This window comes from Polypterus senegalus, chromosome 7 (genome assembly GCF_016835505.1).
Source record: "Polypterus senegalus isolate Bchr_013 chromosome 7, ASM1683550v1, whole genome shotgun sequence".
NCBI classification, from domain to species: domain Eukaryota; kingdom Metazoa; phylum Chordata; class Cladistia; order Polypteriformes; family Polypteridae; genus Polypterus; species Polypterus senegalus.
In genome coordinates this window covers 52,855,368-52,999,546 of record NC_053160.1, presented here as the reverse complement: position 1 = coordinate 52,999,546, position 144,179 = coordinate 52,855,368, and the positions used below count along the sequence as shown (strand labels likewise).

Sequence of the window (144,179 nt, the reverse complement as noted above, 5' to 3'; positions counted from 1 at the left end):
TTGTCTGAGAATTTTTTTAGCACTCCGATTCTGATTGAAAGTCATCCTTATAGAATAAACCATATTGGGCATTATTTATTGTATATAGCAATAAATATTGTTATTGTGCAAAATTATTTTTATTCTTATATTTTTGACTGCATTGCCCACCACAATGCATTTATAGTATAAATTTTAAATATTATTTTAAGATTAGATTAGTGTTACAGACACACATTTTATCCTTCACTTTTGAAAAAGAGAGTATAAAGTAAATGTTGAGATGAGAAGGTTTAGTCATATGGTTTTCAGTCTTGGAAGACCCTCATGGCTGAAGGTTTTTATTTGAACCAACTTATCGATCAGTGCCTTATTCTTGATTTGGTTGATCTAATTATTTAGTTAGCTGTCTTTTTATTATTATTATTACCACGCTTATTTTAACTTTACCTGTTTCTTGTCTGATACAAATCTTGTAATCAATATTTAACCCACTTCCTATTGTCCAAATGACTTGAAATTTTGCACACTTACTCACTTCCGATGACAATACATGAATCAATAATCAGTTTAACTAATTGATCAATTAATCCATGTTTATTAAGAAATGACATGTTTATATGAAGAATAGTTAAAGATTTCACCAATGGATGGCACTAGTAACGGATACAAATATTAAGGGAGTTGTTAAAATATTGACTACAAAATTATACTAAAACAAACCCAAGTCTAAAAAGTTGAAAATATTTACATATATATATATATATATATATATATATATATATATATATATATATATATATATATATGACATACTTTTTAAAAACCACGCTTATATTAAGTTAAAAAGTGTACTAAACAGTAAAAAATAAGTCTCTCATACATCACTCATAAAATAAAAGGTGGGCGCTTTTCATAAATCACCATTCAAAAAACACTTCTTAAAATCTTAGCAAAAGCGCCCACCTTTTATTTTATGAGTGATGTATGAAAGACTTATTTTTTACTGTTTAGTACACTTTTTAATTTAATATAAGTGTGGTTTTTAAAAACTATTTTTTTATATTTATATTTTTATATTGTATTCTACTTTTTTATTTTTGCTAAAATATCAGATGCTTAGGTTGTACCATATAAAGTGGTTTCATAAAATGAGAAATGCAAGGCTATTTCTATTTTGTATGGAAAAAATAAACACTGGGCTTGAGGCAATGTTAGTGGAAAAGACAAATGAGATAAAGTATGCACATTTTTCCTTTGACATATTAAGATTTGATCTTCATTTAAACAGTATCTATAGATTAAGGTAGTCTTATATATAAATGTCTATGTTTGGAAGTGTGTGTGTCTGTCCGGCCTGGAAGTGAGAGGTGGAGTTGGGGTAAGGGCTCCACCTCCGAGGAAACAGAAAACTCACTTAGCTGCTAATAACACAAGCAAGGCCAGCACATTAGCAAAATGAAACCTCCGAAGAAAGACAAAGTCGCTTAGCTGCTAACATCGGCAAAACTGTATCCCTTTTGCTTTTCCTGCCACCACTAGTACACAAGCAATGCAAGCACGTCAGCAAAATGAAACCTCCTAGCAGAGAGATGCCCAGAGTAGTTCCTTTCAATTACCTGACATCTGTAATTTCAATTTTTTTTTGTGACGATTTCAATAGTTTCTAGGACCCTGAGCTTTTTACAGCATGGCCTTACACAGCTAGTATAATATAAGCATCATGCCACATTTAAATTTTATAACCCATTGTGTCATTTAAACAAACATAAATACAAATCACTACCTCATATACATGGAATTAGAGTCAGGTGCACTAGATCAGATACAAAAATAATTATAACATCATTTAGAAAAGACCTTGAAAGAATCTCTCTTATTAAAACACACATTTAGTTTCATTTGCTGTTTGTTGTTGAAGGGTGTGTTATCCTCACGCCTTGATCAAAAGAGCGTTTACTGGCTTTCAGAAAAAAGGTTATAGATGCCTAGGAGTATGGTAAGGGATTTTAAAAGATCTCTAAACAGTTAGAAATTAACCATTCTGTTGTCTGGAAGATCATCTACAAGTGGAGTAGATTTCAAACACCTTTGGACAGACCATTCCAGCAAGTTCAGCCCAAGAGCACAATGCCAGATGCTGAAAGACTTCCATCACAGGACCTATAGGTAACTTTTGCCACTGTTGATATCAAAATATTCAAGCCTGCCATTAGAAAGAGGCTCCACAAATTAGATTTACATTGGAGGCATGCTAGGAGGAAACCTTTGCTGTCTAGAAAGAACATCAGGGCAAGATTAAAGTTTGCCCATGAATATAAAGATCAAAACTTCTGGAACAATGGGCTCTGGACACAGGAGGCAAGGATAGAGTTATTTAGCATACCAGAAAACTTGTTTTGCGGGGAAAAAAAGCACTTAACCAGAAGAATCTGATACCAACTTTAAAGCATGATGGCGGAAACATTATAGTTTGGAGCTGCTTTCCTGCATCATGGGCAGGCCTGCTTACCAACACAGAATCCACTAATAATTCGCCATTGTACCAGAGGGTGCTTGAGGATAATGTGAGGGCATCAAGATTAAAATTCAGCCAAGAGTGGACATTGAAATATGACAGTGACCCTAAACATAAAAGTAAATCCACTAAGGCAGGGGTCTTCAGTCACAGTCCTGGAGGGCCGCAGTGGCTGCAGCTTTTTGTTCTAGCCCGGTTGCTCAATTAGAAAGCAATCCTTGCCAATAATTTAATTGCATGGCTTTTTGGTGCTTTAGCTCTGTAAAGTCAGGTAATTCTCATATCCTAGGTTTTTTTCCCCTTACTAATTATATCATCCAAATGATTTGAAGGCTGAAATGGATGAGTAATTCTCAGTCCTTCACTTTTTTCTCTACACTTTCCTTCCAAGTATTTAATTAAACCCAATAGAACATGATAAATACACACAGGTGTAAATGGTAACAAGCTAAATGGAGAAACGCTGATTTCTTTTGTCATTTGCATGTTATTGCTAATTAGGAGCAATTAAAAAACAAGAATACCGCTGTTTAGCACTAAAATAAGCAATAAGGGTTCAAAATCTTAACGAGCGAGACAACTAAAGTGAAGCAGAAGTGTTACTTGAGCAATAAGGGCTTCTTATGAAGCAACTGGGTTGGAACAAAAACCTGCAGCCACTGTGACCCTCCAGGACCATGATTGAGGATCCCTGCACTAAGGGATGGATGGAAAACAAAAAGTAATGTAGGCTTGTGGAATGACCAAGGAAATGCCTGAATCTGAATTCCATCAAGATATTGTGTGGATATTTAAAATGGGGTCTGTATGCAAGACACCCATCAAACATTGCACAGCTTGAAAGAGTTCTGCATGGAGGAGTGAGTAAAACAGTGTGAAGACAATGGGGACACCACAGGGTTTTTATTACACAAATACCTTGTATAACAATTAAAAACTGTTTTTCCTCTTCTTTCTCTCTCTCTCTCCCTCCACCATGGTGCTGCTCCTCCAGTCGAGTGTTGCCTATCTCTGCTCCCAGCTCTGACTCACCTGGACAAGGCAGTGTAGTCTCTTTTATTGAGGACCCAGGAGTCAGTTGGAAGCACTTGCAGGTTATGAGAAAGCCAGGGAGATCGCCCCTTAATAGCGTCCTCTATCATCAGCTTACAGGACTGCTCCTCCAGACTCCAACTGCAAACTGGGACTCATTATGAGGGACACTGCCACCTATCAAACTGGGGAATGAACTGCTCCCTGTCGTGCTCTCCTTCAAGTTCTTGTAATCTTTGGGCATCCCATCCAGGATGAGGATCATAAGGTGTCCCAACTGGGTATTGCCCCCATTGAGTCCAGGTAAGAACGCTACCTCCATCTATCTATATGAGCTATCTGGCTATCTGAGTCATCAAGACTGATCAATATTTCTTCTGGAATAGAAACAGGTGGAAGTTGAGGAAGATTGGGCAGGTTCCATTTAGCAAAGTTTCTAGCTTGAAAGTAGTGGAAAAATTGTGTTGATGAGAAGTTCGATTTGAAGCTTAATTACTCATAGGATGTAAAGACATTATCTATGTACAAATCTCTAAATATTTTAATCCCAGACATTTTCAAACATTAAATACTGAATATGTTTGAGAGGGTAGAAAAAGGTGGTTGTCATGTAGAGGTACAGCAGATAACAGTTTCTCTGTCGTAATGTGCTTCCTACATTGGTTCCATATTCGCAGTGAATGAAGGGCAATTGAATTATTAGTGTATTGATGATAGTTTGTATTTACTGGAGCACAGAGCAGGGAATATAAAGAAGTTCTGCAAGATTTTCTTTCTTTTGCAGACCAGGCTTGTGTATGTTCATCAAATTGTGTCGTTGTCCAGGTCTTTATGGCCTGTATACTTGCCACCCAGTAATAAAACTGGGGGTTAGGCAGTGCCATCCCCCCTATTGTTTTAGGTTGTTGTACAGTTGCCCTTTGGATGCGTGGAAGTTTCAAATTCCAAACAAATGAAGTTATGATTGAATCTAATTTCTTAAACAAAGATTTGCTAATGTATATGGGGATGCTCTGCAATTGAAAAACAAGCTTGGGACGGAAGTTCATCTTAACAGTGTTGATTCTCCCTGCTAATGTAAGATGGAGGGTAGACCATCTATTCACATCAATTTTTTCCATGCAGACAACTATTTTTTTTTTAAAAAAAAGAGCTTTATATTTACTTGTGATATTTACCCTTAGATATGTAAACTGATCTCCTAAAATAAATGGAAAGGTGTCCAGTCTAATATTGTGTGCTAGAGAATTCACTGGAAAAAGCACATTTTTATTCAAATTGATTTTGAGTGCAGATATCTTTTGAAAATCTGCTACTGCTTTTAGGGCAGCTTGCAAAAAATTTGTTGGAACAGATATATACAGTACCATATCATCTGCATATAATGATAATTTCTGTTCAAGTCCTTCTCTGAAAATCCCTTTATTGCTGATGCATTTCGAAATTATTCAGCCAAAGACTCAATGATGATTGCAAAGAGCAATGGTGATAGGGGACATCCTTGTTGAGTACTGTGTTCTAAATAGTCTGAAAAAATGTTTTTAATTCAAACTGAGGCTTCTGGAATAGTATAGAGTTGTATGATCTCTGCATATATTTTTGGGCTGAACCCAAATTTGTGTAATGTGGCGAATAGGTAGTCCCATTCAACCATATTAAATGCTTTTTCTGCATCCAAAATAGTAAGATATTAAAGAAACATCAAAGATTACAAGTTAAGTGTTTGCCTTTAACAAATCTGGTTTGGTCTTGTGATATTACAGAAGGAAGCACTTTCTTAATCTCTACATCTAGAACTTTGGCGATTATCTTAACATCATTAGTCAGGAGTCTGTAGTATGCACATTGTAGTAAGTACTTATTTTTCTTCAGAAAGCTTGGCAAAAAGTTTGAGGCACAATTTTGTGCAAGAACCTTCCAGGGACACCCAGAGTGCTTCCGGGTGCTCGTGAGGCGCTTCCGCCACACCATGGAAGTGCTGCCAGAAGGCCATCAATGAGCACCTGGAGCACATCCGGGTGAACATAAAAGGGGCCGCCTTCCTACAGTCAGGGAGCTAGAGTCTGGAGCTAGAGGTGGACGAGAGGAAGAAAGGAGGCCCACGGATGTTAAATGGCCCGAGGAAGGGTGTTGTGGTGCTGGAGCACTATGTGTGTGTGCGGGATTTGTGTTTGGGGACACTTGTTTAATAAAACGTGTGTGTTTTTATGGACTGCCGATGTCCATCTGGTTGTGTCCGGGCTGAATATCTCACAAGAGATAAAGCCTTGAATGGCCAATGTCTGGCTTACTTATCTGAATTTATCATTACTTACAATCTGGAGTGCACATTAAGATCTCAAGATGCTAGTCTGCTTACGATTCCAAGGATTAATAAAATAACAGTGGGAGGTCAAGCTTTTAGTTACAGGGCCCCTAAACTGTGGAATGGTCTGCCTGCTACTGTAAGAGATGCCCCTTCAGTCTCAACTTTCAAATCCCAGGTGAAGACTCACTACTTCAGTTTAGCATACCCAGTTTAGAGCTACTGATTAACTGTGCATACTGCATCTCTGTTGTTAGTCATTAGCACTAAAACATAACTAATATGATAGTTATAATTTGTTACTAAACTTCATCTATTCTGTTTCTCTTCTCTGTACTAAAATGTGCCATTTGGTGCCACTGCCTGTGACGCTGTGGGTTCAGGCTCCACACTCCCTTTGCTATTGGAAGCACTCGAACCTCACACCGTCGATAATGAAACCGAGTGAGCTAGTCAATGGAGGCAAATTACTGAGCAAGGGGAAGGTAGAAAGTGCAAAAGTGCTTTTATTAAAACAGTCAACAAAAACAAAAACAGTGTTCAAATAAATAGTGCAGTTCTTCAAATTCATTAAATAAATAATCCATAAAACGAACGTGGGGTAAAACCAATAAATAAACACAACAATCCTTTAAAAACGAAGGTTAAAATCTTCTCCTGGAAGCAGTCTTTAAAACAAAAAACAAATCCGGTGCTTTTCTGTATGCGTCTCACCTGCTTATCCCGTACGGGCTTAGCAGCAGGCAAGACGCTCTCTGCAGCTGCCCTCCTACTTCACACGCTCGAGACTGGAGACCTCCCGATCCCTGGCTCCGTATGGCACTCATCCCAGTCCCCGAGACTTGATTACCCCAATAGCCAGGTCGCTCATATTGGGGACTCCACCACCAAGCCTCCCGACTTCCGCTGCCTTTCCGCGGCCTTCTGCGGCTCGTCGCTTTCACCTTGTCACTCCCGCTACCAGATCTCTCAGCGGGAGCGACATCTACACAAACACCTGGGTGTCGGCCTAACACCCAGCTTCCTCGCAGCTGCCCACGCGCCGATCGCGCTCACCACACGCCCGCGTGTCCGTCTCTCTCCTGCACCGCTTGCTTCCACGCTCCCTGTAACCTCCGTCCTCTCCTTTCCTTTCCTTTCTCTCCGATCGATTCTCTCTCTTCCCGAACGTTTCTTTTCTTCCCTCTAAAACCGACTCGCGCTTCTTTTTAAAATGACGAGGGCCACAGCAGCTGCAGCATTAGCCGCGGGACAATCATGAATGTGGGCAGTTCCTCACCTGTGCACTAGGTGAGAAACGCCCACACCCTACGGATCGTCCCACGGCCCACTATGGCCCAACGTCCCCTCACTAAGCCGCGAGCACATTGATTATTTATTTAAAAATGGCCTTTACTCAACGAGCTGTGGACCCATAACACCACACTGCCCTACTGCCAAGTTGTCTGCATGCCTAAGAAATAGTCATCTCTAATGGATGAGCACTGGAATCATCAGGTAGAAGTGTCCTTTCATCATATTAGCCAGCCCACCACTGACTCAGCTGTGGAATGGCCAGTAGTGGGGAGGCAGCTTGATGGCTGAGATCTCCAGGACTCTGAACAAATTAGAATCATATTATTTGATATCATCAATTCTTGCATTTTGCTCTGTACTTGTAATATTACTATTGTACTATTTTATTGTATTGAGGATTACCTGTGTTCTGTTCTTTGTATTGTATTTACCCTTTTTTTTTGACACCCACTGCAAGCCCAACCTACCTGCAAAAGGGTCTCTCTTTGAATTGCTTTTCCAGAGATTTCTTCCATTTTTTTTCCTACAAGGGGTTTTTGGGAGTTTTTTTCATGAATAAAAAAATAATAGAACAAATAAACAATAGCAAACAAAAATAAGTCAAGAAATCATTAAATGTGCAAAATTTTATTCAAAATTTTAATTAATCAAAATGGCCACCTTTTGCTGATATAATAACCAAACAGTGGTAAACCTTTTGAGTCAGAATGAGAGTCACTCTGTGCAAGCCTGTGGCAGTGTTGGTGGGCTCCACACTCCCAGTTGCTCTAGGAAGCCTCTTGAACCCACCATCATCTGTAATGTAACCTAGGGATGGGCCTAGCAAATGAGTACACTCACACAGAGCACGGGGTAGGTGCATAAAAGTGCAAAAGTGCTTTTATTAAAAACAGTCAAAATAAAACAGTGTTTAAAACAGTGATTTGCTCCATCGGTCAATAAATAAATAAATAATCCTGAAAACAGTACAAAAGTGGAGGTTAAAAACAAATAAATAATCCATTAAAATCAGAGGTTAAAGGCCAAAGCTTTGAGCCCCAAATACTGCCCTTTTAACCTCCCTTTGTCGTCTCCTCCTCTTATCCTGTTTGGACTTCATAGAAGAAGGAGATGCCCACTGACAGGTACAGTCAACCACAACAGCCTGGCTCAGATCCCCATTGCACAGCCACCGACAATTCTGGTGTGCCATGCTGAGCTGCACATGTCTCCTGCCACTTATCCCTTGGCGTCTGTGGGACACACCACATGTCAAGCTGCTTCTACTCCCAATCGCTCAATAGGAGGGCCCTTTCTTCAGCTTTAGGGTCCCTCAGCCCTGAAGCTCACTAACGACCAGCTGCCTCTCACTCCCCGCAGCACGGGCACTGTCACTCGCTCAGACTCTATGTCTATTCCATTTAACCTCCATCTCTTCTTCGTCTGTCTTTCACTCTGGCCAATCTATTTATTTCTTCTTGTTTTTGCCTTTTTTCTTTTCTCATGCTGGCTCTCCCTTATATGCCTCCGTGGGTGCAACGCCTGTCTCATGCACCACAGAAACCAATGAAGCAATTGAGGCAAACAGCATCCTCATATGCAGGTGTGTCTTGCCTCAGTTACCTCACCAACCTCCCACAGCTGCACGAGCACACACACCCATGGAGATCAAGCCAGCCATTCAATTATTCATTTAAAAACGGGCTGGATGTTCAGCTGTGGACCCACTAAAACACAAAGCCACAAATTCTGACTCCAGCAAAAGAACTTTGGGTCTGCCAGGTCTCTTTCTATCAGAGTTTCTTTCAGTTTTTAATTGCCTTTGGATTGAATAGGACACCATATTCACTAACACTTTGATTTTTTTTTGCAGTTTCTTTAAATGAAAGGCCTACACTTCTAAGGGTAATACCGCTCGTCTCATTTCATTTGTTAATTGCCATTATTTGGTACACTGTATTAATCCCTTTAGGGAAATTGTCTTTTCGCATTACCTTTCAGTGTCAGAGCGTAATGTCAGCTATTGTACAGCGCCCCTGGAGCAATTTTCAGGTTAAGGTCCTTTCTCAAGGGTCCAACGGAATTTACAATTTTCTACAGTGTAATATTGTCCAAGTAGTAATTCAGAGGGTGTAGTAACACAGTCTGTTCCAACTCTGCTTTAAGACAGGCAGAGGGGTTTAAGTAATCAATAGAAGTTGGAACACCTGTGCAAATTGTTTGCTTCATCTTCCAAGGCTTAATTTACTTGAATTGCTGAAGAACATCTGTAGGTTGTAACCTATTAGTTGTTCGCTGAAGAAGGTTCATAAAATTCTGATATTTAACTTTTGATTTTCAGTATTTGCTAATTTAAACAGATTACTGCTTACCTTTTCACCATTTTAGGTCTTTCGTTGCATTTCAACTGATTATATTTGAAGAAAGACAGGAAAAACTGCAGTGTTCTAAAACTTAGTGTAAATGTTGCATTGCAGTACTGGGAAACGTCATTTTGTGTCATGTATGCTGAAATATTGTGCATGGATGGTATGACAATAAAATCACTTGACTTTAACTAAGGTGAAGTCCTCATGAAACACATTAATTTTAAACCTGTCTGTATACTTACAGTTCTGTCTGGGCATCTTTTGTACTTTTTGTAGACAAACTATTCGGACAGGGAAAAGCTGCAATACAATTAAACACCAAATCATAACTACTGTACCATTTATACAAATTCCTCCTCTTTACCATGCAATGCATGCTACACTGTAAGCACAGTACTAGCATGTTTTGGTAAACTGATTGAGGCAGAGAGCTCCTCTAGTCAGTTTGATCAATGCATGTAGGGTTTAATCATCCGTTGGGACCTACAGAGAAGTGTCAAAACAATGCAAATATACACAGAATGCGCCTTGATTCAAGAAAGAAACCATCGAAACGAAAGCATTGCCAAGGTTTAGGTTATTTGGAAATCCTGGTGGGGCACATTTTTAGGTCTTAAAAACAGAGAACATGCCTGGGAAATGAGGATGTACAGTCATCCTATTTATTTGCATATCTCCTGAGAACAGTTTTCCAAAAAAACAATGCCAAAAAAAAACACATACATACATTTTTTTGTCTTTTACATTTCTGTTTGGTAACCCCTAATATACAAATTTTAATTATATGCCTGCATTGGATAAAGAATATTTGAAATGGGTTTTGCTGATTCAATGTCTGTAGTGGCAAATGCACTATTATTAAAAGTGTACAATGCTATGGAGAGGAATGTACCTTTGACATTTTTTAAAAAATAAACAAAAAAACAAACTCAACAGATTTTCAAGAATAAATTATTCATTCTTGTCCAAATTCCTCTTTTTAACCACCTCCATGAAGAAAAACCTTCAGTCTTTCCTCGGTTCGAATGATCTGTCAGTACTGTCTTCTGAAGGCTTCCCGCCATTTGCGTCTACGTAATCGTGCTCTCGCGGGACGCTCCGCCTATAAACCACACCAGCTGGCAAGCTTAACGTCTCGACATATAAGTAGTGATGAGCTCTTATCGCTCGTTTGAAGTAGACAGCCATTAAGGTGAACGCGTTGTTGTATGGCAGTAGTGCGTGGCTGTGACGGGGAACTGTTTGAAAAATAAAATTTTAGGGGAAGGTTTTACGGTATTAAAAAGAAAAAAAAAATGGCACAGCGTGTAAGAGCAGTAAGTATCGTTTGCCCTGTTCCTATGATGCTTCTTTCTTGCACGTGGAATAGTATATGATACCAATTACTAATTGCGGTCTTTTAACGTTTAATATTCAAAGGTAAGGTGAAATGTTTTGGACTCCAGGGTCCAGGTGTAATTAACCTTGAACAATTTTGAACAGTTTTATACAAACTGACATGCAACGAGATAAAAGCGCAAGACGATATAAACGAGATATGCGACACACGGTAGCATTTACGGTCCTTATCACAGAAGTCTGGAAACTTTTACCGCTTACAGCATTAAGTAATTGGAGCGAAGAGTAAAACTTTGCAGAATTTAATTGCGTATTTCACATTATTTTAATGTCTCCTGGAAGTCGTGTAATCTACTCTTGGTTTGAGAGTGAATTCGCTTTTTTAAATCGAAGTTCATAACGTTGATGTGCAACGTGGTGAATTGAAAAATGCAGTAACGAAGCGGTGGCGGTACCAGTCAGTTTAAGTAATGTCTTTGGTTTGCAGATGTGTGTTTTTTTTTTTTTAACTTTGGTCTTTTTCAAAGCTGCTACTAAGTTTTTCCCATCTGTCGTGCATTGGTACCCAAAGGAGCAAATTCATCTTTATTTATTTTTTTTTTTTTGCTTTATGATGGTTATGAACACTGCTTTTAGTTTGGAGCTAGTTGTCCTTGTATATGGGATTGTGCTCAAAAATTAGCTTTATATTTCTTAAGTAATGAACAGTTTTGTTTTATGACATCCGCAAAAATCTCTTAACTTGTATTTATAAAGGTACAGGTCTGGAATCAGTTATGTCTAATTTCAGTTGAATCATTGACAATACAATATTTATTTGCTCATGCTTTCAATTTATACTTTTTATTTTGACAACATTTGTTTGGATGTGGATTTTATTCTTAACTGAAATTGATATGAAGCACCATTTTGTACGTGTTTACAAAGAATTAACTGAATTCTCCTTGGCATTCTCAGCTTGGAAGCATTGTGCTATTTAGAGGAAACCCAGTTGCTTCCTTGTGTGTTGGGTGTGGCAATGTTCCATCAGCACATGCTCCCAGCCTCCCCCATTAATCTACCTTGGACTTACCCAGAGTTTGTCTTCATGATTGAAATAAATGGCTGTCATCATAAGCTGGAATTTTTTAAATCAATTTATTAACTGATACCTTTTTTGAAACTGGAACTGTAATGCTTATTTAATACTGTACGAGTTTTGTTTCAAATTGTTGGTTGTATTTTTCTAAGTATAGTGTGGGTTGTCAAAATAAGGCTTAAGTGTCTCCTGCTTTTAATTGTTTCTTTTCTTTACCCTGCTCTGCAGAGGTCCCAGCATAATGCAGAAAACTTACTTATGCCTGTGCAGAGGACACTGAGGGTCAAGCCTGCCAATGGAAAGAGAGTAGTTTTAGGTGATCTTGGAAACAAATCTACTATATCACAAGCAGCTTCAGAAGTGCCGACTAGTAATGTTTGCAAGGTAATTATCCTGACTTATGACCATTTGATGTAAAATGTGAACTAAATATTGGAAACCATTATGAGCATAGCTTCTTAAATTGTTTAAAAGTAGTGATTTTGTTAGGATGATGTGCCAATTGTTTGATAGAATAGCAGTATTTTTGCTTTTGATTATTCTTACTGATGCATGTTTATGTAAAACCTTGTTAATCTGAGAATCTGGTTTCTTCATTCTTCTAGGAGAAACCAAAACCATCTCTTGCTAAAGTTAAGAAGAAATGTAACCAGCCACAAAACACAGAAGTACAAGAAAATGTCATAGTCAAGCAAGTAAAAGAAAAACCTTTACAAGTAAGTAGCAATATCAATATTTGAGGCAAGAGAAGAGTCTTGTCTTTGTTTCTTTTCACACCCCTCGCTCCTCTCCTAGACATGCCATACGCAATCAACCTATATGGGGGTAACAGCAAATGCTGTGGGCTCCCCTCCGGACCCTTCTGCCAAGTGTTAATAGACATGGGTAACGTGTTCTCATGGCTACAAGAGAGGACTTTTTGCTCGATTGACCTGTTGAAATATTTTAAGACACTTTTAAGTATCTGACATTTTTACAGAGAAATTGAGCATTAAACCTGCATATGGTAGCAGTGCAGTTTTTCTTAAAAGTGTTACTACAGTATTTTAAATCTCCCATGTAAATACAGTTTCTATGAAGAGATCATCTTAAGCCTTCTCTTGTGGTACCTGAGCAAAGTTCAGCATTTGGCAACTAAATCTTTAATACTGTGGTTTGTGCCAAATTTTGCACCTGGGATTTGTAATGTCTTGAGTTGTGCTCAGACAGACACTTGCAAACTAACTGACAGTAACTTTAGTTGCAGAGATTTCCAACATCAATGGAGGTGATGGGCAGGCTACCTTCAGAAAACTTGTGTCCAACTTTTTCTCAAATGCTGCTGAACATTGAAGACATAGATGCAGGTGACGTGCATGACACACATCTTTGTTGTGAATATGTGAAAGATGTTTACAGCTATCTGAGAGAGATTGAGGTTTGTATTTGATGGATCTGGTTTGTGGGTGGCTTTTTTTAAATGTGTGTAGTTTGATGGATGGTTTTTGTTTTTTGTTCACCACCAATTAGAAAAAAGGAGCTGTAAAGCCTATGTATCTGGAAGGAAGTCCAATTACTGGAAACATGCGTACCATACTTATTGAATGGCTGGTGCAGGTTCATAGTAGATTCCAAATGCTGCAGGAAACTTTGTACTTGACTGTGGGAATAATTGATCGCTTCCTTCAGGTAGTTTAGTATCTTAAATATAAACCTGCTTTCATTTGAATCCTTTTGTTGCCAAGCATGCACTGAAACTGGTTTCACTTCATTTAGCCTTTGTCTTTTTCCCCAGGCTCACCCTGTTCATAAATCCAAGTTGCAACTTGTTGGTGTAACAGCAATGTTAATTGCTTCAAAATATGAAGAAATATTTTCCCCAAGGATTGCCGATTTTTCTTATATAACTGACCACTCGTGCACGAGAGCCCAAATCCGAGAAATGGAACGGTGCATCTTGCAAGTCTTAAATTTTAATTTGAGCTTTCCTATTGCTTTGCATTTTCTGAGAAGAGTGGCAAAGGTTGGAGATGTAAGTGTCCTTGTGTAGTGAACTTTTAATGCCTTGTTAGTAGTTTTACCTACTGTAAGGTTAAAGGTGGTTTTATCATGTACCACTGTTGGTATGCAGTGTAAATTATGTATCTTGTTCCAGTTGGAACTGGTTTGGGGAAGGGGTCTGTGTTTGCTGTCCAGTTTTATGGACCTGGATGTTCTAATGCCCATCCTTTTTAGGCTTCACTGCATTTTTTTTCTATTTTTGCTTTTTTTTTATATAAAAAGTGAGGAAACTGAAGGCAGGGTAGTATCTGTGTGTGGGTGTGGTTTTTTTTGGGTTCTCCCCTTTGACAGTAACCTGAAGTAGAAGACGGCACTAAAACAATACAATAAATGCATTAGCATGGCTTAAATACTTCAAAATTCGTATGCAGTAAAGTGAATTTCTGAACTCTATTGATAAACTATTGCAACCTAATCTTAATATTGACCTGTTATGCAGTTTTAATTAGATTCTTCAAACTATGGTAAAATTAGAGGATCTCTCCAGAAAGAACAAGTTAACTGTCTCTGTCAAGGCTCTACAGAGTAAATATTTGCTAAAATCCAGACTTGGGTACATTTTAAAAATGAGATTTATCTTTTGAAGTAATTGGAAAGTTTGCATTCAGTGAAGATGTTTGTATGAAACAACTTCAAAATTACAGTATCTTTCAATTGAATTATCAATTTGGATATTCTCTTTCAACCATGCAGTGTCGATTGTAGAAAAGCATTGATCAAGTCTGTCCTCGCTGAAATATTGCTGAAAAGTTACTTTAGGTGTGTTCCAAAGTAATCTTTGAATATAGAGCAGTGTTTCCCAAACTCAGTCCTGGAGACCCCCTGTGGCTGCAGATTTTTGTTTCAACCTGCTTATGTTTAATTGAACTCCTGGGCTAATTAAGTGAAATAATTCCCAAGTTTTGTTTAGGGAACAATATAGAAATTAGAAAACTAAGTTTGCTTAAAAAAAAAAAATTAAAATGTACCAAGCAGTGTTATAGGAATAATGTATTTCTTTAACAGTATGTTCATCTTTTTCATTCTACCTTTCAAGGTGTTAAATGTTTTTAATCCATTATTTACTAATTAGTGGGTCTGACTCTAAAGCCGTTGCAGCCTTTGATTCAGTGTTTGCCTGGGTGTCTGATCTGCCTTTTTTTTTTTTTTTTAATTTTCATTAAGATACAATGAAGGGAAAAACTGCAGCAAAAGGGCAAAGTATGAAAGCAAAAAGTTACGCATTTAAATCTATAGCAACAGCAGAAATATTTATAAATGTAAAAATCATGCTGCTGTGCTTTTCTGAATGTCGAATAAAAGAAATACCAGCTAATTAAATGAGCTCAGTGTTATCAGGTGTTGTCACTGATTAGGAATCTGGTTGGAACAAAAACCTGCAGCCACAGGGGGTCCACAGGACTGAGTTTGGGAAACACTGGTATAGAGCAAGATGTTCAGCCTAAAATGGTTATTTCTTGTGGCATTCCAAAGGTATAGACCATTTTAAAATGTGGAGCACCTATTAAGAATGCGTTTGACGGCTCCATTTGAGAGAGCTGTTTAGAATAGTAAATGGCCATTCCAACACTTGCATGTATCCCTGCCAATTTTGCCAAAATCTTATTATGCAAAGTTTCTGGGTGGTGAATTTTGAGATTCAAAACCTAGCTTTATTGAATTTGTCTAGACAAACACTTTTTTTGCCTTGTGTGGAGGATTTTTAAATCCAAAAGGGTTTAAATGTAGAGCATTCCCAGAATGTATGACCGAGGGAGGTGGACAATTTTACCACATCCTGTATGTTAGGTTGTTTTTAAATGAAATTATAGTACATTCTACTTCTGGATTGTAACTTGTCACAAGTTGAAGTGGGAAATGTTAAGGATAGTGTTCCATTCCTTTATTCTGTTCTAAATCTTTTTCCTATCCTGACATTTTTGGGGTGGTAAATTCCTTTAAATTTGTTGGCAGAATCTAGACGTTGTTTTGTATCTTGAACTTCTCATTATGAGATCAACAGTAGATATTGGAAGGTGAGGAAAAGTTTGTCCTTATACAAGGTAGAAGTGTAGTAAATATCCAAACTAATGTTGCTAGAAAGATAAGTTTGACATGTTTGGAAACCTCTCTAAAGGACAGAACATCAGAGTTCCATAAATTGGAATACTTGAAGGCATACATTCCACCACCCCTTATACCTCGAATGGTAGACCACGTGCATGTTGGGTCCTTGTGTGGCACATACTATAGGCGTAAAGAGCACACTTTCATTTCTGTGCCTTGCCAAACAGTTTGGAAGCATTGGATTTTACCTAATATGCTCTAATTTGGATCCCAGCTTAAACAGGCTGTTTTACTGGTGGGATTTTTGTATCAGTTTTACAATTGCAAAGTAATTTTACTGAATAATGCAAGAATGTATTGTGGGTAAATTTTTTTTTTTTTAAGGCAAGTACACAGCTCTACGCATTAGCAAAGTATTTATCGGAGTTGTCCCTGATAGACTACGACATGGTACATTATCCAGCATCGCAGGTGTCTGCTGCAGCTTTTGCTCTTGCATTGAAAGTTCTTGATTTTGGGGAATGGGTAAGTACATCTTGAGTAAGATCAGAAACTGTTCTAATGCAGTAATTTCTATCTTTTTGGGAATAAGTTAGTAATCCTGTTTTTAACCCAGACTTAAGACTAAAGCAAGAAATCTTTTATAGATGCAGTAGATTGCAAAGAACCCCTTGCATAATTCAGTGCATATTAATGAGTAACGCATACTAGACTGTTAAAGTAAAGCAAACATGTTGGCAGTTTTGCGTCCATAGTTCAGACTGTCATGACCCTAAATGAGACCACCTTCTAAAAATTGGCAATTTTAGTATTCAATGTTAAAACTTCACCAACCATACTAGCTCAACTAATTCCTTTTCTGCGGTTTCTGTGCTCAGGTGTCACATGGTCCTCTAATATTTATAAGGTTTATTTGCAGTGTTGTAGAATCTATAAAATCTAGTTGAATTTGTAGTAAACTGGATGTGTTGCCATTTTATTGTACATAATGTAATGACTAATGGCACAAGTTTTCTGTTCCTAAAATTGGCTTTCTTGGAGCAGCCTGCTGCCGTAACTACATTAAGTCTCTTAGGATACCTATATGTACACTGTGACACATCACTTTGGAGTAGTGTGCATTCATCAGCTATTTATGCATGGCAGTTTTGTTAAGGTATTGTTGGTTTCCCAAATGGACTAAGGCATTTTTTTGTGCTGTTGTAGGACATCTGCCTCTCTTTCACCTTGTCTTATTCGAAAGGTACTTTTTTTGGCCCTGCTTCAAATCTTTGTACTGATTTGACACTTTCCTACCAAGCTTCAGTATTTGAACGTTTCTTGTATTTGTATCATTTATTTCCTTTAAGTTGATGGGGAGGGGGACATTTTAAACAGCATAAAACTGCCACTGCCATACCTTGTTACTGTGTGTTAAGTTCAGAGATAGGATTTTAGCAATGTAAAGTTTGCACCCCAAGTCCAAAATAGAGCTTTTTGGGGGAGAACCCCCATGTGCTTCCTCATAGATTTGAGCAATAACTTTTATATGCCCCTCTCCAACAGACCAGATTTATACAGAGCGCTCTTGATATGAATGACTGGTCCACATTTGCTTCTCTTACTGACATTTTAACAATTGTTTATACAGGGATTAAGTGACCACCTGTTCCATGGTTTGACATGGCTTAAGTTTCCTGATACATTTGAACCAACAATGCCAACTTGTGTACCCTTTTCTAATATGAACTTTTTTTTTTTTTTCTTCCCCCCCTAATCTTTAATGTTTTTTAGTCTTTTTCACAGGTGTCCCTCATCAACATGGCAGCAAGATTACAGGTGCCGGTCATAAAATTCGAATATGACAAAGTTGATTTATTTCAGTAATTCCATTCAAAAAGTGAAACTTGTATAATTGATTCATTCATTACACACCGACTGTATTTCAAATGTTTTTTGTTTCTTTTAATTTTGATGATTATAACTGACAACTGAGTCCCAAATTCAGTATCTCGGAAAATTAGAATATAAGTTAAGACCAATACAAAAAGATTTTTAGAAATGTTGGCCAACTGAAAGGTATGAGCATGTACAGCACTCAATATTTAGTTGGGGCTCCTTTGGCCTGGATTACTGCAGCAATGTGGCGTGGCATGGAGTCGATCAGTCTGTGGCACTGCTCAGGTGTTATGGAGAGCCCATGTTGCTCTGATAGTGGCCTTCAGCTCTTCTGAATTGTTGGGTCTGGTGTACTGCATCTTCCTCTTCAAAATACCCCATAGATTTTCTAAGGTTTGCTGGCCAATGAAGAACAGGGGGGATACCATGGTCCTTAAACCAGGTGCTGGTAGTTTTGGCACTTTGTGCAGGTGCCAGGTCCTGTTGGGAAATGAAATCTGCATCGCCATAAAGTTCGTTAGCAGCAGGAAGCATGAAGTGCTCTAAAACTTCCAGGTAGATGGCTGTGTTGACCTTGGACCTCAGAAAACACAATGGACCAACACCAGCAGATGACATGGCACCCCAAATCATCACTGACTGTGGAAACTTTACACTGGACCTCAAGCAACGTGGATTCTGTGCCTCTCCTCTCTTCCTCCAGACTCTGGGACCTTGATTTCCAAAGGAAATGCAAAATTTACTTTCATCAGAGAACAGAACTTTGGACCACACAGCAGCAGTCCAGTCGAGACGCTTCTGATGCGGTCTCTTATTTCAAGAGTGGCTTGATACAAGCTGAACAGCTGAAACCCATGTCTTGCATACATCTGTGCATGGTGGTTCTTGAAGCACTGACTCCAGCTGCAGTCCACTCTTTGTGAATCTGCCCCACAGTTTTGAATGGGTTTTGTTTCACAATTCTCTCCAGGGTGCAGTTATCCCTATTGCTTGTACTCCCCGCCCCCATCCCCCGGGAACCAAATCTGTCCATCCCTTTGCTAAAGAGGCTGGCTGTTCAGAACTCTGTGTCCAAGCACAATAATAGAGGCAATGACCTTTTGTGTCTTGTCCTAATTGTGCAAGGTGTCAGTGGTCGTCTTATGGACAACTGTCAAGTCCGCAGTCTTCCCAAGATTTGTGTAGCCTACAGAACTAGACTGAGAGACATTTAAACTAGACCTATTTAAAGGCTTTTGCAGGTGTTGAGTTAATTGGCTGATTTTGAGTGTGGCACTTGGTGTTTTCAATATTGAACCTTTTCACAATATTTAACTTTCCGAGATACTGAATTTGGGACTTTTTTTTTAATTTTGATGATTATAACTGACAACTAAACATTTGAAATGCATCAGTCTGTGTTTAATGAATTAATCTAATATAAAAGTTTCACTTTTTGCATGGAATTACTGAAATAAATCAACTTTGTCATGATATTCTAATTTTATGACTGGCACCTGTACTTTGGTTGTAAAAATACCCTAGTTTTTAATTGACTTTACTTTTGCATTTGCTTTACACTATGTAATCTAGAAACTTCCACAATAGGTGCTGAACAGTTATACTGACATGATTTTTTTTTTAGGGGGTGTGTTTTGATAGATTCTGAAACAGTTTTTGGCATGTCTGGTTATCTTATGGAAAACTGTACTGCTCTAGTTTTCTAGACTTGAGACAATCACTCTGAATTTACAGCTGACTGTTGTGGATTTTTTAGACTTCTACTCTACAGCACTATACAGGATATACTGAAGACCATCTCATGTCTGCTATGAAGCACTTGGCCAACAATGTTCTGAGGGTTAATGAAGGGATGACTAAGCACACTGTGAGTATCTAATTCTCAAATTTAATTGAAGTTTGGTAAATTGTACGAGCTAGTTAACTGTCCTTTTAAATGTTGAAGGAGAAGGTACAGTTGTGCTCAAGTTTTAGATACCGTGGCAGAGTTTAAGATCTTTTCCATACTTTAAAGAAAAGAATGATTAGGCAAAACATTTACTTTTAATGGAATCCATATTCAGTAAGGCATCACAGATTAGCACAACCATTAAATAAAACAGTAGTAAGGAAAATGATGGTCGGTGTTAAATCTGCATACTCTTAGTTCTTAATACTATGTAGTCTTCACCCTTTTAGCATCCATGATGGCCTGCAGTATTTTGTGATAGTGAGAAACTGATGGCAAGATGAATGCCACCTAACTCCTCTGCCACTGTAGCTTACACCCCTAGAGCATCCTCTCCTCCTCCGTGCTTCACAAAAAGGATGGTACTTTTTTGTCATGGGCCTTGCATTTATGGTTGCAACAAAGTTCAATTTCTCTCCCCACCCCAAAAGGCACACAATTGAAATAGCTTTGCCTGAACACAGTCTAATTTAAAGGGGAGCTTTCTGTGTGATTATTTTCCAAACATTGGCTAATACTTCAAATTCTGCCAGGGTATGTAATCTTAGCACCACAGCTGTATATTGCTAGGTCTATAGAGTTGTAATTAAATTTACCCCTGTGAACTTGTTATACCACTCGGAGGCTGCACTCCATGATTCATACAAAAATTTTGTCTTCTACATCAAGAATATCATTCTGGCTAACCAGGAGGTAGGGACAACCCAAGACCTAAAAAACAGAAGTTTGGCTGAAATAAATGCATATTACCAAGGTGTAAAATTCATTGTGTACTCCTCCAGTAGGTGGTGTACAAAATGAGAACACATGCAGTTTTACTCTTCATTTACAGTTTGAAAGACTTTAAATGTACTTCATGTTGGGTACATTGAAGTTCATAGGCTGCTTTTTTTTTTTTTTTCCTCCCCCCTCCCTTCCAGTAATGCCACAATAGTTAGGATTACTTTTGCCATTTCCACAGGAAGTTCCTTGTAAAATTTCAACTCCCAGGTACTAACTGTACAAGATTAAATGAATTCCATTACAGTACTTTAATACTACTGTGTCTCTGTTAGTAAAGCAATGTAGTTAGGCTTTTCATAAAGTATCAGCCTTCTGTAAGGAAGATCCAACAAACATGTTAAATGCAGTTTGGCAGAAAGGCAAGTTGTATAACCTTGCTTGCTTTAATTCTTTGGTTCTGCAGATTAATTTGGGGAATTTAGCTATCCCATTAATTGGAAGATAGGATTGCAAGCTTGTTAGTTGGTCAAACAACCATTCTGTTTAATCTGGGGAACCCATTGGTCATAGGCATTCAAGAGGTGTTCTTTCAATTTCACAATTAATGGGTTCTGTTATAGATGGCAAGCTTGTAATCTTTGTAGTTTAAAGAAATACCAAGTAGGCTTAAAACCTGTTAATACCTGTCTCCATATTTACAACTAGATAAATTCTGCTGTTTATGTAGTATTGAATTACAAATAGGGCAACAAACAAGATTGTAGAGAAATTTGTCTAAACAGATTTGACTAAATTATCACATTGGTTTGTATTAAGGCTATACATTATCAAACAGTCCAAATACATTTAATTAGCCAACTCCAACAATGGTTGATCAAGTGTTAAAATTGATGGTGCATGGCTCCTTATTTTATGCAGGTGTCGTCATTTAAGGTGCTAGTTCAGAGGCAAGTTAAACATGAATGCTGTAGATACATTTCAAATTTTAACTGCTGCCTTCAGGTTATACCTGTTTTATTGCTAGCTACATCTACAGGTAAAATACACAATAAGAGAATAAAAACAGGGGCTTTTTTTTTGGTGTGTAAACTAGCAGGGTTTTGAAACTTGATGTAGTGTATTCCTCAAGCCAATGTACTAGCATGACCAGGTTCTAGAGAACATGTTCCTTTTGGTTTTCTTTTATGCTGTAACTTAGGATTTGGAAGAGTAAAAAATTTTATCAACCCATTTGTAGATAAATTCTACGCTATTGAATTATTGCACTCCTTAAGATGGCATTTTAAATCTAGTGGAGTGCATGCAATATTCAACAACCTGGTACTTGACACCATTTTAAACTATACAACGCACTTGAGGCCTTATGTTTAATTCACAATACTATAAGATGCATGTCTGTGCATACTGTGACAATTTAAGGCATTGGACTCCTTCTTCCTTTCTCATAAGGTATACATTTAAGTTGATTATACTATAGAAGAGTCCAATGTCTTTATATAAAGCTATTCTTATTGAGTTAGTAGCTTTATTCCTAGACTGCACCGAAAAATTGAGGTATTCCATTGTGACAAGCCCTCCACATATCTGCAATCAGCTTGTTGCATGTTTTGACTAATTGTACTTCTAAATGAAATTTCAGTAGCTTGGCTAATTCCAGAGATCATTAAACTCATTTGGGAATTTTTTTTTTATTGTAATGCTGTTTAATTGCACACTGAATCTTGACTTTCCAATTTGATCATTTACAAGTTCATAAAATACCTTATGATTGCCATTCTGTGTCTAATTGATATACCTGTACTTTATTTACCATTTAACTGTACAGGTTAGCCTATACAGTTTGAGGGGTACATCATGAAATAGTCATTGTATGGTACACTACTGCAATTCTATTAACTTGGGGGTGTGGGTTTTTTTTTTTTTTCCTTTTCCAGATAATAAAAACAAAGTATGCCAGTCCAGGACACATGAAGATCAGCACTATTCCACACCTTAAATCTGATTCAGTGAGGACTTTATCTGAATCATTAAGTTAAATATTGTGCCACAGTGGCTTTTTTTTAATAAAGGATTTTATAGTTTTTATGACATTTTCTTTTGTTGTGGATATTTGAAGCATTTCTCTAAATGTGTAGCACATTCCTGTTACCTAAAGGTTGAGCATGGTCTTATTCAACTATGTATCCGATTTACTCATCCCCATGTACATATGTGGGGTACTGGAGCTAAGACTTAGGTAGTTCTGGGATGCCCAGCATGCCTTAAAGAGCTTTCTGTTGCGGTTTGCAAACTGGTCTGAGCCTTGAGAAAATGGAGCATGGTTCAGAGGACTGGTGTTCTTTGGGGTGCATATTTAACACTGTTCAAGGTGGAATCTAGGTTTAAATGTACAGTAGAACAAGGTTTTCAAATTTGTTCTAAGGAGCCACAATATGACACGTGAAATATTACAGCAGACAGATTCCATGCACAGCTATATTCATCTTAGAATTACTAGTAATTGCCCAGTTGCCACTAAATCTGGCTGTGTCAAGCAACACTATGTATTTCAACATTTCTGAAACATACATGGCCAGGTACTAACTGAGCTATAGAGCTGATCTTTAATATACTGTACATGTACTTGGCAATATATAGGTCCTGTAACTTTTGCAACAAGTTACTGAAGTTGGATAGCTTAGCTTGAATATTTACTTATCAGCAGTGAACAAATCTTAGGCAGTCTTCATCTATGCAGACCCCAAATCAAGAGACTGATTTTTGTCACTAATTGGGTGGAATGGTGAACTCATTCTTAGTTCAACTAAGTTTTGGAATTCTCCAGGCCCAGGCTTAAAGTAATTGTAACCTCAGCCACAATTAGTTAATCAATTTTCTAATTGTTGGTTTTGAATATCCGTTTACTAATGCTGCTTCACATAGGATAATTTTATTTTTTTTTTAATAATGCTAACAAGAGTAGAAGAACTAGTCCAATAAATGGTGAAAATGTTCTATGACAACCCAATCCTGGTAGAGATTTGCTATTCAAGTCCCTTGCTCTAATTCCAGTGCATTGGCAGTTTGTAGGCCTGATGGAATAAGAGCTTATAGGCAACATATTGGAATTGAATCTTTTCTTTCCAGAAGCAGTTGATTCACATTACTCTTTCCATATTAGCCTCCTTTAGTGTGGGTTTTTTTCCCCATTTCCCCCCCTGAAGAAAAAACATGTAAAAAGCAATTTTTTTCATGCCAAAAACTGCACCATATTCTTTCTACTGTAAAACATGCAAAATCAGAAGTGTATAAAGTGGAATTATACAAGTAAAAATGCGAATATGTTTATCTTGATGCATGATCAAATGCACAATCCAATGTCCCAGGGCAATAGTCGTGTGATTGCTTACGCATTTTTCTTTCCAGACTGATCAGCCTTTGAAGAGCACACTACACATGTGTGATTGTCACTTTCAGATTATCGGTATCCCTTTCACTGCTTGGAGAGAGAGAGACACTCTTGACAGTGATACGAGGTGAAACTGCTGAAAAACAGTTTCTTATAAGAAACCATTATGAGGTTAGTACAGGACATGTCTACACTGTTGCTTGCATAAGACACAAAGGTGTAGTAGTTTTCTGGCCAATGATCGCTACTAATGCTGTTGGCACTTTACAGCCTGAGTAATCAAATCCTTGGCGCTAACACAACTGCAAGATGTGTCTATAGTTGCCTGAGTAATACTTGGGTTTGATGCTAAGAAGGTTAAATTAGGTACTGAAAATTCCTTTGGCGATGAAGTTATAACCCCCTGTGTGTGGGTTTTTTTTTTTTTTTTCCTCCTTGTCTTAGGCATAATATGCAATATTCTCGGTGTATTTGTGGATCTTGACAGTTCCTAGGACTAGGCATGGTCCAGGAACTATTTAAGTAATAAAAAAATTGCATGTTCGAGGTGTGGCAGAAAAGTAATGAGACTGGCAACACTGCAAGCAATCTGGCAACGCTGCGCTGTTGTCCTTGATAGAGCACGTGTATCAGTACCCTCCCATAGCTCAGTGCGAGTTTCAACTCCTTCCGTTAACTACGTGATTTTTGTGACTGCTATTAGCGAAGTTGTGTTTTTGGTTGTGCGTCACGCAAAATGGAACAGCGAAATTTGGAGCAATGTTGTGCCATTAAACAGCAAGTGTGACGTTTGAAAAGTTAAAACTGGCCTATGGGGAACATTCTTTATCCCAAGCTCAAGTTTTTCGCTGGTACAAATCATTTTTGGAAGGCAAAACACGTTGAAGATGAACAGAGGACTTCAACTTCGAAAACCAATGAAAACATGAACGTGTGAACACTCTTGTGAGATCAGACCGTCGTTTAACATTAAGAATGTTGAGTGAACAATCAAATTTGAACAGATTTACCGTTCATCAAGTTTTGACTGAACATTTGCACATACGAAAGGTCTGTGCCAAAATGGTGCTGAAAAACTGCCCTCTCCATAACAGAATTTTTGACTTCAAAAGGCATTCCTGTGGTTCCCCAGCCCCCTTATTCACCTGACCTCAGTCCGTGTGACTTTTTTTCCTTTTTCCTAAAGTGAAAAATGTCCTCGTAGGACGTCATTTCGGGACTTTAGAAAACATCCAAAAGAGTGTAACGGACATGCTGAAGACCATACCGACTGAAGACTTCCAATGCTGCTACCAACAGTGGAAACAACGTCTCCATCGGTGTGTAGCTGCCCAAGGGAACTACTTTGAAGGGGATAACATTGATGTTTTGAAAAAAATAAACTTTGGTAAATAAATCAGCCTCATTATTTTTCTGCCTCCCCTCCTATACAAGTACTTCAAAATTAGAGTGGCAATGTCAGTTGACAATAAATTTTCTGTAATTTTATCCTTCAATAAAAATGACATTCATTTTGTTAAATTACAGAAAGGTGTAGCCACCTTTACAATGGTGTCCTGCTCTTGTGATATTGATATTTTTCAAAGTGTTTTTTGTTCTCTACGGTAAACTCAAAAGGCAATCGGAAACGAGAATATTGTTGTGACAGGACAACTTATGTAAAAACTGAGTGAATCTGCATTTAGTGTACTGAGAAGTGCTCATTGCAGTACATGTAGTGTTTCTTAGCATATGTGTGAGTACTGTTATGCTGTATTTATGCCTGTTGACGTTTTCAAGTTGGGAACCTCGGATTGAATCTTGAGACATGAGATGATTAAACTAGTTACAGCTTGTGGCTTGTTTACAGTGTAATCCCCCAACCCCAGGTTAAGATGGAGTGCAATTACACACCAAATGTGGAATAAAATCTAAATACGGTCTTGGGAGGGGTTCAGGTGGGATTGTGAGGCAAGGGCAGTTGGAAAAGGGATTTAAAAAAAAAACAAAAAACTTGCATAACTCTGGACTCTACTGTGAACAAACCTTGTATACTGGTAACCCAGTGCCTGCCACCTTCCACTGAATAGTGGCTAATGCTTAGCTCTCTGCCCAGGGCTGCAAGGTAAAGGAATTGTCCACACCCTACATAACCCAGTACAGGAAGGAACTGGTATGAAAGTGTATGTATATCCTTCATTTCTTCCAGCTGTGAAAGGAAAGCAATACAGACAACATAAGCACTGGACTGCTGTAAGGCCACTGTGCCAGAAGGTATGAGGGGATTTCTGAATTGCAGGACAAATTTCAGCTTAGTGTACAAAATGTAATGTACCACTGTTTCTGGTGGTAAAGAAATTGAAGAACTGGCATGGAAAAATAATTTTGAATGTAATGGTTTTTGGTAAATATGTATTTACATGTACATAGTTCCAGATGTGGGGTACAATAACTGGCCCTGCAGTCTGAGCCCCAAAGATCATGTGCCAAGACCATTTCCCCTTGTATTAATAAAGTATATCAAATCGTTACACATTGTTACTTGTTGATTTAGAGTGATTGGGCTGCACAATATATAATTTCTGTATTGTCATTGCGATGTGTACATACCGAATAGTCACATTACATACCGTGTTTTTGTAAAGTCAGATCACAAGAATGATTTGTACAAATGACATACAAATACAAAAATGCTTAATGGGTTGATTGAGCACAAAGCAAGTCACATTCACTTACATATCGTCAAGTAAAGTTTTTTTTTTTTTTTAAATGCTTCAAAACTCACAAACCATTTTCTCATTAATCATTCATCTAAAGCAGGGGTGCCCAACTCCAGTCCTGGAGGACCGCAGTGGCTGCAGGTTTTCATTCTAACCCTTTTCTTAATTAGTGATGTTTTTGCTGCTAATTAACTTCTTTTGAATTAATTTTGATTGACTTGGTTTTTAACAAATGCTTCCCTGAATTTCTTCATCGTTCCTCTGACTTGCTTAATTTCTTTCCTTAAATGGCACCCAAACAGAAGTGAAATGTAAATTGAGTGAGCCAACAGAAGACCAACTAAGTCAGGGCCTCAAACTCCAACCAATTTCACTCCAAGCAGTTGCTTAATGAGGTGCTGAGTCTTGTTAATTAAACCCATTCTTTAATGCCATGGCTTGTTGCTGCTGTCATTTTGCAATAGCAGACATTTCTGAAATTGTGGATTTTCTCTTTTCTAAGAGGAGATCAGCATTCCTGAGACCTTCACCTTTCTTTATTTTCAGATGTTGTGTGATGGTCACAGTTTGCTGGTCCTGTTTTGGCTAATTTTGTATCTCATTATTGTTTGGCTGCTAATTAAGGAAAAAGAAACAATTGAGGGGTCTAAGTCTTCAAGAGCAAGTCAAATAACATGAATTCAAAAGAAGTTAATTAGCAGCAAAAACAGGTCACTAATTAAGAAAAGGGTTAGAATGAAAACCTGCAGCCACTGCGGCCCTCTAGGACTGGAGTTGGGCACCCCTGATCTAAAGAGAAGGCTGCAGAAAAAATTTTTCTGAAATATATGATGACTTTTAACTTTTTGGAGCTTATGCAGCACTTTATGAACCTATCATTTCTGGAGGAAAGCGAAGGTGCCTTGGTAGATCGAATAAATCTCCCCACAGCTGCAAACGGGATAGGATGGGGCGACAAGCTCCTAACCATCCACATCTAACTCTGCAAATGCAGGTAACATTACATGGACAGGTTTCAAATCCTAACTCCGCCTGTGTATGTTCACACCCCTCTGAGCTCCTCACGTTGCTCCCTTGAGTTCTATTTCTGTTCAATTCCGCGTCCTGCAGCAAGAACCTCCCGTCGCAATTGTTCTTGAATAAACAAAGCAGGCGATCACAGTTCACAACAAACCTGAAAATGAGTGATCAACAGGAGAAAAACAACAGAAAGGAAATTTTGGTTGCAAAAAGAAATGCAACATCAGTCAGTCTTATAGAATTATTTTGGCTACAGCAAGGATGATGTGGACCAAAAATGGGTACTTTGATAGACAATGCTTTGCAATTCTTGCCATGGCCTGACCTTTTATCATTTAAATCAACACCACAAAACTCTATATACCATTTCAAAGCTAAAAAACAATTTTGGACACAATTGCCAGCTTTTCACCATATGAAAGGGGTTTTAAATGGCAGGGAGAAATCACTGATGCAATAACATTTGACCTCACAAAAGACATGGTATCAAATATCATGGTTAACTAAGAGGGTTTTCAAAAGATGATCAGTCGCTTGACAAGTGGTATGTAATAACATCACGCAATGTTTCTTATGTCTTTGTTGTAGAGCTGTATGAGAAATGTAATGCATACGTTCAATTCGAGCTAAAAAAAAGTTGGAATATTTTGCCGCAACATCTAATTTGTGGACTATCTGGACAATGGAGCCCTACTTAAGTCTGACTCTCCACTTTATTAATGAGGACTTACAACTAAAAAGTCTCTGTTTGCAAATTTTTCCCGCAGGATCATACAAGCCAGAACATTGTGACAGATTTTATAGAAGCATTGGCTGCTTAGGGTCTCAAAGAAACACACCTAATCTGTCTAATAAACAGACAATGCAGTGAACATGGCGAAAGTTGCATACTTTATCAAGTGGACCAGGCTGCAGTGCTTTGGCTACAGAATGCATCTTTGAGTTGGTAAGCATGCTGTATTAATAAACAGCTTGTCCCAAAATTAAACTTTAAATTGTATCAGATTCATACTGTTATTATTATAACATTTATATATGTACAGTATTATACTTCTGCTACTGCTGTTTGCACATATTGTCTTAGCCATAATGTGAAAAAAAAAAAACTTTTTCACAATGTCACTGTCTTCTTGCTTATTTTTAGTAGCTAGATTATTTTAATATAACATCCTTTTTTGTTAGTTCTCTCTTTTAATTAGCACAATCTGGAGCTAATCGGACTTTCATTTCAATGCATGTTCTACATATAAGTCTGTATGTGAAAATTTTTGATTCTTGAATTGAATTTTAAAATGTTAGTTTCTTAAACAATTTTTAAAGATGCATTAAATTAAAAGTGGATGGCAGACAACTAATTCACAAGAGTGTAATATTCTTTGAGATTGATTAGGTAGATAGATACTTTATTAATCCCAAGGGGAAATTAACATACTCCAGCAGCAGCATACTGATTAAAATAAGCAATATTAAATTAAAGAGTGATAAAAATGCAGGTAAAACAGATGATAATTTTGTATAATGTTAATGTTTAACCCCTGGGTGGAATTGAAGAGTCGCATAGTGTGGGGGAGGAACAATCTCCTCAGTCTGTCAGTGGAGCAGGACGGTGACAGCAGTTTGTCGCTGAAGCTGCTCCTCTGTCTGGAGATGATCCTGTTCAGTGGATGCAGTGAATTCTCCATGATTGACAGGAGCCTGCTCAGCGCCCGTCGCTCTGCCACAAATGTCAAACTGTCCAGCTCAGTGCCTACAATACAGCCTGCCTTCCTCACCAGTTTGTCCAGGCGTGAGGTGTCGTCCTTCTTTATGCTGCCTCCCTAGCACACCACCATGTAGAAGAGGGCACTCGCCACAACCGTCTGATAAAACATCTACAGCATCTTATTGCAGATGTTGAAGGATGCCAGCCCTCTAAGGAAGTATAGTCAGCTGTGTCCTCTCTTGCACAGAGCATCAGTATTGGCAGTCCAGTCTAATTTATCATCCAGCTGCACTCCCAGGTATTTATAGTATTGTACCCTCTGCAGACAGTCACCTCTGATAATCACGGGGTCCAGGAGAGGCCTGGGTCTCCTAAAATCCACCACTAGCTCCTTGGTTTTGCTGGTCTTCAGGTGTAGGTGGTTTGAGTCGCACCATTTAACAAAGTCCTTGATTAGGTTCCTATACTCCTCCTCCTGCCCACTCCTGATACAGCCCATAGATTTTTAAAACATGAAATATATAGTTTTTGCTTGCTTCCTTTACATCTTGAATTAACCTGTACTTTATTCAGTTGCAAAAACATAGTTATTTGTATGTATGAGCTCTTTATTGTTTAAATATGATTAGCAGTATACTAGAGCAGCAGAAAGTTTTAACTCGGGTCCTGTCTGCAGAAAAGAAGGTGCAGCATCTAGTTCTAACCTTGCAAGATATAGGTGTCTTGGAGGCTATTGACAAGTCATGAGGTCCACTGATGCACTTTCAGGAGAAGACTAGTTTAATGTCACCTATGTGAAGCCAGTTCTTAATTTCTTTAACCCTTCCATGTTACTAATGCAAGAGGGAGACACAGACCTGACCGAGAAGTTGAAGACCAAGATGTTTGTCTATACCTTAACAAGCAGTACATTTAGTAGTTATGGTGCCTTGACAACCTGGCTGTAACTGCAAGGGAGGTTGCCCCAGAAGTTGTACTTTCGCAGTATTGAAACCATGTTTGAAAAGTCAGGAGAAAATTGTAAAATCTGCAGGGGTAATAATGGGATTTTCCTTCTTATGACTACATTTTATGTGAGTTGGACTTAAGTGGTTGAAGCATATGAAGAAAAGTGGCTGACATTCCAAACGTATATAAGGAGTGTAAGGGAAATTTTAGATATAATGCCTGCTGGTGACTAATATATATATGAATTTGTTTAGAAGAAGTGCTCAAGCAAATTGTAATGTAGTAATCAATTTTTATAAGCTGGTTAATAATAGTGGATGTTCTGTACTTAGACCATTTTTAAAATGTACACCAGTCAATGGGTACATGGTTTTTAAATGAAAATAAAATGGTGCATAATTCCCAAAAATACAATAGGTTTTTTCAAGTTTAAAAACAGGTGCAGATTTATATAAGGTAATGACCTTTTAAAGGCCTGCTGATTATCAACAGTGAAGTGAGAACTTAGGTGACAGCAGGCAGTTGGTGCTTTTTTGTTAGCTGGTTATAATCCGGAGCTGGGGCATATGGAGTGAATATGAAGGTTCTCTTTTATAAAAGCAGTAGGTGAAAGCAGCATTTTAAAGCAGGTTAGGTATATTTTTTCTTTTGTAACATTTTTCTTTTGTCTTAATGTCTTCACCATTGTTACAGGGAAGGGATATGTACACGTTTAAAGTACAAGCTGCATCTGGGTAGAAAATTACACATTTCTAGGGAGCATCTGCCCCCCTTGTCATATACAGGATGGTTAAAAAATACATAAATAGATGGAGCCTAAAGTGTGACAGACCCGAAGGATTGTTTTTGTTCATAAGTGACCTGCAAATCTCTTTTAAGTATATACAGTATATTCACAGAGGGTTAAATAAGAACTTGAGAGGCTTCAGACTTTGAATTATTTTCTTGTAGGGAAAAATGGGTATCTGTAAAAAGAAACACTGCCAAGGAATGTGACTAAAAATGAATGGCAGAAAACCATGCTGAGTAAGACCCTGTGCAAGATTATGGCGGTACTGCTCAGGTGCCCTGAAAATGGATGAAAAGGGGACTTGAGCTTCCCCTATTCTGTTGTCTTTGCATTCAAGTGTGGGAAGAAACTCCACCGTAATTGCCCAAGGTGTAACGAAAAAAAGGATTGTGTATCAGCTTTATTGGAAGTGAGAACATTTACAAAATGTTTTGTGGAATTTTTGTCCTTCTTCTCTTTTTCTTTATTCTTGCCCCTAAATAAATTAAAAATCCTGGTACCAGGATGTCAGAAATATTAAACACCATGTGGTCTTGGCTTCTTAAATGTTCTCCTTAGTCATAGAAAGATACAAGGGAGCATGTCCTCTGTGTCCCTTCATAGTTCAGTGCTTTTGAGGCACTGTATGCTTTGGCAGTTTAAAGGCAAACTCTTCATTTCTTCCAACATTTAAAATTTGTGAATAAATAAAAATCCCAAGCAAAGATGTTCTAAAGGTAAAATGTAAAAAAATAATATTAATAAAATTAATATTAAAGGAAACAAACTTTTATGCATAATCTTGAATGAAATGCTTCTTACCGAAGTCCCCTCTTTTTACACAATTCCTCTGGATTCACACTAGTTATGTATTGTATTTTTAAAATAAACCCCCCAATAAATAAAGGCTTAGCTATGAAAGTGCTGCTCTGTCCAGGTGGACCTGTGGCATTAAGGGATCATTCTAAACCAGTGTTTCTCCACCCCTGGGTTGCCGGCTGCTACTGGTGGGTCGTGAGTTGCCGTTTTTTGTTGCAGTAGTGAGTACTGGCATGGGTTGCCTAAGTATTTCACATCTCTGCACAGTGTTTATTCTAGCATTCACTGATGATTGTCCCACCAAGAGGATGTAGAGGATGACATTCCCAAAATCCTGCCAGATTTGCTTTTGGGGAACATTGCTTTTAAACTGCTGGATTATTCAGTGACACATCTTTTAGCAAGCCCCTTAACCAATCCTTACTCTTGAAGAACTAGGCTGCCTTTGGTAGCTCCTTACATACTAGAACATGATTGCTTGCACTTTTTTGGAACGTGTTGCATCAATTTCAGAAAAAACTTATGATATACTGTACCTTGTCTTTATACTGTTTTTTCAGTTCAAGTCAAAGTAAAATTTACAAATCCGTCCTTTGTTTTTATTCTCATTTTCCATAGTGTCGTTGGGATTGTAGAATCAGTTCATCTTTCATTGGACCAGCTTTGTTATCAAAAACCTGTCGACAGAAGCCAGTAGTGCCCTCGAGGCAAAGAATACTGGAAGGACATTTGGCTAATTAATTAACCTGGGCACTGCTTCAGAGTTAGGGGTAATTAAAGACAATTGTGATCACCCAGACTGTAGGAGTGACTAAGGGTCACAGTGTTTTTTGAACAACTTCTCTTAATTACACATTTATTAGTTATCTAAACCCAATTCAAATAAATAGATGCTTTGTAGCTTTTTTGGTGTTGAATTAGCATCTAGACCACTATATGTGGAAGTATGGTGGTATGGGCATGGAAGGCTTTTTGGGTTCCTTTACTAGAAAATATGAACTGAGGGTTCTGCCTTGTCTCCACCTTCTATCTCTCAACTTAATAGGAGCAAACCAAAATTTTAGTAGTTGCATGCATGTATCCATCTTGAATCCACGATTACCTTTGGGTGGTCTGACATTTCTTCTTAAGCACTTCACTTTATCATAAATTAGATCTCAATATGGTTTTTAATCTTATTATGCAGGACTCTTGTGGTGCCGGAAATTTCTCCAGTCCTGCAGGTGACTCCATAATCCTTCAATGCCATATACTTGCTCTGCTTTCTTGATCCTTCACTTCTCTGCTGGTTTTTGCCAACTGAATACCATGTGGCCCAAATGCCAGGAAGGACAATTGCACTGAAGAGAGATTGAAGGTGTTAATTGTTTGTGTCAAATGGCGGCATTGAAACTGGGGCATGCTGACTTTACAATGGCCTAATGCTTCAGGGGGATGAGTGATTAAAAAAACAAGCATGCTTGTTCAGTCCCTGCTGCTGATTTATTGTGGGATCCTACCAATGATCCCATTGTTGAAAAACTATAAACAGTCGCAATGTAGCTGTACTGTAGTACATCAGGTTACTGTTTACAGTGAAAAAGCACTACTGTTTTGTATCATTATGCAGTAGAATCCAGGCATATAAGAACTCTCAGAGGTCCTGTTCTAACACAGTGTTACAGTGAAAAGATCTCACTTTTTCATTAAAGGCTTTCACTCCAACAGGACATCATTGTTATATTTCCTACCTCACCTCTATAGGCATTGGAATGGAGGAAGTTCTATTTGACTAGGCTCGTGTTACATTTTTTAGTGCTATGCAGGAACAGTTTCAAAACTTGTGTAAGCTTTCTTTGTTTGCCAGTCTCATTCAGCAAATAAAAAGATTAATCAGAACTGGGCTTGTGCTGGAAACTTAGCAACCGTTATCAACAAAGATTGATTAAAAACACAAACCACTGCTGATTATCAGTGCTGCTCCTAATGGAACTGCATGTTATCTGCCAATGAAATAGTCATAAGGATAATCCCTATAAACCCTAAATGAAATGCTAAGAAAGAATAGAAACTTTAAATGGGATGATTAGATTCTCAAAACAGGCCTTTCTTCACTACTATTTAGAAATTCTCAGAAGACTGTAGAAATGCTGAGAACATCAAGGAAAAAAGTGACATTTGCGGACCAGCTGGCATCCAGTGAGTATAAAAATATGTCATCTGTGTTACTTTCAGGTTGTTTAGTGCTGTTTTACTAGAATTACTAAAGTAAATATTGTTTTATAAGTATGCAAAAGTTCTCCACATGGCACAGTTACACAGTGTTAATTTGGAGTTTGATTGTCACCAAGCTTAAGGTTTTACTGATTCAATATCTTAACTCAACCCTTTATTGTCCCATATAGGGACATTTACTTTATTTGTGCATCAACAAAATTTGCTTAGACATAGGTTCTAAATATACAAAGTAAAGGACGAAATACAGTTTATGGAATGAACAAAGTCAGTGCTTTACATTCAAGTTGAACATTTAAAATGAATTTGGTGTCAGAACAAATGTATATGAACTCCAACATCCATACCTAAATTAAATAGGCATGCATAAATATGCAAGTACACATACTAAAAAACTGTACAACCATCTATACAATGGTGATTATCAGTCTGCTAAGTCACTGATGGGCTTGTGTTCCAGTTACCTGTTCTCACTCAACAGCCTAATTGCTGAGGGCATAAATGATCTCTCATAAGTGGAAGATTTTATTTGACATTGTAAGAAACTGTTTAGCACCACAGAGCTGAAATTAAATATGCAATGTAGTGGGTGTTTGGGATCATCGAGGATTTGATAGTTTGTTTTTTTAAGAACCAGTCCCTCGTATAGCTGTTGCATTGATTTATGTTTCACCTCAGCGACCCTACTTACAGCTTTAATCAGACGCTGGCATTTGGGGTGTGTATGTTGCCAAAGACTCAAATTAAGCAAAAAGGTTTTCTGACACATTAACTTTGCAAATTCTTTTGAAATGTGGCAATCCAAGGAATTTATGAAAACATTGTTTTCTGCCAAAAAAATTCTGAATATATAGCACTGAAGTAATTGCGTAAAAGTTTAGAAAAAATTACCAGGTGATGCTCATGTCATTTTGCTAATGCTTTGTCAGTAGAAAATTACATACTGTGCATGGCTGACTGTATTGCTCCTGTTCAACTGTTTTGTGTTCATTCAATTATGATAAAAAAGTAGCCAGTGTCTGAAAGTGCTTTCACCAATAGTTTACTTAATCACTAAAATGTTTGACATCTTAGTACTATTTACTTCATTGTATACACTGTAATATATACCATAGCTCAAGTGAAGTGTCTTTATATAGTGCCTTGTAACTCATTAAATGTAATGAACATACTTTACTGTACATAGTAGGGTAAAAGTATAAATATTTTATCTAGGTATACTCGTGCAAACCAAATTAATGCTCAGTGACTCGTCAACCTGTCTGCACGAAGTGACCAGAGCACATAAAGAAACTCCACTTGGATACTGGGAAAATGCCGCATCTCCATGAAGATGACAGCCCACTTGACATTTGAAGAAAGAATAAAAAAAAAGTGATTGTCTTTTTCAATCAAAATTTTATAATAATATCACAGCTCTGAAATTGTTCTGGTACGGTGCTTGTGTTTGTGTTACTTCTGTAAGTAACTTAGACAGACTGGTGACTCTAAACTTACCCAGTATAAGTAAGGCTGGCAATTTAGTTCTCACGGCCATTACAGTCTCGATGATGGGGTAATTTTGTAATTGCTACATTTGTTACTGCTAGCAAGCTTCGTAAAGCTCTTTGGAAATACATTTGCTCGTTTGTGTAGTTACTTTTGTGTTTATTTTTTAGCAAGAGAAATAAATACATCGTCAAAAATGGGGCACCGTAAAGTTCTTCAGTCTTATCTCCCTGTGATTTTGAAATGGCTCTCTGGGTTTCCACTTTCCTACAGAATTTTAAAGAAGAATGGTGTGTTAACCACTGAACAAATTGGAGAAATTGAGGTGAGGTTACTAGATATATTTAATAACTAATCTGAGCTGGTGTCATTTTCATGGGACATTTATTAAATATGTTTCTTATCGGTATATTGAGAAGAAAAAAAAATGAATGATGGCTACATTTTACAAATAAAAGCATCAGTTTACTAGGAATAAGTGACAACCTGGCAGGATCTAATCAATAACATTTATACAAAGAACCACAGAGACATTGAATAAGTTACCAAGTAGTGTGGTAGACAGTAAGACTTTAAGGACTTTTTTAAAGCCCGACTTGTTGTTAAGAGAATTAAGTGGACAGGACTGGCAAGCTTTGTTCGACTGAATGGCCTGTTCTCATCTGGATTGTTCTAATATTTATCAGCAACCATTTTGAATTTTGTTTCCACAGCTAGAGGACACTTCAGAGCACAAAGTAGTAAAGTTGCTTGAAATTATTCAAAATGCTGAGCCTCAGGTTTTTGACTCTTTCTGCCATAGTCTTGGAGAAATGGGATTTTTGTATTTAGCTCAGACTCTTCAGAGTGCAGTGAAGGAAAAAGGATTGCCATCTTCACCAGGTATGAAGCACTTATTAATCTTTAATGAAGCAGTCTTTTCTTACTCATATTTGATTTATACCTTTCATAACCACTTTTAACTATCAACTTTATATGTTGATATTATAAATGTATGCCATTATCCATTGTGTCATTTACTCCTTTGCAAGTGTGCTGCTGGGATGATGTTAAAAGGCAGTTGCTTAAAACCCTATACAGTTAAAAATGGGTTAAAATTCAGGTCATTTATGTGAATGACTCAGGGACTAAATCTGGACAAGACCATCTTCTCTCATTTAGCTCTTGCATTGTGTTCACTCATTTTTTAATCTTGCTTCTTCTAATCAAGGCTATGAAGAGTTAGGTTTATCACAACAACATTGGAAGACATCCTAAAAAGAGAACTAGTTCTTTGTAGCGTACACAGATTAAACATATGTCTACTGAGGCAATTTACAGGCACCATCTTTGGCCATGTGTGGAGGAACTATGGGTATCTTGAGAAAACTCACAATGATACAGGCAAACCATGCCAAGCTAATACAGACAGTAACCCAGCCAGATTTTAATCTCGGGTCTCTTCAGCTGTGAGTAGTTGTGCTAATTGGTTGTGCTAAGTTCAGGGTTCACCATAATGCTATCTAAGTTTCATTGCAGAGACAAGGGCTTTGATCATCCACATTTCCTAGAGAAACATTCTCATCTGTTCTAAAGAGGAGGTTCTTTCTTAATGATTTTAACTTAATGGGGTAATGCAGGTTGGCACTAATGTCTCACAGTTTTAGAGACCTGTGCTCAATTCCTAGCTGAGTCACTGCTCATATGGGGTTTTTACAGTCTTTGTGTGTGTGTATGTGTGTGTTTGCCAGGTAATGTTTCCTTCCCAGATATTTCCTGGTGCAGTTTAAAAGAAAATTTCAATTGCTTGTGAATTTATGAATAAAGCTGGTCCAGAACTGGTTTTCTTGTTGCTTTCAAAAGAGGCTACACCCCAAAAATACCCTAAATGAATTCAGAAAATGAATAGAACAACAAAATTGTATGTCACTTATGTACTCATCCTACTGAATCTTTAGAGATCATCCTTTGTTGACTCTTTCACATATTATTTTTTCAGGCAAATATACTGAACTGAAAAACACTGTGAAGAATGTGGTTCCACTCTGCCCATATGACACAGCAGTGAAAGAGGAAACCCGAATGATCAACCAGAAAATTCAGTACATAAATAAAGAATACAATAAAAGGTAGGGGCATGTCAGTTTGTGTTTCTTTTTAATGGTTCATGTCCCTGCCGTTCTGAAAACCTCCACTAGCAATCATAAAATTGAAGACACTTTCAAAGAAGGAAAATTATCCTTTTTTACAAAGTGTTGACTCCATGATGTAAATGATCTGTCTTCACCTTTGTAGTCTTAAGGTGATGCAGGCCTGTGTTGGAACTTTGAAGACATTCTGTAAATGAACCGCAAACATTATTCCAATTTATAACCAGGACATACAGCTAAGGGTCAGGAAGGAAATCTCACACACAACCACCACCATACATTTAGGACTTTGGAATGTGGGAGGAAACTGCTTGTAGCAAGTAAAAATTGAGGCAAGTTTCAAACAAAATGGCTTATTTGGCTTGTGTACACCAAGAATGAAATAAGCTATCCCATTTTCTGATACAAAATGAAATTCATGTAGTGTTTCAATGCTTCGAATTGCAAAGCACATCTTCCTAATAAATTGTGTACTGCATTAACAGAAACACTATCGCTGAAACACGCTGCAGGACAGGCATAAAGTGTACTCCATGGCTAAATAAGAATCTGCCAGTGGTACACTTGTGTCACTCATTTGGTTTTTGTAGGCAGACGAATGTTTATTACTATACTCACTAAAAGCATACATCATATACTTGAATGGTATGTTGGCGAATGTAATACAGTTTTTTCTCAGTAACAATGAGTTTGAGTCAGTTTGACTCATCTGTTAAATATTACACTTTATTAAGTGTTTTTTAACACACTAATGATACAAATATACATTTTACTATGGGAAAAGTTACAAACCTTAGCAGAGTGATTCTCTGACAAACCAGATTTTAAAACCTTGTTATAATAAAAACAGCTTTAAAAACTTTGTTTAAAAGAAAATATCTTGAATTATTTTGGAATTCAGTAATTCAAGTTCAACCATACAGCTTTAATAATAGTTGAATTTTAATTTTCAGTATTGATTTTGAGAGAAAATGTCAGAGAATAGATTTTTTTTTTTGCACGTGGTAATATAACTCAGGTAGACCATGATGATGTTATTCTTTATAAACCCTATGCTGAAATCCCCAAGCTTAGAGTTTCCAGGCACATTTTAACCACGCTGGACTGTACGTGAATTGTGTGCTACAGCTGTACATACAGTATCTATAGGACATTGTGTCTTAGAAGAGTATGCTCCTATTGTAAATCTTGAAATGAATTTAGAGTGCCATTACTAAAAATTCTATGAACTATATCTATAAGGTTTTTTCAAAAAGCACACTTGCCATCTTACTTGTGCAACTCTTCTAACAGCTTACTGTCCCAAACTGGAGTCAGTCGAGTAGATCCAGTAATCCCTGCAACTAACATATTTTTAACCATGACCTTTGTAACAGATGATAAGTAGGAAATGATATTTTGGACTTGTCAAATGTGCCTGCTTCAGGGGCTTCCAGGAGAGTGTGATATCTTATAGCTTGATTAGTAGATTTTTTTTGTATTTAAACACTTACATTCTTCCAGATGCTGGTATAAAGCTGTCAAAAAGTATAGGTGTACATTTTACAGAACAGTTGCTAAGTGCCACTCTGCAGGCTTTAACATTAACAAAAACTATATGCTGTGAGATTCACAAAGCTAGAATTAATGGCAGGGCTGCTACTATATATCAGGCCAGTACACAAGGACAAATAACTTGGTGTAAGGAGCACAAACGATGAATGCCTGAGCAATAGAAAAATGTAATATGGCCTAATGAGGGATCTTTCTCTCCTACATGTGGATGGTTTTATGTTTAAAGAAAGCCAAGAAGTACCTTCTACCCAAAATGTCTATTGCTATTTGTTAAATGTGGCGAGGGATCCATAATGCTATGATGGTTGCTTCAAATACTTGTATTAAGCCAAGTAATACAAGGCCATTTTAATGGACCATGTACACTGTTACCTTATGATGTTCCTCCATTCTAGGATGATAATACCCCCATGTACACTGCTAAACTAATTTGGTAGTTGTTTTATGAGCACCAAGATGAGCTGAAAGGCTTTCCATGGCTTCTCCAAACATAACTGAACCTTTATTGGAAGTTCTGGTGCTCCGAGAGTTTGTAAGTTGCCATCTTATTTATCCTTTAATGAAAGAATGGTTCAATATCCCTCTACACAAAACATGACAGCATTCCAAGAAGGACTAAAGATGTACTGATATTAAATATTGGTATTTCTTTCTGTTATTGTGTCCACTCCTTATATATAGGGTTTAATTAGAAACCTGTTCCAGTGAAAACTACTATTATGAACTGTTATATGTTGAAAAGGTGCCTCGTGTATTGTGAACAGCCTTTGTAAAATAGCAAGACTATAACAATGTATCCTTGAGGACAAAGGCTTTGAAATGCTGATTAAAAAGAAATGTTTATTGGTTGAAGCATAGAGTGCAGTCCTATCATCCTAGCAGAATTATTGCAAGGGTCATGTTATTCCATGCTTATCCTGAAAATTGCAAAACTTATTTACTGTGATGCCTAATGTGTCCAACTAGGTTAAAAGACCTTGAAGAAGAGCTAATCTTGGTTGAAGAAGAGCGTGATGAGATGTTACGAGAAATGCATAAAAGGAAACAGCAAAATGAAGAGCTGCGTGGTCTCAACTTGGAGTTGCGTACCTTAGTGCACAGTCTACAACGCTCCATCTTGGATCACATTACCATAAAGAATGTGGGATATGGTATCAAGATAATGCCTCGATCGTGACTTTGATCCAGTTACAGAAACAATTTGGGGTTTGCTCTTCAACTGAATAATAGAAATAAAATACACCATTGTTGACATCAGCTTTCTGAGACAAAACGCAGAGACCATTCAGTCCATCAAGCTTGTTTGGCTAATAGTTAAATTGTTCTGATATTTCATCTTGACATATTTTAAAAGTTGCCAAGCATTCCACTTCAACTACATGACTGAATAATTTCTTTCAGATTGCCACCATACTTTGTGTGAAGAAGTGCTTTCAGGCTTTAAGTTTAAACACACTTCCTCTTTCCATTGGTGACTTTGAAGTGGTGGTTTGCTATTGAATTGAAAGAACTCTGGTGGATTAACTTTATCAGTGCCTTTGAGAATTGTGAAGGACCAGACTAGATCTCCTCACCTCCGTCTCTGCTTATCACTAAAAAGGATTCATGTCCTTGGCCTGTTACAGTAGAACATGCCCTTTTGTCCTGGGATGTGTCTGGTTGCTGTCCACTGCACAGCTCCTAGTACCACTATGTCTTTTTATAGCATGGAAACGAAAACTGCACATAATACTATAGATGTGGTCTCACTAGTGCAATAAACATCTTCAGCATAATGTCCTTTAAATTATACTAAACACTTTTAACAATAAAACCTAACATTTTATTTGCCTTTGTAATTGCACATTCTTCAAATTGCCTATACAGTAAGATTGTGGTATCCGTGTAAACCCCTAAATGCTTTTGAAAGTTTGCTTCCAGCTCATCAGCATTGCCCACCTAGTATTTATAATTACCTTTCCTTTTGCTTATGTGTAGCACTTTTTTTTGCATTAAATTATATTTTCCACGTGTTTATCCAATTCTGATTATTGTCCAGAATTAATTTTTTTTCATTTGTCTATTCACTATTTGTTGATACTACAATTTTAGTTTCATCTGTGAATTTCATAATTTTGTAAATTACTGTAAATCAGAATCAAGGCCATTAATGTAAATTTCAAAACGTAATGATCAAAGTATAGATCCTGAGGGGTGCTTCTGATGAGCTCACCCAGTGTAGTGTTATGGGAGGATATAAATCATAATTCTTTATTTTTTTACTGTCCCAGGAGGGAATTTTGGTTTGTCAACAGGTTTTACAGAAAGCCCATGAACACAACATCAAATGAAAACATTGTATATGTACAAATAAATAAAGATATAACGGCAAACATAATACTGATGGCATAACATTAGATAATACATGTTATTCATAAAAAATAAACCAGCATTAGGATTTAACTAATGGTCGATGCAAAAGTAAAATTTTCATCTCATAATTTAAGTCTATGGAAGTTTGTTATACTTATTTAGAGGATTATTAGCAGTTGGGATGAAAGAGTATTTGAACCGGTTGCTTTTTATCCTTGGAACCTTGAATCTGTGACCTGATGGTAATAACTGGAATTATGAATGGAGTGGGTGAGTCAAAATAAACTCTGTTTTCAGTAACATGTTTTTATTAAACAGAACATAAGTAAAGGGGGACTCGATACAAGATTTGTGGAAGTCTGACATAATGGTAGGATTTACTTTAAAAACACTCACCTCCTTAGACAGTGGAACTGCTGCTGTCCTTTTCTGCAAACTGCTACTCTCCTTAAGTTACTTTTGAAACTATGTCCCCAGATATTTATAACTATCAATAATCTCAGCTGTCAGGCCTATGTTGATTGTTCATTGTGGGCAAAAGGTGTGTCTTCTAAAATTATTTATCAGTTCCTTAATATTTCAGATGTTTAGTTATGGGACAGATGGACTCATCCGACCAGTTAACACAGTCATCTACCTCTAAAAATCACAATTCTGAACATTATATTTAAAAAAAAGCAAGCAGTGTCAATTTTTGCTCAATTCGAACTTTGGCGAACTATATTTTATTATGTTTACATAGCTTTGCAAATCTGAATCTACAAATGTCAACAGTCCATAGCTCAACAATAATTTTAATAGATAAATGAATTCTTTGGACTGATGGAGCAGAACTTTTCTTGCAACATTTAAAAAGAGGACTCTTACACTTTATTCTTTTCTGTATGCTAAAATAGCTTGGGCCTTGGCTGATGAAAATTGTACCTTGTCTTTTAATTCTTGAGCAAACACAAAAGTATTGGATAATTAGTTAAAAATGTTGAAGTTCTTGTAAATCTAAGGTATTCCTTATATTCTGTCCCTGCTGTTGCATAGCTTCATAGCTAAACAAGGTGACAAATGAAGATGTAAGAGCTGAAGCAAATTGAACAAACTTTACTTTACTTTGTCTTGCTCCATATTAAAATCACCAATATGGTGAAACTGAAAAACATAACTAAAAACAAATGAGCTAGAAGCAATATTACAGAAGAAGCACAATCAATACAGGTCAGGAAAGGGAACATGCACTTTTACAGGGTGTTGCTGCACCCACCACATGACGAAACAGCTTAGGATCCTGGTTGGCAAGCCCCCTAGGCAGACCTGCAGTCCAGTCCCACTCTCCGGAAATGACCATCTATCTGCCGCAGCCAGGTGTTACGTGGGCATCTCCTTGGCCTGGTCCAGCCGCTTGGGTCCTCAACATGAGGATCCTGCAATGAATTAAAATGTATCTAAAGAGGAATCGATCATATATCTGTTTCTTTTGCCAGATATTCTACTAATATTATTCTATTTTAATGAATGCTACGTTGTTTTTATAGCTAGAGTGACTGAAGAAGTAAAGCAAATAATAGGGAAGCCATTGTGCGGGAATTGCCATTATCAATGTCATGTGGCTTACTTAGCAGGTTTAGGGATGATATTTCCCAAAGAAGTGGACCTTACACTGAGAGTAAATACATTCTTGCTTAGTTAACCGTTTTAACCAAGGTGAGCCAGGGAAATTTTATTGACAAGATTTCTTACAATAAGGTAAAAATCTTAAATACAGATTTCTTCATAAGTCAATAAATCTTATGAGGTAAACAAGATTTAATGACTTGATATACAAACTTTTCACCATCTTAGATTTCATTTTTTGCAGTGTAGACCAATCCAATAATGAACGTAGTGAGTTGCCCTTATTCAACAAAAATACCATGGACTATTCATTTCTTATCTGTACTTTTTGTCTTTAGCTGATTAACCAACTTGAAATCCAATTTTGTAAATGACACCTGATTCTAATAGCTTCTACTTTTAAAATTAATCTTTGGTGTCGAACTGAATCAAAAGGTGGGTTTTTTCCAAAGTCTGCGTTAATGGGTCATGTGATTTGCTTTTGTCTGCTACTCCGTTTGCCTGTTCAGACAAAACAAGCATGGAACTAAAACATAACTGGCTGAGATGACTCAAAACATCCTACTGCATATCATGACATTCTCAAACCCAGTTAATCCAGTTCAGAATCATGGAAAGCTGAGCCAGCCTCTGCAGCTTTGGACACAAGAAAGGGCTTGGACACAAAATAGGCCCACATTATCTGCTTGTGGATTCTTTTAGATCTTCAAATTTCTTTCCCTATCCCAAAGAAATGCAGATTAGATTAAGTGGCCACTCAAACCTCTTCAACTATGACTGAGAGAAGATATCTTGTAAATGTGCCTTGCAAGGATGTGGCCTCTTGTCTTGTGTTAATTCTTACCTTCTATCTAACTAACAATCCTTTCATTCTGGGAAAAACAGACTCGGACAAATAAAATCAAATAAATGCAAGACTTCTATCTGAAATCTCACTGAAAACTACTGGATTACTTCTTAAGATAATTCAACAAGAGGAACCTACCTTTTAATATGTGACTGTAATTATGCCACTTCATTTTTCATTATATGCTGGTAACATTCTTATTTTTATATTAAATACTCTGTGGCATCCCACTTGTGGTATATTTGGCTGAGTTTATCAAGAACTGAAATCCTGTTGAGAGTTTCGCGTGAGAATTTTGCAGCGATTACATTTCTTAATGATATCTCCTGATGGCAACACATACGGAGAAAAGAATCTTAAACCCGCACTAGATGCTAGAGACTGTCAAATCGATCTGCAGATAGAAATAAGGGGGTGCAGACATCAAACTTTTGCACATAAGGAAATCATACTTTTAGATGTTTTAATGTCTGAGTAGTATAATACAGTACATATCAATAAAAATAATTCTGTCATTTGTAGATTCAATATGCAGAGTTCCATTAAATCAAAACTCCTCAACCCAATATCTTATCTCTTCATCTTTCCATTTTCCTGATCGTAAAAAGGTTAGAAAGAAATCATGTCAAACCTAGCATTCTTTGCACTATTAACACTTTTTTGTTTATATTTATGAGAAATTTGCGATTGGACGGTAACAGAAGTAGTCATACTTACTTCATTAAGTAGACCTGCATTTTATCTAGTATGGATTTCCTTTAACTCTCGGAGAATGTCATCATATTGTTAATTTTTACTTATACCAGTGTGTTAATAAATTAGTGCAGTACAGAGTACAAGTTGCATTGTTAATCATTCAGATATTGATTTGTAACAAATTGTGTTCACATGTGGTTTACCTGAAAGAATGAAAGGTAGGCATTAATAAGGTGGTCTTTATTACCAGTCATGTGTATGCTTTAAATAAAGTAGAGAATATGCAAATTTAAAAGGGACTTCAAACTTTTTTGTTCAAATAGTAATGTGTTTTGGCAGAACCCATTAGATGTTCAAACTCATGGTTACCTTACCAAACCTTTTATATACTGTAGTACAGTATATCAGTGACATGATTATTTAATAATTTGTATTTTAGTTCACACATGCTCAATATGGTATCTCAGAAGATGATTTTTTTGTTCAAAATGTAAGGTCTTCTAAAAATATGCTTCTAGCATCGTTGCTCTTGTGCTGTAAACAATGCATCAAATATCTACTTTTAGTTCTGAAACTGAATGAAAACTGAAAATATGGCTCAATTTTAAAATTCAAAAATAATTTACGGGGGGAAAATTGTTAAACTTTGTTCCTTGCTGTGGCGTATATTTGGAGAAAATTTATGATGGGGTTTGATGCTTGATTGGTTTCTGGTGAGGGGTGAGAGGTGAATATACAGCTGACTAAATTGTCTTTTTGTACATACAGATATGAAGAAGGACTGAAATGTCAACAGATGTTCTGGTAAGTGTTATAATGAAAAATGAACTTCATCTTTGAAAGAAAATAAATATCTTTGCTCTGTAAAAGGTTTCCTTGAAGATCTTTAGCACTGATTCAGAAATAAATTATGTTTCATTACATCAATGTAAAATAAAACTAATAATCTTAAAATATATATCACCCTTTTATTAGATGGTGAAGTCACTTTAAATTGCATTCTGCAATCAAATAGAGGCAAAAACAAAAAATTAGTCCAGTTGTATCACAGAAATGCTTAACACACATTCTTGATGAATAAAAAAAGCAAAACATATTTAAAATGAAAACAGATTCATTTCACTTATTTGAACATTTAGAAAGCTTGCAAAACTGAAATACATTTACAAACTTGTGCAAATGGCTAGCAATGTACCTGCTGTTATAGTTTCAGTTAAATTATACATTCCCGTTAACAGTGAAGAAGTGCACATGTAAGCTAACCTGTCTGTTCTTCAGTAATGCAAGCTTAGTGTTCAGCTTTATTCAAAGCCACACAGTTAAAGTAAAAGAGCAAAAAAATAAAAAAGAAGTAAACATCCAAATGTTACTATCCTAGGTCAAGGGTAAGTGTTCTGTCCAGTTTATTGGGTTGCTTGCACATACATTCAAATTACCAAAAAAGTGCACAAAAGATTTATATACATTTTAGGGGGGAGAAAGTCTCTACTAATGAATAAATGTTTAAAATTTAAACACAGTTTCAGCTTTTCATTCATTTTCCCCCTTGGAGAAGAGGTCAACAAATATTAAGATTTAACAGATAAATAGTCAACATATAAACAAGACTGACTACATATTGATAAAAGATGGAATACAAAAAGACAGGAAAGGAAAAAAAAAATAAGCATATCAAAGAGAACGAGCACATTTAAAATGAGAATATACTTAAACACATAGACTTATGCTTCTCCTATATATTTAAAATCTTTGAAAAAAAAATTGGTTGAAATAAAGATGCCAAAAGGAGTCACTGTGCAAAATATATCTAAAATGACATCACTCTTGGACAATGTGTATGCTAAGTGTCCTAATACTCACTATACAACATATCATGCTTAGTCCATAAAATGCAATTAAAAACCCGTTGAAATTGTTCACAAATGCTGCTTTGATTAAGTCAAAAATGGCCTGCACAAAGTTTGTTTAACAACAATTTTAGAGAAAAGTAGCATTTTAATAAGATTAAAAACCAGCAGCCAATGTGACTGAGCATATGCTCAATGCTAAGTTCCAAACATACAAATTAGAAATTAGTTAACCTTTTTCCTCAGAGGCCATGTATGCACAAATGTAGATAGATATAAAATATATCCTAACCAAAAGATTTTTCTAACTTTTCTTTACCATTCATAATCAAACACTAAAAAAATCTTTTGGTTTTGGTATAAATATTTGCCATACGAGGTTACCAAATAAAATACTCTAGTGTGGTCATTTAAGTTTGTTTAAACACGGTCCCATATACATTTCCTTCATTGCTAGAATAAGTCTCAAAACAGGAGTGCAAAGAGCTGTCAGCACAGGCACACTGTAGTACTGAAGGTAAAAAGAAACATCCTTGATAGGCACAATGCCAAAGATGCTCAAAGTTCCTTGAGTAGTTGGAGGAAGGCAGCGAATTTTCCAATAGGTAGCAACATTATGATATTTTTGAAGGTCAAAATCAAGAACTGCTAGCTCAGCCTGAAAACAAAGTTCAAAAACCAGGTCAAAATTAGCTTCTGAATGATAAATTTAGACAGAACATTATGGTGATCCTAAAATGCATAGAACAGCTCTACGAAAAAGTATTAAAAAGATTTTTACATACAAATCTCTGTACTCCTTTTGAAATAAAATGTACACAATAAAAATATGAAATCATTTACAGATTAAATGTAATACATTTTTACTTTCTTATGGATTTACAAATGTATGCATTGTACAATTTAGCAATAATTGAACATAAGAAATGCCATAGCAATAAAGGACCAGGCAATTAAAATAAAAGTTGTCTGTAGCAATATAAACCTGAATATGTTTTCCAGTATTTGAAAATGCAATTTTTTTTTTACAAGTCTCCACCACCTATATACATAAAATCCGTGTGCAATTTAAAAATAGTAACTTTGTAAGTATATGTGACAGAAAGAATTCGTAAAAAGGATTAGAAAGCTTGATGTACAGTATCTAGTTTTTTTTGTCTTAAGTAATTTTTAAGTTAAATTTCTAAAAATAGAAAAATAATTTTTCAGAATCACTGTTCACCCATGGCTTCACTAGAAGAGAAAGTAGGCCACATGTTAGTGAAAAAAATCAACTTGAAAATGTTTTGCGAGAACTACAGAATCACATTACCCTTTGCATTAGTAATGGTGGACATATTAAAAATTAACAAGAACAATAAAAAATGTGTTTCTTCTTTCTAATCCTTTTTACAGATTCTATCAGATATACTTACAAAGTTACAACTATTTTAAATTGCACACCGACTTTATGGACACCCTGTATAAATACACTCAAACACACATTTGTCACATTTAACTTTTCCTTTTTTCCAATGCTGCGATCCCTCAGAGGCTAATTTTCTACTTGGCCAATGTCAACTTGAGTACACATTTGCTGTTGGTCTTACCTTACTTTACTGCCATCAACAACCTACAATCAGGGTGTCCAATAAAGGGGATTAATAATATTATGTATATATACAAAGAAATGACAAACTAAAGGAAACACTGTCCTAAAAAGGTTTTGGACCACAATAAGCTAATAAAACAACTTCATTGCAACCTTTTCTGTAATTTTCTGAAATTGTATTAAGGGCATACAAAACTATTCTTCCTAAAAAATTAATCTTAGACACCACTATGGAAACACCCTTTAGCTTTTAACTAGAATGTAATTTGAGAAAGAGACAGTCATAGTGTAGTATAATTTATGTGTATAGTACATTGTTCTAATGCTCTTCTTAATCATTCATTTACTACTAGTGTATGGAGGATGGGGTCATTTTAATTTTACAAAACCCAACTATCATAAGCAGGGAAATGCTTCATTAAAAATGTATATGATCACTCTGAATTGTTTTGTATGTACTTGCATCCACTTTGCCCTTGAAGAAAATCCACGAACTTAAACCATGCCAAGTAACTGCAACTCAGATCACAGAAGATTTCTAGAACCCTTTATTGCCGAGTAGAACTACTTGCTATGTAGACTTCAATTGTTATGTGTGCCACAATGTGATCTGAATCGTTCAGGTTTTCCCCAACTCATCACTGAAACCACTGCTTGCATTCTAGCCATTCTAGGCACCATATAAGCCACATAATCTTCACAGAGACAGGTGGTACACTCCAATTACCCCATGTGGCACTTCATGCAGTTTAACAGCCTGTTTTTGCTTAACCTTCCTGCTCCTGCCTTGCACGGATCCTTGCAGTCAATTTATACAGATTTGCTTGCTTGTCAGTTTTCCTTGCAACTTCAGTCCATCCGGCGTGCTTTCCATGGTTGTCTTGCCTTAGTGAATTATATATATATTATATATATTATATATATATATATATATATATATATAGATGTTTGCATTTTTGTCAACTGCTGCCCCTGCTGTGTGATGTCTGTCCCTCTGACTTTCATGCCAACATAACCGTAGCCACTATTCCTTGTGTAACAGTGGCAAGTTCAGTAGTCTTTAGCAACCCAGCAGCCTATCTAATAGATAATGTAATGTGTTCCTTGAACAACATTAACCAACATATGCATAATCAGGAACTGGATATACCCAGCATTAAGTAACAGTGTGTTGGATGCTTTCAATACAATCTGTGTTTCCTATATACTGAAGCATTTTGTTGAGTCAGTTATCAATATGCCTTTGTAAGTTATGTACAAGTTTCATGGTGTTAAAATTATAACAGAAAAATATGTATTTTAATCTGTGTGTAGCATATTTGTGACTTCTGGATCTGTCCACCTGGAACACAACTTTATATATACAAAAGCCCAGAGGTCTTCCTGTATAATCAGCAACTTCACCACTTCACAGTGGAGTCCATCATCACTGGCCGCATTACATCCTGGTAATCGTTCAGCTCAGAACACACTAAAAGGTGGAGAAGTTAGCTCAGAATATTTCTGCCCACAGCTTCTTTCTGTTCAGGATCTACATAATATGTGCAGGTTTAGAAAGGCAAAGAGTAAGACCTCAGCCATCCTGCATAGTTACTTTTCCTCAGTCTTTTGTTCCAGGACCACCAACATTCACACCAGTAGATCTGAGGCAGGTTTTGCCCACTGGCCATATAGCTACTCAACAACCATTTGTATTGACCAATGCATGAGTATTTCTTATATACTGCATATCGTTTGATGTTGTCTGATGTTGTTTGTATTTCATTGGCCATTCTTTACATTGTACTTCTGTCACTAGTCTATGGAAGAGATGCAAGTAACTGTTTCATTGTACTTTATACATATGACAATAATGCAAACGATAAACTGAATACAACATACATTCCACCAACTATATATTTTAATGATTACCACTTTCTAATGCACGTTCTTACCAGCTCCTCCAGAAATCTGCGAACTGTGGACTCTACAGCACGTTCTAAATTTTGTGAAAAATTAGTAATTGTAACATGAGCACAGTCCAAGATGCAGTAGCGACCAGTAGTAAAACCCTGCAAGTCCAAAAGAAAAAAAAATCAAATATTACATAATTTTGTGAAAAATACACAAATGGTCACATCATATTTAGTAATGACAATGCAAAAAAGAAAAACATGCTACTGTAAAAGTACATCAAGTAGTTCTTTAGGTAGCTAAACATTTGTAGGTTAATAAGGCAAACTCTAGAAAATGTTTAGATTTCTGGTGGTTAACTTGGGTGTGCTTTTGCAGTCATTGAGTACACTATGAACTGTTCTTTATACTGGAGTGTTTTGAAGAAAAATCTGCCACACTGCTAAAGCTGGGCTTAAACAGGATTTTTGGATGTACTTACTTTTTCATGCGTGATCAGTTGTCTATTTTTTACTGAGTAAATAATGGCAATGTAAAATCTATAACATGTTGTTAAGGTTAGCCATATCCAATTTCAGGACTATGTCAGTATTAGAGGTTTGTTAATTACAGTGCATCCGAAAGTATTCACAGCGCATCACTTTTTCCACATTTTGTTATGTTGCAGCCTTATACCAAAATGGATTAAATTAATTTTTTTCCTCAGAATTCTACACACAACACCCCATAATGACAACGTGAAAAAGTTTACTTGAGGTTTTTGCAAATTTATTAAAAATAAAAAAATTGAGAAAGCACATGTACATAAGTATTTACAGCCTTTGCCATGAAGCTCAAAATTGAGGTGCATCCCGTTTCCCCTGCTCATCCTTAAGCTGCAGAAACATCTCAATTGGAGTCCACCTGTGGTAAATTCGGTTGATTGGACATGATTTGTAAAGGCACACACCTGTCTATATAAGGTCCTACAGTTGACAGTTCATGTCAGAGCACAAACTAAGCATGAAGTCAAAGCAATTTTCTGCAGACCTCCGAGACAGGATTGTCTCGAGGCACAAATCTGGGGAAGGTTATTTAAAAATTTCTGCTGCTTTGAAGGTCCCAATGAGCACAGTGGCCTCCATCATCTGTAAGTGGAAGAAGTTCGAAACCACCAGGACTCTTCCTAGAGCTGGCTGGCCATCTAAACTGAGTGATTAGGGGAGAAAGGCCTTAGTCAGGGAGGTGACCAAGAACCCGATGGTCACTCTGTCAGAGCTCCAGAGGTCCTCTGTGGAGAGAGGACAACCATCTCTGCAGCAGTCCACCAATCAGGCCTGTATGGTAGAGTGGCCAGGACGGAAGCCACTCCTTAGTAAAAGGCACATGGCAGCCCGCCTGGAGTTTGCCAAAAGGCACCTGAAGGACTCTCAGACCATGAGAAACAAAATTCTCTGGTCTGATGAGACAAAGATTGAACTCTTTGGTGTGAACGCCAGGCGTCACGTTTGGAGGAAACCAGGCACCGCTCATCACCAGGCCAATACCATCCCTACAGTGAAGCATGTGGGGATGTTTTTCAGCGGCAGGAACTAGGAGACTAGTCAGTATAAAGGGAAAGATGAGTGCAGCAATGTACAGAGACATCCTGGATGAAAACCTGCTCCAGAGCTCTTGACCTCAGACTGGGGCGACGGTTCATCTTTCAGCAGGACAACGACCCTAAGCACACAGCCAAGATATCAAAGGAGTGGCTTCAGGACAACTCTGTGAATGTCCTTGAGTGGCCCAGCCAGAGCCCAGACTTCAATCTGATTGAACATCTCTGGAGAGATCTTAAAATGGCTGTGCACCGCGCTTCCCATCCAACCTGATGGAGCTTGAGAGGTACTGCAAATAGGAATGGGCAATACTGGCCAAGGATAGGTGTGCCAAGCTTGTGGCATCATATTCAAAAAGACTCGAGGCTGTAATTGCTGCCAAAGGTGCATCGACAAAGTATTGAGCAAAGGCTGTGAAAACATATGTACATGTGATTTCTCAGTTTTTTATTTTTAATAAATTTGCAAAACCTCAAGTAAACTTTTTCACATTGTCATTATGGGGTGTTGTGTGTAGAATTCTGAGGAAAAAAATGAATTTAATCCATTTTGGAATAAGGCTGTAACATAACAAAATGTGGAAACAGTGATGCGCTGTGAATACTTTCCGGATGCACTGTATATCCTTGTAGTATTGAAAGAGAGTGTACTTTCTATTTCACATTGCTATATTTAGTGCAGTAACTACTGAAACATGTCAAAAAGAATAATCAGGCAAAAGACAGAAGAGCAATTCTTCTGTTGAAACTAAGCGATTCTTAATCCTTTTCTTGACATAAATAGAAGCTAGTAGTCTCCTTACCAGATTTTTATTCTGCGTGGTGTGAGCTTACTCTTCTGGATCATGTTGTCAGCCAGGTAATACAGAAGTGTACAGACAGCACAAACATACAGAATTAAATACAGAATGTATGTTGCATGAGCTTGGTGAAGATGAGTTTCAAATTGTGTTTGAATATTATCCTAAAAAATAATAATAAAAAAAAAAAAAGTAATGAAAAATTATTAGCATTTGTCTTCCCAAACAAGTGGAGATTACAACAGACAGTCCAAAACTCCCAGACTATAAAACAAAAATCCACCTGAATTAAGAGCAGAAGCTGCCTTTTCAAAAAACAGTCTGTTAAACATCTCTCTAAAAGATACAGCAACTTGTACTATCTACTTTACAGTTTCTGCCATGTCTAGCTCATGTTGCCTGATCAATTGCACTTTATTTTGCTGTCCAGTCTGCCTTGTGAGGCATTCATCAGATCATTTTACCCTTGTCATTTTCCCCCCAATTTAACATGAAGAAATTTCATGTTAGCATTTCCATTCATCTAAAATAAAGGCACTATTTTCAGCTATTGCCAAAAGTGGTAATTTAGTAGTATGGTTAAACCGCACATTTTAAATGTTAAAAAAAAAAAAAAACAAACAGTGATGTTATAAACAACATCTGGTTACTATGTCTCTGTCATTCCAACAGATGGTGCATCACAAACATTTGTAGGAATAAAATGCATTGCATTTGTCATTGCAACAGATGGCACATCACACAAATTAACAATGCTTTTATGAATTCCATACCAAATAGCATATAAAAGATACATATGCATTGCTTTTGTCATCCTGACAGATGGCATATCACAAACATTTGTAGCAATGCATTTTATTATTACATACATTACAAAAAACATTCCAATAGATAGTGTACAGTAAACATTAACACAGAGGTCTACACTTACTATTTAGATTTCAACTTATCTTAGATGGGTAGCATAGCTAGTACAAGAATACACCTCTTTTACTTTCTCGTATACTGGAATCGTGCAAAAAATTTGATTTCAAGATTTTGATGAATCTCAACGTTTTAGACCTCCCCAAGACCGAAAATACAATTTTTAGAATTATGTCTGTCTGTGTGCGTGTGTGTATGTAAACAAGATAACTTAAGTAGCTTTCACTTAGGTCAACCAAATTTTGCATACAAGTATTAGGTACAAAACATAGATTTCTATCAAATTTGAGCTATACCTGCTAACCGGAAGTGGTATTTTACCATAAACGTTTCCCCAAAAATATTAAAAATGTGATAATTTCACATCATATTATGGTAAAGCACCATATTCTAAGCATTTTTTGTCCTTTTGCATTTTTTCAAAAAACGACTGGTTTTCGAGATAATCACAATTTTCCGTTTGGCGTTCAAGTGGTAATGCATATGTATTTGAGAACATTTTTGCTTTACATAAACAAAATTTTGTGTACAAGTATTACATTACACGTAATCTCTTGCAGCTTTTGACCCACTTCCACTACTAAAAGTGGTAATTTACCTGAATTGTTCGCCAAAATAAAATTATCATGGCAAAATTTCAAAACAGGTATTGCCGTAAAGCAAATCATTTTAGCATCGTTGCTCTTGTGCTGTAAACAATGCATCAAATATCTACTTTTAGTTCTGAAACTGAATGAAAACTGAAAATATGGCTCAATTTTAAAATTCAAAAATAATTTACGGGGGGAAAATTGTTAAACTTTGTTCCTTGCTGTGGCGTATATTTGGAGAAAATTTATGATGGGGTTTGATGCTTGATTGGTTTCTGGTGAGGGGTGAGAGGTGAATATACAGCTGACTAAATTGTCTTTTTGTACATACAGATATGAAGAAGGACTGAAATGTCAACAGATGTTCTGGTAAGTGTTATAATGAAAAATGAACTTCATCTTTGAAAGAAAATAAATATCTTTGCTCTGTAAAAGGTTTCCTTGAAGATCTTTAGCACTGATTCAGAAATAAATTATGTTTCATTACATCAATGTAAAATAAAACTAATAATCTTAAAATATATATCACCCTTTTATTAGATGGTGAAGTCACTTTAAATTGCATTCTGCAATCAAATAGAGGCAAAAACAAAAAATTAGTCCAGTTGTATCACAGAAATGCTTAACACACATTCTTGATGAATAAAAAAAGCAAAACATATTTAAAATGAAAACAGATTCATTTCACTTATTTGAACATTTAGAAAGCTTGCAAAACTGAAATACATTTACAAACTTGTGCAAATGGCTAGCAATGTACCTGCTGTTATAGTTTCAGTTAAATTATACATTCCCGTTAACAGTGAAGAAGTGCACATGTAAGCTAACCTGTCTGTTCTTCAGTAATGCAAGCTTAGTGTTCAGCTTTATTCAAAGCCACACAGTTAAAGTAAAAGAGCAAAAATAAAAAGAAGTAAACATCCAAATGTTACTATCCTAGGTCAAGGGTAAGTGTTCTGTCCAGTTTATTGGGTTGCTTGCACATACATTCAAATTACCAAAAAAGTGCACAAAAGATTTATATACATTTTAGGGGGGAGAAAGTCTCTACTAATGAATAAATGTTTAAAATTTAAACACAGTTTCAGCTTTTCATTCATTTTCCCCCTTGGAGAAGAGGTCAACAAATATTAAGATTTAACAGATAAATAGTCAACATATAAACAAGACTGACTACATATTGATAAAAGATGGAATACAAAAAGACAGGAAAGGAAAAAAAAAATAAGCATATCAAAGAGAACGAGCACATTTAAAATGAGAATATACTTAAACACATAGACTTATGCTTCTCCTATATATTTAAAATCTTTGAAAAAAAAATTGGTTGAAATAAAGATGCCAAAAGGAGTCACTGTGCAAAATATATCTAAAATGACATCACTCTTGGACAATGTGTATGCTAAGTGTCCTAATACTCACTATACAACATATCATGCTTAGTCCATAAAATGCAATTAAAAACCCGTTGAAATTGTTCACAAATGCTGCTTTGATTAAGTCAAAAATGGCCTGCACAAAGTTTGTTTAACAACAATTTTAGAGAAAAGTAGCATTTTAATAAGATTAAAAACCAGCAGCCAATGTGACTGAGCATATGCTCAATGCTAAGTTCCAAACATACAAATTAGAAATTAGTTAACCTTTTTCCTCAGAGGCCATGTATGCACAAATGTAGATAGATATAAAATATATCCTAACCAAAAGATTTTTCTAACTTTTCTTTACCATTCATAATCAAACACTAAAAAAATCTTTTGGTTTTGGTATAAATATTTGCCATACGAGGTTACCAAATAAAATACTCTAGTGTGGTCATTTAAGTTTGTTTAAACACGGTCCCATATACATTTCCTTCATTGCTAGAATAAGTCTCAAAACAGGAGTGCAAAGAGCTGTCAGCACAGGCACACTGTAGTACTGAAGGTAAAAAGAAACATCCTTGATAGGCACAATGCCAAAGATGCTCAAAGTTCCTTGAGTAGTTGGAGGAAGGCAGCGAATTTTCCAATAGGTAGCAACATTATGATATTTTTGAAGGTCAAAATCAAGAACTGCTAGCTCAGCCTGAAAACAAAGTTCAAAAACCAGGTCAAAATTAGCTTCTGAATGATAAATTTAGACAGAACATTATGGTGATCCTAAAATGCATAGAACAGCTCTACGAAAAAGTATTAAAAAGATTTTTACATACAAATCTCTGTACTCCTTTTGAAATAAAATGTACACAATAAAAATATGAAATCATTTACAGATTAAATGTAATACATTTTTACTTTCTTATGGATTTACAAATGTATGCATTGTACAATTTAGCAATAATTGAACATAAGAAATGCCATAGCAATAAAGGACCAGGCAATTAAAATAAAAGTTGTCTGTAGCAATATAAACCTGAATATGTTTTCCAGTATTTGAAAATGCAATTTTTTTTTTACAAGTCTCCACCACCTATATACATAAAATCCGTGTGCAATTTAAAAATAGTAACTTTGTAAGTATATGTGACAGAAAGAATTCGTAAAAAGGATTAGAAAGCTTGATGTACAGTATCTAGTTTTTTTTGTCTTAAGTAATTTTTAAGTTAAATTTCTAAAAATAGAAAAATAATTTTTCAGAATCACTGTTCACCCATGGCTTCACTAGAAGAGAAAGTAGGCCACATGTTAGTGAAAAAAATCAACTTGAAAATGTTTTGCGAGAACTACAGAATCACATTACCCTTTGCATTAGTAATGGTGGACATATTAAAAATTAACAAGAACAATAAAAAATGTGTTTCTTCTTTCTAATCCTTTTTACAGATTCTATCAGATATACTTACAAAGTTACAACTATTTTAAATTGCACACCGACTTTATGGACACCCTGTATAAATACACTCAAACACACATTTGTCACATTTAACTTTTCCTTTTTTCCAATGCTGCGATCCCTCAGAGGCTAATTTTCTACTTGGCCAATGTCAACTTGAGTACACATTTGCTGTTGGTCTTACCTTACTTTACTGCCATCAACAACCTACAATCAGGGTGTCCAATAAAGGGGATTAATAATATTATGTATATATACAAAGAAATGACAAACTAAAGGAAACACTGTCCTAAAAGGTTTTGGACCACAATAAGCTAATAAAACAACTTCATTGCAACCTTTTCTGTAATTTTCTGAAATTGTATTAAGGGCATACAAAACTATTCTTCCTAAAAAATTAATCTTAGACACCACTATGGAAACACCCTTTAGCTTTTAACTAGAATGTAATTTGAGAAAGAGACAGTCATAGTGTAGTATAATTTATGTGTATAGTACATTGTTCTAATGCTCTTCTTAATCATTCATTTACTACTAGTGTATGGAGGATGGGGTCATTTTAATTTTACAAAACCCAACTATCATAAGCAGGGAAATGCTTCATTAAAATGTATATGATCACTCTGAATTGTTTTGTATGTACTTGCATCCACTTTGCCCTTGAAGAAAATCCACGAACTTAAACCATGCCAAGTAACTGCAACTCAGATCACAGAAGATTTCTAGAACCCTTTATTGCCGAGTAGAACTACTTGCTATGTAGACTTCAATTGTTATGTGTGCCACAATGTGATCTGAATCGTTCAGGTTTTCCCCAACTCATCACTGAAACCACTGCTTGCATTCTAGCCATTCTAGGCACCATATAAGCCACATAATCTTCACAGAGACAGGTGGTACACTCCAATTACCCCATGTGGCACTTCATGCAGTTTAACAGCCTGTTTTTGCTTAACCTTCCTGCTCCTGCCTTGCACGGATCCTTGCAGTCAATTTATACAGATTTGCTTGCTTGTCAGTTTTCCTTGCAACTTCAGTCCATCCGGCGTGCTTTCCATGGTTGTCTTGCCTTAGTGAATTATATATATATTATATATATATATATATATATATATATATATATATAGATGTTTGCATTTTTGTCAACTGCTGCCCCTGCTGTGTGATGTCTGTCCCTCTGACTTTCATGCCAACATAACCGTAGCCACTATTCCTTGTGTAACAGTGGCAAGTTCAGTAGTCTTTAGCAACCCAGCAGCCTATCTAATAGATAATGTAATGTGTTCCTTGAACAACATTAACCAACATATGCATAATCAGGAACTGGATATACCCAGCATTAAGTAACAGTGTGTTGGATGCTTTCAATACAATCTGTGTTTCCTATATACTGAAGCATTTTGTTGAGTCAGTTATCAATATGCCTTTGTAAGTTATGTACAAGTTTCATGGTGTTAAAATTATAACAGAAAAATATGTATTTTAATCTGTGTGTAGCATATTTGTGACTTCTGGATCTGTCCACCTGGAACACAACTTTATATATACAAAAGCCCAGAGGTCTTCCTGTATAATCAGCAACTTCACCACTTCACAGTGGAGTCCATCATCACTGGCCGCATTACATCCTGGTAATCGTTCAGCTCAGAACACACTAAAAAGGTGGAGAAGTTAGCTCAGAATATTTCTGCCCACAGCTTCTTTCTGTTCAGGATCTACATAATATGTGCAGGTTTAGAAAGGCAAAGAGTAAGACCTCAGCCATCCTGCATAGTTACTTTTCCTCAGTCTTTTGTTCCAGGACCACCAACATTCACACCAGTAGATCTGAGGCAGGTTTTGCCCACTGGCCATATAGCTACTCAACAACCATTTGTATTGACCAATGCATGAGTATTTCTTATATACTGCATATCGTTTGATGTTGTCTGATGTTGTTTGTATTTCATTGGCCATTCTTTACATTGTACTTCTGTCACTAGTCTATGGAAGAGATGCAAGTAACTGTTTCATTGTACTTTATACATATGACAATAATGCAAACGATAAACTGAATACAACATACATTCCACCAACTATATATTTTAATGATTACCACTTTCTAATGCACGTTCTTACCAGCTCCTCCAGAAATCTGCGAACTGTGGACTCTACAGCACGTTCTAAATTTTGTGAAAAAATTAGTAATTGTAACATGAGCACAGTCCAAGATGCAGTAGCGACCAGTAGTAAAACCCTGCAAGTCCAAAAGAAAAAAAAATCAAATATTACATAATTTTGTGAAAAATACACAAATGGTCACATCATATTTAGTAATGACAATGCAAAAAAGAAAAACATGCTACTGTAAAAGTACATCAAGTAGTTCTTTAGGTAGCTAAACATTTGTAGGTTAATAAGGCAAACTCTAGAAAATGTTTAGATTTCTGGTGGTTAACTTGGGTGTGCTTTTGCAGTCATTGAGTACACTATGAACTGTTCTTTATACTGGAGTGTTTTGAAGAAAAATCTGCCACACTGCTAAAGCTGGGCTTAAACAGGATTTTTGGATGTACTTACTTTTTCATGCGTGATCAGTTGTCTATTTTTTACTGAGTAAATAATGGCAATGTAAAATCTATAACATGTTGTTAAGGTTAGCCATATCCAATTTCAGGACTATGTCAGTATTAGAGGTTTGTTAATTACAGTGCATCCGAAAGTATTCACAGCGCATCACTTTTTCCACATTTTGTTATGTTGCAGCCTTATACCAAAATGGATTAAATTAATTTTTTTTCCTCAGAATTCTACACACAACACCCCATAATGACAACGTGAAAAAAGTTTACTTGAGGTTTTTGCAAATTTATTAAAAATAAAAAAATTGAGAAAGCACATGTACATAAGTATTTACAGCCTTTGCCATGAAGCTCAAAATTGAGGTGCATCCCGTTTCCCCTGCTCATCCTTAAGCTGCAGAAACATCTCAATTGGAGTCCACCTGTGGTAAATTCGGTTGATTGGACATGATTTGTAAAGGCACACACCTGTCTATATAAGGTCCTACAGTTGACAGTTCATGTCAGAGCACAAACTAAGCATGAAGTCAAAGCAATTTTCTGCAGACCTCCGAGACAGGATTGTCTCGAGGCACAAATCTGGGGAAGGTTATTTAAAAATTTCTGCTGCTTTGAAGGTCCCAATGAGCACAGTGGCCTCCATCATCTGTAAGTGGAAGAAGTTCGAAACCACCAGGACTCTTCCTAGAGCTGGCTGGCCATCTAAACTGAGTGATTAGGGGAGAAAGGCCTTAGTCAGGGAGGTGACCAAGAACCCGATGGTCACTCTGTCAGAGCTCCAGAGGTCCTCTGTGGAGAGAGGACAACCATCTCTGCAGCAGTCCACCAATCAGGCCTGTATGGTAGAGTGGCCAGACGGAAGCCACTCCTTAGTAAAAGGCACATGGCAGCCCGCCTGGAGTTTGCCAAAAGGCACCTGAAGGACTCTCAGACCATGAGAAACAAAATTCTCTGGTCTGATGAGACAAAGATTGAACTCTTTGGTGTGAACGCCAGGCGTCACGTTTGGAGGAAACCAGGCACCGCTCATCACCAGGCCAATACCATCCCTACAGTGAAGCATGTGGGGATGTTTTTCAGCGGCAGGAACTAGGAGACTAGTCAGTATAAAGGGAAAGATGAGTGCAGCAATGTACAGAGACATCCTGGATGAAAACCTGCTCCAGAGCGCTCTTGACCTCAGACTGGGGCGACGGTTCATCTTTCAGCAGGACAACGACCCTAAGCACACAGCCAAGATATCAAAGGAGTGGCTTCAGGACAACTCTGTGAATGTCCTTGAGTGGCCCAGCCAGAGCCCAGACTTCAATCTGATTGAACATCTCTGGAGAGATCTTAAAATGGCTGTGCACCGACGTTTCCCATCCAACCTGATGGAGCTTGAGAGGTACTGCAAATAGGAATGGGCAATACTGGCCAAGGATAGGTGTGCCAAGCTTGTGGCATCATATTCAAAAAGACTCGAGGCTGTAATTGCTGCCAAAGGTGCATCGACAAAGTATTGAGCAAAGGCTGTGAAAACATATGTACATGTGATTTCTCAGTTTTTTATTTTTAATAAATTTGCAAAAACCTCAAGTAAACTTTTTTCACATTGTCATTATGGGGTGTTGTGTGTAGAATTCTGAGGAAAAAAATGAATTTAATCCATTTTGGAATAAGGCTGTAACATAACAAAATGTGGAAACAGTGATGCGCTGTGAATACTTTCCGGATGCACTGTATATCCTTGTAGTATTGAAAGAGAGTGTACTTTCTATTTCACATTGCTATATTTAGTGCAGTAACTACTGAAACATGTCAAAAAGAATAATCAGGCAAAAGACAGAAGAGCAATTCTTCTGTTGAAACTAAGCGATTCTTAATCCTTTTCTTGACATAAATAGAAGCTAGTAGTCTCCTTACCAGATTTTTATTCTGCGTGGTGTGAGCTTACTCTTCTGGATCATGTTGTCAGCCAGGTAATACAGAAGTGTACAGACAGCACAAACATACAGAATTAAATACAGAATGTATGTTGCATGAGCTTGGTGAAGATGAGTTTCAAATTGTGTTTGAATATTATCCTAAAAAATAATAATAAAAAAAAAAAAAGTAATGAAAAATTATTAGCATTTGTCTTCCCAAACAAGTGGAGATTACAACAGACAGTCCAAAACTCCCAGACTATAAAACAAAAATCCACCTGAATTAAGAGCAGAAGCTGCCTTTTCAAAAAACAGTCTGTTAAACATCTCTAAAAGATACAGCAACTTGTACTATCTACTTTACAGTTTCTGCCATGTCTAGCTCATGTTGCCTGATCAATTGCACTTTATTTTGCTGTCCAGTCTGCCTTGTGAGGCATTCATCAGATCATTTTACCCTTGTCATTTTCCCCCCAATTTAACATGAAGAAATTTCATGTTAGCATTTCCATTCATCTAAAATAAAGGCACTATTTTCAGCTATTGCCAAAAGTGGTAATTTAGTAGTATGGTTAAACCGCACATTTTAAATGTTAAAAAAAAAAAAAACAAACAGTGATGTTATAAACAACATCTGGTTACTATGTCTCTGTCATTCCAACAGATGGTGCATCACAAACATTTGTAGGAATAAAATGCATTGCATTTGTCATTGCAACAGATGGCACATCACACAAATTAACAATGCTTTTATGAATTCCATACCAAATAGCATATAAAAGATACATATGCATTGCTTTTGTCATCCTGACAGATGGCATATCACAAACATTTGTAGCAATGCATTTTATTATTACATACATTACAAAAAACATTCCAATAGATAGTGTACAGTAAACATTAACACAGAGGTCTACACTTACTATTTAGATTTCAACTTATCTTAGATGGGTAGCATAGCTAGTACAAGAATACACCTCTTTTACTTTCTCGTATACTGGAATCGTGCAAAAAATTTGATTTCAAGATTTTGATGAATCTCAACGTTTTAGACCTCCCCAAGACCGAAAATACAATTTTTAGAATTATGTCTGTCTGTGTGCGTGTGTGTATGTAAACAAGATAACTTAAGTAGCTTTCACTTAGGTCAACCAAATTTTGCATACAAGTATTAGGTACAAAACATAGATTTCTATCAAATTTGAGCTATACCTGCTAACCGGAAGTGGTATTTTACCATAAACGTTTCCCCAAAAATATTAAAAATGTGATAATTTCACATCATATTATGGTAAAGCACCATATTCTAAGCATTTTTTGTCCTTTTGCATTTTTTCAAAAAACGACTGGTTTTCGAGATAATCACAATTTTCCGTTTGGCGTTCAAGTGGTAATGCATATGTATTTGAGAACATTTTTGCTTTACATAAACAAAATTTTGTGTACAAGTATTACATTACACGTAATCTCTTGCAGCTTTTGACCCACTTCCACTACTAAAAGTGGTAATTTACCTGAATTGTTCGCCAAAATAAAATTATCATGGCAAAATTTCAAAACAGGTATTGCCGTAAAGCAAATCATTTTGGACAATTTTTTTATCTTGTTAAATTCTAGATAATTAAAATTTTTGATATTAAAATGTGTGCATATCAGCAGTAAAATATCTTGCATCATGCTGTTAAAGATGTTTGCAAAAACACCAGGGGCCTCATACCTAACACAATGCGTAGAATTCACACTAAAACATGGCGTATGGACAAAAGTGGAAATGTCTGTACGCACAAAAAAATCAAGATGCATAAATCTGTGCGCTCGCCAACTTCCACATTCTTCCGCTACATAAATCCCAGTCAGCGTGAAAAGTATTGCATGTGCACGCGTCTGCTGCCGCCACTCAACTCGACCAGAATTACACCTCTTTGAGCTTAAGTGCTATTTATATTGATTTGCATATTCAGTGTTCTGTGAAAAGACAAAGGCAAAAGCATGGGGGAAAACAGAAGAATTTCAGTGAATACCAAGTGGAGGCAAGGAAAAACATACAAACACTGGTATAAACAACAAAAGGAAGTTGATTGAGTGACACAGAGTGTCGGAGAAACTCGAAAGCTCAAGTTCACAAAGTCGCACAGTGCCCGAAATAAAAAAAGAATATGTCAGATATCAAAGTTGCCATGAAAAGGCGAGTTGTTGCCCACCATCTGAGTGTCATATGAAAGCTTATTAGGATACAGAGGAAAAAAAACTCAAAATGTCAACTTTAATCTCAAAATTTCCACTTTAATGATGTAGCTTATTTTGTCATTAAGTAGAACATCATAAACTTCATCTTAAAATCTTTAATTTACCAGTTTCTCAAATACCATCGTAACTTAAGCAGCATGTTAAATGCTTTGTACTTTATGTGTTCTTCTATATGCTCTATATGTGTGAATCACTACGTGATTCTTAAACTGGCTTTCTCTTCCTCCTAAAGGACACAGAATCCATTACATTCACGATATTAGAGCTCTTTGAATAATTAAAATACTGAGACGTATACTTGTTATCATTTTCATGATAGGAATTAAAGCATGTTATTAAACATGGGAACATGGTGGGGCAGTGATAGTAATGAGCTGGCGCCTCGTCCAGAGATTGTTCCTGCCTCCCACAAGATGCTGGCTGGGCCGTGCGCGACCTTCGATGAAATAATTTATTGCAGCAGTACTGTCTCTTTCAAACATACTAAGCTCCAATTCCTGCCCTCTTTTTCTTTCTTCAAGTAACCAATTGTCACACGGTCAGCTCTGTAATAGATGTCAAGTCATCTGTTGGCTTAGAACGTCGATTCTTCAAAACTTTTAAGGAACATTGAAATATCTTCGTAGTACATGTGTAATTATTCTGTCCATCTATCCATCCAGTGTCACACCAGCCCCAGCAAGAATACAGCACTAGGCAGGAACAGTCCCTGAATGGGCGCCAGCTCGTCGCTAGCGCTGTGACACTGTGTCCTCACATGTTTAATTATTAACAATATAGATATTTAAATAATGTTAACATTTTATCTGTATAATGTAAAAAACATACTTTGCTGCATTTCATCTTAAAAATGCTATTGTCATCATATTGTGATATATGGCCAGCAGTTTATCCCGGCCAATACCCCCATGCCACTAGATGGAGTCCTCCCTGCAACATGGAGGTGCCCCCAATTCCAGCAGGGCATCATGGACAATGGAGTTCGGCTTCACAGCCCTGCTGGATACCGTGGGGGCCGCCAGAGGACGCTGCAGGGAGGCACAAGTATTTTTATAGCCCGAAAATACTCCCTAATCACGGGGACGGAAGGAATGAAGTACTTCCAGGCTGAAGAAAAGAAGTTTTCATCTGACCCAGAAGTGCTATGAAATCACATGGACTGAGGGAAAGAAATACTTCCGGGTCAAGGACTATAAAAGGACTCTGGGAAACCTCAGCAGACTGAGCCGGAGTTGGGAGGAAGTTCGACAGAGCTGCTGGGTGGAGAGGAGGATTTATTGTTATTGATTATTGTATTATTGATTAGTTATTGTGTATAGTGGAGGTGGAGGTGCTTTGTGCACATTAGAATTATTAATGTAATTTCTTGGACTTTTACCTGGTGTCTGAGGGTTCAGGGGTCAACAGTGACCCCTATCTGTCAGAATATGTAAATACACGCTTTATGAAGTGGCTCAGGTTGTGCAATATTATAACTGTATCGCAAGTTTACAGTGAGGTAATTGTACTTATAAGTACAAACAGTTCTACAAGGAGCACTTGATGGACTCATTGAGTGCATTTATAGGTCTTGGGATTAAACTGTTTTTGAACCACAAGGTCCATACAGGAAAGGCTCTGAAGCATTTGTCTTTTGAGAGCAGTTGAAATAGACAGCATGGCTGAGGCAGCGTGTGCTTGATGCTGTATATCGATAATTCTCTTTCCGATCAGCTTCTGTAGAGCTGTGATGCCACACTCAGATACAGTGGGATAAATACTTGAGAGTAGCAATGCTAAAGCAGCTATGGTATTTGGAATAGTTTGCCCATTCCATGGAGCATTATATTGTTACAGGTTAATTACAATCAAATGCCTTAAACTAATAAACAATATGCTGTTAATTTCAGTGTATATGATAAAGCTGCGTCAGGGATGTGGATCTAAAAGAGAAAGGGAAACCACACTGGAACAAAAGCACTGCTTTGACGCTGGGTGCCGCCAGTTTGCAAAACCAAGCGGAGAACATGTGTACGCCAGGGTTTGAGCTAGCATGAAAATGTGCGTGGCTTTATGCCAAGTTTAGTTTTTATACAACGCGATGCGAGTGTGGAAATGGGAGTATGCAAAATTTTTCTGCTTATGCATTGTTTATACATGAGTCCCCAGGTGTTTACTGTAGTACGTCCTACTACAGTGCATAGTGCATTCATCACCAAAAAAATATTTTATTTAAATAATGTTATTTTATTATTTTAGTGGAAATATCTGCCTATATTCTTGCAATCTTTGGAAACAACATTTATATTACTAGTGACTAATGAGATAAATTGCTATTAATCTATTGTAGTGAGAAGTGAAGGAAAATTATACCTTTTACTGTCTAAGTAAAAAGATTACAATATGCAAGCTTTCAAGGCAACTCAGGCCCCTTCTTCAGGCAAGTCGATGCACAGCCATTTCTGTGTAGGTAATTATCCGTTCTTCTACTCAACTGTATACTCTTTTTAAGTAGCTATATTCGCCATTATCGGTCATTTTGTCAGTTTACACTAGTGAGTCAGCAATACATTATTCTTCTGGAAAGAAGGCTTTATTACACCGCTGTTTTTCTTTTGGATTGTGCCATTTTACCTTTAATACAGCAGGTGAACAGGATTGAATTATTTGGTAAGTACTTTTCAATTTATTTATAATACTACTAATTTTTTATTCATGCAGCTGCAGAGTCAGATTTATTCACATTTTCTTTTATAATAATTGTCCAATATATTTTTAATTTGATTTGTTGTTGATGGTTCTTTAATGTGCATAATATAAAAATATAATCATTCTCTTGTGGTTTTCTCCTCAAATATCTATCCCCATATCTGAGTATACGCAAAAGTCTAGGGGAGACCACTCCTGACTTTACTTTTTGTCTGTGCTTTCTTCAGTATATGGTCCTTGTACTGTATATCGGAGCTTATCCTTACAGGAATGGGTGTAAGAGAGGAAGAGGCTGGATGGGGCACAAGAGTTCAGCAAAGCACACTCCTGCATAAACCCAGAATCACCCAACACATCTAAGCAAATGTCTTTGGATTATTGGGGAAAATGACAGATGCTGGAGAAAACCCATATATGCTTGAGTTTAACACGCAAGCTCCACACAAAAGGCAAGAGTTATAATGTGGTAGAAACAACTGCTGCATTTTACAAACTGGAACACACCTAATGTTTCTGTATAAATATTATGGAGGTTAAGAAAAAGAATAATAACAAACTATTAGAAATGTAGAGATTTTTACACAGGAGAGATTAGTGTGATGTGAATGGTGGGCACACTATAAATTAGATTACTACACAAACTGCTTTACTCAAAAATTTGGAGTGTGCAAGTAAAGTAAGCCAAAAGATAAGTTAGTGTATATTTAAGAAATGCAACACTGTATTTTAAATGTTTATTTTAATTGTATGGAAGAGGGTGATTTTTTTTGGTGTTGCACACCTGCAGGTTTCTTCTATACCGTTAATACTGAACCTTTTTTAACCTTTTTTTCATTCTAGGAAATCTTTCAGCTATAAACAGGAGCTCAGCATGTACAGTATCTGGAGGTGCCCACATTAAGAACTTAATATTAGTTTTATGTTGCTCATTTCATGGTAAACACCATTCTGTAGTGTTAGGAATGTAAATAAATACGGCACTAGACCACATTGTTTGTCTGATCAGATAAACACATTATAAAAGCAAAAAAGACAACTGCAACTTGTAATCAAAATTGTGGCTTTCTGGTTTACTACCTTATATGTAAATAAGAAATATATGCTATAAAGCATTAAACATTTGTCAAATGTACAGCTAGAACGCAAAGTTAAAAAGTGAATATTTTTGTCTATGCACATTAAAAAAAACAACACAAATGATAATCTCATGGGCTAAAATGTGAAATTTTTATCTCTGTCCATATTGTAAACATTTAACAAAAGTCACCTTCAGCACAAATATTCAATATTTTTTCCAGTTTAACCTTTAAAGTTACTCAATGTGTATCAAAGGCATGGCATTGTTAAAAGCCTGAAGGAAAGATTTGTAAATTTAACTCCAATGACTAGATTTACAACTAATACTTTTGTGACTAGGAGCACATTCTGATAGACCATTCATTAGTGTCACAGATGTCACTCTGTATTGAATACTTGTTTGATCATGAGGTAAGATGGTTTTAAAAGGATAGTGATTCAGTTAAACATTTTTGTTTAAAGCAAAAACACTGATTTGTAACTAATGCTGCATACAAAATATCTTCCTAATCAGATAAAGCAGATGAAACATGAGCAAGGTGTGGTCTTGAGTGAGCATGATTGGATCAAAGATAGATAGAAGGGGTGCTTTGAAAAGTCGTTGAATTAATAAAATTCCAAGTGTAGTATTAGTGATGAGCTAGTACCAAAAATAAGGAGGGAGAAAGTAGAGGAGAAACCAAAAACTATGAAGAATGGAAAAGGAAACAGGACTGGATGAAATATCAGTGGAAGTGTGGAAGAGTTTAGGGGAAGAGGGCATCAGTGTGTTGTGGGATCTAGAAGATCTATTAACAGGAAAGAATAACAGAGGAATGCATGAACAGTGTGATTGTACTAATTTATAAGGAGAAGGGCAATATTCAGGAGTGTGAAAACTATGGAGGTATAAAGCTAAAGTCACACATACAATGAAAATTTGGACAAAGGTTATAGAGAGAAAGCTTACAAGTGAGACTTCCATAGGGGGAGCACTTTGGTTTTATGCCAGGGAGAGGAACAACTGATGCAGTCTTTGCATTGGGACAGCTCATAGAGAAGCATCAAGAAAAACAAAGGTTTTCATATGGTGTTTGTAGGTTTGGAGAAGGCCTGTGATAAAGTGCCACATCAAGAGGTCTGGAGGTGCGTGAAAAAGAAAGGATTCCTAGAGAAGTATGCAAGGATAGTACTAGTACAGGATATGTATGAAGAAGTGAGGACTCTGGCTAAAAGCAGTGTTTAGGTAATCAAAGATAAACTGTAAGAAGACAGAATATTTAAAATTTAATGATGATCTGGATGCAGAAGTTAGCCTGCATGGAGAACTATTGAAAAGAGTGGATACGTTTAAATATCTAGGATCAGTGGTAGCCTAATATTGAGAATCAGATGCAGATATATCCCACAGGCTGTAATGTGGATGGAACCATTGGAAGAAAGTATCAGGAGTATTCTGTGATCAAAGAATTAGGGTGAAGGTTAAACAAATGTTTTTTAAGACAGTGTTAAGACCAGCAATGGTATATGGAGCCGAGACATGGGCAGTAAAGGGAGTGCAGGAGAAGAAAGAAGATGTGGCAGAAAAAAAGAATGTCGAGATGAGTGTGTGAAGTTACGACAAAGGATAGAATAAGAAATGAGACAATCAGAGGTACAACAAAGTGGAAGAGATATCTAAGAAAGTAGAGGAAAGTAGGTTGAAGTGCTAAGGACATGTAATGAGAAGAGACAATGAACATGTGGGTAAAAGAATGTTGGAAGTGGAAGTATAGCAGAAAAAAAAGTGAGGAAGGCCAAACCAATGGTATATGAATAAAGTAAAAGAGGATATGATGGAAAAAAAGAGCATGACTGGAGAGGAAGTGCAGGATTGAGCTCTATGGAGAAGGTTGATCAGACACATCAACCTCACACAGAAGTGGGGAAAGAATGCATCATGCATCATGAACTTCATCATGAAACTTCATCATTCCATGCATCATGTCCGAAATCCATGACCAAGTCAATAGAAAATGTGCGTATTAATTTAAAAAAATATTGAAAACTCACCAGTAACTTCCAGAACTCCTTATGCCACCTCATTACAGAGTCATTTAGTGCAGGCTGAGAAGTTCTTATCACAGAATGACGTGCAAAAAAACTTCTCACTTTAAAAGTGTAGTGATGCAGACTCAGCAGCAAAGGACCTTAATTATGAAAGATATATCAAAAATATCAGCACACTTTACAATCAATGTCATATGACAGCTCATTAATCTGCATATCTGTAATACAAAGTTGATTCATTCATCAACAAAATAATATTTCTTATTTAGTTAAAAATATGAAATTTGGTAAGAGAGTACACCTAGAGCAGTAGGTACCTGCTAAGAAAGGATATTTTGATATATCAATATTTAGGAGTAATCCCCCTTCCCCTATAGAAAAACTACCCCAAAATCTAAAAAATGCTTTGGCCCATTTGATTGAAATCTAATGATGTTATAGAAAAAAATTAAATTACTGTAGCTGACCAAGGGTTTTTTATGTGTCAATATTTATTAATATTATGTGAATGTACATGCTCTGCACAGAGAGCATGCTTTATGCCAATGAAGCACGATGCAGAAGTGATTGACAAGCTGGACAGCATAACTAATCAATAGTGTAGACAGATGACTGAAGAAGGGGTGGACACCTACAGCAAAAAAATAAAAGAGACATGATCATGTTTGGCATGCACAGTGAGGTCTGAAATGGAAAGTTCAGCAAAGCTCAAGAAAGATGTGAAGGTCAATGATTAGCAAGCACTATAAAGCTCTAGTGAGGGAGAGAGAAGAAGAGATGGAGGTGGTTTTCTCCGATCTAAAACAAGCCTGGATCGATGCAGTGGCATCTGGGGGAGGGGGTAAAGCTTTAGAGACTTAAATGCCTGATCTGTTGTGGTTAGTTTCTGGTCTTTTTCTCGATTATATATGTGATCAACACACCAGGACTCAAGGTGTCAGTTTAAACTTAACATGTCCTCCACAAGCTACTGCATTGTAATATACATTCACATCTTTGGCCTTTGAAAGGCCCTCACAACACCCTCCCAAATAGTTTACATTTACACCTGGTTCTGCTTACTTTGAATGAGAATGGCCCAAACCTTACTATACAAACATATTTAAATATACATTCACGTCTTTGGACTGTAAAGGGGTGCCACAAACAACTAATGGAAAACATGAAATTAAATATTTGAGTGGTTTGGAGACACCGGTTGTCCATCCTGTTATATGCATTTTTCAAGGTAAAATGTCACATTTTCACTTATTAGATCAATTTCTTGACTTACTCTAGATACAAACTGGTCATATTATGAATAAATTTATGTTGCGGAGAATTACACATACATTTTTCAATGCATTCATTTTTTGATTAATTTAACATCCATTACTTCATTTAGTTTGTCAAGTACAATAGCAAACACTACTAAGTCAAAAGGCAGAAAGAAAAGTACCATGTAAATATTTAAAGACCAGATACACAGCAGAACATGTAAGCAAGCAGAACAAAAAAAGAATAAGTCCTTCATCAATAGTCAACCTCATTCTGTCCATTTCCGGCCAAAGGCTGACCTGTAAGGGATAAGAATGAAAATGCATTAGTGCTTGTGCAAAACAATACAACCTAACACTTCCTTAAATAAAAAGACAGATGTATAAAGAACAATGTCATTGCTCAGCCAAAGTATTTTTTCCATTCAAGACAAGACAACACAATAATAAAACACCACTAATCTGTTCAATGAGAAATGTATTTAGCACTAGAAAGGCTTTAAACAGTATTTAAATGACATTTGATATACGTACCCCTCCTCCAACAGCAAGCTTATCTAAGGATTCCTTGGCCTTCTGGTGCTTTTCATTGAGACGTTTCTGCTTTTCTTGTAAAGTTGGACCTGCACAAAATAGCATAAAATGCATGTGATGTTGTACGTACAGTACAATGAAAATACTGTTAAGATGTATATAATATACTTACCGCAATCAATATTAATTACATTTCATAGTATAATGTTAACTAATGCAGTCAATCTCCTAATAATGTATTTATATACTGTATAATTAAAATAGGCTTACGTACCAAAGTGAGAAATTTTTATTTATTTAATTTTAATAAAATAATTTTTCAGACAGCCATATACTGTATTTAAATCCAGTATTTTTGCAAGTGCAGTACTCATCTTTTATACCCTTTTGTGTATTTGAATGTAATCTTCCAGTTGGAATTTGTTTTCTGTACAACACACTTTGTATAAAAATGTTTCCTTTTAAGATTTGATTCTACAATTCAAAGCAAATATTACATACATATTTGTCTATCTAATGACAATTAAAATGAGAAATTCATACCTGGTGTCATTCTTAACTTTGTAAGGCCAGGGCTAACTGCTTTTTCTGATATGTTGCCATCTGAATTCATCTTAGATCTTGAGAAAATTCAAAAACAAATTGTTTATAAACCAAAATTAAGTCACTCTGTTTTGTGATTAAACACAAAAACAACTGTATATGTAAAGATATCAAGAACTAAAAGTACTGTATACACAAGGTGTGCACATTTTTTGTGGTTTATATATACTCAAAAGCAAAAAACAGGGATTTGTTTAAACACTGCAGTGGGATCATTTGCTTTACAAGGCATTTTTTACTTTGCAGACCGTAACCCTAAATAGTGTTATTAAAATGTGAATAGTATTGTGATATTTCAACACTAACAACACAAAAAGACCACATGATGATATAATGCCATTCTTAATGTAATTCTTTCACCGTCTTCTAACCAAGGCTACTGGAAGCGCGTACGAAGCAAACGCATGAACAAGCTAACAGAGTGAACAGAAATCTTTAACTGCTAGTATAAACCGAGTTATTCGGCGAGAATTCTATTTGTGTTAAACTGGTTTCTTACAGACCAATAACCCAATTTATTTTACCAGATTAAGGATTTTAGAAACCTAGTTTCTATGAATAAGTGGATTATTAAAGTGCATGTAAAAGCATTTAATTGATTTATTTTCAAAGGATCTGTTGTACCCCACCATTTCTTATCCTTTCATTAGTGCACACATTTAATCCAGTTCATGGTAACAGCATCAGGCAATGCAGAATGGAGTGTCAGTCAATCTCTGGGCAAATTTAGGCTGAACAGTCAACCTAACATACACATTTTTAAGTTATGGGAATACTAGAAAAGCCTACACATTCATAAGGTGAAACATGCAAATTCCACATAGACAGTGTTTGAGCTGGGATTGGAACCTACATTTGCATTTACTTATTTGGCTGACACCTTTATTCAATGTGACTTACAATATTTATGATACAATTGGTTACATTTCTTGTGTTCTTCCAGTTGGATCACAGGCAGGTCAAGTGACTTGCTCAGGGTCACACAGTGTCAGTAGCAGAATCTGAACCCACAACCTCAGGGTTTAAGTCCACAGCTTTAACTACTATGCCACACTGCCTAGGATTTTAGGGTTAGGAGGATGCATTGCTAACTCTTCCTCCATGTCACACTCATATTGGTCAATGATAATTAGAAATGGAGTATTGTACACTGGACTGACAACTTCTTATCCTGGGTTGGTACCTGCCTTGCATAGAATGCTGCCAGGATAGGTTTTGTCTCTAGACAAGTCTGAATTAGATTAAGTGTGTTTGCGAATGTAAACTTTATATAGTTTAACACAAAAACTGAGAAAAGGCCAAACGGAAAGATACCTTCCATGCACTAGAAACTGATGCTATTTTTATACTGCACCTTTTACAAAATTTTGTATAATTTAAAAAGAGAGCGGGATTACTATACTGCAAGTAGAAAACGATTCCTGACTTCAGAGTAGTCAAGTTACTGTCGTTTCTATATACTGTACTTACATGAGGGTCTCCTGAGTTTTTGATATTAAGGGTGTCACTTGGGTTGAGCGGGGAGGGAACATAATTTTTTTTACGGGAGTTGGCATGTTTTCTTTTAAATCCTCTCGATGCATTCTGGGAGTCCTCTGGTCAGTCGCCAAGTTCCACACCTTTTCTTGAAGCGGTGTGCTATTCGTCGTCCTAGGATCTGACGATCTAAGCGGACCCTTCATTCTTTTAGTGATGGGACGCTCGATACTCAGGTTTCGACACTGTGTCGAGCTATCGAAGCACTGGAGATCGAAGCACCGCTTCGAGGCTTGCTTCAAATGCGCCCGTCACGTGATTTTGAGCACGCTAGCGTAATGACGTCATTGATATCCGCGCAGTCAGCAGTCGATTTGGTCAGTAACTAGTCTGCTGAAGTGCTTTGGCTCAAAGCGTAAAAGCGGTTGTCTGTGCTATATTGATAAAATACGCTAACACGAGTTCAAATCCTAGTTGGGGCTCGCATATGTTGAAATAAGGATTTTGTATAAAACAGTTAAGTAGTACTTGTTTGAAAGTTAACAAATATATTTTGGAGACATTATGAACGATTTACATGGGGCACCTTTTTCCTCGGTGTGGAATTGTGTCCACCAAGAATCTGTAACAAATCGATGAGCATATTTTGCGTAAGGTAGCACGTATTGTAACAATCCAGAATCTATTCTACCCCATGTCGATCATATCACAGAGGCTAAGAAATGCTTCACTAAAGCCGACGTGGTCATTACACCAGTATATGCGCAAGACATTCCTCATTAAACGTTTTACTATTCAGTGATTCCCAGATCTGTTGCTGATTTGTATTATTGATTTCAAAAAGCAATGTGAGTAAAAGCGTGTTCTGCATAACTAATCACAACTGTCTTTAAAACAGAATCAGCGCCATCAACAGTGTCTTCTGCAATTTTAGGAAAGCCTCGGGATTTCTGCGTTAATGAGACAAAAAAGTTGTAAAGAAACTTTGCAAATTCATCCAAAGGTGAACGTAAAGATCACTCAAGTACTGAGAAGAAGGAGCAGCTGGATAAGCACATCTGGAGCCAAACTTTCAAAAAAGCACCTGACTTTGTCATGAACATTCCTTTAGTTGTGAATTCATCTTATCAAAGGCTGCGCTGGGGGGGTAAATAAGTAATCTTCCGAAGTGCAGCACAACAGAGTAAATAATTGATGTAAATAGAATTACTGAAAGACTAAGTTTTTGCCGTTTCTGTATTCTTAAACCATCTTCCAGTTACACAATCCCCCGCAGTCAATGTCACATTCAATGTTCTCTGCTCCTTAACCTGTCTTGTTACCCAAAGCATCAACACTCAGTTTCATTCAAGGCTTTACCGTCCTTCCTTTCATAGACATAAAATAAAACACATTTCCTCTACATGTCCAATAATAATAGTAAACTTGCAGGAACGAGAAAAGCACAAGATGGGAATATTTATGACAAGAGCCTGGACATCAGGATGAGAATGTGCCTTGTCACCCATTACGTGAGCTCGTCTGCCATCCCTCGGTTACACTGGCACACGTTACACTCTGGAGCAAATGCAATGGAGAATATCAATCAATCAATCAACATTTATTTATATAGCACATATTCATACAAAAAAATGTAGCTCAAAGTGCTTTACAAAATGAATAGAAAAATAGAAGACACAATAAAAATAAACATAAGTCAACATTAATTAACATAGAATAAGTAAGGTCCGATGGCCAGGGTGGACAGAAAAAAAAAAAAAAAAACTCCAAAGGCTGGAGAAAAAAATAAAATCTGTAGGGGTTCCAGACCACGAGACCGCCCAGTCCCCTCTGGGCAATCTACCTAACATAAGTCAAACAGTCCTCTTTGTATTTAGGGTTTTCATGGAAGGACCTGATGATGATGGTCACGTAGACTTCTGGCTTTCAGTCCATCAATGTTGGTGCATCATGATGCTTTGAGTAGGTGGTGGTGGCGCAGGCCACCGGAAAAGAAACAGAAGAGAGAGTAGGGGTCAGTATGGATTTTGGAGCCACTGTGAATAGTTATTATGAAGAATTGAACATACAGAGTATCAGTATTAAGTTAAAGTGAAGTTATAAAAAGGCCATGTTAAAGTAATAACATGTAATAAAGTAATACCGACAATGTACACCTTCAGAAGTGGAATAAATCGACTGTATACGTAGAACATTTCAGATAAACGATGAATTTTGTTAATCATAAACAATGCAACATAACTATTATATGTGTTGTTACTTTTTATTTATACTCACCAAACGTTACAGATCTACATGGGAAATGAACACAGGTAATATGTTTATAATCATTCTCACTAAAAGACACTGTCAAAATATATTAATGAGAAAATTGAGACACATTGGCCTTTAGGAAATATAAAAAAGTGTGTGCGCTGTCACTTAGGACAGAATGCATTGTTAACGTGACGCACTCTCTACTGACACGATGTCACGAAAAAAAAGAAACAGCGCAGTCCATGCTAACTCAAATCCTCCTTGATGTTTGACCTAATGATTAATTGTCAATATCAAATCGATAAAATCATTTTAAGAAGATGACAAGTCTGCTATAGTCAGTTTAATCAACGCTACTTTTAAAAGTTTCCTTATACAGAATATAAAACAGAATCTCAATGATACGGGACTCGCGAGTAGTAACGAATAATATGTGACACTGAGAAATTATAATTCCTAATAACGGGAACAAGTAAAACTACGACTTCCTAAAACGGACACTGTAAATGTAGGCATTTCAATAAATAATTTAGGAGACTTGTGTGTGCATTTCAATATCGATTTAAGAACTACGTAGGCCACCTGTTGTACTATAAACGGTAGCTCAAGCAGCACTTAACAGTAAATAGTCTAACAGGACAATGACTGACTGAAACGAAGATGCTGCGCCGCAACAATTAAGGTTCACACTGTCGTTCTGCATGTTTAGAAGGCGCTGGTTGGCTGAAACTGTTTATAGCGAATTGTCCCAAGTTGGAAGTGCCATATAGCGATCAGACACGAAAAGACACATTTAGGCATAATGGACAGTAGTTTATTTTTCTACAATACAAATTCAGTACGACACCTGGGTCTCCAAACACACAAATATGAAGCTTATTACATTTTACAGTGAAACTCTTTACATACACAATATAATTAGGGGCGTGTGCCACCTGCCCGACTACGGTGGCCCAACCTTCCCTCGATAGCTCGATTCGCTCGCTATCCGTCCAAGCTTGTTAAATGGAGGAATAGAAAAAAAACTTTCACAAGAGGAGGATCAGCGACACGAACCTGAGCGACAACACCACTGAGCCACCTAATCCGGATAATTAACGAGCTCTGCACAACTGAACTACTACTACTGTTCTTACTGCGGCGGATGAAATATGTTGTTTGACATATGCACGTTAAAATGGTTTAATTGATACGAGAGTATCATTGTTGTATTCTCCTAATGAAGACGAAAAAATTATATGTATAGATGTATACTATATGACGACGGTTTTGAACAAAATTAAGTGTTCCATAAAAGGTTGAACGATTTACCTAATCTTTTCATATATATATAAAGTTAATATATGACAATATATCTTTGACACTATGTATCAGACAAAGGAAATCACAGCAATCCACAAGAACAATAATTAATTCTCAGCAACTACCTGAATTGTAGCTTAACCATATCAACTGAAATGTGTAATGTCAATACGAATTACAAAATATAACTAGAGAGTTAAGTGTCAGATAGACTCTCAAAATTAAGAGGTCAATGCCTTTCAGTGTGCTGAGGCTTTACAAAGATTCAGTAACCAGTGACCATGTCTGCTCGAAGCCCTATCATGATCCAATCTCGGTACTACGCATGTCTGAGGCTTCAGTAGCCGCGTCATCATCTCAGTAGTACGCATGTCTGAGGCTTCGGTGCCCGTTCAAAGCCTGTCATGACGCAATCTCATTTGTACGCATGTCTGAGGCTTCAGTAGCCGCGTCATCATCTCAGTAGTACGCATGTCTGAGGCTTCGGTGCCCTGTTCAAAGCCTGTCATGACGCAATCTCATTTGTATGCATGTCTGAGGCTTCAGTAGCCTCGTCATCATCTCAGTAGTACGCATGTCTGAGGCTTCGTAGCTCCGTCATCATCTCACTAGTACGCATGTCTGAGGCTTCAGAGACTCGTTCAAAGCCCGTCATGACGCAATCTCAGTACTTTGCAAAGCTTCCACTCATTATTTATTCAACGAGCTCCCGTTTGAAGTACATATGGCATCAACAGAGTTAAAAAACTCAACAGAATTCCCATTGAAATGAAAGTTTGTAGATGATCAATACATGTTAAATGATCGTGCCCGATAATACGTTGTGGCAAAAAATAAAATTATAAATTATACATCATACAAACGCCGACTTGTTGAATGCATAATGCTGCAAAGAAGAGCTTTAGCAATACGGGTGACGACACATCTCTCACTATAATACTCTCCTAAATATCCATTCTTCGCCTCATGCAACGTTTTCATGCAACACTGAAGGTATGTCATATAGTATACATCTATATATAATTGTTTTCGTCTTCAGTACATACATACATGTATACATTAAAAAACATACATTATATACCATCCTCCTGAAAATAGTAGTGGTGCAGCGGTAGCGTTACCGCTTCATACTAAAGCATACGTGGGTTCGGGTCCCACGTCCACCCTCTGTAAATTATGACCCAAAAGAGTCTGATTTTCTTTTTTTTTTTTTATTAAACAGCAAATTCCAGCGTGGACCGGAAGCGAGCAAGGCGAGAACACTAGTAAAGATATATCAAATGGAAATGTGCATCTTGTTTTATGTCTATAACAAAAAAAATATTTGAGTAACGATTTCAACTGTTTTTGTAGTTGTTGATGGCGGGTTTAGCGGTTTAAATTTTTAAATATTAAATTGATAAGGTGGAATGTGTTCTTGCTTTGAGTGTTAATGTGTTAGTAACTGGGATTGCGCCTCTATTACTGGAAGATTGCTTAGGAATGATACAGACTGGACAACTATGTGTTTTAGGAAATGTTTTATTATTGCACTGTGCTGTGACTAAAAACTTTTACTGATCACCTGTCCGGACCTTGAAGATGTGTTCACGAGGGAGGGATGCTGTTGTTAAAAGCAAATGTTTTTCAACAGCAGGTCCAGATGTGTTTATCCGCTGCTTTTTGTTGCCTCAGCACTCAATCTTTAATGCCGACCTTGATATGTGCACTGCTCACATTGGAGTGTCCCGTGTGTGTCGGTGTGCCGGTGACTGATCTGCGCCGTGTCTCTCAGCCTCTCTGATGTGCTCCGATTGACACCTTTGAATGTTTGGTGCAGCAGAGCAAATTCAACCTGATCTACCACAGTGGCTTTGTTATCACCTTATTCCAGCGTTTCTCAACCTTTAAGTATTTGCGACCCGAGTTTTCATAACAGTTTTAATCGCGCCCCCCAACATTTTTTGAAATGTAGATGCATATTTGATTATACCTACTTAACTTTTATCGACATTTATCTAACTCTATACAGTATTTATTGTTCTATTATCAGAATGTAGTTTAAGTTAATTTGTTTTGGTTCCAACAGATGTTTTCTTTTTTCACATCTTCGCGCCCCCTTTTTTGTTACTTTGCGCCCAACAGGTTGAGAACCACTGCCTTATTCAATGGAGGGGTTCATGGACGTCAAATGGCAATGAATAGAAATGGATTAATGTAAATACGTGAGCTGCCATCCGCAATTAGACATCACATTTTGATGATTTTGGTCCCGAACAGATCTCTTATGTGATCCTTCCACAGTATCTCTCAAAATTATTTAGTTCAAATTGGTTATAAAGATTTCAATTCTGATCCTTTTTTTATTATTGTTAATTTTGATGAGTCTTTAAGTGGGATCGAACTCGGGCTAGCACTACGTTCAGAATTTGAAAAGCAACCATCTTAGTTAATTGTGCCATTGACGGCGTCATTTCGTTGTAGCTAATTCGTTATTTTCGTGCTCCACAAAATATTGTAAAGTACTAATAAATGAAATATTTCAATACTTGATCGAATAATAACAACTGATTTAAGGATTTCACCTTTTCTTTCTCAAATGTGCTTACCTATATCATGGCAAAGTACAGGGATAAACCATTATTTTCCGTCTACTCCATTTTAATTAAGTCAAACCAAGGAAAACATTTAAGGCTATTAAATGTGATCTCAAGAAAAGATGAGGGTTAATTCTAATACTAATAACAGGAGCGATTATAATGATACAGTGCAAAGGTAAATACTAATTGAAAGAGCCGGGAATCCATGCGTGAGGCGTCTTATTTTAACTCTTGCTATCGTATAGTGCATTCTGCTTGTCGGCGTTAGTTATTTATATATTTATATTTTTTAGACATCAGACACTAGAAGTTGCTGACGAACCCTTCTCTTCGTTGTCAGTCTGTAGCAGCGAAAAAATAAAAGCAATAAGAGTTATAACAGACGTCATTGAAGTGGATCATGAGTTTGTGTAATGTTAATGAAAATGGCCAGGAGGGGTCACTAAAGAGGTGAGTGTCAAATGCTTCGAAGCTTCGATACGATTTCCGACACAATTGCTTCAAACGTTTTGATGCTTCATGAGGCTTCACTCCGCCCATCACTACCTTATTCCCATTCGTCACTAGGCTCCTTAGTCACATATCGAAATGATCGTCCTTACTGTCGTTAGCTTAACTCTCGATTCATTAGGACTGAATGTTTTCCGTCCACGGTCGGCGAGTTGTTTTGGGATTGGTGCGTTGCTGAGCAAAATTTAATTCTAATTGGAGAAACGTGGCGGGAGGTGGAGTCTTTGGCTCACCTTGTTAGTTTATTGGTTCGTTTCTCTACACAAAGCGGCCATGTAAAATGTTTCAGCTTCCGTAGTAGCTATTTACTCATACTGCGATATATGTAAATTGTAATGAATGTTTAAGTGACCTTTTTGTTTTTCGTGAAAGAAAGGCATATGTGCGCTCCATTGTCATGGAAATTGGTGAGAGTAACGCAGCGATGGAGGCAATTATTGCATTTCTTGTCGCTGAGGAGATCGATGAGATTGAAGCACCAGTAATTTCTTTTGCTCTACAACATCTTCAGGATGCAGCGGTAAAGTATGTAGTATTTATTTATTTGTACCTACAATAATGAAGATGCAAACTTCAAAAACAACATAGAACAATATGAAAAAGGGGCACAAGGGAGGTCTACTACTATATAGTTATACCTGCAACTAGCCTAAGACAAAATACAGTCTCCTAAACTCTGTCACTGCACCAGCCGCAGCAGCTATCCTCTAGGAGACAAACTGAGCAGCTCCAAAATATTTAATAATACAAGTAAATCGAGGCCGAGTAGAAACGTTTAGAAGGATGGAGATTAGTTGTCAGTCGTTATGAACGTTGTGCTGCTGCGTCGCCCTAGACGTTCGCGTTGCGGGTTCGGTCGGCAAGGAGCTTGCATACTCTCTCCATGTGAATGTGGGTTTCCCCCGGGTGCTCGGTGGCCGCAGAGTGTGTTTATTGTTTGTATTGTGTCCAGTGTGTTCGCTCCTTGAACCTGGATTGAGCAGGTTAGAAAATGACCAGACATTAAACAATTGATGGTTTAAAGAATGCTTATAGTACGAATTGCTCAAATTTAGAATTATATATGAAATGTAATTTCACATAGGTATTATAGAGTATAAAAATATCTGACATAGTATATGTAAAGCTGAATTTTAATAAGAATGATTTTGCTGTGACATAGCACATACGAGGTGTGACCAAAATACGGTGATTGCTACTGTCGAGCGTCATCCAATGGAAAGGAAGGGATGTTCAATACGGGAAGCAGCACGTCGAACCTTAGTAACAGTGGGTGACAAGTTCCAAGTTGTTTGGTGCAGTCAGTCGGTTGTGAGCTCCGGTTGAGAGAAGGTGTGTATTAAAGTGTGACGTAAATCATGGATCGCGAACAACGCATTAACGTGAAATTTTGACAATGCTCCGTGTCACACATCACTTCTGCTACGGTAATTTCTCTCAAATAAAAACATTAGGATGTGTCCTCCTCCACCTTAGTCACCTGATCTGGCTCTTTTGCCAAAGTCAAAATGACCATGAAAGGTACACGTTTCGAATCGATTAGGACATCGAGGCAGCCACTGCAGCGCAACTAAAGACACCCCCGAAAAGGGGACTTCCAGCACTGCTTCAGAAAGTGGCGAGACCGATAGGACAAGTGTGTTCAAAGCGACGGGGTTCATGGCAATTTTGTCTCTTACTGTAATATTCTTTCAATTTCAAACATTCACCATATTTTTTTTTTATCACACCTCGTATGTTCATTTGAGATTATTCAGATCTGGTATTTTTATCAGTACTTCAAATTTGTGTGGAATCCTGGCAATAGTGGCCACAATTAATGCACCAAACCAAGATGGGGGTGCCAAGTATAATAAGTTTCCACCTGTGGTTTTTCTTGTTTTAAGATAGTTTTATTTTTCTAAGTTTTTGATTTTATTTTTAGTATTTCATCATTGTCCAATTTTCATGTTTCTCAGTGTTATTTAGTTTTTTATTGCTCACCAGAATGTCCACACAGGCATTGTTTTGCATTAGCAGAAGCAGCTTCAAAGCTCTTCATAGTTGTCAAAGTGTATATCATTCATGTTGTACCTCATAAGCAACAGGCAAAACCTAGGTGATGTTGTAGAATAAAATCCTAAACCAATCGTATCCAAAGCTAGGAAATTGCGCCCAAAATCCTTCTGGTTTCACTTTAGACTTTTATTAACAATAATAAAAAGCTGTGTTCTGTCCACAGAAAAAGCCGTTGTTACCAAGTATGAGGACATTTGACACACCTGCAATGCTAATGGACAACAACTAGTGGCATTTTGCTACCTTTGTGCCATTGCCCCTCAGTCATGGTCACTTCTCATTAATTTCCTGTCCATCCATGCCCATAAATTTTTTTTTATGCTAATGATTTGCACCTCTTTATTCTAATGTTCAAAAAAAAAACAAAAAAACAAAATCTATACAAGAGAAGGCCATTCAGCCCAAAAAAACTCACCAGTCCTATCCACTTATTTTTTCTAAAAAAACATTGTCTAGTTTTGAAAGTCCCTAAAGCTTTACTGTCTGCCACACTACTTGGTAGTTTATTCTAAGTGTCTCTGGTTGTCTGTGTAAAGAAAAATTTCCTGTTTATGCGAAATTGATCCTTAACAAGTTTCCAACTGTCTCCCCATGTTCTTGATGAACTCATTTTTTAAAAGAATAGTCTTTGTTCACTGTACTATTTCCCTTCATAATTTTAAACACTTCAACCATGTCTCCTCCTAATCTCTTAATCTCTTTTGCCATCATTGTCTGTTATGCCTTTCAAACATGTCTCTTTCTTGCTAATCTCACTCCCAGTATTTGGCATTGACTTTCAGGGTGCCGTTTTACATTGGCAGAATATTTACACATAAGACGTAATGCATAACGGTGGTTAAACCATTTTGGTGAGGTTCTTCTTCTTTTGGCTGCTCCTATTAGGGGTTGCCACAGCGGATCATCTTCTTCCATATCTTTCTGTCCTCTGCATCTTGTTCTCTTATACCATCACCTGCATGTCCTCTCTCACCACATCCATAAAACTTCTCTTAGGCCTTCCTCTTTTCCTCTTCCCTGGCAGTTCTATCCTTAGCATCCTTCTCTCAATATACACAGCATCTCTCCTCTGCACATGTCCAAACCAACGCAATCTCACCTCTCTGACTTTGTCTCCCAACCTGAGCTGACCCTCTAATGTCCTCATTTCTAATCTTATCCATCCTCGTCACACTCAGTGCAAATCTTAGCATCTTTAACTCTGCCACCTCCAGCTCTGTCTCCTGCTTTCTGGTCAGTGCCAGTGTCTCTAACCCTTTCAACATAGCTGGTCTTATTACCGTCCATTAGACCTTCCAAGCAGGGAAAAAAAAGAAAACCATGAATAAAATAACTCAATTTGTGTGTGATTGCATTTAGCAATATAAATGTACGGTGTTTTACAATATAGTGTGAATGGGGATGAAGGGATCCCATTGGCTATTCAACGGCTGTTTGTTTGCTGCTCAGTTCAGATCTAAACAATCCCAGTGAGACGTTTGTGGTACTGCAGAGTAAACTTGTCCATTTGTGTTTAATTGTTAATTGGCAGTTGGCTTAGAAAACAAGAAGCATATAAAACTAAGGATGCAGTTGAGTAAAGCGTAAAAATCAATCAAAGTTTATGAATCTTAAATAGTAAGTTAAGTTAAATGAAGCACAAAAGTGTAGCTTACTGTTTACAGCTGCTAGTAATTCTCTTCTAATTCACGAGCCGGGCCGGAAGAAGAGCATTTTTGAATAAATGTGTGTAATAAAAATTGGTGATTGCTAATAAAAGGCAACAAAATTGTACCATATTTATTCCATCTGAGCTTCTAGTTTGCAGGTGTTGCCATAAGGTTAAGGTGGCTCTGCATTGTTCTCCACGTGGTCCAGGAAAGAGTGGCACCAGTTTGAACCAACAGTTACATTCAGTGGTCGAAAATATTGAAAGTATTTTGTGTAGCAACTTCTGCTCCTCCTGTCCTTCAGAGTCAGAGTAGAGAGAACTGTAATTGATCAGGATTTGTAGTGTTTGCACAGATTTAAAAAAAAAAAAGTCTAAAAAGATATATCGATTAATTAACAGGTGAAAAGAATTGTCTGGTGCTTTTCCTGATGGGAAGAAATTGCACCACCTGTCAAGTGTCAGAAATTTTAAAAACTATTAGCAGCATTTTGGAATTTGTGCACAGTAAGAGGAGGAGATTGCCGAAAAATAAAAACACCAGTGCTAATGGTATCTTTTTAGATTTGAAAACAGAAACGCAACATATTTAAGGTTTGATATCAGAGTGGCATTCATGACACTACTGTTCGTAGTAATGTTGTACATTTCAATTTAGTGACTGTATGCTGACAAAGATGTTTAGGTGTTGTAACGTCCTAAAGTAGTAAACCCGTTTTTCTCGGGTAGGCACCCTGTTGTTATACACTATATGGCCAAAGGTTTGTAGGCACCTGACCATCACATCCCATTCCAAAGCCATGGACATTAACACGGAGTTTGCCAACTGAACTTCGGCTATAACAGCCTCCGCTCTTGTGGGAAGGTTTTCTACAACATTTTGGTATGTGCGTGTGGGAATTTGTGCTCATTTAGCCAAAAGGGCATTTTTCAGGTCCAGTACTGGCATTGTATGAGAAAACCTGCCCCACATGCACTGTTAGATTTTCCGCATCGCCTACGGTTTATTTAAAAAAAAAAAGTGCCGCTTGCAAAAAAACTTCAAAGCAATGCATATTGTCTGTGAGGTTGTGAGAGCCCGACTTCGCTTAGTTTGACTTCGAATATGAGGTGCTAATAAATCTTTAAGGTACAATATTCCCCCTCGGCTAAAGCTGTAAATTTCGAAAAGAATTTCCTCCGGGAGCAATAAAGGATCTTGCCGATCGCGCAAAACCCTCTTATATGTCAATATCAATTGGTCACTCATTCAAGAACTGCAAAGCCATGACTGAGTGAATTCCATGCACGGACACTGACTAAGTGTGTGAGTTAATCCTTGTTTACGTAGAACAGAACTGCTCCGAGCAGGTTTGAGGATTGGATCTGCTGCTATGACAACACATCCAGCAAGAGTCTCGAAAAACCGACAGATCGAGGATCAGGCCAAATCGTCAGCAATTACATCCGGCTAAACGAGTAATCCACGTACGAAAAATACCCCCCAGGACTACAATCTAGGCAGATAACTTTGATGCACTGTTATGTCAAGTCAAAGCTGCCAACGATGCACCTACTAAATGCTGACTTGAACGTGATGAATACTCATGCAGTCCATTGTTTTCTGTTTTATAGTTGTAATTTTAATTTAGATTTTTTCACTGCAACATTAAAGATTCCTTTTCTGCCGATTAGAGCCAAAACAAATGCGGATTAAGTTCACCCCGATTCAGTGTTGTACGACAGTGAAATGTGAACGTTTCAAAGGGGTGGATGCTTTTTATAGACTGTGTAGTACAATGAAATTATTTGCATGTCGCCTTAGAACTGTTGACAGTAATACTACTAAGTACTAACAAAACTTAACAAAACTTGCCACATACAACCAAATACTTTCAGATATCTTAATATAAGAACAAGCGTCTGTGTGTTCTGGTTGCTATGTCTCTGTCATTCCAAAAGATGGCGCATCACAAACATTAAGACTGCTTTTATGAATCCCATACCAAATGACATATAGGAGAGCTGTGGTGTGCTGCAAACGTTAACGCTAAGGTTTACATTGATTAATTAGATTTAACACAGCTAGCGTGTGCGTGCGTGTATATAACGTCGGTGAGTGCCAGTGGCCCAGTACTATTTCCCAGTACACAAAGAGAGGGCCTGATCTTGTCCAAACATACATTTAAATAACAGTTCTACACTGGAGATGGGGTAAAGTAATCATTACCTGAGGACCTTGGTAATTTTAGTAAGTAACTGCACATTCATGCCTCAATAAAGATTTCAGAGGCCTTTTTTTTTTTTAACCATAAGTGAGAAATAACCCCGGGTTAAGCTGTGAATTTATGTGTCAATAAAGTTCCATCATTGCGCTGTTCCATCCGGATAGGACACCAAAAGAGTTGCTTTCCATGGAGCTTGTTGTGTTCCTTACCAGTGTGTGTCCAAATTGTGTTTTGTCCAGTTTGATCGCTGCATACATGTGCCAAAAGCAAATCTGCAAGTCTTTAGAAATCCCCTGGCCCGCTGTTTTACCATCCCTTTAAGGGTTTTCCCACCAATGCACACACAGGCAGTGTAGGTGAAAGTCTGTGTTGTTTGGCATTTTGTGAAAGAAACGTTACCCTAAGACCCATTTGAGTAAAAAAAAATCAGGCAGGAGGAAGCTTGTTCATCCATCCATCCATCCATCCTGCTATATCCTAATTGCAGGGTCACGGGGGGGTCTGCTGGAGCCAATCCAAGCCAACACAGGGCACAAGGTTCATGCGTCTTTAATTTCTCTCTATGGAGCGTCCCGTCACAGCAGTCTGTTGTGGTTCCAGAGCAAAGTCAGAGTCCCATATTTATAGACAACTAGCAGATTACCCAGTGGCATTGCTCACTGAGTGGAAGGGAAAAATTTGTGGCTCTCATGAGACAACTGCACTAATAATCCAATTCTATGATAGATTTTCCCCTGCATTTTAAATGTCGACATAAAGCCAGACTCCTCTGTAGCAGCGATGGTGCCCAACAATGTCATCTGAAAACACGAATTGTATTTCCTAATGTTCTGTAGAAAATTAGTTGATTGTGGATTTGCGCCAGAAATAAGAGACAACGGCGGTTCAGGTGGATGGCTTAAAGGTGTTAATTTCACCTTGCCGTCTGAACAACACATCCCACGTGATTCAAATTTAAAGTTCTGTGCTTGGCAGTACTCACACACAATGTCCATTTCTCTTATTGTAACTTTTGGATGTAGGCAATAATCTTTTTCAATGTTATAATTGAATCCCTCCATATACAGACCTTGATGCCTGTGTGACGTTGGTGGCCTGTGAATACTGCATCCGTCGAATTCGATTCTGTTCAACACGTTGTTCGGGTGTTTGTGAGGCCCTCAATTGTGATTGTCGTATACGTTGGTCAGCGAGCCTTCTCTCACGATCTGCTTCTGTCTCGCTTTCTCTGTGTATGGTCATACGTAATTTCCGTTTCAAACGCAAATGCATTATATGTTCTGTGGTCATACGTAATTTCCATTTCAAACGCGAAATGAATTATATATACTAGCAAAATACCTGCGCTTCACAGCGGAGAAGTAGTGTGTTAAAGAAGTAATGAAGTAACTACTAAAATATATATATATATATATATATATATATAATTTTTTTTTATTTATATGAGTTTACATAACAGTGGTGAATTAATGCTTACGCCGCATCTGACATTTACTGATTCGTTCTCTAGCTTATACACCTAAATAAATGTCTCATTCTGCTACATTCTGGTCCTTCTCAATATTTCTTAAGTTCAGCTTTTATCCTTTTTATGGCATTTCTGTATATATGACAATTGTGAAATCTTGCTCTAACTCTTTCTTGCTCAGACAACCTTCCATCTGCTTTTCTGATAAGCTTGCTTTAATAACCACCCCTTGTAGCAGTCTCTCCATGCTACTTCTAAGATAAATGCTATATTTTAATGTGGAAAGCATACTGAAACACATCCTACATAATAACTACATCACCTCTTGATCACCTTTATTTTCTTTCACACTTTTTAGTCATTTAGTGCGGCCAGAGATACTTTTGTAAGTGATGTGAAAACGCGTAGTTGATGTGAAAAAATGTAGTCTTAGTGTCAGCTATGAACCTGTTAATTTTTATTTATTTATTTATGTATGTATGTACTTTAAAGGATAGTCATCTCTAGTTATTTCCAGTAATTTGCAAAATCTAAAACCAAGCAAGTCATTCTGAGGGCCTTGTACTATATTGACCACAGTGAGTACCACAAACATCAGTTTTTAAAATTTTTAATGCTTTTTTATTTTTTGCTTGATTTTGAGATAGACAAACCCATCTTTTTTTTTTTTTCTGTATTGTAGCAAACGCGTTTATCGAAACATTACGATGTATGGTCCCAGATGTGGTTCACACAATTTGGCCTCAGTCTTATTTGTTGTTTTAAAAATATTTCTCTCTTCAATTTTATTTTGAAGTACAGCAATTGTTAAGTAGATTAATCTTTTCTTTTTACAGAGCTGAGTTGAAAACTTCCAAGTTCCTTTCACAGGTTGTTCCAAAGTACAGCCTCAGTGAGTTTCAGAATCATTTTCGACTGACTCCACGGCAAGTTGAAGTTAGTATTGTTTGAAAGTACTAATAATGGTTAATGAGAATGACATTATGAAAAGAAATTAAATTTGCTGTTTCATTGTAAAAATGATTCTACAGAATTTGAATGTGCTAAAATGTGAAAAGCCTATTGTAGAACATGATGACCTGTCCAAACATACTTGGAATGTATCGTAATAGTAAACCTGTTTTTGTTTGCAGGAATTAATTGCTGAATTGCACCCATTTTACAGTAATCAGCGAGGGACAAAATGGCCACTAAGGAATGTTGTTATGGCGAGTTTGTGGACTTTATCAAACCAGGAGTCCTACAGAGAGGTAGCAGTCAGGTTTGAAACCAGCAAATCTGTAATTTGTTCTCATCTCCATGAGTTCTGTTCTCTGGTTTCAGAACATCTGTCGCACAAAATATCCTGGCCAACGGGGACCCCAGCGATTGAGAATGCAGAGCATTTTCTACTGTTTGGCTTTCCCAAAACTGTCGGTGCAGTGGGCGGATATCAAATTCCAATTGAAAAACCCCAAAATGTTGAGGATCCAGATGCATATTACAATACACGGCAGCATTACTCCATCAATCTAACAGCCTTTTGTGATTATAAGTGTAGGTTTATCCATATAAACATTGGTTATCCTGGTAGCTGGGATAATGCCTGTATCTTTCAAATGACAGATGTCGCCAAAATACTTGAAGGGGACCCTCAATCTCTTATACCTGAAGGTTTTCACATAATTGGACACACAGATTATCCTCTTTCGGAGTATATGATGACTCCTTTCGTGGACAATGAAAATCTGACAGAACAACAGAAGAATTACAACACTAAACTATTATCAGCCCTGACGGTGGTAGAGAAGGCATTTTATTTGTTAAAGAATCGTTTTCGCAGACTTGAAGCCTTAAAGATGAGCTCCATTCGTTACATCAGCACTGCGGTTAAAACCTGCTGCATACTGCACAATATCTGCTTGGAAATATCATCAGACCTGGATGTGAACATAACTGACCTCCAAGAGACAACAGGGCTTCAGCCAGCACCTGTGGCTAACGAAAATGGCATTATAAAAAGGGATGAAATCGCTGCTTCATTGTAATGACTACTTTACAGAATCTGATATCATAAGATTTTTATTTTTAACACTTGTATTTTTGGTAATAAAATTATCAAGGAAAGTGAAATATGTTGCACTCTTTTTCAAAGAATGGACAGCTGCTGTAACACACACTTAAAACACAAATAATTTTCATCTAATGGGCAGGTGAGTATTCCGGTCAGCAGATAGTAGATGGCTACTTTTGACCTTCCTACAATAAATTTAAGTGTGACCTGTGCTATGTAGACATCCATTAATAAAATGCTAAGGTCGGTCTGTCTGTCACATGTTTACTCCTGAACAAATAAGTCTAGAACCTCAATCTTAGTCTTATTTGAAAGTATAGGACATGATCTGGTCTGGAAATAAAAAAATAAAGTAAAATTGGTAAAAACAGGTGATAACCACCATAAAGAAGAAGAGCAATGACAACGGTGAAGCAACTAGCAAATCACAGAAGTCGATTTATGTCATTAAGAATAGGAAGACAAGACACTAAAGCACATAGACGAGCAAGAAGTAATCCTGAACAAAGTCTGATATGTTGTGGAGTTTCAAAACGTTTTGGGTCATGGCCACCTGGTGGCCAGAAATGTTTGATGTATTTATAGCACTGCCATCCAAAGCCCACCTGTAGACAATCCCCCAGCACATGATACATAACAAGTTCATAATTCTCATTCACGTGTATTGTTTTTATTGATCAAACTTGAATAAACGTAAAAAAAGGGAAGACAAAGTGACCAATGGCTGTGTGTTTATGGCAAAGTGGTCAAAAAACCAACTGGTAACCACCATAAAAGCAGAAAGAAAAAAAAGCAGTGACATCTGCTTAGCAACCAGCAAATCACAGAAGGCAATTAAGTGATACAGAGACAGAAATGCAAGGTGACAATTGAAAAAACTGTTAAATATTTAAAACATTGCTTTTTCACTCTTAGTTCAATGTTTTTTGAAGACCACTGCTTAGCAAAGTTACATGAGCAATGAGGTCGATGTCAGGCTGTATTTTTTAAATGTTGAAAACAAAAGCATGTGCTTGTAGAGGACCTCAATGAAGAACGCATTTAAAAAGCATAGGGTTGTAACAACTTATCGTCATAATCAATTATTAACGTTGGCAACAATTACTTTTGAGGATTAGTTGATTATGTTGTTTGGCTGATTACGTTGTGCACCACAGTTACGTCACAAGTTCATTTAGTTGTGAACTCCTTTGATAAAAAGACAGACGGTAAGCAAGTGGCAGTGTGACGTAAGACTTTCGGAGTTTGGGAGCCCTTTACTCTCAACGCGGGGGGGAAAAAGGTTATGCATTATAAAATGTGTAAGTGTGATCTCGTATGGTACGAGAGCCCAACAGAGGTGCACAAACATTTAAATGGGAAATATACTTTTACAGGCTGTGTGGAGAAGGAAGAGAAAGGAAAAGAAAAGAAATTTTAGGACCCTAGGTCGGTGTGTTTGGCAAAAATGTTGTTATAAAGATCAATTTAATAGCTTCCAATACAATATAGGTACAGACTCATTTATTAGGCATATTTGCTGTATGTGTCAATTAGGACACAGTACTAGATACATTTACAATTGCTCAAAAGAAATATTGTATACAAAAATAAGTCACAATAAACACGGCTTGTGTGATATACCCGATTTGCATTAGATCAGTTTATTGCAATAACAAAAAGTGAAATCAACAGTTAATTCAGAAGTTACAACTAAACACATTAATGACAGCAAATTAAGCAGTATTTTAAAACAATTTTAAAATTCATGATGCATTCTTAATACTCATGATTTTAAATCATACCTAGAAAAAGGCACATTTCTTAAAACAGTGGTACAGTATAACTAAACTTTAGAACAGTAATTGTTAACACTAATAACCACCATCGTAGACAGCAGTGTAGTCCACGTTATCAGTCACTGCTTCATAGAACCTAAACTGAGAAATTCTTTTCGAGCTGTAAGACGATTTCTCGTAAATGGGGATCTGTGGCCCAGTTCACGTTACTTCCCAGAATAAGACCCTGAAACAAAGAAAACAGTTCAACTGAAACCAAGTGCTGCTCTGATTTAAAAATAAGTTTTATATTAAATGTACAGTCATGCACTGGGATACATCAGGCGGTATCCAGAAAGCACTTCACTTACATTGGTATTATGGGCATTTTACATGCATTATTTATGTGAAATTTAATGTATCGTTTTGTTAACAAGGAAGTAAAAAAAAAAAAAAAAACAATCTAACACATAACATTGTACCTGAAATACATTTTCTGTCAGAGCAGCAATGTTAAGATATTTTTCCAAGTATTCCTGGCCTTGTTTCAACACCTCACTTTTCATTGACTGCACCTTTTTCTCCTTCATTTTGCTGACTTTTCTAATCTCCTCCATATTCATCAGTGCGTCTTTCTTTAAAGCTGAAATTAAATATATTTTATTATTTACTACTAGACAGTTTAAACATGAGAAAAGCAAGAAACACGAGTTGGAGTCTCTTTATACTGGTTTGTGGTAGACCCCTAATAAACTGGGTTACATAATGGATGGCAATATTGTTAAAAAGTTAACTGAAAATAGAACTTTTTCAATAAAAGTATCATTGACAAAATGTTCTTTAATTTCCATTTTATTTCACAAACCCAATTTTATATCATGTGGATGCTTATAAATTAGGAAATTAAAAAAAAAAAAAACCCACAACATGTCCAGAATAAGGATTGTTCCTGCCTTGCTCCCGGTGCTCGCTATCCCATGACCCTGTCCTGAGTAACTGGCTTAGAAAATGGATGGATGGGATCTCTGATGTATGGTTCTGTAAAAAATATTCACCTGCTTACACATTTTCTGAATTTTTGCATATTTCACCCTCAAAAATCTTTGTAGATAATGCATCTTTGCTGCTTACCTTGTACACCAAGTAATAATAAAATAATTTAACAAAAAATGTATGCATTTTGCACGTTTTCAGCATATGAATGGATAATGGACATGTGAATTATGTGAGAATTTTTTTTTCCTATTTTCCATGGGCATTTTTCATATCATTTGCCATTAGACAGATCATGTCACCATTATGTTTCATTATATTATAAACAGTTTCTCTTGTTCTGCATGAAAACATAAGATAACAATTTTTTTTCCGGCCATCACTACAAATTACAAGGGGTAAGTAGCCCAAAAAACACATTTTTGGCTGGAGTATTCCTTTAAAAAAATATGAATGCATGCGTATTTTTTTTGAAATATGTGGATACATGATCCTGAAGTGGAATATTCTACAAACATATACTACAAATGCTTTCTTATGTCTGACAGAAAAACACAGGACTCTATAATATGAACCTCAGGCCAACTGTCAAGCATGATACTTGTGCCATGGATTGGAGATAATTTGCCTCTTCAGGATAACAAGTGTGGCTTGTGCCTCCTCCAGACCGCGAGGGGGCGTCCGTCCTGGTTATGTTGGGGGCCTCAGGTGAAGGGCTTGGAAGCCCAGCCCTGTAGGGACCCGTGGCCACCGCCAGGCGGCACCCCAGTGCCTGAATATCCCGGGAGCCCAGCACTTCCGCCACACCAGGAAGTACTGGGGGGAAGACGACAGGGGACACCCAGACGGCTTCCGGGTGCGCAGCTGGCACTTCCGCCACACTGGAGTGTGGCTATGGACGAATGCCGGGAAGTAGCTGGAGCCCATCCGAGTTCCCATTTAAGGGGAGGACTAGAGGCGGCCAGGAGAAAGGCAGTGGAACTGTGTGGCCTGGACTTTGGGGGAACGCTGCAAGAGGCACTGGGGAGTGCACGTAACAATACTTGTAAATATTATAAATAAACAGTGTGTGGTGGATCCAACGATGTCTGTCTTGTGTGTGTCCGGGTTCAAGTTCACACAAGTTACATCACTGAAGGTAACGAACTCTGCTGAGCATCTGTCTTTCAGCTAAAGATGAACTTAACATTTAAAGTGTGCAGCAAGACAATGGTTTCCAAACAGTAATGTCTATCTTTAATAGGATGGATATAGAAGAAAGTCAGTGCTCTGGAGTGTCCAAGTCAAATCAAAGTCATAAATCCAACAGAAAAAAAATATATCAACACAAATGAAATTTTACCCATTAATGAATAAAGTTCTACCCGTCTCTCTTTCTACACAAACAGTTTATGCTTGATCCAGAGTCTGCAGTTCAAGTTTGGAACCCTGTCTTTGTCTGTGGAGCCTGCATATTCTTCTCTTGTCTGTAGGAGCTTCCCTTCTGGTACTCTTGTTTTTTCTCCCACATTCTCAAAGTCATGCTAGGTAGGGTAACTGGAAACTCTAAATTGCCCCTGTGTGAATGCATTTATGGATATGTGTGTGTGTGGCCAGTGAGATTGACTGGCGCCCTGTCTAGGACTGTCTCCTGCCTTGTGCACAGTGCTAGCAGGAGAGTCTTGGGCTCCCTGTGACCCTGATTTGGATTAAGCTGGTTTGAGAATTCTTTTTTTTTTTTTTTTTATAATTGAATTGTTGTCTTATTACAGTAATACAGTATTAAAGAAAAGAAAAAGTTGAAAAGCAGATTTGCAGTTCAAAAAAAGCAACACTCACTTAGTCTTTCTTTTCGAACTTCCCGAAGTTGACTTTTTAGTTTGTTGCCTTCCTGCACCAAAGAGAAAAAAAATGCTAAACAATATGAATAGCTGTGCAACTGTAGTCAGACAGTCTTGGAAAGTTGTCTATTAAAACCTCATCTGCTGATCTCACTCTGATAAATTTCCTCTGCTGTCATGGCTGGGAGTACTTAATTACCTTTGTAGTTAAAGAAAAGAAAGAGAAAAAAAAAAAACAAAAAAAAAAAACCTTTCTAACATATACTTAGGGTTAAGATAATATTCTGTAACAAGTTTAGTCCGATAGCTATTTTCCAGGAATCTTAATATTTAAAATGATATATTTCATCATTATTAGTTATGGCATAAGTTGGTGTTAACCAACTACTAGTTAAGACATTTTTTTTTTTTTTAATTCCAAATGGGGGCCAGTGAAGAAATAATTAAGATATTTGATGTTATTTTGAAAGAAAGTGCTTAGGTTACATTTTAGCACTTACGTAAGCAGTGCCATGTAATTCAAACATTAATTTTATTCCATCTCACTTTTAAATTAGTTCATATTATATAAAGAAATACTTTGCTGATCTAGCATTTTAAACAATCCAAGCTGTGATTTCCTCAATACCATTTACCTTTTCTGCGGAGTGCAGCTGCAATATATCAAAGAGTTTTCTAAAAACATTAGTACAGGCATATTGGTACTTAACCCTGAATTTGTGAAGCACACAAATCAGTCTTGTAAATGTGGAGTGTAAAGAAGTATGAACTAAAGACAGTGCCCAGTTCATCATTTTTGTTAAATTCAACATTATTACTTAAGTTGTGTTTTGCGTAGTCTGACTTCAGTATTGTTGTTGCACTTGTAGATGTGAAACCTAACAAAACACAAAATAAAATCTAAAAACTGTCCTGTTTTAACAATTCATTAAGCCACTGCCAACCTGCATAGTAATTCAAGTTATTCAGACAGGGCCCAGTTCATCATCTGCTTCATATCTTTTTTAAATTTTAAGTGGCAACCCCTGATGAACCTGTTTTCTCCAGCACTTATTAAATGTCAAGAGTTTTTTTTAGTAATTCTGTAACTTTGATGGCTTTCCTGATGCAACCAGTGAATATGGAAAATGAACTCTTTATTTACAGTATCATTCATCGAGTATAACCGAATGCCTCGTGGCATTAATCATAATTTGAAAACACTTTTGCTCAAATTTTATTATCAACATGGAATGCTCACATGTGACTACAGATTAATCTGCATCAAGCATGGAGTTTTTTACCAAGTGAAACATATAAATCTATGAACAACAATCTTGTAACTAAGAATAATACACTGAAAATTTAAAAGGAAGCTTCATGCCTTACTCATATCATGTATGGTATACAGTATATAATTTATATTTTAACTGTTTAAATATTTCAAATGTTTTTGTTTCAAAATATTTCAATTTTAATGATAATTATTTAATGCAAATTTCATCTCATTTTATATAGAAAGAACACTACTTACCTCCTGCAAGTTTAATATCTGTGAATATAAGCGCAGAGTGTGATTTACTGTTTCCTTTATTGCTCTAAAAGGAACAAAGAAAATTATGATTTTAGAAAGTAAAAACAAAAAAAAAAACAAAGAAAACTTTGCATAAAAGATATGGGTTTAAAAGCATGTTTGCAGTGGAGTAGAAATGTGTCTCCTCCACTTACAGCTTTACTCATTATTAATTCAAATAACTACTGCACATCATCTTAAATGGTCTTTAGGTCCAATATGTGCAGTCAACATGATGATTACAAATCTTCAAAATACTAAAGCTGCAGGGCTGGATGAGATTTAGCCACAAATGAACGGGTGTTTTGTGGAAGGCAGGGACATTGGTCAGCATTACTGAAACGGGGCAGGACAAGGGGTTCCAATTACAAAGAGACTGTACTACTCCGTCTCCCTAGGAATGCCTATACGGGGGTTCCATGCTGAAGAAATTGTTCAATAGCCAACCAAGCAGATTCAATTCTGTATGGGGACAAATGTTTTGTCCTTGCACAGATATTTTAGGAGATATTGAAGTTTGCCGATTCTTTCTACATATGCTTTGAATGCCTAACTACCATATTTTGTGAAATGCGATATAAGAGTATGGCGTTCAGTTGTCATTATTGCACAATGCATGTCTCCTGTACTTGTATACTTCTCCTGAAGTCAAGAGTAAGACCATTCAGTGTGATCACTGGACTTCAAAAAGGGTGTCTTTTGTTCTTAAATTCATGAACAGAATATCAAGGAGCAACCAAGTATATCCACTTTGCAAATCTAATGGCTGCTTCTCTACTGTTTGCTTATAATCACGTCCCACTGACCTAATCAAATTGTGATGCCGGACGTGCACTGGAATGGTTTGCAGGCAAATGTGATGCGATTGGGATAAGAAGTCTGTTTGGAAGTTAATCTTTCCTGTTTTCTTTTGCTTCTCATTCTCCAGTGGTGACAGTTGATGTTGTATTATCACCTATGATGAATCCGTTGTCAGACTGTTGAGGTATTCTGCTTGCTTGTCTAACCCATAATCTGTTTCAGAGAGTGGCTGACATAGGATAATAGAATACAAAAATAGTTCAATGCTTTAAAGAATTTTTATTAGAATCTAAAAAATTATATATGTTTAAATATACAGTATTTGTTGGTATTTTTGTTAAATTCAACATTATTACTTAAGTTGTGTTTTGTTGCATATCATTTTGCGTAGTCTGACTTCAGTATTGTTGTTGCACTTGTAGATGTGAAACCTAACAAAACACAAAATAAAATCTAAAAACTGTCCTGTTTTAACAATTCATTAAGCAACTGCCAACCTGCATAGTAATTCAAGTTATTCAGAGAAAAAGTAGACAGAATAAACAAGAGGAAAGCTATTGTTGTATTTGTAATATATTATTATATTTTCCACTGCAGAATTTTAGAAGGAAATCATTACAATGTCAGTGAACATACAGTGTAAATTGTCTCCTGAAAAAATAGAAATACTCACTCTGTTTGTTTATCTTCTTTAACAACTTTCTCTGATATGGTAGAGGAAACCTGTGCTCTAAAAAATAAATATTTATGTAAGATTTAATAATAATTCATAATCCCAATCTACATATTTAAAATAAATTAAAAGATTGTGGCATTCCCTATATACAAACATGTTTATGTTACATTTATGAAAATAATGCTAGGAATTATTTATAGAAATAATATTAGAAACAAAATCTTAAAAAGATATAACCAGTAACAGCAAACTGATCCAGTTTACGTATGCTAGGAAACATTAAGGATTTTCAACGTAATGGTAACTAAAGAATTTGGAAAATGTACTGACTGATGGATAAATATACAGTAATGTCTTGTGGTTATTTACTTGGCTGTTCTAGTATGATTTTTGCACTTTTCTATTACTGCAGATGGTGTTCACGTTGTCTAGATATTTTACTGGCACATTACTCCATTCTGTTCAGTAACATAGTGCTGTCTTGGACAGGTAAACGGTATTGTAAACAGTAAAACTGCCTGCCATCCAAAACCATCATTTAAAACAGGACCATAAGCACCTGTACACACTTTTTATAAACCGGTCATAAGGCTTCTCAGCAGCTGTCCATACTGGTAAGTGCATGAGTGTTTCTCATATACACTGTCTGGAGTTGTTCTAATCATTTAATGTTGTTCAGTGCCTGTTGTTGGTATTGTACCTATGACAGGTGTATAGGAGCCATACAAGTAAGAATTTCATTTCACAATATATACTTGACAATAAAGTTGAATCTGAATGTTCTTATTTAAATTCAGATCTGCTCCGTTTACTGAAAACATTCAAGCCTTGCTTTCTGCTGCACTTAGTGGACAGAACTGGTATGTTTGTACTTTCTTAGTTGTTATCTTAAATTTGGTGCAGTGGTTAAGGCTTTGGACTTCAAACCCTGAGACTGTGGATTCAAATCCTGCTGCTGACACTGTGTGACCATGAGCAAGTCACTTGACCTGCCTGTGTTCCAATTGGAAAACCAGAAGAAATGTAACCAATTGTATCATAAACGTCGTAAGTTGCCATGGTAAAGGTGTCCACCAAATACATAAATGTAAATGGTTGTAGTACTAGTACTGTCACAGATACAAAGTACACTGAAATTCTTACTTGCATGTCCAATTAACATGCCATTCTCCATGTACACTGGTTTAATCAGAGAAGGTGTATTATATATGTACCAAATGTCAAAAAAATTTTGTACAGAGTTTACACAGAAACATTTCTCATTGCTGTAGAGTGTTCTGCCCTATTTTGCTAGTGTAACATTTCTCCAGGGATTGAGTTTTAAGCACAGAAAGAAGAAGAAATAACTTTTCATTTTATAGGGTCACTACTTTTCATTGTGATTTTAGTTTGTGATTATTTTTTGCCTTCCTTTTCTGTATAAAAAAATACTTTTAAAGATTTAGTCCAAAAGTAATGCACATTATATAAGAGATGCAATAAGTCCTCCTTTGTACCCCTCTGCCTTCTTTAATACTCATGACCGTATAGTCATTATGCAACAAACTAGACAAATTGAAAGGAAATGTATGTTTTTAGCACAGTTACAAAAACCTGCACCATAGCTTATACAAACACATGCAGCTGTCTGAGACCACTGGTGATACAAAATGTACTACGGGTACTATAAATGAAGAAAATTATAATAATAATAATACATTTTATTTATATAGCGCCTTTCCCATACTCAAGGCACTTACAGAATATAAGAAAGAATGGCAGGGTATACAGTATATAGCATTGCACAAACCAAATAAATAAATAAAGAAGATTAAGATAGTAAATTCAGAGAAAAGCCTAACAGACACCATAATTGATGGTCTAGCACGCACACACACAGGTTACATGAGCATCTTGACAGAGAGGTAAACTAACAGAAGGGTAATAAAGTCATATAAGAGCTAAAAGCCTTCCTGAACAGATGAGTTTTGAGCTGTTTTGTAAAAGAATTCATGGAGTCAGCTGATCTAATTAATTTCGGTAGGTCATTTCAGAGTCTGGGCGCTATACACCCATGGAGTGTAGATTAGTGTGGGGCACAACAAGATTAACAGAATCTGAGGACTTAGTAGGATTTTACATTCGATTCTGTAAGACACAGGGAGCCAGTGAAGATGGAGCAGGATGGGTGTGATTTGCTCGCTGCTGCTGGTTCGAGTAAGGACTCTTGCAGCAGAGTTTTGAATAATCTGGAGCTGTGATATAAGATTAGAAGGGGCACCTGCCAGCAGCGAGGTACAATAATCGATGCAGTCTATTTATTATGATTATAATGCAGTCTGTTACTTATTTACACCACCATTCAAACAGTCCCTTAGACCAATTTGTCTGCATTCATGAATTTCCACAAATATTTGTCACAGCCGTGTTTGCTTATGCAAAAACAGATCCTTCCAGAAGCAACAGATGCATTACTTGGTGTGACACAAAGGTTGTCAATCACACTACTTATGGTAAATAACAGAGACTTTATTCACTATATCTGAATGAAATCTCATGCAACTCTTTATCAATATGTAACCTACACAGCCAGGAACAATAAAACTCAACCTTTGTTATTAGTCAATACCAAAACGTCCCTAACATCATTAGTGATGAAATTGTTTAAAGGAATTTATAACAAAAAGAAACTGATTGAGAAAAATGGGGCTATTGGATCCACTGCAGTCTGCCTACAGATTAAGGTCAGTATAAAGTCGCAAAACACTGTTAATTAGCTTAATCTTATAGCCTCTTGAACTGTGATAAGTTGTGAAGAGGGAGGAGAACCTGTGCGGATATGGTGAGAATGTGCAAACTCCATACAAACAACTGGGCACAGGATTTGAATCTCCCATTGTGGATTCATGAGGCGGTGGTGCTGTTCACTGCACCACCATGTCACAGTTATCAGCTTTACCTGTCATCCAGACATACAGTACAGTACCTCTTTGCAAAACTGCTTTTCAAAGATTTTTGAATGAATGATACCTTGGAAGGTGGATGACAATCTTTGGCAGGTGGATGACAGCAGTGTAAAAGAATTTGCATATCTGACATGCTGTCATCTGCTGTATCTAGTCTCCACAAGAGTGTTTTGTCTCTTTTATATAGTCTAAATAGAAATGTGCATCATTTAGTTTGATGTGTTTTATGCAACTAAATGTTGCAAAAATAAAGAATCATTAATTTTAGAATTCACCCTCAATACAAAATCACCCAAGGCCAAACAGCAGAACTGACTGAAACTTTTAAATATCTTGGGACAATCACAGATTCAAAACAGACTTTGAATCAGAACAGTAAAGTGGTCTCAGTTAAGTGGCACCAGTGCCATCATCTGAATTAAGAAATTAGTCTTTTTTTTGTGTCAGTTCTAACATTTTGAAACTTTTATTTAGGTCTTTTGAGTTAGTTTTATCTTATGTTCCACAGCCTTTTATTATAAAATTCTTAATTTAAAAAAATTGTTTAGAATTCCACTTTTTTCCAATCAATTTAGAGATTAGAAATACCAAGGATGAAAAGGAAATGGTGTAAATAGTATTTCTTTTCCACAGATGCCAACGTTGTCAATAAACGTATTTCAATAGAGTGTTACAGGCCATTATCCTTAATAGTCTATCTTTAAACTAATTCCTAATAATATTCTGTACAATGCTCATCTGCCTATTTTCTTAACCAGCGTATGCAGCTCAAATTAACAGGAGATGGTGCTTATTCTATAAGGATTGGGAGCAAAGCAGGAAACAAACCCAGATATACCAATCCATTGCAGGACACACACACACACACACTCGGTCTCACTCATACTTGATTTAACTTTACCACAGTAGAATGAAATGATGTATTATACAAGCATGTTTTCATGTTCATTACAATATGTTATTACATAGGAGAATATGATTGACTGTTGAGTATGTGATGCCTTTGAACCTGTGGAGGTTTATAATGCAGAACCTATCCAAATATTTTAAAAACTACTTAAATTAATTAGGTAATATGAAATAAATGTGTTTATTTGCACAACATGCCTGGTGTCAGCACATGTCAACATCCATGAGAAATTGTTTCCGATTTGAACTTGTTTAATATCTGTGTGAATACCTAGATTTCCTGAGTGAAGGGTGCCAGCCAAATGACCGTGTAAGTAAGTACTTGATCTTTTGACAAGCAGGTGACCTGCGGCGTCCTTTAATTGGTTGCTTTCAGATTTTCCCAGGGACACAGCTCTCTGTGCCCCGGACACTCACACATTTATTGGCAGCAAGTACTACTGTTTTAGGTTTTTTTTTTTAATCTAATGTGATTGGACAGTTGTCAACAAAGTATTTTAAGTTCACGTCAATAGTTCACAGTTCATAACTGTAATTAGTGTAACTACAGATGAGCAAGCATGACTTTACAGAGATGGCAACTTCAAGTGGAGCTTCAGAAATCAAAGAAAATTTGGTTATTTTTTTTATGAAATAACCCGTAATAAATCATTCACTTGGAGAGAAAAAAAAAGAAGATCAAGGAGCTTAGACCAGACCAACCTAACTTTAAGCATTCAACAGTAGGCAATGATCGAGGATAAGCTTACACATGGACTTTTTCTGCTTTTCTTATGACAAACAGAGTTAACTAACTGGATGTGGTGTAATACTTTTTTTTGCTTTCCCTGTTTGGTGTTTGAAAGTGTCAAACCGTTGTGTACAATGACGGGGGTACAAGACCTAAAACATCTTTGTGAAAGATACAAGAGGCATGAAAGTAACAGCAGTTACATAGAAAAGTGTTTTTCAACCAGTTGTCGTGGCACAATGGTGCACTGCGAGAGGTACTTAGGTGTGCCGTGGAAATAATAGCGTAGCACACTTAGGTCTGAACCTGTGGGGGACAAGCTCCAAAGGTGGTTGAGAACTGTCTGAGGAGGACAGGACTGCCTGGAGAAACTGGCATAAAAGCTGCTCCATGATCACTATGTTGCATACACAGCACTTACAGAACTTCAGATGTGTCTCCAGTCTGCTCAAGTCCATCTGCCCTCTGTGTGGGCTTGCCAGGGAACCCCATAGCACTGGTGGATAATAGGCATACAAGTTGCTTCTGAGGCAGAAAGGGACAAAAGGGTAAAGCAGCTTGGTGATGCCACCAAAGTGCTCACCAAGTGTTGTGTGTGTGAACGCTGATCTTGAAGTTCCTTTTTTTATTTACTGGCTTCTCTGGAGGCCCACCCCTTTGGGCAGTTGAGCAAGTGTGTGATACACTGTATGTGTTTGTGGTTAGTAAGATAGGGGTGAGTCGTGGGATAAATATGGTTAAAATCTACTATGCTTGATATTTTGTATATATGGACACTGTAAATGAAAAGTTTACATAAGTGTAAGTGCCTCACAATTAGTTACCTGTGCAAGGCTAATGTGGTTTTCTGGTGCTGGTTCCTAGCAGTTTCCAATTCAGTCAAAGCTTCTGTTCTGAAAAAAGAAAAAAAAATAGTGTCATACATATTAACAGAATTATTCTTCTAATATTAGATGTTATACTATAACTCAATTCATACAAAAATCATATCAATTTTTTGAAAGACAATCTTTGTGTGATAATTATTTGTTGACTTTGGACATTTCTTTCCATTTGTTTCCATTTTGAAGTATCTGTTTTTCTTAAGAATTACTTACACCGTTTACTCTCCTGTCTATGGTAAAGATCCTTGCAAAACTGCTGGGTATCAACAATAGCTACTATAATCACTACTGACCCTTCATCTCCCATCCACTCCCAACACATACACAATTCCTCAGATCTGCAGAGAACAAGTCTTTGTGTAAAAATATCTTAGATATGATTATATAGAACATATCGTGATGGCATTTTAAAAAGGTGCTATACAAATTAACAGCTGACTTATGTACATATGGCTACTATACTTTTAAGTTTCATTTAAAATGTTGGGTTAGAATGACTTAAGATCAATAAATTGGTAAAATGTATGTGTATAGGGTTAGGTGGATTTGTTCCCACAATGGAAATTTTGCCTTGCTGAAGAGATTAAAAGTGGAACAACAGAAAGAAAAACTAATGAGTCAACCTAGTGCTCGTTTATATCAGAATTATCCTTAAGTGACTGCCATAAGATTTTTTTCAGTATTGAATGTTGGTAATCTTGGGGATAGGTAATGATATTTGCCTTCCAAAATGAGAAAACATATTTCAATAATCAAATGAAGGTCTAGTAGTTATCATACAGCAACTCTACCTGCTATTCTGTTGTATCAAGTTATTAGTCATTTAAAATCATATTTTGTACATGTCATGCAGAAGTTGGTTTTGTCTTGTGAATAACATTTGATCACTCATTAGCTCGTTCTGGAGCCAATACATTTTATGAAAATTTTTTGACAATGAACACAGGCTTAACCTACCCACAGTGCTCCACTTTATACTACAGACGGCAGTACCTGCTTCATAGCATTCATAAGAAAATATTTATACTGAAAAATAAAATATATTTTGTTGTTGAAAAGTGGATGTGATCTCCTTAATATGGGACATGAGGGTACAGAATATATGCCATAGAGCAAACTATTCATATATTGAATTTCTTATTTAATTTTCTGCATTACATGGTAGCAGAAAACAAAAGCATAAAAAACGGGACAAAGCAAGAGCTATTCCATCCTACTGCGGGGCATGCTCACCCATGTACTGGTTGAGGAAACCCGATTACAAAAATGTGTAATTTCACACAAACTGATGTCTTTAAAACTAAGGTGCCATAGCTAACCACTAAGCCACCACAGACCATTTAATAGTGCAATAATTAGGTGTAGGCCTTCTATAAGAAGTTGCTGAAAACTCAAAAAAGTGCAACTAAACAGCTTTAAGTAAGGGATATTTCTATAACATCAATTTATCTCTGAGACAAAGCAAACAGCATTGTCATTTTAAGACTATTTATTCTTGGAAGATGTACAAGAGTTAACTTGATTAATTTGTTTACATTTAAAAGACATTTTATTTTTAAACGCTCTAAAATGTGTAAGCTTGGGAATATGTTAATGTAGAGTGAATTATCTTATTCCCAGCATGACCTCACAGAGTGTATACATGCATGCACACACACACACACACACACACACACACACACACACACACGCTAATTTAAGAACACTAATTAAGCCCAATCAAGAATGTATAAACTCCACAAAACCAATAACTGGGTGTAAAATTTGAACCCGGTATGCGGAATCTGTGAAGCGGGGCACCAACCACTGCACCACCTTCTTGTATTATTTAGTTTGCTTAATCCAGTTTGTGTTGGGACAGAACCTATTCCAGCAGCACTACACTGTGCACAAAACAGAAACCAGTGTTCAATGTTTGGCATGCTGACAGTCAGTCACCCACCCACGTGGTTCCAATTTAGAGTAGCTAATTAACTTAACACACATGTATTTGGATTGTGGGAGGATAACTCAAAAGACTTAAGAATGACATGCAAATTCTATAGAGTCGGTGTCCGGAAACAGAAAATAAATATTTGGAATTGGCATTTAAAAGTTAAATCACACATGAAATTCTTTTCTTCATGATAAAACGAGAAAATAGGCTGGTGCACTGCAAGTCACTAAACATTGTATTATACAGATTTATAGCATCAATATTGTCATGTATAGAACATACACTTACTCTCAAGAGGCATGCAGCAGAGGAAAAATGATTTGGCAATGGCAGCTGTGTTTAAATAAAAAAATATTAGCATTATGATCTCACTTAAAATGTTTCTATCACCAGGGTGGGTGTATTATTAATAATATTATAATATTATTAATAATACTTACACCAGAATGCTGCCTTTAGTGTAAAGTTAAACTTTCTGTAACCGAGTCCTGCCATAGAGAAATAAAGGTGGTTATTCCCAAGTAGACTGATGTTTTGCTGAAGTATACTGTATTGATACACTTATGCTCTTTAATCCATATAATTATTTCAACAGTCCTATTAAAATATTTGTTGAAAGTGATACAATATGATCGCAAAAATCTTGCGAATGTCAAGGAGACATTCACGAATCGGATTGAAATGGCCGAAAATTTAGTTGCCAGTGCAGAGGAAAAAGCAGTAAATGTCAGCTCCGAATGCAAAAAACTTGGAGACAGACTGGCTGCTTTGGAAGATGGGAGTAGAAGGTATAATGTCAGAATTGAAGGTCTGCCTGAGAATCGAGACAGTTCAAACCCTATGAAATTCGCAGCTGAACTTTTTTCTAAAATAATCGGGGACGACTTTAAAGCAGAATCTGAGATAGCAGCGGCTTACCGCGTACACGGATCAAACACCGTTAGACCCCGACCAAGATCTTTTATAGTTTGTTTTAAACGATTATCATTTAAGCTAGAGGTGATGGCACTCCTCAGAAACAAGGAAGATATTATATATGAAAATAACCACATTCGTATCTTCCCTGACTTCTCTCCAGCAACAGCTATTAAACGCGCAGCCTTCTACAACATTAAACAGCGGTTCCGTCAAGCCAGCATCAAATACAGCCTCTTGTATCCGGCAAAACTGAAAGTGGAATGGCAGGGTCAATTCTATGTCTTCGCTAGCAAGGAAGAAGCAGAAAAGGAATTAAGAAAGCTGATCCAGGGACTATTCTGATACATAATAGTGAGTCATGGCGGTTAATGATATAGCAATGATTAACAATCTACTGTCTGATCTGTTTGTTTTAAAATATGGGTTTTTATAAGAATATATTCTCATATATTATCATTATTACTTAGTATTACTTTTTTTATTCTTTTTTCTCCTTTCTTTTTTTTTTTTTTCTTTTTCTTTTCTAATTATTTCATCTCTACCCTAAACGAGACTGTTCAATATCATACCCTTGGTTTATTGTTATTGCTATTACTGCATTAAGACTTGTTATGCTAAGTCTGGACACATTTTTAACACCATTCCCCGGGTTTATTATCTGGGTGTATCATTTTAATGCACTAAAATTGCTGAAGACTATATATATATTTTAAGTGCAAAACTCTTTTTTTTAAAGACTATATTGGTAAGAGATATCTCTATCTTTTAACCCTACTTATCTTTTAACCCAACTTATCAGACCCCTGGAGGTTTTTAAACCCAAATTCAAGAACATATTCTTTCTACTCACCAGTATATCATTGCTACTCAAGGATCGATTACTTTTTTATAGACAATAACTTCTTGCCTAAGATTAAATCTTGCAAATACGATGCTATTGTTATTTCTGACCATGCACCTATGATCTTGGAGCTAAAATTACTAAGCCCCATACACTCACCCCAGATGTCGCCTCAACCCGCTTCTATTAGCTGACGAGAATTGTACTGAATTTATATCCAAACAAATCAAATTCTTTCTAGAGACAAATGCATCCCCCGAGATCTCTGCAGGAATACTCTGGGAAACTCTTAAGGCCTTCTTAAGAGGACAGATTATCTCATATCTTTCCCACAGAAATAAATCCGAGGCCAAGAAAGTAGCAGAGATAAAAAGCGAAATTATTAAAATAGATGAAGAACACGCCAGACTACCAAGCGAGACTCTACATAGGAGAAGGCAGGCTCTACATTCGGAATTAAACCTCTTGACAACTAAAGAAACTGAACAACTAATTTACAAATCCAGACATCATTACTATGAACATGGGAGAAAGCGAATAAGCTTTTAGCTCAACAAATTCACAAGCAAGAAGTGCGCAACGCAATCTCGGTAATCACTAACATGAACAGAGATAAAATCGTCGAACACATAAATATATATATATATAAATATCACTTTCTGAGACTACTATAAATCTCTATATACTACTGAGTTTAAGGAAGACAATACACAATCTAATGCATTTCTGGATACATTACAGATACTAAAAATAACTTGATAAACCTCTGGCGTTATCAGAATTACTAGATGCTATAAAGTCACTCCAAGGCGGGAAAGCAGCAGACCCTGATGGCTACCCTGCAGAATTTTACAAGAAATTCTCCGCTCAGCTAGCTCCTCTCCTATTAGCAACATTTACAGAAGCCAGAGATAACCAATTTCTTCCACAAACCTTTCGCCAAGCACTAATCACTGTCTTTCCAAAACAAATTAAGGACTTATTACAATATGCATCATACAGACCAATTTCACTTCTGAATAACGACGTTAAAATACTCTCTAAAATCATAGCCAGATGGATGGAGAAAGTTCTCCCCTCGGTAATATCACAAGACCAAACTGGATTTATTAGGGGCCAGCACTTATCTTCAAATCTTCGACGCCTGTTTAATGTAATATACTCACCAACTAAATCAAACACCCCAGAAATATTATCATTGGATGCAGAAAAAGCATTCAACATGATTGAATGGAAATACCTTTTTACTACATTGGAGAAGTTTGGGTTTGGCCCGAACACTTGTGCATAGATTAAATTACTGTATACTAACCCAGAAGCTTCAGTTTGCATCAACAACATTAGCTCAGACTACTTTAAACTAGAACGTGGCACTAGTCAAGTATGCCCCTTGTCACTGCTGCTGTTTGCGATTGCCATTGAACCACTGGCAATACATTGTCAAAATACTGATCAGATAAAGGGGATTAGCAGAGAAGGACTGGAACAGAAAATCTCATTATATGCAGATGATATGGTACTGTATTTATGAGACCCACGAAAATTCTGTGCCTGCAGTCTTAGCAGCACTCACAGAATTTTAAAAGATCTCTGGTCTCAGAATTAATCTGAATAAAAGTGTACTCTTTCCAGTGAACTCTCAAGCATACAGTGTGAAAAACTATTTGCCCCCTTCCTGATTTCTTATTCTTTTGCATGTTTGTCACACAAAATGTTTCTGATCATCAAACACATTTAACCATTAGTCAAATATAACACAAGTAAACACAAAATGCAGTTTTTAAATGATGGTTTTTATTATTTAGGGAGAAAAAAAAATCCAAACCTACATGGCCCTGTGTGAAAAAGTAATTGCCCCCTGAACCTAATAACTGGTTGGGCCACCCTTAGCAGCAATAACTGCAATCAAGCGTTTGCGATAACTTGCAATGAGTCTTTTACAGCGCTCTGGAGGAAATTTGGCCCACTCATCTTTGCAGAATTGTTTTAATTCAGCTTTATTTGAGGGTTTTCTAGCATGAACCGCCTTTTTACGGTCATGCCATAGCATCTCAATTGGATTCAGGTCAGGACTTTGACTAGGCCACTCCAAAGTCTTCATTTTGTTTTTCTTCTGCCATTCAGAGGTGGATTTGCTGGTGTGTTTTGGGTCATTGTCCTGTTGCAGCACCCAAGTTCACTTCAGCTTGAGTTGACGAACAGATGGCCGGACATTCTCCTTCAGGATTTTTTGGTAGACAGTAGAATTCATGGTTCCATCTATCACAGCAAGCCTTCCAGGTCCTGAAGCAGCAAAACAACCCCAGACCATCACACTACCACCACCATATTTTACTGTTGGTATGATGTTTTTTTCTGAAATGCTGTGTTCCTTTAACGCTAGATGTAACGGGACATTTGCCTTCCAAAAAGTTCAACTTTTGTCTCATCAGTCCACAAGGTATTTTCCCAAAAGTCTTGGCAATCATTGAGATGTTTCTTAGCAAAATTGAGACGAGCCCTAATGTTCTTTTGCTTAACAGTGGTTAGCGTCTTGGAAATCTGCCATGCAGGCCGTTTTTGCCCAGTCTCTTTCTTATGGTGGAATCGTGAACACTGACCTTAATTGAGGCAAGTGAGGCCTGCAGTTTTTTAGACGTTGTCCTGGGGTCTTTGGTGACCTCTCGGATGAGTCGTCTCTGCGCTCTTGGGGTAATTTTGGTCGGCTGGCCACTCCTGGGAAGGTTCACCACTGTTCCATGTTTTTGCCATTTGTGGATAATGGCTCTCACTGTGGTTCGCTGGCGTCCCAAAGCTTTAGAAATGGCTTTATAACCTTTACCAGACTGATAGATCTCAATTACTTCTGTTCTCATTTGTTCCTGAATTTCTTTGGATCTTGGCATGATGTCTAGCTTTTGAGGTGCTTTTGGTCTACTTCTGTGTGTCAGGCAGCTCCTATTTAAGTGATTTCTTGATTGAAACAGGTGTGGCAGTAATCAGGCCTGGGGGTGGCTACAGAAATTGAACTCAGGTGTGATACACCACAGTTAGGTTATTTTTTTAACAAGAGGGCAATTAGTTTTTCACACAGGGCCATGTAGGTTTGGATTTTTTCTCCCTAAATAATAAAACCATCATTTAAAACTGCATTTTGTGTTTACTTGTGTTATATTTGACTAATGGTTAAATGTGTTTGATGATCAGAAACATTTTGTGTGACAAACATGCAAAAGAATAAGAAATCAGGAAGGAGGCAAATAGTTTTTCACACCACTGTATAATATTAGATTAGATACCCTACCTTTTATCATTGCAGAACAGTTTAAATACCTAGGGGTAAACATTACAAGTAAACATAAAGCTCTATATCAACAAAATTTTGCCATCTGCATGGAAAAAATTAAACAAGACTTGCATAGATGGTCAACCCTTCATCTCACACTAGCTGGAAGAATTAACACTGTTAAGATGAATATTCTTCCTAAACTCCTTTTTTTATTTCAAAACATCCCAATATACATTAATAAATCATTCTTTAGGCAATTAGATTCAACAATAACCTCATTTATTTGGAATTCTAAACATCCACGCATCAAAAGAGTGACCCTACAAAGACAAAAGGCAGAAAGAAGGCAGCATGGCTCTACCTAACTTCCAGTTTTATTACTGGGTAGCAAATATACAGGCGATAAGAACCTGGACACAAATAGAAGAACATACACAGGCTTGGACCGCAATAGAGGTAAAATCCTGCAGTACTTCTTTGTATTCCTTGCTCTGTGCTCCAATAAACACATGCTATCGGCAATATACAAATAACCCAATTGTGCTCCACTCACTTAGAATCTGAAACCAATGTAGAAAGCATTTTAAGACAAAGAAGCTTCTATCTGTGGCACCTCTGCAAGAGAACCACCTCTTTCAACCTTCACAAACATATGCAGTTTTTAATATCTAGAAAAAATTTGGAGTTAACTTGCTTAGAGATCTTTATATAGACAACGTCTTTGCATCCTATGAACAATTACATTCCAAATTTAACATTCCAGCTACACATTTCTTTCACTATCTTCAAATCAGAAACTTTGTTAAACAGAACCTTCCAGATTTTCCTCACCTTGCACCCTCATCCATGCTGGAAAAAATATCGCTCAATCTCAAGGATTTAAGACTCCATCTCTACAATATATGATAAATTATTTTACAATCCCTCCCTTTCAAAGATCCAAGAGGACACTGGGAAAAAGATCTCTCAATTAATATATCAGAAAAGGAGTGGAAAGTAGCAATGCAGAGAATTCACTCGAGCTCCATATGCAAAAAGCATACAATTATACAACTTAAAATTATATATCGAGCACATCTGTCTCGAGTAAAACTCTCCAAAATGTTTCCAGGGCATGATCCAACCTGCGAACGTTGCAACCAAGTCCCAGCCTCCCTAGATCACATGTTCTGGGCCTGCACCAAATTAACATTATTCTGGACAAAAATCTTTAAATTACCTTTCAGATAGCCTTGGACTCACAATCCCTCCTAACCCATTAACAGCTGTGTTTGGGGTTCTTCCAGAGGGGCTTAAAGTGGAGAAGGACAAACAAATTGTGATTGCATTCACTACACTTTTGGCACGCAGACTTATTCTGATAAACTGGAAGAACCCAAAATCTCCTCTTTTAAGTCAGTGGGAAACCAATGTGTTATATTATTTGAAGTTGGAAAAAATCAAATACTCAGTTAGAGGATCCGTACAGACTTTTTTCAAAACATGGCAGGATCTAATCAGTAATATTTTAAAATAAGTTCATAAAGCACAGAGAATTTATTCATTTAGGTATGTTTACAAGCCTTAAATTTAAAGCCGTTTGGCTTGCTCTCTCTCTCAGGGGTGGGGATCGATCGGTTCTTAACTTAATTTTTCTTTTTGTAAAAACTTGATTGCTTTGTATGGATTGTAATAAAATTAATAAAAAATAAAAAAAAAAGTCTTGCGCAGCCAAATGCATAATATATACATCTAGAGACAACTATAAGTGAATTTTACCTAAATGTAGTTGGGAACATTTAGAAAGTTAACTCAATTTGGAATCTCTAAAGTAGGGGGCAATGATTTAATCAGCAAAGAGTGCTTTTGCTCTGCTCAATGTCATCTGACCAAAACCAAGTCTACAGTTAAAATGGATAAACTGTCCTTTTAAAAAGGCACTTGTGAAATAACTAAGCATGTGTCGTGTGTATGTGGTCAATGTTGTTCATATTTAAGACAGTACAGTAAGAGTCAATGCAAGATACAAAGAATTGGCAGCTGTGTTCACAAAATAAAAAATAACTGTACTATATCTATTTGTACTAAATGGTATAACCAAACAAAAATGAGGTGAAGAGAGCTCCTGTTAAGCCACTGATAATAACGAGCCACAGGATAACCAGATTTCAATACATAATTCACAGTACACTGGAAACAGCCAATGTGCTGAGCAACACTCTAGCATTACCACAGACAAGGCTGCACAGTCTACATGAATAACTAAAGTTAATATTACCGTCTAAATGTACATGCTAAACCTGCCATACTAGAATATAGTTATAGCACTTTAACACATAGTATATACTGTATATACAGTATATACCACAGTAGCACTCTAAAGACTAGTTTCTGTTTTTATACCATGGAGTTATGCAGTATTCAAAATGACAAGATATATAAATGAATGTTCAAACTTCAGTTAACTTGTGTTACAGAGCTCTTTTACTGATAATAGCAATGGTCTCTTTTTAATTTTAGTTTATTTATTTATAAGTTTATTGTTAAGTTTTGTTTTTTTTCTTCAATTTGCTTTGATTGTCTTTGCTTTTCCACCCCAGGCATTTAAAGTGCACGGATATTTTGGGCAGGTTTTTAGAAAGAAACCGTGTGAGCAAAGCCTTTTCAGTGGTAGATGTTGTCACTATTCACTACAAACTTTTTAATGAGCTGTCACCAGACAGATTTTCTTAATCAAGAATCACATCTGAAGCCATGACACTAAAATCACAGTAATGATGAATTTGTCAATGAGCAATCAAATTACTACAAAAAGAAAGCTTTAAAAACTTTTTTCACATTATTTTTAAGCAGCATGTATATTATTTTATATATATTTTATTCCTTCTTTAATTTCAGTTTATTGTAGTATGTAAGACAACAAAATGTTAATGTTAATTTTTATGCTTTGCTAACATAGATACTTGTTTTATTGATCAAATTTAACCCAGCAACTTTCTAACAGTTAAAAATAAATAATAAACAGGCAAAATAATATACTTACATATCCAGTTTTGCCTCTGAGGTGGGATTTAAAAAATTAGAATCTTCATCTGTTAAATTAAAAAATATATTGTGAAAGGGAATATGGTGGAGAATAATATTTGAGCATCAAAAATACTAATGTAAAGCTCAATGACATCTGCTTTATATTTAATGCATTATCTGTATTATTATAATCATTTGCCTCACACGCCTTGGTGCTTGGGAATTTTGGGGGTCAAAGTACTAGGTGCTGGCATGCAGAGGCACACTGTGAAACAGAAAGGTGTGTATACCTGCCCACTTCAAGCCATGCATACAATTACACAATAATGTATTCAAAAGGCATACTTTGTACACTTTCAATTCATTACTTAATTACATTTTTAAAAAGTTAATGTGACCAAGAACTGGATCACTATGCTAGGCTGAATGGCATGTTCTTGTCAGCTTATTTCTTATATTTTTAGCTTGCCAAGGCACCTAATGTCCAGGTGTTTAAAGCCAATGTTGCTGGCATTGACTTTGGCTCACCCACAAACCTGTAATGGAAAAAGCATGTTTGAAAAATGATAAAAGGGTGTGAAAATTTGTAAATAGTTTTGAAAGAACAATATGAAAACCTCTGACTTAAGGTAAAAATTGGCACATCCTTATCCCACAGTGGTGTTTGGGCCTTTCCAGCATTAGGCTTTCTGGTTCTGAACCTTTGTCTGTGCTTATTGAATTTCTGTCCAACTTACTATTAAAACATTTGCACTGGATTCTTGCAGAATGTATTTAGCTAGCAAATGTTTAATTTCTTTAATTTTTCTATTACAAACATGTTTCATTTTGTTATATGCAAAGGTTCAAACTAGATGCCGAACTGCCACAATTTGCAGATGTACTGTTAATGTGAGGTAATATCCACCTGCATGAGGCAGCCAGCAGCAGGGAACAACCACAGAAATGCAACTCCACACTGGTAGGAAAAGGCAGCTTGAGATGCCAGTATACAAATGTACAGGACCATGCTGACCCTTAAAGAAAGTGGACAGCATGGAGGATACCGTTGAAACCTAACTTTTTAGAGCTACTGAGATTTCAGAAAAATGGTATATAAGGAATCATTACACAGAATGTCACTGTAGGCAATTCAAGGTAGCTTGTGACTCAGGAAGTTGGCCAAAAATGAAACCACAGCTGTTTGTGTCCTCTACTATGAAATGGGGCATATCAGAGCAAGAGAGAAACAGCTGGGCTGAAAGTAGTTAACAAACTATTGTTACTAGCCAGGTAAATTCGAAAAATGTATCTCATTTAAGGGCAACACTATTAATAACTGACATGAAACCACTACTCCCACCCAATGAAAAGGTAGAGTGTGTCCCCTTAAAATGTGGCACTGGTAAGCTTCTCTGAACATTTCTGAAAGTCAGCTCTAATCTGACGTCACTGTTTTCAAAAAGAGCTTCTCTTTACCCCGACAGTAGTTATGAGCTGGGGCAAAGGCTCACTTGTGGGAGGAATTTTATTTAACAAGTTGAAAAAATTAACAACTACTTAAGCAGTTCATTTTTTGACAGCAATATACAGTATACATATATTACAGTTCTTTTAAAATAGCCCCGTCCATTAATGAATTGAATAAAGGCAAAAATACTGCATTTTTCATGGTATTCTGCAAAATACTTATTATTAAAAACTCTATGGAAGTTAAAATCCACTAACTAGGATTTATGCATTTTTAATTAGTTAGCCCCTGCTTAAATAATGAAAGGGCATAAAACCATAGTATTCTGCAGGTGCTATACTGAATGTATTAATGGAATATTTTTAAATAAATGATTCATTTAGAAGAATATACAGTACGTGATCTCAAAAAAAATGGAAAGACAAACCAATTTTAAGCCTTATTTTCATATCCTCGCACTGCTTTGCCAGTTGGTGCTTCAGTCTAGAAGTAACAAAAAACGGGTAAAAATTACAGCAAATTTATCAATAGAAGTGTTTTACTGTGCTATTACTCTAATCACCATAATAAATTACATTACAAATACAAAAATTTTAAGAGAATATAAACTGAGAAAATGTTTTTCAAAATATAGTGCAAATGTAGATTAAAGAAGCACTCTACCAAAATGTATATTTTGTTTTTGTTGCTTGCCTTAAGTGATTTGTAATGATGGCCAAGAATAATTTCTAATTTCATGTTTTCATGGAGAATGGCGATAACAATATTTCTGACTGGGAGCCTATGGTAACTAAGGATGGACAATAGCAAACGCTATAAAAAATGTCAGTGAAATAAACCTCACATTACTTGTGCCACGTAATCCACATTTCAAGTCACTCAGGCATATACTAAAAACTTTTATAACACATGTATGTTTTGCTAAAATATTAACTAAATACCTTTGGAAAATGAAAGTAGTCCATAAACAGGAACTTTTGAACTGAAGACAGAACCCTTGACCAAAGAATGGGACTGAGGCAGGTCTTCAATTCAAAAACACACTACTGTGTGAACAGGTTTCCAACTTATTTATTAACATTAAAAAAATAAAAGCTGTCTAGCCATCACTACAAACTACATGTGCTAAAAAACATTTAAAAAAATGTATAATTCTGTTGTGGAGCACTTGTTTAAATGTGAGCAGCAGATGTAAACACCTCATGTATGCAGTATTTTCCCTACTATTGAATTTAGTGGTTTAATGTGTGCTCCATGTGTACTAGCCCTGGATGGAGGAGGGCATTGCTGCCTCCAATCTTGACATAAACTGAATTATTTTATTAAAGTGCTGTGAAACGGGGCCCAGTGCTACTGAGTTGACTATGTCGGTTGTTAACTTTCTTGCAGTGCTTCTGTTCTTATTCTACCTTTTTTTTTGTCAACTGGCTGCCAAAATGACCCCTCACATGGCACTAGATACAGCTACACTCCTTAAAAGTGACATGCCTTCCATCTTAAAAACACACTGTGAGCGATTTAAAGATGCAAATCTGACACTGCCTTTAAGCAAAAACATCATTCCCCACTTGACCCTAAAGGAACTGCATTTCCACAAGTTTTAACTCCTTTAACTAAATGAATGCCATCAGCATTTGAATAAAACACAGTATATGTCCTAATGGTACATACTGTTTTAAACTGTGCTGTGAGATTTTTCTAGTAAGGAAGAACATTTACTAATCATGGATTCACTATTCATGGTTTACATTATATTAAATTAATATGAAATAAATTGTCTTTTAATAGTGTTTTCTGATGGAAAATAAAGTGAAAACGTTAAAATGAAAACACACTGTTAAACTACCAAAATTATAAGATAATTATTTGATTGGTAGAAATAGGTGACAGGATATTATCCTGTAGCTCTTCCACTCTCATTTGATTCCAGATATTATACAGAAATTCCATCGCGCTCTCCTGTTATACACACACATTATTTTTCATGACTGGCATGAATCAGCCTTAGAATCGACACCAGATCTCTAGGAATATTACAAATGTTAAAGAAAAAGACAGTACCATACCTGAACATATACTTATATGATTCTTCATTATTAGAGGTGGGATCTGCTGGGGTCCAATAATTTATTTTTACAGCTTGTCCAAGTTTCTGACTTGCAGTATTCAGTTTCTGAAACACATCCATATCTACAGTGTTTCTGCAGGACAACAAATTACAAGTATTATTTTAAAATACAATTGTATGAAAAAGAAAAGTGTTAATTTAATCATGCTCAAATTTAAAATAATTCCATACTTTTGCAAAACTGCAGCATCACACACAAAGCAGGAGCCAATTTTGGACAGGGTATTAATCTGTCATGGAGCACACTAGTATAAAATATCAACATTGATTCACACTGGGCCACGGTTGCCAACTACTGTACCTAGTAATCTGCACGTCTGCAGCATTACCCTTGTACATCTGCAGGGTGTGGGTGGAACAAACGAAAAACCTACATAATGAGTGGGAGAATATACAAACTCCAGGAGGTCAATAACTGGCCAAGACTTAGTTTCCTGGAGCTGTTAAGACAGTACTGCTAACCACTGTGTGACACAATATGCAACAATGCTGTAAGAAATACTTAAATTATCTTCAAGTCATCCATTGATAGAATCAGTACTGTTTATGGAGTATTACTTTTGAAATACAGTATTTGTATTATTTTAAGAAGATAGCTTTTAGTTTCAGGTTAAAAAGAGTTACTTTACAATCATTAAGAAGAAAGGAAATAAAGTGTGCCGAAAGTTTAGCTACCAATCCATTTTTAACCTTTTTAAGTCTTTATTAACCATTGTATAATTAATCTGCACCAATCTAGGGATCTATATTATTGTATTCATTATTATAGGATTATCTGTCCATGAAGCCCAACACTTAAGAAAATAATGCATCTACCTTCTTACTGAACTTCTCTAGCTGGAATGACAAATGACAAAAAACACTTTAAAATTAAATAAAGTACTACATCATCCACAGCAATATTTTGGCTAATACTGTGTTTATTTTTCAACAGATGCACTTAAACTCAAAGGCTAACCACAGATGTAAGAAGGAATTAGGGAGACAGATGTTTCACTAAAACTTCAAACCAGGCCTACAGATACTGATGCATTTGCAGCATTCAAGGTCATTTCACATCCTGAAAACATTACTGTTTGTAACTACCATTGGAAGACTACACTGGACAGAGCAGGTTTTACCTATCATTTTGTACAGATGTTTTAAATAATGTATTGGGCAAGCAAATACTTGAAAATTACAGAGTCGCATACAAAATAACTGTCCTTATAAAACAGACTCCACAAATCTTCAGAAATTACAATTACTTTGAATGTTTACTTGCTAATCTGAGAAAAAGGAAAAGGTGAAAAACACATAGACTGTATAGGTATAGGTACAGAAAAACAGTAAGAGCCCAGCACTTTTATGTTTTACTTAAAACGATAAATCGGTCAAAGTGTATTTTTTAGACAAGAATAATCTTTATGTGGAAATGTGTGGAATACAAACTTGAACTTGAATGCAGTTATTCTAATGTTAAAGTTCATATGCTGTTAAGTCTGTTACCTGGTCAAACTCTGTTATTCATGCAAACCCTATCTTCAAAACATCTGAAACCAAAATAATAATGGGTTTAAAGCTCAGTTTTTATATGAGTGGAAGTGGCTTCAGGTTGCTCAAAACAGATTCCAGATTAAACAAAACACATGCATGTTGAACTAATGTATCACTTAGTTTGTTTCCTTTCCTGCTCTTATACACTGGCACATATGCAATTCCAGTGTATATCGTTTCTCTGAGAAAATAAAGTTTGATTCCTAGCTGATTTTTATGCCGGTGTATAGGTTAGTTAGATCTTGCTGGTCAGATTTTCTCCTGCAAACCATGACCATACATTTATTTTAAGTGTCTCCTCTAGATAAGTGCACTTCTTCAGGGTTGGGTTGCATAGCAGCTGGAGCTTATCCCAGCAATCATCAGGTGGAAAGCAGGAATAACACTTGGACAAGGCGCCACTTCATTACGGAGTGAACATATAGTAGGGCCAACACAGCAGTGCCAGTTCACCTAACCAGAATTTCTTGGCCTGAGAAAAACAGATATCCATCCCCTACCTAGGGATTTACAGCGCTGCTAGCACAAGCTCAAGCACTTAACAATATGGATGATTAAAGAAGACATCATGGTAGAATAGGGGGTGGGGGACATGCTTTGGTACAGTAGTTTTTCTATTAGAGTTAGGAAATATCCAGGGATACCTTTTAATTTTTCCAAACCATTTAAAGCTAAAAATGTTACTAACACATTATTAATGTGATATTTGATAGTTACTGACACCGGATTGTGAACCAAATAATTGCATTATTTGCAATGGATGCATTGAGAGTACTTCTAAGGGCCACTGGGTAACAGAACATACAAGTGCATCTTAAAAATCAAAATCTTTAAGCATGACCTCCTAATTGTCATGAAAGAACTATAACTCAAAACTTTGTGTAATATGTTTAGCTTGGTATAAATGTCACATTTTTCTAACTTGCAAGCTCTACAGTAGAATACTGGGGATCCACAAGCTAGCTGGAACCAACAGTTACTAGAAAAATGTTTGTCAATATCCACGCTGACTCAACACGTTTTGACATCAGATGTGTGAGGAAAACCTACCCAGAGACTTTAAAATATGGTTATTACTAATTTACTAAACGTCACCGACAAAAACATTACAGAGACCCGAACGTACACCTGGAAGAGCTCCAAACAGTGTATACATAATATGGGTTCACAATACAAACGAACAACAACTGGGTTTGGTATTCATGCTTCATATTAAAAAGTTAGTATTAAGTGATAAGTACAGTCCCGGACGTTCATATTCACGCGATATTCGCTTAGATTACATGAACAAAAACATTCGTTTTATAAACCAATCCAGTGTATACCAGTATATAGATGACTGAGAGAGATGTGCGGTTTACCCGCTCAGTCTGGAAAACAACAAAACTGGGGAAATGACAAGCGTTCGCTTTGAAAGCCTTTTATAAGAATGGTGATAGCGTGACTGCTGCGCAAAGGGAATTTCGGTGTCATTACCAGTTAGGACGTCACGATCGTGCCCAGTCTGCTCATGCTATACCGAAAACGTGGTTTCAATAGGAGGGAGCCACATCGCATACTGCCCGACAATCGATGGCAGCTATTCGAAGAATGTTTGGAAGGCGCGTCATTTCAAGCAACGGTGACATACCATGGTTTCCGAGATCCCCAGATCTCACTGTTTGCAATTTTTTTTTCTGTGGGGACATTTTAAAGGCCAAGTGTACCGCACACGTCCTGGAACCACTGCAGAACTAAAAATTTGGACTGAAGAGAAAATCGCTAGCATTCCTCTTGATATGTTACTTCGAGCTATGTAAAATGTCCACAACAGGCTGTCAGAATGAATACGGAGAAATGGACAACACCTTTATTATATTTTCTTCAAAACATAAAATGAATATTGATACCCATAATAAATTGCATACTCTGTACAATGCACTTCGTCACTAAATGTATTTTGCAATGTGTTTATTTGTGCATTGCACGTCAATTGAAAATTTCCCGTTTCCCTGCGGCACCCGGTATTTTCCTAAGCCACCTAAATGCAAAACAATTTAAGATGTACACCAGCCCCCGACGATTCCTTCTATATAGTAGATAAATCAACCTTCAAAAGCATACGTCTGTGTAAACATAACAAGCAGTACGCAAACATTCACAATTAGCATAATGATGCTAATAGAACAGTTATGTTTCAATCGAGCTCTCTTAAAATAAAACAAAATGGTAAACACATTAACTATACATTGGGCTACCCAACACTAAATTCACGTATCTAAACTAAGCAAGGGCTCACTCCGCACTGCAGTCCGCCGCCTCTCCCAAACGTTCAGAGCCCGCAGTAGCCATCGCAGTTGCAGAATCTCTCTTTTGTTGTTGGCGGGCGACGGCGTCAAAGTGGGATTAGCTAGGTTTCTCACTTCTTATTGGTCAAATATAGAGTCATTTAACACATGCGCGTCGGTTGCTTTCTGGATTGGTCAAAACGCAAAACCAAACCCCACCACGTCAAAGGTCATGCCTGCGTATGTCCTAGTTAAGGAGTCATGGCAGTGACGCATGTCTGCGTTTGTTTTGAATGCTGCCTTACGTAATATCGAACGAAACTTTCTCAATGAATGTATCAAAGCAGAAAGGATGTTAAACTTGATAATTAGTTTTCCGAAAAGGTTAGTTTTTAAACTGTTTAGAAAGTAAACTGTTAATAAAAAATATGAAGAGAAGGGAGAGATTTGATAAGTATTATCAGAAGACCAAATTGATTACATTGAGATTAAATTAGTAATAAGCATTCCATGGTTGTTTTTTCCTTCTTGAAATATTAAATAATATGATTGTATAATGACATGGATTAAAACAAGAACATTAGACATTCAGACAGTACATTCGAAATGCATCCATCTGCTTTAGTAATTGGCATTGGTGATGACAACGTTTTGGTCTACAAATGCCTCTCTGCTAAGTCTCTTTGTTTAAAGCAGGTGTCCACGTGGAGGTAAACAACACACATGGGGCGCTATGAGCAGCTCTATTAAAGTGCTTGTCAATTTCCACAGTAATACAAGCGAATAGGCACAATAGCGGAAACATCCGTCATCTACCAATATATTGATATAAAGGACCTTATGAGGAGTAGGGTCAATATTTTGCCTATACAATAGCCTCTGTCATTCTTGGAGTGTTGTTATACAAGTGCTGAACCTTTTGTAGTGGGATATTGAGCCAGTGTTCGAGAATGAAAAACCTCCATTTCTTTGACGAATGAAAGTATTATGAGCTTCGGAACATCCCATAAAGTTTCAGCGCAGTTTATCTCTGATAATTGGAGAGGCCAAGGAAATCAATAGAATTCATCCTGTTGTTTCATAAAATCACACTTGAAATATTTTATTGTACATGTTGCATGTTCTGCTTTGTTGTTAGTATAGGCTTTGCATACATATGATAATATTAACATTTAATATTGCATGTTAATTCCCATTTTATCCGTGTTATTTCCAGTTTTCACTATCTACAACTATAGTTTGACTAGTCAAGTTTCCAATTAGAGAAACTTGGGGTTATATTTTTGGCTAGAGTAAACTGAGGCAGCTTTCCCATTGACTTGTAGCCAGTTTCCATTAGCGTTTTCATCAGTCAAAATTAGAACAAATAAAGAAGTACATGAAATATCTTTAATAGTTTTGATTTAAATATTTAAAAAAAAAATCAAATACATGAAACTTTAATAATGTAATTTTGATTTGTTAAAATATAATTGCAGATTTCTGAAATTTAAAGTTCCATTGAAGTTAATGAGAAATATCTATCAGATTCTACTAGTTAAATTGGATTTGCCAATACCTCTGATTCAAATTCTGACTTAGGAAAATATATATACAGATGTAGCTAACTAGAATTTTGATTCGTGCAAATGTAATTGTGGCTACCTAAAATGTAATTGGCATAATACATTAAATGTTTAAACTACTTGCTATAAATTTCACCCAGACATAAATAATTACATGCAAAGCTTTGTGAAAATCAGTAAGAAAAACCACCTTATCTGTAGAAGTGCATCGTAGATGTCTCAGTTGTTTTAACTAGTTAATACTGAATTATAGATATTGGATGTTTGCAAAAATGTATTACAGATATGCCATAAAGATTCTTTCTAGTGAGAATTATATTTTACTTATCTAATATGTATTTTTTTTATTCAACCCAGTATAATTACAAATACTCAAACAAAAGCATAAAATGTTAAAAGAGCTTGCCAAACAAGCAACCCTCCTATGCTCAACGGGAGGGCAGAAATAGTTAATAATAATAATTCTTTGCATTTATATAACACTTTTCTCACTACTCAAAGTGCTCAGCAATTGCAGGTTAAGGGCCTTGCTCAAGGGCCCAACAGAGCAGAGTCCCTTTTGGCATTTACAGGACTTGAACCGGCAACCTTCTGATTGCTAGTGCAGATCCCTAGCCTCAGAGCCACCACTCCACTTAGTTAAAACAAAAGCATCCACTGAAGAGCAAACCTGTGGGATCTGAAGGAGAAGTTCAGTTCAATGTCACAGCTGAATCACAACAAAAACATCCAGTACAAACAGCAGCCCTGAAAAGCAGAATAAACAGCACATACAATATTAGCACATTCTCTAGCTTCTTTTTGCTTATTTACTTGCAACTTTCCTTCACATGCAGCATTTGGAAGATGAACAGAAAGTCACTTTGAAAGTATCAAAAGTGGCACACCATTTGCAAATGAAGAAATAAAACCCTAATGTTCCCAAACTGGATACTTCCTAAGCCACAGTTGCACTTTGATACTCCACTGCTAAAAGTCATGAACAGGTGAAGAAGCAAGACACACCATTGCAGGGTTTCCATGCCCATACTGTTCTTTGTAGGCTTGGAAAACATTTTTGTCTATGTATTCAGTGGTATCTTGACATACAGTATGCTCCACAGCCAGGACAGAAGAGACATTGCCCCTCCGTTATAGAGGTTTCTAGTTATATCTCCATTGTGCCATTATACTTATTCTTTGTTCTTTTTGTTGTTAATGCATTATAAATAATACAGAATTCATCATTCTGATAACCCTATATCCTCATTATCATTGCAATATGATAAAAGTAATAAACTTTGTCTCAGCCAACAATCAAAGAAGAATAAGCTGACATACTAGGTAGGTGACACAAGTTAATAGAAAAAAAATGATAAATACAAAACTAAAATGAAATATAAGTAAATATATACAGTTGGGTGCATATTTGTGTAGATAGTGACACAATTTTTGTAATCTTTCTTCTGTATACTACCACAAGGTATTTGAAACAAAGCAAATCAAGATGTGATTAAAGTATAGACTTTATGAATTAATTCAAAGGGGTTAACGAAAATATTTTATGTGCAGTTTAGAAAAGACACATTTTTATACATGGTCACCCCATTCCAGAGGCTCAAAAGTATACAGTATGGTACTTGGTAGAAGTACTTGCAGTAAACTTGAGTATTCATATTTATCTGTATTTCACATGAGTACAAAAATTACAAATGACCTTAAATGATCTCCATTCAATATTATTCTAATGCAAGGACATGACTTTTCCTCATTTAAACAAATACAACATGAATATAAACACCTGCTATCCAACAAAAGATATTCAGTTTACATAACTGACAGTTTATGAGTTCATTTGGGTATGCCCCAAGTGCCTTATCTATGCCAGGAAAGGTATGAGAAAAGCAGGAGACATTTCGGCAGGTTGCTTGCTATGCTTTCTAAAGTGACGAAGTCACAGTGGTGCTTATAGTAGCTTGTAGTGATGTGTCATGTTTGTTGACTGCTCATTGCTGTTATTAAGTTCACCATTAGATGTCAGTATAGTTTCATGTGTAGGATTACAATGTGGGTGGCATGGTGGCGCAGTGGTAGCGCTGCTGCCTCGCAGTTAGGAGACCTAGGTTTACTTCCTGGGTTCTCCCTGCGTGGAGTTTGCATGTTCTCCCTGTGTCTGTGTGTGTTTCCTCTGGGTACTCCGGTTTCCTCCCACAGTCCAAAGACATGCAGATTAGGTGCATTGGCGATTCTAAATTGTGCTTGGTGTGTGGGTATGTGTGTGTGTTGGTGTGTGTGCCCTGCAGTGGGCTGGCGCCCTGCCTTGGGTTTATTTCCTGCCTTGTGCCCTGTGTTGGCTGGGATTGGCTCCAGCAGACCCCTGTGACCCTGTAGTTAGGATATAGCAGGATGAATTACAATGTATTTTTGACATAAAGTGGAAGTCACTAGAATTTCCTGGGTTAAAGTAAAAAATAAACAACAGGGCCACTATGCTAGTTGGGGTGGTGGGAGCTTACTTGCATTAATAGGAAGTTGGCCACATGTATACTCCTGGAACAACATAAATAATTGGACATTAAAGCTACAAGGTGTTTAAACTGCAGCACAAGCATGTTTGCTAGTGTCAGCTCCATTATGTTCTACAACAGACATAATTTACTCAAGCTTTGCTACTGATGGTGTCTTCTGTGCAAACCCGATTAGTTTTCTTATGAGGTGTCATGTTTTTAGCCTACTATTATGCCTAATTCAGAATTCCTTAGTTTTTTGTTTTAGCTGTTGTCCCTCAGAGTTAGATATGCAAAATCTGCTGACCTCTGCCTATCCTGATGACACAAGGTACAAAGCAAGAATTACCTCTGGACTGGCTATCAGGCCATTGCAGGGGATACTTACACACTCACTCATACTGGGTAAGCTTAGAAATACCAGTGGAACTGTAGGCAGATGTGTCAGTTTCATACAGGGACATGATTAGGAAGTTAACTCAGGATCCTGGAGCGGTGAAATGAATCACAATGTCAACTCTTACCATATAAGAAACATCACCTGGATGCACTAGGACACATCCGTTTCGGGTCTCGCAACATCATACACCCTCACTCAGGCAACCCAGCCGGGGTTGATCACTCCCCAACTTGTATCCCAGTAGCGATCCAAGGATTGGCCCTCTTCAACCAAAGCCACCTTGAGGCTTTCTCTGCAGCTTCACTTGTGGATTTAATGGCCCTGTTCTTGGCCGCTCCTGTTATGCCCAACCGTGTGAGGACTCTACAGAGTGAGCGTTCTGCAAATCCTCTGCAACCAATTTCTATGGGCTCATAGAGTACTCTCCAGCCTCTGCCCCTGCACTCCTCCACCAGCTCCTGGTACTTGGCACGTTTCCTCTCATTAGCTTCCCCAATACGTTCTTCCCAGGGCACTGTCAGTTCCAGCATGATCAGCTGTTTTGAGGCCTCGGATGTAATGACCATGTCTGGCCGGAGTGTTGTTATTATAATTTGCTGCGGGAACTTTAGCTGGTTTCCCAAGTCAGCCTGCAGCTACCAGTCAGAGGCTGTGTGGAAGAGGCCTGTTGTTACTGCCTTTGCCTGGGATTGCTCTCCCGCTTTAACGAAGGTAACTGACTTCTTAGGGCCGTGGAGGAGTTTGCTTGTCTTGATGGCTGCAGTCAAGCTTTCAACAACTGCCTTGAGTACCTTGTCATGGCGCCACTGGTAGCGGCTGTCTGCCAGTGCCTTAGGGCAGCTCCTGAGTAGATGTTCTAGGGAGCCTCTTCCTGAACAAAGTGGGCAGGATGGTGTCTCGCTCTTTCCCCAGACGTGGAGGTTTGCTGGGTTTGGCAGGGCATCGTAGACCGCCTGCACCAGGAATCGGACACGAAAGAAATCTCCCTGCATGATGTCCGACCATGTGATCCTTCGCTGGAGAGTACTCTCCCACCTTGTCCACGCACCCTGTTGCCGGAGTCTTACTGCCCTGCTCACTCTCTCTTCCTCCACCCCTGCTTGGACCTCTTCCTGGAGTAGATGGATTCTCTCTTTGTCCTGTGCCTTGCCGACCTGGGTCTTTGGGAAGTAGCCCAGACCTGCTCTACCTGTTGCCACTGTGCCAACCAGAGCCTTCTGTCCCAGGCGTGACTGCCATCTCCACAGCCTTCTCTGCCCTCCATTTCCTGCCTGTCCTCACCTCAATGCCAGCGCTGACACCTTACAATCCTTGGAGTCCCTGTACCTTAGGGCTTCTCTGGTGCGTGCTACCATGAATTCTTCCGTGAGGCCACTAAATGGTAGCTGCAGGATGTTCCTTGTTCCATACAGTGCTGCGCTGGTAAGGCTGCGTGGGAGTCCCAGCCACCTCCGAAGAAAGCTGCTGATCTTCTTTTCAAGGGATTCAACTGTTGAAAATGGGACTGCATATACCAGCAGAGGCCATAGGACCCGGGGCAGGATTGAATGCTGGTAGATCCAGGCTTTAAACATACCAGGCAGGCCAGACCTATCAGCTTTGGTGAGCCATGTCCCAAGCTCCTGCGTGAATTTCTGAATGGCAGCTGTGTCTTTCAGACTTGAGTCAAGACTTTCCCCAAACTCTTGACTGGCTGCTCTGTGATGGATGGGATGACTGTTCCCGCAATAGCAAATCGGTACTTATCAGTCACCTTCCCCTTCTTCAGCACCATGGACCTTGACTTGGAAGGCTTAAAACTCATCCTTGCCCATGTGATGAGTTTCTCAAGTCCTTGTAGGATCCACTTGCTCCCTGGGACCGATGTTGTCATGATGGTTAGATCATCCATATAGGCTCTTATCGGGGGCTGTCATACACCCGACTTAGTCAGGGGCCCTCTAAATTCTACCTCGGCTGCCTTGACCACCATATTCATGGCAAGGGCAAAGAGAATAACTGAGATGGTGCACACTGTTATTATTCCCTTGCCAAGCTGATGCCAGTCTGATATTTCTGACTCAGAAGTGACCCTTATCCTGAAGTTGTTATAGTAATCCAGGATCAGATCCTTGATTTTCCTGCGAACATGGTGGCGATGTAGTGCAAGCTCAACCAGCTTGTGTGGTATAGACCCAAAGGCATTGGCCAGGTCCAACCACAACACAGCAAGGTCGCCTCTATTCTCAAGAGCCTCTCTGATCAGCTGAGTTACCACACCTGTGTGCTCCAGGCAGCCAGGGACTCCAGGAATCCCCCGCTTCTGGACAGAGGGATCGATGTAGTTATTCTTGAGGAGGAACTCTGTCAGTCTTTTGGAAACGATGCTGAAAAACACCTTTCCTTCTACACTCAGCAGGTAGATCATTTGGAACTGGTCGATGTTCCTGGAATTATCCTTTTTAGGGACCCACACTCCCTCAGCCCATCTCCACTGGTCAGCGACTTTCCCTTTTCGCCAGATCACCTTCAAGTTCTTCCTTAGGTGCTGGAGAAGCGCAGAGCAGCGCTTATAGACAAGGTAGGGTACGCCGCTCGGGCCTGGAGTGGAAGCTGATCAGATTGCTTTGATGACCTCCTCAACCTCCTTCACACTTGGCTCCCCCAGCTTGAATGCTGTTATTGGGGGGGCAGGGTTGATGAGGGCTTTATTGGCATCGAGATCTTGATCCCTCCTAGGATCGCTCAATGTGTCCTAGAGGAAGCACTTCACTTCCTCCGATGAACACTCAAGACGCCCACTGCGCTTATCCCCTAGCAGTTGTTTCGTAAAATCAAAGGCATTGGCAATAAAGGCTGCCCGCCTCCTCGCTCTCTCTCTTCCCCGCCAACTGTGCCACTCTGCTCTGCAGAGGATCAACAGCTTCTTCCGCAGGATGTTCTGCAGTTCTGCCAATGCCTGCTTTTCCTCATCAGGAGCTGTCTTGTACTGCTTATTAAGGATTCGAAGCTCTTGCCGTATTTGATGTATGTTGAGGGCCCTGCGGTTCATAGTATGAGCTGGACTTGGTCTTACCCTTCTCCATTTGACCAAACCTCTCAGAGGCATAACTGACGATGATCGTGGTGATTGTTTGGAGTTGCCTGTTGACATCTCCTTTGGCTGTGGCTTGGATAATGTTGGACACATCCTGATCAAACTGCATCTAATCTCTCTGTTTGCTGGCTGGAGGCCACTTAATCCGCTGCTGTGGAACTACTCTGCTGGAGTCGGAAGGCTCAGGTGCGTGGAGAGACTGGGCTCTGTGGGTTGCATCCTGGCCAGGCTCCTCCTGCATCTCACCAGGTCCAAGACCTGTGTGTTGCACCTCCTTCTCCCGCTCTAAACACCAATATACCAATAATTATTTGTTAAGGATCTCTTTGTATACCACATTGTGAGTTCGGCCCTCCGGTTGTAATATGACCAAGCTGTGTGCTGAGCTTACTCTTGAGCATGCAACGTACAGTTGGCCATGTGAACAGTAATCTTGTTTCAAATCTCACAGGTTGGATTGCTGCTGTCATAATCGGTTTCAGTTTCATGGTTTGTTTCAATTACGACAGTATTTGTAGGACTTGTGTTGGAGAGACATTCTGCATCTGTCAAACGTTGTAAGTATACAACCAATTTTATCAATAACTTCACATCCAGCTTTTGAGAGTTTAAACATTCATAAACATCAAAGTGTCCACTACTGGAATCGTTACCTGTGAGTCTAAGATGTTTAAGAGGCATTGGCGGTTGTCCAAAGGTGTAAAATATTTGGCCATTTCGGTACACTTGAAAGCGACAACCGAACAATTCAGCGGCACCCATCAACTCACATGCAGATCCATAGGTGAAGGGCTTAAGCATTTCACTCTTATAGTGCTCCTCTGTAATATAATTATCTCCTGTACCGTCATCAGTCCACACCTTGAACCTGTCCCAGTCATTCAATACATAAGACACAATGTTCCTCCGGATATCAAGAGTGAGCCTGATATGGCCGTGCAATATGTAACACAGAGAATGGAAAAGGTAGGTGCCATCTCCGGGCATGGAAACCACTCGGTAAGTGACAGTTCTTTGATCGATGGTGATCACCTCGATAGACATGTTAATGGGGGTACAGTTGGAATGATAAAGGAAATGGGTACCTGAACAATGTAAAGGAAGTCTAAAATACCTACACAATAACTATAATCGTAATAAATGAACAATAAAACAGCGGAGAAGCCGTGGATTAAATAAAAAGGCTGTAGTTATCAGCAGGGAGACGTGAATCCCGTGGCGAAGCAAGGAAGGGAATGTAGAGACTGAAGCGACGGACGGCCTTATATAGGCAGGCAGCCAACACCGTGGGAGGCGTTGGGATGGGGGACCCAACGCCACCTCACACGGTGACCGAGCTGCAGGCTGTGGACGTATATATGTACGTAAGTAGGATTCAGTTAGCGTTGGGAACCCACGTACCAAATTTCTTGAAGATGGTCCCATAAGTAACAAAGACCGTTGAAAAGTTCAATATGGCGGCCGACAGTGGCATCATACCACCGAAATAAGTACCAAATTTCAGCCTTCTACCTACACGGGAAGTTGGAGGATTAGTGATGTTGGAAAGTTCAATATGGCAGCTGACAGTGGCGTCATACCACCGAAATAAGTACGTACATTGGTTTCGGTTAGCGCAGGGAAGCCGCCTACCAAATTTTGTGAAGATGGGGCCATGAATAAGAAAGTTCAACATGACGTACGTTGTTGACCGTTATGACCGTTACGCGTAGAATTTCGAAATGAAACCTGCTTAACCTTTGTAAGTAAGCTGTAAGGAATGAGCCTGCCAAATTTCAGCCTTCTACCTACACGGGAAGTTGGAGAATTAGCGACGTTGAAAAGTTCAATATGGCGGCTGACAGTGGCGTCATACCACTGAAATAAGTATGTACATTGGTTTTGGTTAGCGCAGGGAAGCCACCTACCAAATTTCGTGAAGATGGGGCCAGTTTGGTTTCATGCCATGGAGAGAAACAACTAATGCGGTTTTTCAATTGTGACAGTTTATAGAGAGAAATTGAGAAAAACAGAAAGGTCTGCATATGTTTTTCTTGGCATTTATTGATTTGGAGACAGCTTACAAGAGAGTGCCATGATTAGAGGTCAGGAAGTGCATGGGAGAGAAATGAGTACCAGAGAAGTATGTGAGGACTTGGGCTAAAAGCAATGTTGGGGTAACAGACAAAATCCCAGTTTCAGTAGCTCTGCACAAGTGATCTTCTTTACGTCCTTAACTCTTTGATCTGGTTATAGATGTGTTGACTCATGGGAAACATGCCTTTTGCAGATAACACTGTGTTGTGTAACACCTGAATAGATGAAATGGAGAGCAAGTTGGAAGACTGGAGATGGGCTTTGGAAGATAAGACATTAAAAATAAATAGGAAGAAGACATAATATTTGAGGTTTAATACAGATTGTGAATCAGAAGTTAGCCTGCAGGGTCAAGTATTGAATAGATTGGATAAGTTTAAATATTTAGGGTCACTGATAACCCAAGATGGAGAGTTGGATGTGGAAATAACCCACAGAGTGCAGTGTGTATGGAACAATTGTAAGAAGGTATCAGGAATACTGTATTGTTTGATTGAAGAATTAAGGAGAAGGTTACAAGTAAGGCTTTTAAGACAGGGGCAAGACCAACAATTAAGTATAGAACTGAGAATTGGGTAAGTGAAGGAAAAGCAGTAAAAGAAGTTGGATGTGGGAGAAATGAGAATGTTGAGATGGATGTGTGAAGTTACACAGAATAAGAAACGAGACAATCAGAAGTACCAAAAGAACAGGAGAGATAGGTGAAAAAATATCAGAAAGTAGGTTGAAGTGGTATGAACATGGGATGAGGAGAGACAATGAATATGTACTGTTGGCAAAAGAATGATGGAAATGAAAGTACACAGAGGAAGAGAAAGTGAAGTGGGGGTGGATGAATTTAGTAAAAAAAGATCTGAAGGAAAATGGTTTGACTTAGAAAAGAGATGAGGGACCGAGCACATCAATTCCACATAGAATTGAGAGAAGAAGAAGGGACTTACACTATAGTTACTGGTTTTCTTTTAAACTTCCACACTTTTACAAGGTTATATGCACACATTTTATGTAACAAACTAATAACAATACCTCTTGATCTGCTGAGTCTCTTCTTTCTAGTTCCACTGCTTGTGAGAGTACTGCCTGAACTACAAAAATTGCAGCGTAACAGATCTGTGGATGATGACATCTCCCTTACCCTACACACTGCTCAGGGATTCTGGAATTGAAAAACCCCCATGTCGGGATACTGTTCATTGACTATAACTGTGCGTTCAACCTTGGCAAAACAAACTCCTCCATGCTCTTCACCAACATCAGTGTTCCGCAAGACTGCTGCCTCAGTACACTGCTATACAGTCTATTCATCTAAGACAGTGTAGCAAAGCATGAGGGCAATAGCATCATCAGGTTCGTGGTGTCAGATGACACCACTGTGATTGGCCTCAGAGGTAAAAGATCTAACCTGACTATATTGTGCCATAATAACAACTCTTTCTTGAATGTAGACAAAACAAAGGAGGCTATTCTTGACTTGAATGAACAAGGGCAAACACACTCCACTCCACATCAAATGGCTCCCCTGTCCAGACAGTTAAGAGCTTCAGTTTTCTAGGTGTCCAGATCACCCACTGCTTTTCATGGTCAGTCCACACCACCTACACAGGTAAAAGAGCTCAGCAAAGGCTCTTTTTCCAGAGGAGACTAAACAGCTTTAGGCGAGGGAACCAAAACACTAATACCACTGCAGTATTGAAAATATCTTGTCTTGGTGCATCATAGTGTCACAGCTTCATATCACTCAACCTGAGGAGAACTGAATCCATTATCTCTGATGATAGCCACCCAGCTCAGCCCCTGTTTTTACTTCTGTCTTCTGGAAAGCGCTACTGCTTCACCACTCGCTCCACCTGCTTCACGGATAGCTTCCTACTATTTTATGTGTAATTGTGTATGTTACTTTTTAAAATTATTTACTCCTATTTCATTAATTCATTCGTTCGTTCGTTTATTTATTTATCTTCTACAGAACTTATTATTTACAGAATATTTATTTTTCATCACCGCAACTGCGGCACAAGAATTTCGCCATGCTCTCGCTGTGAATTTGTCAAAATAAAGATCTCGAATATCTTAACACAGAAGAACTGCTGGTACCTCCCGACTTACTCAAAGAGTGCGCACGTTTTGCCTTTCATAAGCCACCGTAGCTTAGGCCCCGCCTTCTCGCTTATATAGAGGTCTTATATCTCGCTCATTTAAATTTGCCGGCCAGCCGCAATACTCACATTTGAATCATTATCAGTTTTTATGTTTTTGTGTAATACATTTTCTTTCTTTTCCCTACCTTGCGTGCCTTATAAAGTTTACGGGTTATGAATTTTTGAAAAGCTCAAGGACATAATTGGCATTATATGTTTGATTTTTTCATATTTAAAATCCACAAATGCGAGGATCCCGTCGCCTATTGGCCAAATATCGTACTTAGAGCTCCGGAAGGAAGTAAAACTCAAAGGTTAAAATGGGGAGTAAGATGGCAGCTGCCACTAGGGTCGTGCAGGTAAAACCTCATGCCACATTGCCTTTTTGAATGCCGTATTTTGGTTTTGGAAAAAATAGGATAATGTGTAATATCAGAACGTAATAAAATAAAGTGTGAATGTTTTTGAAAAAACAGACATCTTGGGAACGATTGTGTAATGCAAATGAACCGTTGTCCTTGGAATGAGTGACAAAAACTTGAAACCAGCAGAAGCTTCAAACAGTAGTCTACCAACTTTTATTTCTAATGCACAAATCGGTATAGGTATTCGTATGTTTTGTGCTGTGACCTTGTAATGTCTGTACTTGTAGTTATTCACTGATATTCAGCCATTTGGTTTAAATGTCAATTAGTCCAAAGTGCAGTAGGGTGACATTTGCAGTGATTTCAGCCAGTTAGTTACATTGTTGTTTGCCGTTATATAAAGTGAATCCCGTAAAGGTAGTATAGAACCGTACTGATCAAATTTAAAAGTTGACTTCCGAAACATACGTCTTTACCAAGTATTGCAGTGAGCTGGAATACTTGATTCATAAGTGAAACCAGTTTTAAAACTTGTCCAGTGATACTGTCCAGATTCAAAAACAACGAGGAAAAACTTGCCAGAACAATCGAGCAAGTTCAGTTTGCATTTTCAAATTCGTTATCAAGTGTTAACAGAATGACGCTAAATTTCAGAGTACATTTTGTAAATGAAAGTACAACTTTACCGAACAGTATGAGGGAAAAAAGCAACGCCCTGATCACGTACGTGAAGGACTATGCAGTTTGTTTAACACATTTGCAGAGAACTAATCAACGGAATTATTTACTTCATAAAATGCAGAAAATTGACTTCACCTGATTTGTATTCTTCTGCTGCATGCTGAATTGTGCAGAATAAACTGAGTAAAACTTCTTATACAATTTTCCAGGCAATAGCTGACAGAAATTTAGTATAAACTACTCTTTCAAACCACTCCTAGAAGAATATATTTGAACATAAATGGCAGCCGAAATTATATTTTGAATAACTAAAACAGTGGCGGCACGCTGGCGCAGTGGTAGCAGGGTTCTCCCTGCGTGGAGTTTGCATGTTCTCTCCGTGTCTACGTGGGTTTCCTCCGGGCGCTCCCACAATCCAAAGACATGCAGGTTAGGTGGATTGGCGATTCTAAATTGGCCCTAGTGTGTGCTTGGTGTGTTTGTGTGTGTGTCCTGCGGTGGGTTGGCACCCTGCCCAGGATTGGTTCCTGCCTTGTGCCCTGTGTTGGCAGGGTTTGGCTCCAGCAGACCCCCGTGACCCTGTGTTCAGATTCAGCGGGTTAGAAAATGGATGGATGGATAATTAAAACAGTGTAGAAGTTTATAGCAAGGTAGCATTGCAATTCATTTTAGCATTGTACCCATAAAAGGTTAAATGGAAGATAGTGTAACAAGCTGCATCATGAAAACATTTCTGAAATAGTAACATTAACCACAATTCTAAAAGTGCCATATTTAATAAAATTATTTTTACAGGAGGGTTTCATAGTAGCATACTGTAGTGGGTAGTGCTTCCATATCACAGATCTGGTGTCCTGGTCTCAGTCAATGTGGAGTTTGCAAATTCTTTGTAAGTCTGAACTGGTTTTCCTCCAGATTGCCTGTTTTTGCTCCACATGCCAAAGACGTAAATGTGGTCAATTGGTGCTCCTCACTGGGCCCAAACCTTGACTGGCAATCTGTTCAGAGTTGGTTCTTGCCTTGCACTTAATGCTAGTCTGATAGGCTGAAGCTTCCTGTTATCTTATCTTGGATTAAGCAGATTTGAGAATGTTTTATTAAGTTATGTTTATAGGAAAACAGAAAACTATGGGATTTAAACATTCGTTAGCAGGGAATTATGTTTTGGAAACTTGCTCACATCAGACACAAACAACTGTTCTTTTATAAAATGCCTGAATGGCTGTGATATGCCTGTTGCAACAGACATCTGCTATAGTACTGAAAAATGTAAGAAAGGTATTAAATCTCACAATTAAACATGGCATTGGGCCACTCAACAGATTAACTACTTTCATAGTCATTCGTAGTCATGATTTTCCTTGCATGCTTATAGTGCGGTAAAGCATGAATTTTATGGCATGCATTAACAAAGGAGAAATAGGTAAAGGTTAATTTTACAAAGGGAAAGAAAAATGAGCAGCAGCAGTTTAGGTGAGGACGATGAAGGATGAGAAAAGTAAAAGCTGGTAAATCAAAAGGTGCCAGATGAAATATGTGAAAGTTAAGTACATGTGTTTGAAAAGAAGTTGGTGGTTGGTAAACCAACTTTAAAGGTGCATTAAAGTGAAACATAACATTTGATAATATAGGCATTTCATTTACACTGGTGTAAACAAGGCTTCTCAGCTAAATTTTTTTCACCACGAATTTCAGCCATCCATCCATCCATTTTCCAACCCGCTGAATCCGAACACTGGGTCACGGGGATTTGCTGGAGCCAATCCCAGCCAACACAGGGCACAAAGCAGGAACCAATCCTGGGCAGGGTGCCAACCCACCGCAGGACACACACAAACACACCCACACACCAAGCACACACTAGGGCCAATTTAGAATCGCCAATCCCACGAATTTCACATTATTTATTTTAATCATGTTTTGAACTTCTTATTGTTGACTTTCTTAGGTTGTAATAATGGATAGACATGCACACCATGATTTAGACTGGCTAAGATAACATGCTTATAGATGGAGTGCTTTTTTAAAATCAACAGTTTGTCTCTTAAAGTAACCACATGAATGTCACAGCACTGTAATTTGAATAAGCAAATTCAAAGAGCCAATGAGTCATCATTTTTTTTTTTTAGCTCATATTTACTTTCTCAAACACTTATATTGTTATACATTCTAGCAGTCTATGAATTAAATGTGTCTGTTTAGAATCCATTTTATTTAAGTTATATTAAGTGTTGTCTGTGCTCATAATGTGTAGGTTTAATGCGCATCAGCCTTCGATTAGGGGCCACTATGGATTATGTTTTATTGACAAAGTTAAAAAAAAACAAACTTAATCCAGTTCAGCTTTGTGCTTTGGAATTTAATTTTAGTTAAGTTGTACCTTCTGGAACCAAATTCTTATTGGCAACTAAATATAGTGTACTGATTTTGAATCCTACTAAAATATATTAATTAAGAATAATTGTGGCATAGTTTGATTATTTATAAAGATTTACCAAAAATATGAGTCTGCATTGTGCATCTTTCATGTTGTCTTGGATTTGAAATAAAAATATAGATACTTAAGTTCAATGCTAATTTTCACCTTTTTTGGAGGTGAACTGAGTTGTATGTATGAATGGTAAACAAATTATTACAACCGTTTTTTTTAATAAATGTAATGGAATGACAGTCAGCTAGGATTACGAAATTTAATATTCTATGTTCATTTCGTGACAGATTTGAATGTTTTTGAAAAGAATTGTATTTTACTAGTAAAACATATTCATGCTGAAAATATAGGAGATTAGATTATTCTGGATATTTTCTCTTGTCATGTTTTGTGTTCAAATAAAAGCGGAAAAAATAGTTGTGCATATCTGGAAAACCCACATTGATGCTAACGTTTCATTTTTTTGCACTCAACGCACACCAGGACTGTTACATATGCATTATTTGTACTGTACATTGTTGAGTGCTGTCTGTTATATGTTGTAGTAAGCACTGTACAATATGTCTAGTGTGTGTGCTACCCTTTTTCACTGCTTCTTATATCCTCTTCATATTTTATTTTGATTAATCAAATGAGTGGACTAGCAAAAACCAGTGATGTGGAAATACAGTGGTACTTTCTGCTGCCTTGCAACTGCAGAATCCTAAATTGACATCTAGTCATGGGGATGGAGTAGTTCTTGCTGCTGCACTGTAACTTCTTAATTCTAAGTTCAACTTCATGTCTGTGTAGTTTTTTTTTTTGGTCCCTTTGTGTGTATGGGTGATCTCTAGGCCTCTCCAGTTTCCTCTCATAACTGAAAGTCTGCAGCTCAGATTGACTTACAACACTAAAATGGCCTGGTATCAGTAGTGGTGTGTTTGATCACACAAAATGGCCACCTTCCGTAAGAAAAGTGCTGTTTAAGGGATATTCATCCTAACTAAAATTCACAGTTCACATTTGGGTAGTAAGTAAAAGTGTTTACCTAAACCACTTGCAAATGCAAGGTCAGTTTATAAATGCTTTACATTGAAACTGATTTGGGCACGCTAAAACAATATTAAAGGAATCAAAGTTATAGACATTTTTCAATGTAAGAAAAATGACTGTGAAATTTTAGGTGAAGAATTTTGTTGTTACTTTTCCATTTCAATGTACAGTATTGTAATTTAAGATGTCAGTGGATATTTTGTGCTAAATATTTGACTGATTTTTTTGTCTGTTGTAAATCATTATTGTGCTAATATTAATTTATTATTTTATAGGTGGTGAAACCTCATGCTCCTTTAATAAAATTTCCAGACAGAGTGAAAACACCCAAATTTAATGGTAAATCCAAATTACCATATTATGTTAATAACTCTCGTTCTACAAAAACTATTACATTGTTGTTTGCATGTTTTAGACTTATGTTTTAACAATGTCCCATTTTTGTGATACAAATGGTACAGGGTTCTCATGTATAAAACCTTGCTTTGATTCCATACTAAAATTTTACTTGTGCTAGAAAGGCAAAAATGGCTTTTGCAGAAAAAGAAATCGTATTCATAAAACAGTATGTATTTCAGGTTTCACGCCAAAATATTTTAGAAATTGCAAATCAACTTAAAACTATGCAATTGCGCACATGCTTTTAGCTGCTCTCTGTCACCTCCCACCAGTAACCATGTATGGCTTAAGAAACACCCTTTTTGAATATCCATCGATAATGCCTAATGAGTTATTGCATTTTTATCATTACTGCGGTAAGTCATATATATAAAAATAAATATAAATATATAGTTGCAATAATAAAAAGCTTCAGTTAAATTAGGCAAGTAATTGAACTACAAACTATAAGGCTGAGAGCAGAGTCTCCTTCATGTTGCCAACACTCCTAGCAAAACAATTATGTCATATGCATAAGGGAAGCAACAGCAGCTCAATATCCGTCAGCTTGTTAATTGTCGGTGACAGCATGGACATACTTGTACGTGAGATCAGAAATTCTGGCTTAAAAGCAGAAGATTTGGTCCCAAAACAGGCTAGCAAATCCGTTGCATGGCAGTACTTTTGCTTTAAACTGGAGAATCATTTAGAAACTCAAGTATTTTGTAAATCATGTTGAGAAGTGGTGGCTTCCTTGACTAAACACGACAAACTTATTCCACCATTTGAAACACAATCATTGAGAGCAGTACAAAGAGGTCTGTTCACAAAAATGTGCCAGCAGCACGGCCAGACTTGGGACAAAATCTAAACCATCTCTAAATCAGCTTTCAATTTCCAAAGTCACAACATGAGCCAGGGTCCCAATGTCAGAAAGAAATAACGCTGGATATTTTACCTGTATAAAGACATGGTGCTGAAAAATACTGTCCTGAGAGAGGTTTTGTGCAGCTTATCAACAAACGTGATAAATGATCCCAGATTCCATCCTGTACTTATTTTTCCCCAAGTTGCCATTCTGGAGATGAATGAGCAGTGCTGCAAACAGGTGCTGGAATAGCTGACAGATATGGAATTTTTCGCATGTACGACTGATCTTTTGTCAAGCAGATCAACAGAGCCGTACATAAGCCTGACAGTTCACTTAATTTCACTTAAGTAGCAAGCTGGTTAAGTTTGCAGATGATACCAAGATAGGTGTATTGGCAGATAATTTGAAATCTGTTAAATCATTACAGAAGTACTTGGACAGCGTACAGGCTTGGGCAGATTTGTGTTGGATGAAATTTAATGTCAGTAAATATAAGGTACCAGTAATGACGTACTGCATGATAACTTGCAGTGAATACACTTGACTTGAGCATTCCTAGTTTTCATTCTCTTTCTCTGTATGTTTAGCATTCGTTTGCTCAGAGGTTAATGCGCTTGCTGCTTCCTGAGCAGCCCTTCTTTTCTCCACCCTATTGGCCCGCTTCTTCTTTTCTTTCGTCTGCATCTTTTCGCGTTAAAATTGATTAAGTTAGTTTTTGTGTTGCAATTGCTTAGTACGTTTTCTTTAATTTTTCACTTAAGATGGCACTTAAGTCTTCAATCTGCCTCAAAAATGATTAAGCTAATCTGGTAGGGAATGAGAACGGCGACCATATGCATGTGCCACACGGCCGCACTGCTGTGCGCTGCAGAGAGTTGATTCTACAATAAAATAAAATAAAAATATGAGTAATAAAAATCATCACCCAAAAAGCAGATAGTAGACGTCATGTAGTATATGTGTACCAAATTTCAAGTCAATAGGTGAAACGGTTTGCGAGCTACAGGTGATTAAAAATCCTGGACAGACAAACGAACAGCCACGGTAGCGTATTATATAAGAAGATTACAAATGAGAAGTAAAATTGTTATATTTGAATACTCGGTGGGAGGTCTGAAAATTGAGGGTACATTTTAAGAAGGATTTAGGAGTCGTAGTGGATTCCACACTATCAACTTCCAGACAGTGTTCAGAAGCCATTAAACAGGCAAACAGAATGTTAGGTAATATACAGTAGCATGTGTGGAGTACTAGTCCAAGGAGGTTATGCTTAAGTTTTATAATGCACTGGTGAGGCCTCTTCTGGAGTACTTTGTGCAGTTTTCTTCTCCAGGCTACAAAACGTACATAGCAGAGCTAGAAAGGGTCATTCCAGGCTACAGGGAGTGAATTATGAAGAAAGATTAAAAGAGCTGTGCGTTTTCAGTTTAAGCAAAGGAAAATTAAGAGGTGATATGACTGAACTGTTTCAAATTAGGAAGGGAGTTAATACACTGGGTCAAGACTGTTCTTTTAAAATGAGTTCATCAAAAACATGGGGACACAGTTGGAAACTTGTAAAGGGTAAATTTCGCACAAACATTAGGAAGTTTTTTTTTTTTTACACACAGAGAATCGTAGACACTTGGAAGACACCAAGTCTTGATGTTTTTTTTTAGAAGAATTAAGTGGATAGGAATGGTGAGATTTGTCGGGCTGAATGGCCTGCTCTCATCTAGATTGTTCTAATGTTCATTGACCGTGACTTTGAATTAAAGACTCTTTGTTTACAGACATCCTATTTTCCTGAAGAACAAACACAGTGGGGAAAATATAGCTATGGGATTATGTGAGGCTTTGATGAGTTGGTGTTTATGTGAAGATGGGCTAGTTTGTTTTACTACTGACAATGCGAAAAATATGATCTCAGTGTTTTGGACACAGACTGCACCTTTTACTTGCTAGTAACATAGTAATGTGGAGTTAAGAATGTTTGTTTTTCTTTTATGCCTTACACTAGTTATATTTATCATGTTTGGCTGACACTTGTAGGGTGGCTTAACACAAGGGCTGCGTGGTCATCTAGGTAAATGTTTCATGTGCTAACAAGCTGGATTCCTGAGCCAAGGTTAAACAAAGGCAGCAGTCAGATAAGTTAAAACCCCCAACCCCCTGAATTTTCCTGAAGTGCACTGCTGCCCATTATGTGCAACTGCACCACCCCAAGGCCTAATAGTTTTTCTGCAATCTTATTTTATAGTTTTATTTATTTAAAATTTTGTGTTATAGGCAAAGAATAATTCACTGAATTATTTTTTTATAAGTATTTTGCAGCATGCATTGCTTTTTACATAAAACATGTTAACTTTTTTCGCAATATATATTATTGACTGTAATTTTTGCGTTTTAATAAAAATCAATCAATCTCAATTTATCATCTACTGGCAGCATGTATAATTGGTGATACCACACAGTGCATAACCTTAATCTCTGATTTATCGCATTATTTATTGTTACTGCATCATCATCTTTTGTTTATCGTTCATTGCAGTTTTTCCCAATATCATTAAGCCATATTCATGACCTAATCGCCATATAAATATATTTGGTTCAATTAATTAAAAAAAAAAAAAAGGTGGATGGAGGATCTGTAGCACACTACCCAGATACTGCCTAATAAACAATGTCTATCAAATGTTGAAGTGAAAGACTGATTGGCTGAGAATAGAGTAGGGGCAAATCAGTACCGCTGGCCTGTATGTAATGGTGGTAAGAAAAAACTTGTAAGTACCATTTGGAGTTTGCTCCAAAGTAAAAAAGTGATTTTAGCTTATGTTTGGAAACTGTTTGCAAGTTAGGTGAGACAAGATTTACTTTATGGCCAAAAATCAAAGCATTATGTACTCTGTAAACCAAATAACCTATTAATTTAAACCTATTAATACAGTATGTTATGCTTGTGGAAGATGTTTGGATGAATGGGTGATTTAGGAGTTATAAAAGATGCACTTTGGCTATTTTTTCATTGACAAACTAATGGCAAAGTAAAATCTGCTACATATTGTTTTTTATGTGTCATCTGAGGTGTAATATATCACATTTAAGAACTTAGTAAGGAGTAGATGATTATTTGTTATGCCCTGTTATGTAAAACCATAAAATTAAAGAGAGCGTGCTTTCTTTTCACAATGCTATTTTTATAACTGAAGATGGGCTGAGATTCATTTTGTAAAATCAGATTTAACCTGAAGCCTGAAATGCACCCCACTGAATCACCCTATTTGGACAATATAGTTGAAGAAATAAGCAGTTTTATGCTAATAATAACACCTTTTGATGTTTTATATTTCACCAAAATTTGACTGTTTTACTGTAGCAGCTGCAGCAGACATTAGGAAAGATGTGTAAACTCTACTTAGACAGAGGCAAGGCAAGAATTTATACCAATTTTTCCAGAGCTGTGAGGTACTGCTACTGTTTAAATATTACAAGAAAATGAAAAACATATACAGTATATTTAGTGATTTTTTGGATAGGTCCCAAAAGCTTATCCCTTACATTAAGGTGTGTTGGAGAATTGGATTAAGCAAGTTGGAAAATGGATGAGTGTATATTCAAACACAATTAATTGTTACATGTTTTCACAACTGAACTGTAATTACACACACTTCAAAATGGGTTAGACTTGCTGTCTAACAATAAACATTTACTGGAATGTAGAAAACATGGAGAACGTTTAGTGGTTTAAGAAAATTTCAGTAGTAGGTTTTTGTGATTTGTTGTATAGAGAGACACTCGAGTGGAGGTCTGTAAATAGCTGATCAGCTCAGGAAAGCAAAGGGTATGCCATAACATTTGGTGTGATTAACAAAAACTTTTAAGTTCATTAGAAGTGCTATGGAAAACACTATATATTAAGCTTAATTACTAAACCTCAGAATTAAACTTTTTTTTATAGATAGACAGACAGACAGATAGATAGATAGATAATGCTTTATTTGCCCCCCCCCCATATAAATTGATATTTGTGCTATTTTATTGAAGCTTACTTTAAGTATTAAACACCTGCCAATTACTAATCTCAAAAAATGCTGAATTTAATTTCACCCAGTACATTCTGCTTTCTTACAAGCTGTTAACCAAAAACGAAAGGAAAAGATACAGTAATGTTTGTTAGTATTGTACTCCAATCATTTTACAAATTTAAAAATGCTTGGATTTTTTTTATCATGTTTGTTTCTGTTATTCTGCTTTAACTGCTGTACATTTTAATATTTAAGATGTACTGGGAAGGGTTCAGTTAAGAAAGTGTCAGTTAATAGAAGAATTTCCAGAAACATGTTGATAATGGGCTCAAGTCTAGGCTTGTGTTTGGAAGCCTCTAGACAGATTTATAAATAATAAGCATGTTCATTTGTCAGTTTTCTTTACCCACTTATCTTGTTGAAGCAGAAAGAAACAGCATACCCCAGTATTAGAGCAAGAAGCCCTTCTGGTTTGGATAACAGTTAAATGATAATAGGTTCCATACACACACTACCTGTGGAAATGCAGGTTTTGTTGTTAGTCTACAAATGTGTAATTGCATGTCTTAAATGCTCATAATCATATTTGGTATTTCAGTGCAGGAAGCAGTTAAAACAATATTAAGTGCATCTCCAGTAGCATCAACGAACACTCATTTAGACCAGCAACCGGCAGTATCCTCAGCACGACCTCCTGGTCTACCAAGCACAGCAACAGTTCGTGCAGTCTCTGGTCCACCTGACACTGCAGATGCAGTTAAAGGCCTGCCACTGAAATACAGAAGAAAAGCGCTGTCACTGGAAGAAATAGAATATATTCAGGTAAGTTATTAATGCAATGCATAGCATGCTAATTGTGTTTGTATTCTTTGTGCAAAGTCAGGTAAATTGATTTAAATCATTGGAAAATCAAGTACTTTTAAACAAACATCAGGAGTTCCATTAATAGCTTTACCTGCCAGTGTCTTCATAGCTATTTTGCATGCAATTTGTATGTATTACATTGTGAGAAAACTACTTATTTAAAGTTAAATTGAAATGCCTTCAGAATCTTCCCATGTATTTGTTGTTGAACATGCTTATTCCAATTAAGTCAGTACTTTTTTCAGCCAGAGTCTTTCCCAGAAACACTATACAAAGCAGAACCCAACCAAGGAAAGGGATCTATTACACTGCAAATTAATCCAAAATTACCATTATTTGAGCAACAAAGTGTGTTTTTTTTACAAGTACAGTTAAAAGATACCAAACAGAAAACTGGAGTACCACACAAAAAGAAGGAATGTGTTAACTTTGCATGAACAACAGCCACGTATTGGATTCAAACCCTGGATTCGTGAATAGACATGTATAGTACATTTACTTATTTGGCTGACACCTTTATCATAACTTACGTTTATGATACAATTGGTTACAATTATTTTGGTTTTCCAACTGGATCACAGGCAGGTCAAGTGACTTGCTCATGGTCACACAGTGTCAGTAGCAGGATTTGAACCCACAGCCTCAGGGTTTGAGGTCCATAGCCTTAACCACTACACCACACTGCCTATAGTAAAATATACTGCATTTGGTCCAAAGAAACAAGAAGTGTACAGTTATGCAGATATTAAGGCATCTGTAATCCCAGTTGACAATGTTTTGTTTGGTAATAATGTGTGCACTGATTGTGATTGACTGTTTTTTCTGCTTGTCTTCACAGCGTGGTGGACCAGAATAAGTAAAATTCTCTTATCTGAAACTGTCAAAAAGACTGTGTTGTTGGAACACAATATCTGGATTTTGCTGACTGAGAAAATGTGCTGTATTGTGTTTTGTTTCAAACTATAACTGATTCAAAAACACAAACGCTATTTCTTATATTACTTTATACAAGAGAATAAAGAATTTTTCACTAATGGTGAATATATGAAATATACTGTTCCCAAAGAAGTTAGCACTTTATTCCATATTTCAGCTGGACACATTTGTATAGAATATCATAGTTTATTCAGGCACCATGTGTAAATCTATTGATTTTAGCCCCTACTTTTAAACTTCTGGTCAGTTTTTGTGTTATTTGTCTTAACTGTACTCTCCTACATTTTTATTTAATGATAATTTAGCACGTTACCAAGTCAGCATTGTGCTTTTGAAGTGCAGGTGTTGGCACCAAAATAAATGTAACTGAAAAAAGCTGAATCTTGTGTGAACGCCAGTAATTACCTTTTTTCCTTAGACTACACCTTTCAGATTTTGACCAGCTAAACAAAGCAGTTGTTAAAACAGTGATAGATGTAAAATGGGAATTACTACAATAAATTGGTACCTGGCTATACTAGGTAAGTTTAGGTCATCTGTTTTACGTGTTGAAGGGCAAACATTAGCACAACAATTCACCACAACAATTTCAGATTAACTACAGTAGATCCTTTGTTATGGCTTACTGTATAAAAATAAGTTTTGTTTCAGTTTGAAGTAATCAGTTGTATACCATTAGCATTTTCAGTAATTTTGGCTGTTCTTCAGTTCTGTCTATTATGGGACTGCTTTTGGTGTGATTTTGGTTATATAAGTGCATCACTTGAGGCAGAAAACTTCTGGGAAAGTTAAAAACTGAAACTGCAGTTATTATTCCTATAATATTCTTTTTAAATTAAATTTAAATCAGATGTGAGCGTCATACATATCACTCTGGACACTTGCCTTTTTCACTATTTATGCTGCGATCCATCAATTTTCTACCAGCTTATGCTAGTTGTGCCGTTGATCTTTGTCCTTCCATTTCCATGTTGCAAAATAATTGATAGTAGAACTGTACCCCAAATATTCTGTTCTATTTCATTACAAAGACGCTCCATTGGAAATTGAAATTGGGTGATTTTTGGAGCCAATGCATGAATGTAACTCTTTCTCTCACATTCCTGAAACAATTTTAGGAGTTTCTAGCCTTTTAATATAAATTATTTTGTTATCCTGCTGAGGAAGCCCAGGATACATCTTAGTCAGCAATGAAGTGTCACTG

At 37.1% G+C, this 144,179-nt stretch overlaps 6 protein-coding genes and 1 pseudogene across 10 annotated transcripts; 4 read left to right on the top strand and 3 right to left on the bottom strand.

The window, feature by feature from the left end:
- The first annotated feature begins 10,605 nt into the window (after window positions 1-10,605).
- LOC120532555 (G2/mitotic-specific cyclin-B1-like) lies at window positions 10,606-22,617 on the top strand. The gene is made up of 9 exons (XM_039758637.1): window positions 10,606-10,794; window positions 12,123-12,278; window positions 12,500-12,610; window positions 13,135-13,311; window positions 13,404-13,562; window positions 13,669-13,905; window positions 16,365-16,505; window positions 19,615-19,725; window positions 22,464-22,617. The coding sequence occupies exons 1-9, from the start codon at window positions 10,774-10,776 to the stop codon at window positions 22,563-22,565; spliced, it is 1,215 nt and encodes a 404-aa protein (XP_039614571.1). The 5' UTR covers window positions 10,606-10,773; the 3' UTR covers window positions 22,566-22,617.
- An 11,170-nt stretch (window positions 22,618-33,787) lies between these two features.
- LOC120532143 lies at window positions 33,788-41,649 on the top strand. 2 transcript variants are annotated; one of them, XM_039758032.1, is made up of 6 exons: window positions 33,788-34,052; window positions 35,304-35,462; window positions 35,747-35,901; window positions 36,290-36,458; window positions 37,555-37,684; window positions 40,226-41,649. In XM_039758032.1, the coding sequence occupies exons 3-6, from the start codon at window positions 35,773-35,775 to the stop codon at window positions 40,434-40,436; spliced, it is 639 nt and encodes a 212-aa protein (XP_039613966.1). In that variant the 5' UTR covers window positions 33,788-34,052; window positions 35,304-35,462; window positions 35,747-35,772; the 3' UTR covers window positions 40,437-41,649. The 2 variants fall into 2 exon arrangements, with proteins under 2 accessions (XP_039613966.1, XP_039613965.1); XM_039758031.1 differs by lacking the exon at window positions 35,304-35,462.
- Window positions 41,650-45,707: 4,058 nt separating this feature from the next.
- LOC120532553 lies at window positions 45,708-73,379 on the bottom strand. 3 transcript variants are annotated; one of them, XM_039758635.1, is made up of 10 exons: window positions 73,169-73,379; window positions 71,639-71,715; window positions 71,096-71,184; window positions 70,744-70,861; window positions 69,309-69,445; window positions 61,264-61,424; window positions 58,916-59,033; window positions 52,473-52,633; window positions 50,132-50,248; window positions 45,708-47,264 (listed from the first exon to the last, which is right to left on the bottom strand). In XM_039758635.1, the coding sequence occupies exons 1-9, from the start codon at window positions 73,279-73,281 to the stop codon at window positions 50,176-50,178; spliced, it is 1,047 nt and encodes a 348-aa protein (XP_039614569.1). In that variant the 5' UTR covers window positions 73,282-73,379; the 3' UTR covers window positions 45,708-47,264; window positions 50,132-50,175. The 3 variants fall into 3 exon arrangements, with proteins under 3 accessions (XP_039614569.1, XP_039614570.1, XP_039614568.1); XM_039758636.1 differs by lacking the exons at window positions 45,708-47,264; window positions 50,132-50,248 and adding an exon at window positions 54,513-54,549 and having other exon boundaries at window positions 52,546-52,633; XM_039758634.1 differs by lacking the exons at window positions 45,708-47,264; window positions 50,132-50,248; window positions 52,473-52,633 and adding an exon at window positions 54,925-56,050.
- A 6,689-nt stretch (window positions 73,380-80,068) lies between these two features.
- Window positions 80,069-89,314, top strand: si:ch73-257c13.2 (protein ANTAGONIST OF LIKE HETEROCHROMATIN PROTEIN 1). 2 transcript variants are annotated; one of them, XM_039758632.1, is made up of 3 exons: window positions 80,069-80,341; window positions 88,039-88,138; window positions 88,336-89,314. In XM_039758632.1, exons 1-3 carry the CDS (start codon window positions 80,334-80,336, stop codon window positions 89,227-89,229), a joined length of 1,002 nt encoding a protein of 333 aa, XP_039614566.1. In that variant the 5' UTR covers window positions 80,069-80,333; the 3' UTR covers window positions 89,230-89,314. The 2 variants fall into 2 exon arrangements, with proteins under 2 accessions (XP_039614566.1, XP_039614565.1); XM_039758631.1 differs by having other exon boundaries at window positions 80,069-80,346.
- Window positions 89,315-90,865: 1,551 nt separating this feature from the next.
- LOC120532552 (centromere protein H-like) lies at window positions 90,866-119,797 on the bottom strand. The gene is made up of 10 exons (XM_039758633.1): window positions 119,684-119,797; window positions 115,808-115,942; window positions 114,169-114,224; window positions 112,308-112,356; window positions 102,263-102,331; window positions 96,852-96,908; window positions 95,339-95,402; window positions 93,824-93,875; window positions 91,495-91,655; window positions 90,866-91,259 (listed from the first exon to the last, which is right to left on the bottom strand). The coding sequence occupies exons 1-10, from the start codon at window positions 119,734-119,736 to the stop codon at window positions 91,170-91,172; spliced, it is 786 nt and encodes a 261-aa protein (XP_039614567.1). The 5' UTR covers window positions 119,737-119,797; the 3' UTR covers window positions 90,866-91,169.
- A 4,507-nt stretch (window positions 119,798-124,304) lies between these two features.
- Window positions 124,305-127,308, bottom strand: LOC120532022 (annotated as a pseudogene).
- Window positions 127,309-131,511: 4,203 nt separating this feature from the next.
- Window positions 131,512-143,356, top strand: mrps36 (mitochondrial ribosomal protein S36). Its single transcript, XM_039758630.1, has 4 exons — window positions 131,512-131,772; window positions 136,198-136,261; window positions 141,774-141,997; window positions 142,878-143,356. Exons 1-4 carry the CDS (start codon window positions 131,734-131,736, stop codon window positions 142,893-142,895), a joined length of 345 nt encoding a protein of 114 aa, XP_039614564.1. The 5' UTR covers window positions 131,512-131,733; the 3' UTR covers window positions 142,896-143,356.
- Window positions 143,357-144,179: the final 823 nt, after the last annotated feature.

Coding starts and splice junctions, on each gene's coding strand:
- LOC120532555 (XM_039758637.1), top strand. CDS start 10,774: ATGGCACAGCGTGTAAGAGCA. Junction 13,312..13,403: donor GCTATCTGAGAGAGATTGAG/GTTTGTATTTGA, acceptor ACCACCAATTAG/AAAAAAGGAGCTGTAAAGCC. Junction 16,506..19,614: donor TTCTTGATTTTGGGGAATGG/GTAAGTACATCT, acceptor TGGATTTTTTAG/ACTTCTACTCTACAGCACTA.
- LOC120532143 (XM_039758031.1), top strand. CDS start 34,001: ATGCTGAGAACATCAAGGAAAAAAGTGACATTTGCGGACCAGCTGGCA. Junction 35,902..36,289: donor AACAAATTGGAGAAATTGAG/GTGAGGTTACTA, acceptor TTGTTTCCACAG/CTAGAGGACACTTCAGAGCA. Junction 37,685..40,225: donor AATAAAGAATACAATAAAAG/GTAGGGGCATGT, acceptor GTGTCCAACTAG/GTTAAAAGACCTTGAAGAAG.
- LOC120532553 (XM_039758634.1), bottom strand. CDS start 73,281: ATGCATCGAGAGGATTTAAAAGAAAACATGCCAACTCCCGTAAAAAAA. Junction 71,185..71,638: donor AAAGTTAAGAATGACACCAG/GTATGAATTTCT, acceptor TATTTTGTGCAG/GTCCAACTTTACAAGAAAAG. Junction 59,034..61,263: donor CCACGCAGAATAAAAATCTG/GTAAGGAGACTA, acceptor TTGGACTTGCAG/GGTTTTACTACTGGTCGCTA.
- si:ch73-257c13.2 (XM_039758631.1), top strand. CDS start 80,219: ATGGAAATTGGTGAGAGTAACGCAGCGATGGAGGCAATTATTGCATTT. Junction 80,347..88,038: donor CTTCAGGATGCAGCGGTAAA/GTATGTAGTATT, acceptor TTCTTTTTACAG/AGCTGAGTTGAAAACTTCCA. Junction 88,139..88,335: donor TGACTCCACGGCAAGTTGAA/GTTAGTATTGTT, acceptor TTTTGTTTGCAG/GAATTAATTGCTGAATTGCA.
- LOC120532552 (XM_039758633.1), bottom strand. CDS start 119,736: ATGGCTACTGCGGGCTCTGAACGTTTGGGAGAGGCGGCGGACTGCAGT. Junction 96,909..102,262: donor ACCACATTAGCCTTGCACAG/GTAACTAATTGT, acceptor TTTATTTTTTAG/AGCACAGGTTTCCTCTACCA. Junction 91,656..93,823: donor AGTTCGAAAAGAAAGACTAA/GTGAGTGTTGCT, acceptor ATTTAATTTCAG/CTTTAAAGAAAGACGCACTG.
- mrps36 (XM_039758630.1), top strand. CDS start 131,734: ATGGGGAGTAAGATGGCAGCTGCCACTAGGGTCGTGCAG. Junction 131,773..136,197: donor CTGCCACTAGGGTCGTGCAG/GTAAAACCTCAT, acceptor ATTATTTTATAG/GTGGTGAAACCTCATGCTCC. Junction 136,262..141,773: donor GAAAACACCCAAATTTAATG/GTAAATCCAAAT, acceptor TTGGTATTTCAG/TGCAGGAAGCAGTTAAAACA.